General features: G+C 39.9%; 4 protein-coding genes across 9 annotated transcripts; 3 read left to right on the top strand and 1 right to left on the bottom strand.

Moving 5' to 3' along the window:
- Positions 1 to 16,447: 16,447 nt before the first annotated feature.
- REPIN1 (replication initiator 1) lies at positions 16,448 to 24,990 on the top strand. 4 transcript variants are annotated; one of them, XM_056799877.1, is made up of 4 exons: positions 16,448 to 16,573; positions 18,302 to 18,407; positions 18,736 to 18,813; positions 19,526 to 24,990. In XM_056799877.1, exon 4 carries the CDS (start codon positions 19,573 to 19,575, stop codon positions 21,364 to 21,366), a length of 1,794 nt encoding a protein of 597 aa, XP_056655855.1. In that variant the 5' UTR covers positions 16,448 to 16,573; positions 18,302 to 18,407; positions 18,736 to 18,813; positions 19,526 to 19,572; the 3' UTR covers positions 21,367 to 24,990. The 4 variants fall into 4 exon arrangements, with proteins under 4 accessions (XP_056655855.1, XP_007504642.1, XP_007504643.1 ...); XM_007504580.3 differs by having other exon boundaries at positions 16,513 to 16,790; XM_007504581.3 differs by having other exon boundaries at positions 16,530 to 16,790; positions 19,529 to 24,990.
- Positions 24,991 to 41,276: 16,286 nt separating this feature from the next.
- On the top strand, positions 41,277 to 55,503 carry ZNF775 (zinc finger protein 775). Of its 2 annotated transcripts, XM_016426231.2 has the most exons (3): positions 41,277 to 41,475; positions 50,918 to 51,032; positions 53,074 to 55,503. In XM_016426231.2, the coding sequence occupies exons 2-3, from the start codon at positions 50,981 to 50,983 to the stop codon at positions 54,759 to 54,761; spliced, it is 1,740 nt and encodes a 579-aa protein (XP_016281717.1). In that variant the 5' UTR covers positions 41,277 to 41,475; positions 50,918 to 50,980; the 3' UTR covers positions 54,762 to 55,503. The 2 variants fall into 2 exon arrangements, with proteins under 2 accessions (XP_016281717.1, XP_016281720.1); XM_016426234.2 differs by lacking the exon at positions 50,918 to 51,032.
- Positions 55,504 to 70,319: 14,816 nt separating this feature from the next.
- On the top strand, positions 70,320 to 78,512 carry LOC107650155 (endothelial zinc finger protein induced by tumor necrosis factor alpha). Of its 2 annotated transcripts, XM_016426237.2 has the most exons (3): positions 70,970 to 71,155; positions 71,428 to 71,533; positions 75,003 to 78,512. In XM_016426237.2, the coding sequence occupies exon 3, from the start codon at positions 75,017 to 75,019 to the stop codon at positions 75,545 to 75,547; it is 531 nt and encodes a 176-aa protein (XP_016281723.1). In that variant the 5' UTR covers positions 70,970 to 71,155; positions 71,428 to 71,533; positions 75,003 to 75,016; the 3' UTR covers positions 75,548 to 78,512. The 2 variants fall into 2 exon arrangements, with proteins under 2 accessions (XP_056655869.1, XP_016281723.1); XM_056799891.1 differs by lacking the exons at positions 70,970 to 71,155; positions 71,428 to 71,533 and adding an exon at positions 70,320 to 70,923.
- Positions 78,513 to 87,193: 8,681 nt separating this feature from the next.
- Positions 87,194 to 116,662, bottom strand: LOC103097302 (uncharacterized). Its single transcript, XM_007504582.3, has 10 exons — positions 116,491 to 116,662; positions 115,783 to 115,875; positions 114,523 to 114,585; positions 98,844 to 98,966; positions 95,477 to 95,551; positions 91,808 to 91,939; positions 90,240 to 90,320; positions 88,991 to 89,053; positions 88,414 to 88,524; positions 87,194 to 87,390 (listed from the first exon to the last, which is right to left on the bottom strand). The coding sequence occupies exons 1-9, from the start codon at positions 116,602 to 116,604 to the stop codon at positions 88,444 to 88,446; spliced, it is 825 nt and encodes a 274-aa protein (XP_007504644.2). The 5' UTR covers positions 116,605 to 116,662; the 3' UTR covers positions 87,194 to 87,390; positions 88,414 to 88,443.
- Positions 116,663 to 144,179: the final 27,517 nt, after the last annotated feature.

The following is a 144,179-nucleotide window of genomic DNA, read 5'->3' on the forward strand; positions in this document are numbered from 1 at the left end:
GCAGCCAAAGCAGTAATCAGAGGTAAATTCATATCCCTGAGTGCATATATTAACAAACTAGGGAGAGCAGAGATCAATCAAATGGAAATGCAAATAAAAAACTCAAAAGCGATCAAATTAAAAACCCCCAGCAGAAAACCAAACTAGAAATCCTAAAAATTAAGGGAGAAATTAATAAAATGAAAAGTGATAGAACTATTGATTTAATAAATAAGACAAGAAGCTGGTACTTTGAAAAAATGAACAAAATAGACAAAGTACTGGTCAATCTAATTAAAAAAAGGAAAGAAGAAAAGCAAATTAACAACATCAAAGATGAAAAGGGGGACATCACCTCCAATGAAGAGGAAATTAAGGCAATCATTAAAAATTACTTTGCCCAATTATATGGCAATAAATACACCAATTTAGGTGATATGGATGAATATATGCAAAAATACAAACTGCCTAGACTAACAGAAGAAGAAATAGAATTCTTAAATAATCCCATATCAGAAAATGAAATCCAACAGGCCATCAAAGAACTTCCTAAGAAAAAATCCCCAGGACCCGAAGGATTCACAAGTGAATTCTATCAAACATTCAGAGAACAGTTAATCCCAATACTACACAAACTATTTGACATAATAAGCAAAGAGAGAGTTCTACCAAACTCCTTTTATGACACAAACATGGTACTGATTCCAAAACCAGGCAGGTCAAAAACAGAGAAAGAAAATTGTAGAACAATCTCCGTAATGAATATAGATGCAAAAATCTTAAATAGGATACTAGCAAAAAGACTCCAGCAAGTGATCAGAAGGGTCATCCACCATGATCAAGTCAGATTTATACCAGGGATGCAGGGCTGGTTTAATATTAGGAAAACCATCCACATAATTGACCACATCAACAAACAAACCAACAAGAACCACATGATTATCTCAATAGATGCAGAAAAAGCATTTGATAAAATACAACACCCATTCCTATTAAAAACACTAGAAAGCACAGGAATAGAAAGATCATTCCTAAAAATAATAAACAGTATATATCTAAAACCATCAGCTAATATCATCTGCAATGGGAATAAACTAGATGCATTCCCAATAAGATCAGGAGTGAAACAAGGATGCCCATTATCACCTCTACTATTTGACATTGTACTAGAAACACTAGCAGTAGCAATTAGAGAAGAAAAAGAAATTGAAGGCCTCAAAATAGGCAAGGAGGAGACCGTTATCGCTCTTTGCCGATGACATGATGGTCTACTTAAAGAATCCTAGAGATTCAACCAAAAAGCTAATTGAAATAATCAACAACTATAGCAAAGTTGCAGGATACAAAATAAACCCACATAAGTCATCAGCATTTCTATATACTTCCAACACAGCTCAGCAGCAAAATCTAGAAAGAGAAATCCCATTCAAAATCACCTTAGACAAAATAAAATACCTAGGACTCTATCTCCCGAGACAAACACAGGAACTATATGAACACAACCACAAAACACTCTCCACACAACTAAAACTAGACTTGAGCAATTGGAAAAACATTAACTGCTCATGGATAGGACGAGCCAATATAATAAAAATGAACATTCTACCCAAACTTATTCATCTATTTAGTGCCATACCCATTGAACTCCCAAAAAATTCCTTTACTGATTTAGAAAAAACCATAACAAAGTTCATTTGGAATAACAAAGGATCAAGGATATCCAGGGAAATAATGAAGAAAAAAATACAAATGATGGGGGCCTTGCAGTCCCAGACCTCAAACTATATTACAAAGCAGCAGTCATCAAAACAATTTGGTACTGGCTAAGAGACAGAAAGGAGGATCAGTGGAATAGACTGGGGGCAAGTGACCTCCAGCAAGACAGTATACAATAAACCCAAAGATCCCAGCATTGGAGACAAAAATCCACTATTCGATAAAAACTGCTGGGAAAATTGGAAGACAGTGTGGGAGAGATTAGGAATTAATCAACACCCCACACCCTACACCAAGATAAATTCAAAATGGGTGAATGACTTAAACATAGAGAAGGAAACCATAAGTAAATTGGGTAAACACAGAAGAGTATACATGTCAGACCTTTGGGAGGGGAAAGACTTTAAAACCAAGCAAGGCATAGAAAGACTCACAAAATGTAAAATAAATAATTTCAACTACATCAAATTAAAAAGCTTTTGTACAAACAAAACCAATGTAACTAAAATCAGAAGGGAAACAACAAATTGGGAAAAAAATCTTCATAGAAACCTCTGACAAAGGTTTAATTACTCAAATTTATAAAGAGCTAAATCAATTGTACAAAAAATCAAGCCATTCTCCAATTGATAAATGGGCAAGGGACATGGATAGGCAATTTTCAGATAAAGAAATCAAAACTATTAACAAGCACATGAAGAAGTGTTCTAAATCTCTTATAATCAGAGAGATACAAATCAAAACAACTCTGAGGTATGACCTCACACCTAGCAGATTGGCTAACATGACAGCAGAGGAAAGCAGTGAATGCTGGAGGGGATGTGGCAAAGTAGGGACATTAATTCATTGCTGGTGGAGTTGTGAACTGATCCAACCATTCTGGAGGGCAATTTGGAACTATGCCCAAAGGGTGATAAAAGACTGTCTGCCCTTTGATCCAGCCATAGCACTGCTGGGTTTGTACTCCATAGAGATAATGGGGAAAAAGACTTGTACAAGAATATTCATAGCTGCACTCTTTGTGGTGGCCAAAAATTGGATAACGAGGGGATGCCCATCAATTGGGGAATGGCTGAACAAATTGTGGTATCTGTTGGTGATGGAATACTATTGTGCTAAAAGGAATAATAAAGTGGAGGAATTCCATGGAGCCTGGAACGACCTCCAGGAAGTGATGCAGAGGGAAAGGAGCAGAACCAGGAGAACATTGTACACAGAGACTAATACACTGTGGTATACTTGAATGTAATGGACTTCTCCATTAGTAGCGGTGTCATGTCCCTGAACAATCTGCAGGGATCTAGGAGAAAAACACTATCCATAAGCAGAGGACAAACTGTGGGAGTAGAAACACCGAGGAAAAACAACTGCCTGACTACAGTGGTTGAGGGGACATGACAGAGGAGAGACTCTAAATGAACACTCTAATGCAAATACTAACAACATGGCAATGGGTTCGAATCAAGAACACATGTGATACCCAGTGGAATCATGCGTCGCCTGTGGGGGATGGGGGTGGAGGAAAAAATTATCTTTGTCTTTAATTAATAATGCTTGGAAATGATCAAATAAAATATTATTTAAAAAAAAAAGAATGCAGATAGATCAGTGGGCAGGGAAATGGCCCTATCATAGATCAGGGTCCTCTCTAATACTGTGAATCTTAAAATTTCTCAGACTTGTGAATGTTAAAAATTCTCAGACCCTACTTCAGAACACTTGGTTAAGACCATTCCCTACTTTAAACAATGAAGGGACTTAGGAATGTGAGAACTGTACTCCACCCATACTTAAGCATACTTTAGGGGAAGATAAAGTTGTAAACTCTTTACTGAACAATGAAAAAGTACTTAACTCATACTTATAGTAAAGCAAAAACCTTAAGCTAAGTCTATTTTTAGGAAGGTGCTAAGTACCCATGAAGGTCAGGCAACTTGTAAACTTACAAGTGGCAAAGAGGTGAGAACTTACTCAGAGGTTTTTTCAGGTGTGAACTTAATCAAAAGTTTAGTCTACTCAGGTGTGAATTCAGAATGGTCTATCCTTTGGAAAACGTCTACTGTGATTGGTAGATGTGAGAACTTAGGGGAGGTGACATAGGAGAAAATTCCCTTTAAAAGGAGATCAAAAAGAGGTCTCTGGAGATTCAGCTGGGAAAAGTTGAATTGGAGGAGGCAGCTGGCCAAAGCTGCCTTGAAGGACTCTCTCGGGACTCCCTCTCAGAGAACTCTCTCTGGAGATTGAGCTGGTCAAAGCTGAACTGGTGTCTCTCTGAACACTAAAATCTTGCTTGGACAAATCTTGTGGTGAGTTGATAAAAGACTGACTGATCTCTCTCTCTTAAGGCTGGCCTAAGCTGGCCTAGCCTTTTTTCTCATTATTTCCCTTTTCTCTCTCTCTCCTTTTCATTAATTCCTCATTTATATTAATTAAAATCTCTATAAAACCTAGCTGACTTGGGTATAGTTCATATTTGGGAATTTTTCCCTGGCGACTACTTTAATTTAATATAAAGTCAAAACACTGTCTTGAACCATATTTCTGCAGTCACAATTTAAGCCAACCACTCTTTTAACTGCCACAGTTTATGGCAGACAACTCTTTTAAATGTTACAATACTTGCAATTATTGGTATCATTTTGGGAATGAGAAGCAATGGAAAAGGAGAATATCTAGGACAAATCTTACAAAGGCAGTGGCAGAAAGTATCTAAAGGGGAGACTCTAGAGAAGATACCTTAAAATCTGTGATTACATGAAGAATACAGAAAAAAGAGAGAGATCAGATAATTATAGGCATCATGAGTCAGAATGAAGATCTAGAACAGTGATGGTGAACCTTTTAGAGACCAAGCACCCAAACTACAACCTTCATGCTATAAGTGAGCTCCTTTACCCCAGACAGGGGAAAGAGGAAGCACTCCCATTAGGCTGCTGGGCAGAGGGGCAGACGATGTGAAAAATGTCCTCAGGTGTGGTAAAGAAGGGGAAGAGAGCAGCATAAAATATAGATTGGGAAGGTGTCCTGTCATATCTATTCATTGAAGACTCCCTTGATCTTTGTAATTTTGTTATATTCATTTTAATTTGACAAGTGTTATTCTTTCCATTCACATTATTGTAGTTACTTTGTATTTTATCTTGACTATTTACTTCACTCTCATCAGTTCATATAGACCTTTCGATGCTTTTCTGCATTCATTATACAGATCTTTTCTTACAGAACAGCAATATTCCTATATATCCATATACCATAATTCATTTAGCCATTCCCCAGTTGATGAGCATCCACTTTGTTTCCAAGTCTTAGCTATCACACAAAAAAGATGCTATAAATGTGTTGGAGTATTTAGGGACTTTGTTCTTACCAATGGTTTTCTTGAAGGATAAGCCTAGGAAGAGAATCTCTGATTCAAAAGATATGAAGATTTTAGTTACTTTATTTGAATCATTCCAAATTGTTTTCTTAAAAAAAAAAAGTTCAGTTTTACCAACAATGCCTTATTTTGGGCCTTTATTTCAACAACTACTCCAATGTTGACTATTGTTAAAATAAGATGCTGGCAGACCCTTCTGGGTAAAGATTTAACTTTATTGTGAATAGAGAAATCACAAGGCCAGAGGATCTGCAAGTTTCCTCCCAGTTCAAAACCTGGGACCCTGACCATTGACACTGACAGATTTTTAAAGGCAAAAAGAGGAATTTACAGAGGGGGAGTAATTACTTACAGGGCTCATTCTTGACATGACTAATAATGACTTATAGATCATGGACAGGTCAGAACATTTTTGACCTAGTCTTCTTTACAGGTCATTTTGACAGTACATCCCAATCATCACAGGCCCATGGTCTCCAAGGCTCCAGCCCTCTATGAATCCCTGTCTTTCATGGCCTTGGAGTGACCTTCTGACCCTTTGAAGTCTATTACATGAATTGGTTTGATATAAAGTACATTATAAAATAGACCTTTCGATGTCTGGGACTGTATTCTTACTACAGATCACACAGTTACAGGGTATCAGTCTAAAGGGATTACTAAGCTAATGCAAGTGAGGAGCAGTTTAATTAAGTTCCCTTCTTACACTATGGCCAATCTGTCATTTTTACCGAGAGACTACCACTACACTACCAATATATAGGTCATGCAACCATGACTGTTTTCAGATGTCATGATGCTTCATTTAGGCCCTTGTTGGGTGGTTCACCAAAACTCCTAGAGAACTCTTTTCTTGTCTTAACCTGTATTTGCACCTGGTAGCGTTCTCCCTGACACCAGGGACTTTTTGGTCTTTGTATCCCCTATGAGTGCAGTGCTTAATCAATACTTACTGGATTGAAATTATTCAGATTTTTTTTTCTCATCTAAGCAGAGAAACTTCCTGGTTAGATGGGAAAACAAGCAAAAAAACAAAACAATATCTCAACAAATTCAGTTCAATTAGTGTATCTTTTTAGCATATCTCAAGCCCCTTGTGGAGATTTTGGAAAATCATGGATCTTATCAGTGAGACATCTGAAAACCCTCCCTTTGGGTAAGCCACTTTGCAAATGGATGACCTCATCCATTTGTTAATTCTTATTACTCCCAGTTTCTCATGAAGGAGTCAAATCCGGTTTCAGATACTTATTAGCTGTGTGACCCTGGGCAAGTCACAACCTCTGTGTGAGTCACTTTCTTTACAATAAAATAGGATAACAATAGCACCTATCTCACAAGGTTGTTGTAAGGATCAAGTGAGATAATATTGTTGATCCTTTCCAATTCAAATTCTTCATGGGTTTGTGGAGAGTTTCCATTTCCTTTGGAAGGTTTCAGAGCATTTGCTTGTGTTTCCTCTTCTATCTTCTCTGTATTTTGTATTTTTGCTCCATAAAATGTGTCCAAAGTCGCCCCCTTCTTCTTGTTTTTCTTGGAGTTTTGAGGCTTTTGTGCTTCTGAGGAGTTTGCCATCTCTATCTGAGTGGGGAGGTCTAGCTTTTCTTATCTCTGTCTGGTGTTCAGAGGTTTTAGCCCTAGGCAAATTGTCTGTTCTCCTCAGCTGTTCTGTCTTCCCAAGGAGGCCAGGAATTGCTGGTGTTTCCCTGTTACTGCCCTCCTCAGTTCCCTCCCGATGCTTCTCAGTTGCCTAACTTCCATGCTCTGAGGCTGGCTCGGCACTCTCCATGGGGTGTTTTAATGCCTTTGCTGGCCAGAAGAGCCTGCACTCTGAGGGGGGAGGGGCCACGGCTTCCTGGAGCTCCTAGGGCTCCTGATAGGATTAACTTTCACTGGGTTGAACTGAGTATGCCCTGAGGCAGGGACCTTCCATGAGATGGAAGGATCCAGCCAGAGGGTTACAGGCTCCCCCAGTCTCTCTCTGTTTCCCTGCTGTCTTTGTTGGGTGCCCCCTCGACTGAGTCATGTTGTTTTCAGGAAGCGGCCTTCAGAATAGCCAGCCCTGAGGCTCTGAGTTTCCCTCTGCTGCCTCGGACTCAGCTCTCTGGGTTGGGGGGGATGGGTCCTGGGACCTTCCTTCTACCTACCCCTTAGGTCCGAGTGATCTCGGGTTCTGGCTTTTGGGGGGGGCATACCTTTTGATCTATGTCCAGGAGGAGGATTCCCAGGGTCTATGCTGTTGTTTGTTTTGAATTTCGGTGCCCTAGGAGCATATAGTTTGAGTTCGGTAGGGAAGGGTTTCCGGAGATCTGAACTAGCTTTATCTAAGCTGCCATCTTGAATGGAATCTGAGATAATATTGTTGAAAGGCACTTAGCACAGTATCTAGCACATAGTAGGTATAAGAACTTATTCTCTATCCTTCTATTTCACTCCTGTCAGCTATAGCAAATGTTTATATTGCAATAAAGGGGCTTGTTGGTGTTAAATATATATATCTGGGGTGGCTTTTTTCCCAATAGGGACAAGAGAATATCATAATTTACAACAACAACAATAACAATAATATTATGGAACATTTTAAAATTTGCAAAGTGCTTTTTTATATTATCCCAGTAGATCCTTGCAACAATTCTGTAACTTAAATTCTACGGGTATTATTATTCTCATTTTACAGATAAGAAATTGGGACTCAAAGAGAATAAATGATTTGTCCATGACTCACAACCTTGTCAGAGAAGACTTTAACCTAGTACCTTCTGATTTAAAATTCAGTACATTGTCCTTGATGGAGGTGAGCAGTGATAGAAGTGGGACCCCCATGTTCTGAAGTCTTGTATTCTTCACCAATTGGCACTAGTTAAGTATAAGTTGCAAAATCTCTATTGAAATAATCATTTAACTGTTGTATTTCATTTATCACTTATAATAGTCTTGCACTGTTCTGTTTTGTACTTTAGACAGTCTTGTTCTGTTGAATATTATTAATCATTTTTCCAGTCTGTATTTATGTCAGTTATACTGGCCTTATACTGTACTAGATCCTCCCTAAATTCCTCACCAAGATAAGGGCATTCCAGGGTGATAGTGAGGCTTCTCCTCTGGAAATTTCTGCTAGGAAAGCACCAGAAGGCCCAAGGGTTGTTAAGGGGAATTTGGGAAGGAAATTCTGAACCAGAGTTGATGGAATGAAGAGAACTAGGAAGTGCAGGGGAAGCCTCGGAATCCAGGGGGGTGAGGATTCTGAGAAAAGTAACTGCTATCAGGGAGTTGGGTTGGGACTCTGGAGAAGAAAGCATCTCCAAAACTCAGCTCCTTCCTTCTATTGACATCCAACTTGTTCCTGAGAGAGACCTGTCAGTTCCTGAAAATCTCTTTGATCCTGTAATCTGGTACTACATCTAAAGAAGTCTCAAGCAAGAATTTCAAGACAGTGACCTGAACTACTCAGTTTGCCTTGGGGGACTTTGACCTCATCAATTGAACTAGGTCATACCTGGCATATGACTCCATTATAATTTGCAACTTTCTCTGGAGATTATAATCTATGAGGGTTTAGCCTAGATTAGTTTTATATTAGACAAGGAAATTGAGACAGATAGGCAGATAGGATAGTCTCAGTTTTGTTGAGGACCAAAGTAACTTTGTGGAAAATCAGATGGAAGGACAAAGCTAGATTCAATTAGTAATAGGGAAACCCTTCAGCCTACATACCTTACCCTCTCTCAATCAACAATTTATATAATAAAACTCTGTTATCATTTAAGTGGAGTCATAGTGGTTAATCTGCTGGCCTTGGACAGAGAGAAGCTATTTAGCTCTCTCAGCCTGAGAAGATCATCCCTTCAGACTGAATTAAGTAAAATCCCAGTCACCCATTTAAATCACCTTTAACTGGGTGAACTAGTCAATAAATATGTAAACCATTATCCATTCCTTGGGCTACTCCATCAGCCCTGAGGCCATTCCACTGCTGGAGATTACTTCATCATCCCTTAGGCCAGTGATGGCAAACCTTTTAGGACTGAGTGCCCAAACTGCAACCTTCACAATGCATGTGAACCCTCACTTTACCCCAGACAGGGGGTGAGTCACATGAGAAATGTCCTCAGGTACCCATGGAGATGGGGAGGGAAACAGCCCCCTCCTACACACATGGCATAGGTTCACCAACATGGCCTTAGTTCATTAATTACCCTAAATCTCTTCTTTAAATAAAGACTTTCATATCTCTGGACAAGAGTTTTGTACTTTCCATTCTTGGGATAAGACCCTGCTATAAACTTTGTTGTGCTTTTCCCACAACATTCTCTTGCTGCACAGGAAATCATTGAGCCTTGGGTCTGTTGTGAAAATCAAAAGGAAAACCTCTAATAGTCTGATGACAAAGGGAATGTGTATAAACTCAATTAGATTTTATTACACGGCTTCTTTTGGACAGCAAAGCATCAATCGAAGGAAATTTTTATTCTAGTAGTTTTCTAATTTTTTTTTTTAGTCTTCAGACCCAATTATACTCATCAAAATTATTGAGGACCCCCCCCAAGAGTTTTTGTTTTTTATGTTCAGAAATTAAAACAACTTAGTATTATGAAAATAATTTTGCCCTCATAGACTCCCTGAAAGGGTACTGAGGACCTCCAAGAGTCAGTCACACTTTGAGGACTTTTAGGTTATTCTAATGGGCTACACTAACAAGGTACATACATGAGAATACAGAAAAAAACAAACTCAGTGACAACTATGGCTCCCAAGACATTTGTACAAACAGCATGTAGGTGACATATGGTTCAGAGAATTAATTGCAACCAAGAAATATCTGTTGAAACAAGATAAAAGGTTCAGGCTGTTTCTTCAGCTACATGTCTGTTACAGAATAGGATGACTAGAGACAGAACCCAAGTAATTTAGATTTGAATTTAGGGCAAAATCATGAAAGGAAAAAAAATGCCTTTACATTACTGATCGTTAACCAGGTGATCATCTCTAATCCTTTAGATAAGTAAATGCAATTATAATTTTTAGAAAAGGGTTAGACCCAGCCTTTACACTAACTTTGTATAAGATATCAATTATAACAATAACCATAGTATTAGAAAGGATATAGTTTGGTATATTAGAATATTATAACAACTAAATATGTTAAGAGCTTTTATTGGAGGAATAAAAAACTTCAGATATGTGTAGTTATCTATGGAAGGTGAAACCCATGCAGAAGGTTCATTGGGAGTGGAGAGTGTACAGTTGACCTGGTGAGATAATATGAAAATGACCTTGTCTTGTTCAGATATTATTTAATCCTTTAAAGATTTATGTCTCTATGGACTCCCCATAATATTGTGACCAAGAAAGTTTACTTTGACCTAAGTGGTGAGAGGAATGATCACTTGGTGTCCTCCTCTGGAGACTATAGTGTGACAAGTGCTCCAGCTAGCAAGCAAGTACAAAGTATCAGAGCTGGTAGCCTTCTTTTCTCCTTGTCCCTGACTCAAAGATGGTTCCCCCTTCCCATACCCTCATTCATCCTTGACTGGTTACTTGAGAGTTACAATCTTATGAAAGCTAGCTAATCTGATTGCAATTTACAAAATCAGTTATCCTAGTTATTCAAGCCGTTTTAACCCATCAACACAAGAACAGTTTCAATCCTATCTGCATATTCTGTAGCCTTTTAAGCAATCAACAAGGACTATTTCCATCCTTCCTATTGTAATGATAATTTTAGCTTTGTAACTTAAAATCTATTTAATTTGGTTGCCAGGGATGATTCCCAAATAATAAAATACCCAAGTCAGCTGGGAATTATGGAAATTTTAATTAATATAGAGAGAAGGAATTAAGGGGGAGAGAGAGAGAGAGAGAGAGAGAGAGAGAGAGAGAGAGAGAGAGAGAGAGAGAGAGAGAATTAATTTAAACTGCTCTGGCTCAGATTGAGCTAGGAAGTAGTTAAAGGCCTTGGCCAAAGTGACCTCCCTGAGCCTAAGGGAAAGGGAATTGGTCTTATCACTCACCACGAGAGGTCTCCAAGGAAGCTCCAGTCCTCCACTGAACTCAATCTCCTGAACTGAGTTCCGAAAAATCCCTGAACTGACTTTTAGCCTCCTTTTAAAGACAATTTTCTCTTATGTTACCTCTCCTAAATTTTACGTTTACCAATCACAGTAGATGCTTTTTCCAGGACCAACCATTTTTTAGTTCTCACCTTCTCTGCTCAGATTATATCTTTTGAGAACTTCACACTTCTTTGTAAAGCTTGCCTTTTGTGAGTTACTTGACCTTTTTGTGATTAATTTAACCTTTATAGGTACTTAACACCCTTCTGTATTAGATCTAAAAATAGCCTTAGCTTAAAGTTCTAGCTTCACTATAAGGTATGAGTTAAGTACCTCCATTGTTCAATCAGGAGTTTACAACTTTATCTTCCCCTGACATATGTCTAAGTATGGGTGGAGTAATGTAAAGTTCCCAAGACATTCCTGATTCTTGTTAGACCAAGTATCTCCATTGTTACAATAAGGATATAGCTAAATCAAATCTTCTAAAGTACAGTCTGAGTAGTTTTTAAGATACATACTATCTGAACTAGGGCTTAGGTTGGGAACATGAAACAACTTGTTTTGCTGGAAAGACTCCCTGACTCCATCTTAGTGATTCAATGAGAGGAATCCATCATCTTTCTGAGCTTCATCTCTCACAGTAGTTAAACTTATACTGAACTTTTAAGACTTTGTAGCAAATGTTCCAAACTCTTATTATCAAGCACCATTGCATGTTTCTTAACATCCTCTGTATCTTCTACTGTGATAATGACTTATGCTAATTAACTGTTAAAAATCTATAAAACACACTGTTGAACATCTAAAGGGGAGTCTTCACTACAGGCTGGATATGATGAGATCTCCAGCCTTAATTTACGACAATTAAAATTTAGATCCTCAACTCAGAATTATGGCCCAGAGATTTCTTTATTTCTATTAGTCATTAAATAGCTAATTTAAAAAATTAATTAGCCATAGCAAGAGAAAGATAGTCAACAAAGATAAGGAAACCACCAGCTGACTCAGATGAATGCATTAGAGGTCTTCCTAAAGCACTTCCTGGCTGCTTTGCCCTTAGATGATTAAGAAGTGATGTCAACAGCCCAAGTCAAACATGACTCAAAGATGGTCTCAAAATTTTTACCTTAAGTATTTTATTTCCCCAATTATATGTAATAACAGTTTACAACATACTGAACAGTTTACAACATTCTGAACTTAGGAGATCCAAATTTTCTTCCTCCCTCCGTTTCCTTCTCCATTTCCAGATATGGTAGGCAATTTGATTTTAGTTTTACATGTATTATCATGCAAAACATTCTTCCATCTTGGTCATTGTTGTAAGATAAAACTCATATAAAACCAACACCCCAAAATCAAAACATAAACTAAAGTGAAAAATAGAATGCTTTGATTTGCATTCCCACTCAAACAGTTCTTTCTCTGGAGGTGGGTAGAATTCTTTGTCATAAGTCCTTCAGAATTGTACTGTATCATTGTATTTCTGGGTACTCTGGACAAGAACAGAGTTTGGATCCCCTCATTTTTGGGGTAAGACCCTGCTACAAACTTTAGAGTGCTTTTCCCACAACAAAAGGAATCTGGTCTGGAGTTTAGGAGAGTGCTTTTCTTTTGAGAGAGAGGAGTAGCCGGCCCCATAGAAAGATCTTTTAACCAGTGTCTGTGGCTAGAATAAGATTTTCGTAGCCTGTCACTTGATGATTCTGATGTATGCTTTTATCATCTTTCTTCCATTGGGGCAGATTATCAGAAAGAACCCATGTCATAGAATCCGAAGACCTGGGTTCAAAATCTCAGCTTTGCTAATTTCTACCTCTTTTATTTGAAGCAAGTTACTTACAGTTTTCTGGACCTTAAGTTCTTTCTCTGTAAACTTATGCCATAGGATTTTACATGATTTCTAAGGTCTCTTCTAGCAGGCATTATGAAAGCAATTTTTTAAAAGATCTATTTTCTGTATGGATTTATTTTATCCAATATTTTATTTACCATTCTATGGGTGACAAAGAGAAAGGAAGTGGGGGGATAGGATATTCATACTTAGGGCCAGAAGGATTTGGAGAAATTGAAGCACCTTGAACTAACAGCAATGATAGGGAAAGATACAGAAAGGAATTTTATTTCCAGTAGCTCAAAGATGCTGGTTACCAACACTAATGGGGGGGGGGGGGGCGGGGTGTGGAGATGAAAACACCAGATGGGATTGAATCCAGCTGGTTTATCTGCTTTCCAAACATTCATCATGCATATGATTTGCAATAATCCTAATATACTATTTTGATCATGTATCAAACCTCTACTCAAAGAATTTCGGTTACCTAGCATTGCCTACCCAATAAAGTATAATCACACATTATCCAGCTACAAACCTGATTTAGCTTTACATTTTCTTCTCCATTTAAATTGTATTCTCCTTCCTCTGACCTCATTGTACTCTCTCCTTCTTGTTCTGTCCCCTGTGCCAAGAAAGGATTTCTGCTCTGTCCATCTGTCGAAGTGCTTTCCACTAAGGTGCTACTCACCTCATGAAGTCTAATTTTCGCTGATTTCCCACTCCTCCAAGCTGAAAATGAATCATCTCTAGTAAATATATTCCTCATAACACTTTGGACCTCTTCTTTGCATTTATTTTACTCTTCTGTTATGCATTTATTGGCCTATTTTCCCTGACTTCAGTAAAGATAGGGTTTGTGTTAGTGGTTCTTAACCTGTGGTCCACTGACTCCCAAAGTATCCAGCAATTTCAGGAGGTATGTAAACTTAGATGGGAAAAAAATGTGTATCTTTATTTTCACTAACTTTGGTTTCCTTTATGATCCTATGTATTTTATTTTATGAATTTAAAACCATTATTCTTAGAAGGGGTCCATGGACTTCACCAGATTGCCAAAGGGTTTAGTACTCAAAAAAGACCCTGGTCTGTGTTCTATACATCCTTGTATCTCCAGCATCTAGCAAAGTTCTTAATATTCAGTAAGTACACAGTAAATGTTTGTTAAATGTACAAGCAAATGAAGGTCTCCTTCCTGACCTGGGTCCTATTGCTTCACAAGGGTTATCTGTGTTTTCAAGAAGTCTGAGGGGAGGAGTTGAAAATCATATTTTGTTGAGCCTGAGAATGACAGATCATACTGGGTTCTACTTCTGAAACTTGCTCCGGCTTTTGTTGTAGGTCATCATTCCTCAAAGGCAGGAGACACTGGCTGGGACTGGGATGGGGACCAGAGAAGAGTCCCCTTGGGATCTGTGAATAAGAGGCTATGTTACCTAGAGGAAAGAAGAAAAATAAGATGATAATGATTTTATGAAGGAATTCCTATCTGTAAAGCTCTGGAGCTCAGTAATGAGTCTAAGTAAGATAGTATTGCACTGTCCTGAAAAAGGTAAGAGAATCTGGTTAATTAGATGAAGTGGTCTAGAACCAAGTATGACTTGGGGCTGAAATTTTGAGTAGGTCAAATATGTTCCTCCTCCACCCCTCTTATGAAGATGGATTTTAATGGTGCGAATTTCAAGCTAGGAAGTTGGAAGGTGGGTCCATAGTAAGTAGGGAAGGAAGGTACTTCTTTGAAGAGTTGGCAAAGTGTTGCAATGTCTTTCATCACAACATGCATATACCTTCTATTCCACCTAAGAGCATTGGACTGGAGTTCAGTCTTGCTTCTTTCTCTAAGTAGCTTTATGACCCTAGTCAAGTTTCTCTGGGCCCTGGTTTCCTCTGGTAAACTAAGATCTTAGACCATATTCTCTCAATGTTGGGTCACCTATGCCCTTTCTTCTCATTCTTTCTTAAAATTGGACATATATCCTAAGCCTGGATGCTCTCCCTTCAGTAACTTCCAAGCACTATTGTTCTTTGCCAAGGGGACAGAGGAAGGTGATCTATGAGGACAGATTAAAAAGCTGGAACCTCTCAGGGTCCCAGCCCAAGCAAGAAATACAGACAGAAAATGATGGGTTTGAGGAAGATTTAATTATAGCAGAAAACATAGACCCTAAAGTCTGATAGGACTTTAAAAAATCATTTGAGGGCAGCTAGTGGCTCACATGGATAGCCAGGCCAAGAGATAGGAGATCTTGGGTTCAAATATGACCTCAGACACTTCCTAGATGTGTGAACATGGGCAAATCACTTAACCCCAATTATCTAGTCCTTTCTGTTCTGTCTTGGAACCAATATTTAGTATTGATTCTAAGATAGAAAGTAAGGCTTTATTTTTTTTTAAGAAAAAAAATCATTTGGTCAAGTTCCATGATTCTATGACAGCAACACAACTACTGGTTCCCATTAGATGATGGAGGATTTTGTCCCTTATATAGCTTTTTTTTTTTTAAATTGGCCTTAGCTAATCATTAAATTAATCCACAAGTATTAAGTACCTACTCTGTGCCATACATTGTGCTAGAACCTGGGGAAGTAAAAAGAATGAAACAGTCTAATCTAAATGAGGTTAGATTCTATTGGGATAATCTATATATCTATCATATTATATATTTTCAGTCCTGTCCATAGTGTTCGTGACCCCTTTTGAAGTTTTCTTAATAAAGATACTGAAGTGGTTTGGCATTTCCTTCTCCAGCTCATTTACAGATAAAGAAACTGGGGCAAAGAGGGTTATATGAGTTCTCCAGGGTCAATACGTGGCTGCCCTCTTGTTATATATACATATCCGTGATAGATACATATATATTATACTCTGTAATATGTATATAATATAATATAAAGTTTAAAATCCATATCTATAGGCAGTCAGGACAACAAGGTGACCAAGGGGATAGCTTACCAGGGTAACCTGAGTTCAAATGTGACCCTGGACAAATCACTTAATCCTGTTGGAAAAGGCCAATCACTCCAACTTCTCTGCCAAGAAAACCCCGGATAGGGCTATGAAGAAGACAAGACCAAAATGAACAGCCTAACAACAAGGTGGCAGACTCTGCACTAACACCCACTAAGTGGTTAGATCCAAGGTAGAAAGAGGGAAAGAGCCCCGGGCGGGGAACAGGCTCCCGGCAGCGAAGGTCTTTTACAACTGAGGAAACCGAGGCCCCAAAGGGTGACAGGTCTGGATGGGCACAGCGGGGATGGGGTCTCTCCAGCAATGCGACAGATCCACGAAGAAGAGAAATCATGCTGGGACCTAGTCACACCCCTGGAGGATGCACCTGAATTTCCTTTCGGAGGACTCGCGTAGGCAACTCAAACCCTCACCAAATGACCTTGGAGAAGGCCCCCAGTTTTCCCAAGTGTAAAACGGGGCGGGCCCTCAGAATTTATAATCCTCCCCTTTCCGCCCACAGGAGGCCGAGCGCCTGACGGCGGGCCGAGGCCCGGGTCCAACGCTCCAGAGGACGACTCCGGGCCCGCCCTCGCTGAGGCCTCGGCAGCTCCGCCCCTCCCCGCCCTGCGCCCGAGCACAGGGACTGACCCTCGGCAGCTCCGGTAGTCACATGGTGCTGGGCTCTGCCAGGGAAGGAGGGAGGCACTGAGGGTCGGAACGGGGACTGGGGGAGGAAGGAGCGCTCCAGGGAGGCCGGGAGGTGGCAGGGAGGGGATGGGCTTGGCGGGGGTGAGGCTGGGCCTGCTGCTGGGCGGGGAAGCGGCGCCGGTTTCCCCGTACATGGATGGGAGGCGTGCATACAAGCATACGGACCGGGAGGTACGACCCTGCCGGGGCAGACTGAGGGGGGGAATGGAGGGACGAATGGGGGGGAATGGCGCCTGCAGAAGGCTGGGGTGAGGAGCCGCAGAGGGCGCATGCGCGGGAGGGGGAGGGGCAGGGACGGCAGAAAGCTTGTTTGGGTCGCCTCGCGGGGTAGCGTCTAGAGTACCGGAGGGCGGGGTGTGTGTTGGGGGTCCGGTCGCACTTGTGAGACTTGAGTATGCTTGAGTGCTGTCTGTATATATATACACATCTCTGTGCGCCTGTGCTGGGGCGGGGCGGCAGGATGTGTAGTTGCTCACGTACACCTGGAGGTGTGTGCCTGCCTCTGCGTGGGAGAGGTGTGCTTGACCGCGCGGGTCTGTGAGTGCTTCTGCGCCTCGGCCCTGCCTTTGTTCTCCACCCCCGCCCAGTGGTGGTGCGAGTGTGTGTGTGTAGGCAGGCCTGGCCCTTCTCGCCATCTAGGGAAATCGAGAAACTAGAGATGCAGGATAATGGCAGGTTAGGGATGGGAAAGGCCTTTCTGGGGATAAAGAGATCCCTGGATTGGTCCGTGGGTTGGGGTGGGTGGGTGGTGTCGAGGAACTGGCAGAGGGGGTGAACAGAACCACAGAATCCCAGAGGCTAGGAGGCCAGCCTCCACCTGACCTAGATTCGAGTCCACTTGAGGACCGCTGTGAGGAAGAACATACTGTCACCAGATCAGCCCATTCTATTTTGAGTCACTCATATTGTTGGGAGTTTTTTCCTTTACATCCATGTGAAATTAGCCTTCCTGCAACTTTTCAGCCCTTTATGGCTCTACTGGCCTTTTGAGCCTAACAGAATGAGTCTGAGTCTTAATAACCCATGGGCTACATATGATATAGAAATTTTAGATTTCTTTTGCGTGGCCTAAGAGGTCAGCAGATGCAGAAGAGACAAAACTGCAGGGAGGTAGATTTCATATGGATGTAAAAAACTCGCAACAATTTGAGTGATTCAAAAGTGGAGTGGAAGGTCCGTGTATATTTATATATTTTTATATACTTTTATATACTAAAAGACAGTTGAGGTATCCAATCACTCACTTCTTAACTCTTCTTCAGACTAAATATCGCTAGTCCTTCAACCAGGACTTGTGATAACATGATTCTGAAGCCTAGAACCATCCTACAAGGAAGAGCCCAACACAATTCTGTAGGTGTTCTCTGCCCAGGGGGAAATACATTACTTCCTTAGTTCTGGATACTGTGTACCTCCCTTGACACCACTTAAGATTGCTTTAGCTTGTTTTAGCTGTCATCTCAAATTGTAGATTCATATTGAAATGGAGTTCACTAAAACTCCCAAGTGCTTCCCCATCTTATACTTGTGAAATTATACTAACTTAAAAATGCTTATGAGGGAACTCACCTTTGCCCCCCAAAACTGGTTTCTCCCAGGCCCTTTCTAAGGAGGATGGGCCCCACCTTTGGTTAGAGGGAATCTTGTTCAGAGTGATATAGGTAAAGTCTTTGTTGTTTCAGGCATCCCTTCATTCTGGAAAGGATCGGAGATACCTCTCTCCAGGGAGAAGTAGGTTTATTCGGAAACGAGGCTGGAAAGAGAATCGCCTGTTCCTGCGTTCCCAGGGTAGGGTCTGGGCTTCTTCCCGATTCCTCTAGGTTTGATGAAGGTTACATAGGGTAGGGGATCACATTTCAGAGGAGGGCTACAATGGGACTGGATTTGCTCTTGTACCCAACTGCTCAGTCTGTGGGAGACAGCTAATTCTTTGTTTCTCTAGGTTGAAAAGGGAGAATGGGTAGGGGCAGGGAGGACAGTAGGGAAGGGTGAAGATACCTGAAGAAAGTGGCAAGGTAGGAAAGCTGGAGGAACCCTAGGAGGAAAACCTTGTTGAGAATCAGGAGGTCTCTGCCACTTGACTCTCTCTCCTCTACTGAAATGTTTCTTCTTATAGGGTCTCCAGGGGAGGAGCCATGTGGCAGTGGAGGGCAGCTTTCTGCTGGTGGGAGCAGAGTCCTTCGAAACACCACAGGTAAGTTTCTCTTTACTCAGACCTCTTATTCTTAAGCAGCTTCTTGCTATTCAGCCTTGCCCTGAAGATGAAGACTGCTTTCTTTACCCCAATTGGGTTGGGGAGGTAGTAGGAGAGGTAGGTTCCATAGGCCTAGGCCTCCCTGAGGGATAGCTTATTTCTTGCCCAGAATGGCTTCAAGGGTGCCTGGCTTTGCATGAGGATTATCACTCTGTGGGACACTAACAGGGATGGCTTTTTCCTTATGTTACTTAGAGGATCAGAGTGGACAGTGATTGCTGTCTGAGTTTAAACTCTATGGGAAAGCATTATAACTAGGGAGTGTTCAGGATAGACTTCATGGAAGAGGGGAGGCATTAAATGACAACCTTTTTTTGACTGGATCTGTAATTAGGTTGGTATAGAAAATTCCCTATATTAATATAGGTCAGCTCCTGCTTTATAGTCTTTGTGTTCTGACCAGAACACTGAAAAATGAAGTGCCTTGCCCAGAGTTCAACAACTATTATGTATCAGAGGCAGGAACTGAACTTAGTTTTTCCTCACTCTGAGGCTATCTTTCTATCCACAATATTCAGAGATAGATAGCACCCCAAGAGAGGTCTAACCTTTTCAGTTTATAGGTGAGGAAATGGGAATTCCATAGATTGTTTAAGACTTTACCTTGGATCATACAATAGCCTTTCTAAAATGACTGATTCTTTATCTCCAGCAGGGCAAGGACCTCTGCTGGAGCGTCGCTGCAGGAGACCCCTGGCTATGGGCCCATCCCGGGCTCGGCTCTTCCCTGGATCTTTTCAGGAGTCACTCCAAAGGTCGGGGAAGGATATTCGTAGGATTAAATTAGAAGGGGCTGTGGCAGGTAGTCCCGGGGGCCTTTTCCAGGGTGGTGCCTACCGCTGTGCTCGATGTGGGAGGCACTTCCCTGTATGGGCAGCCTTGCGGCATCATACTCGTCGCCGCCATGGCCGCCCTCCTCTGCCCTGCCCTGAGTGTGGGCGCCGATTTCACCATGCTCCTTTCTTGGCCTTACATCAACTGGCCCATTCAGCTGCCACAGCTGTATCTCCTGACACAAGCTTCTTTTGCCAAGTCTGTGGGCAGAGTTTCAAGAGTTGGGCAGCCCTTGCAATGCATGGCCAGGCTCATGCCTCATCTGCCCGAGCAGTTGCTTGCCCCAAGTGTGAGAAGCGCTTCAGCCGAGCCTCCCAGCTGCGGGCACATCTCAGAAAGAATCACCCACCTGCCCCACCACCTCGACGTTTCATCTGCAGTGGCTGTGGCCAGAGTTTTGCACAGTGGGCTGAGCTGGTTGCCCACAAGCAGATCCATGTGGCTGAAGCACAGGCATCAGAAAAAGCTCTTGCACCTCGGCCCCGGGGCCGCCCAGCACTTACAGCTGCCCAGCCGGGTGGTGATGCTGCTGACCGACCCTTCCAGTGTGCATGGTGTGGCAAATGTTTCCGTCACAAGCCCAACCTGATTGCTCACCGCCGAGTGCATACAGGTGAGCGACCCCACCAGTGTCCTGAGTGTGGGAAACGTTTCACTAATAAGCCCTACCTGACCTCTCACCGGCGTATCCATACTGGTGAGAAGCCTTATCCATGCACTGAATGTGGGCGTCGTTTCCGTCACAAACCCAATCTTTTATCTCATGGCAAGATTCACCGGCGCCCTCAGGGTTCTATGGAGGCCACCAGTAGCCATGGGAGTTTCCAGCTTCCATCTCAGCTGTTGGAGGCTCAGCAAGACCAAGCCACAGACTTCCAACAGGACCAGGCCATAGATCCTCAGCAGGACCAGGCCATGAACCTTCAGCAAGACCAAGCCCTGGACTCCCAGCAGGATCAGGCCATGAACCCTCAGCAAGATCAGGCCCTGGACTCAGAGCAAGACCATATCTTGGATCCCCAACAGGACCAGGGAATGAACCTTCTGCAAGACCGAGAAATGGATCCTGCTGCACCCTATGGCTATGATGAGTGTGGCCGAACTTTCCGGCACCGACGGTCTCTTCGAGCTCAGCAGCAACTACATCCTGGGGAACGTCCTTTCATCTGCAGTGAATGTGGAAAGAACTTCAGTAAGAAGACCCATTTGGTGGCCCACATCCGTATCCACTCAGGTGAGCGGCCCTATGCCTGCATGGAATGTGGACGCCGCTTCTCACAAGGAAGCCACTTGGCAGCCCACCGTCGTGACCATGCCCCAGAGCGACCCTTCATTTGCCCTGACTGTGGCAAGTCCTTTAGACACAAGCCCTACCTGGCTGCCCACCGCCGTATCCACACAGGCGAGAGGCCCTATGCCTGTCCTGATTGTGGCAAGGCCTTCAGTCAGAAATCCAACCTTGTGTCTCACCGGCGCATCCACACAGGTGAACGACCTTATGCTTGCCCTGATTGTGACAGGCGGTTCAGTCAGAAATCCAACCTCATCACACACCGCAGGAGCCATAGTCGAGAGGGGCCATTCATTTGTGCCACCTGTGGTGAAAGTTTCAGTCATGAGCAAAAGCTCCTGACCCATCAGAAAAAGCATGTGGCCTGAGCTTATGGGAGTGGAAGAGCAGAGAGGGGAGACACACTCTAGAGGTAGGCAAAGATAAGGGACAGAGGTTTCACGATGGAGAAGGGATCCAGCATATTAGTGATGATGATGGAGTAAGAGATAGAAAAAGCTCACAGGGAACTGCTTTTTACTAATTTTACAAAAGAATTTGGAATTATGCAAGACAAGTTATTAAATTATTCCTACCCTTTGAAAAAAAAAAAGAAAAAGCTCACAGGAAGGTGGTCAGGACCTTGGAAAGAGGACTGTGTCCTTGTCTTAACAGGCCTGTTAGAAGTTTCCAGGAGGATATACCTCAAACTTTTCTCACCTCACTGGAAGTTCTGCTTCTCTTCTTGCCTCCCGGAAAAGAAATATTTGAAAAGAAGCTACATAAACATCTGGAGAGAAAGAGGAAAACATCTGGCTACATATGCAAAGACCTCTAACATGTTAGCATCTGAATTTATTCAAGCATTTCCAAGGAAGGAAATGCCCTAATAGTTTCAGTTCTTGGCAGCACTTGATTTCTTCCATCCCTTCACCTTCATTCTCCTCACTCCACCCCCTCCATCCCAACCCTCAAACTACTACTTTCCTTTACAAGTATGTAGCCTTCTGTCTACCCACGACCATTTTTTTAGGTTTGTATTGTCTCAACATGGAGAGCTTTTTCTATGATCCCTCTCTATTTTCATTTCCCATATTGAGACTGTCTCAATCCCTGAAGTAGATAGCCCTTTTCCTTTAGTTCTTCTAGCTCTCACTACTGTACTGGAGAAGAGGAGAGGCACTGGCTTTCTGATAATTAATCAGAGTCAAGTGGAAAGACCCTGGGGAATAGTCCAGGTAAGGAATAGGCATGGGAGTGATCTTAAGAGTCTCAGTGGAACAGACCTTAGAGTTCATCTAGTTCTCACTTAATGCAGGAATCTCTTGCCTCATCTCTTAACAAACCAGACTCTGCTTGGATACTTTCAGTGATGGGGATTGTGAAACCTTTGTAACTTCAAAGTTACAACTTGTTAGTTTTGTTAATGAAAATCTAGTTGTTAGAAATTTCTTTCTTACATTTTGTGAAAGTATGCTTTCTGGTCCACTCTACCCATTGGTTCTAGTTCTCTATTTTGGAGCCAAGCCATATGTAGTAGGCCTATTTCCCTCAAATTCCAATAAATAAACTGATTTCCACCTATGGCTGAAATGTGTTCTCTCCCTATGCTGAGTTTCAAAGGCGATAGGGCTAAGATGGCTGTTTTCCATGGGAAATATGGGCAGAGGTAGAAACCCAGACAATAAAATAAGCATCAGTGGGTCTCATAGTGAGGGTGAAGGAGAATGGACTATTAAGTCAAGTCCCCAATTGAATGATTTCTTGAGTGCCTGAGATTTGGCAGTTTCTTCTAGCTAGAAGTCTCCTCAAGAGAGTACAGTGACACTAACCCTGGAGGTGGTCATAAGTTTCTAGAGGAGCAAACTGCCATCACTCTGGGTGCTATAGCAAGCAAATAGAACTAGGATGGGAACCTAGGTCTCCAGAGAGCTTTGTCTTATTCCTTTGCTATGAGTCTTCCCATTGGTTAAACTAGAGAAGACAGCTATCTTTAATACTGACTTTATCATTATCTTAGGAATAAGGATGTAGAGCTGAAAGACATAATAAATTAGTTGTTATTTAGTCCAATTCTGTAATTTTACACATAAGACAAAGGCCTACGGGCTTAATTAAAATAACATAAGTGACTGTCAACAGCCCAATGCAGATCCTCTAAATTCAGCCACTACCAGCATCATCAGTGTGATTACAATATTATAGTCTGTGGACTTTGGTTAGACTTAGATTTTGCTCTCTAGAAGCCTATGCCCTAGATATAACTAGTCGGGAAGGTGGTTCTAGGGTAATATCAAGTGCCCCACACTTAGTTGGTAGTGGTAGGCTAATTCTACTTAGGTGTCAATTCATATTACATGACAATATCATACATTTATATGTAAATGAGATCAGGTAGAGAGGACCTCTTTAAATGTTTCTTCCTGCCTTCCAAGGGACATTTAACTTCCACTATTATAAGTCATACTGCTTTATGTTTAGTTCTGTACAGATCTCAGATTTGTAAACTTTGAGAATATTAAAACTGGAAGAAGGGATCTTAAGTACTATAATATTTGATACTGTGGCTTCCCTGTATCATCATACTTGATACACTCTTCTTTGGCTTGTTGTATTTTATTCATTTTGTCTCTGACCAATTCTTGGTCCCTTTCTTTGGCTCATCTTCCTATCCCTAAATCATATGTCTCAAGACACTTCACTGTCTTCTCTGACCTTTCTTTTGACAATATTTTGTGGTCTCATGGCTTCCGTATCATCTTTATGCAGATAATTCCCACATCTTTTCTGGTGAAACTGAGTAACTCTTCCCTATTAATATCCCATCCCGCCTATTTATATCCTTTTCTCTCCCATTTAATGCGAGATACTCTTCCTTAGAGCTCCAGTGCCCCCTGTGAACCTCTATTTGTACGTTCTGTTATATCAAAATCCACCTGTCCAAAACTGAGCTCATCCTATAATATACAAAACCTGCTTTTCTCAAACCCTCCATTTTTGCTGTAACCACTATCCTTTCAGTTAGTGATATACAAAACTTCTCCCTCCTCAACCCTTCCTATATCTAGTAATGAGAATTCTACCTACACAATGTCCCTCATTGTAGTTTAAGGCCTCGTCTCTCTTTGACTAGGCAATTGAGATAATCTTCTAACTCCTAACTGCTTCTAAGCTATCCCTTCCCTGCTGCTTGAACAGTTTTCAGTGCACTGCTTGGTTGATGTCACTTTCCAAAAATCATCAGTGGTTCCCTATAGCTTACCAAGGAAAGTATAAACTCTTGATTCTGGCATTCCAGGTATTCCATAATCTGCCTCCACCCAACTTTTCTAGCATTATATTTCCCTTAACATTCTTTTTTTGAGCTAAGGAAGATTTTGCTTTTCCCTATTTTCATCTTACCTTTACCCTTCTCTGTTGCTCATGTTTTCCATTTTTGGAATCAACCTTCCACTTCCCTTCCCATCCCCAGATCTATCTGTTGCGTAGACCCTCCTTTTCTTCAACACCCAATCAGGTTTCATCTCTATAAAACCTACCTTAACCTTCCTCTCCTACCACCCTCTTGGTACATGTAACCTTTCCCTCCACTTTTTTCTGGACTTCAATTGTTTTCCCTTTCCCTGTCATTGGTATTTCTGTACCTGTCTGTTCCCCTGTTAGATTGTATGCTCCTTAAGAGCAGGGTCTGTGTTGTGTCTATGTACTCCTAAAGCCTAGACTAGTTCACATAGGAGGTGCTTAATAAATGTCTGTTCATTGAATTCACGAGTCCAACCCCTTCACTTTGCAAATGAGGATGCTAAGGTTCAGAATGGTGAGGAGCCTTGGCCAGGGCTACACAGCTGGTTTGTGGCAGAGCCTGGACTAGGACCCAGGTTAGGGCTAGTTCTGCTTTCTCCACATTACCACTTATCTACTAGATTGTGAAGTCCTGAAGGGCAGAGACTGTGACTGATAACTCTGTATCCCCCTCAGCAAGGAAAATATAATAAATGTGTTGGATAAACAAATGAAGTGACTCTGAGTTAAAACGGAATATTTCTTTCTAGGAGTGGTATTGACAATTCAGTTCTGTACTATTAAGGTTTACAAACACTTTCTACAACCTTTTGAGGTAGGTAGTCAGAATTTTTCTTATTTTGTAAAAGAGAGCATAGGCTTAATGAAGTGACATGCCCATGGTATACACAGCTGGTAGTGGTAGAAATGTGACTTAGGGGGCAGCGAGGTAGCACAGTGGATATATGCAGATCTAGAGTCAGTAGGACTTTGTTTCAAATCTGGCCTCATACGTCCTAGCTGTGTGACCCTGGGCAAGTCACATAACTCCTATTGTCTAGTTCTTGACAGTCTTCTGTCTTAGAACTGATACTAAGGGGCTGCTAGGTGGCTCAGTGGATAGAAAGCCAGGCCTGGGCCTGAGATGTCCCAGGTTCAAATGTGACCTCAACTGTGTGACCTTGGGCAAGTCACTTAACTCCAATTACCTGCCCTTCTGCCATGAAACTGATAATCAATTCTGAAATAGAAGATATGGGTTTAAAAAAAAAAAAGTTACTTCATACCCCAGTTCTGTAATTCTTAGTCCTGTTCTTTCAGCTATACCATATTATTCCCAAAGAATGATATTATTTATCTGTAGTCCCTTTCTCTGTCTACCCTGCAATGTTTTTCCTGTGCTTCTCCCAGGGTGTTAGTACAATCATGAGGGGCAGTTTAGTTCCCTGAAAGTGGTAGCTGTTGCTAATGCCCCAGAGCAGGGTACCAGCCTTTCTCAAGAAAACTTATGTACAGAATGAACATGAGCCACTCTGGGCACATTCGACTAGCCTTTTTTTATACTGGGATTACAGGGCTGAATATTTATAAATGGGAAAACAAGTAGTTATGACTTCATCTTGGTAAAAACTGGGAAGTCTGGTTACCTGAGTGGCTTTTCCTGGGTGTCTTTGTTTTGTTTGCCTGTGTTTTATATAATGTCTTGTATTTGGGTTCTGTGTATCTGAACTTTATAAGCTCTTAAGCACAAGGTACACCAGTGTTTTGAGAAATAACACTCTGGGTCACAAGTTCAGTAACGGCAGCATTCTTAACAATACCTAGTGTCTTTATACAGATATCTGGGTCAAGGAAACCTGTTGATCAATTTGTCCATTGACCTCACACTATCCTGAGAACTCCCACTGCCACCTAAGCACATCTAGACTTTGTTACAAGGAATTATTTAGAATAACACATGGTCATTTTAGCAGAGACTAGGGCCCTGAAGAGCTGGGGAAAGGATGAATGAATTTTGATTAGAACAGTAGGGAACCAGCATCTAGTTAATGGAGATAGAGCCTGGTGGGTGGTGCAATGTCATTTTGGGCAGTTGGGTTTCATATGAAAGCACCAGGTGCTTGGAACACTGGGGAGACCCAGTTTTTCCTAGGACCCTGAGTTCCAATCCTGTAGGTTCTTTGTTCTGAAATTGAACTGTGACAATTGCCCCAGACTGACCTCCAGTGGCTTTGTGGAGTACGTACTTGGAATCTGAACAAATGTTCTCCATGAGTCAGATGGCATAAAGAAAGAAGGCAGACCAGTAATGAATAAGGTTTTAGAAGACCAGAGAAGGTTTCCAGCTCTAGCTAAAAGAGACCTTGAAGACAACTCATCTGCTTATTTTTAGAGGAGGAAACAAGCCTAATAGTATGACTTGGGAGATATTATGAAGGGCACCCATTCCTACCATTCTTTTGACAGTCACTCAGCATTTATTAAGCACTTACTATGTGCTGGGTACTGCTAAGCTTTGGGAATACAAAACAAGACAAAAGTTAGTACCTGCTTTCAAGAAACTTACAATCTAATAGAGGAGACAACGTCAATAAATAGAAAACAAGTTTTGTATAGGATAAATTAGAAATAATTGAAGGAAGGCACCAGAAATAAAAGGTTGCAGAAAACTTCCTTTAAAAGGTAGCATTTTAGTTTGGAACTAAGGGAATCCAGGGAGGTTAATAGTTGGATCAGAAGAGGGAGAGCATTACGGGAATGAGGGATAGCCAAAGGAAATACCAGAACTAGGTAGAGTGTTGTACATGAGAGCCAGGAGGCCAGTGTTACTGAATTGAAGAATACTTGTTGGAGAGTAAGGTGTATGAAAACTGGAAAGAAAAGAGGAGACTAGGTTATGAAGAACTTTGAATGCCAAACAGAGCATTTTATATTTGCCCTTGGGATTTATTGTACAGGGGTGGAATGACATGATCAGACTTGCCTTTTAGTAAGTGGTTTAATGGAGATTGGATTGGACTGGGAAGAGGCTTGCAATAACCAAAGTGAGGTAATGAGGGCTTGCAATTGAGTGGTAGAGGTGTCAGGAGAGAAAGGGGTATATTTGTGAGATGTTGCAAAGGTGAACTCAATAGGACTTGGCAGCAGCTTGGATATGGGAACTGAGATAGAAATCCAAGATGACTCCTAGGTTTTAAACCTGAGGGACAGTGGATATTAGTGTTTTCCTTTATAGTAATAGAGGGTAGGAGCAGAGGAAGACTTAGGGGGAAAAGATAATGAGTTTGTTTTTGGACATAGTAAGTTTAAGATACCTACTATACATTCGGTTTGAGAAATCTGAAAGGAAGCTGGAGATGGGAGTTTGGAGGTCAGTAAAGAGATTGGGGTAGGCTAGGCAGACTTGAGAATCAGCTTAGAGATGGTAATTAAATACATGGGAACAGATAAGATCATCAAGTGAAGTAGTATAGAGGAAGAAGAGAAGAGAATCCAGGAATGCTGAGTGATACCTATGATTAGAAGACATGATCTGGAGGAGGAGACGGGATCATGCCATACATAGGAGAAATCCAGGAGAAGAGTGGTATCCTGAAAACTTAGAATCTTAGTGGGGAGAGAGTTATCAGTAGTGTCAAAGCCTGCAGAGATGTCAAGGAGAATGAGGATTGAGAAAAGGCCATTGGGTTTGGCCACTAAAAGATCACTGGTGACTTTGAAGAGAGTAGTTTCAGTAGAATAATAAAGCTGGAAGCCAGATTTTAAGAGATTAAGACCATGAGAGAAAAGTGGAGACACCTATTATAGACTTTGCTAAGCATTTAGTTGCAAGAGCAGAAGAATTATAACAATAGCAGGAATGGAAGGATCAAGTGTGTTTTTTTTTTTCAGGATTAAAGAGACAAGGGCATTTTTTGTTTGTTTTTGTTTGTAGGCTGTAGGAAATTAGCTAGTAATGGGGAAGAGACTGAAAATAAGTGAAAGTGGAGATGACAGAGGGAAAAATCTAGGGCAGGATATGGAATTGAACAAGTAGAAGGGTTAACCTTGATAAGGGATAAGGCCACTTCATTATGTGAGATTGGCTGAAGGAGAAGAGAGAATCAAAACGCATCTGAGTGACAGGAAGAAGGGAAAGAAAGGACCTCGACAAATGGCCTTGGTTTTTTCCTGTAATATATGAGAAGCTGAGTGTGGAGAGGAGAACTTACAGGAAATTTGAGGAAGGATGAAAAGTTTTAGAAGAGCTAAATGAGATATGGGATATAGAGAATGGGATAATAAGTTGATAAGGGGGTAGGCATAGTAAGATTGCCTAGCATCAGTGAGGACCCAATTCAAGTTATGTAACATAAATTTGTGGTGAGCCCAGTCAGAATGGTTACATGTTTTTCTCCACCTTGGTTTAGCAATATGTGTGTAGGAGCAAAAGTAACAACTGGTGAGAAGCGATCCAAGACTTGGCTGGTGTAATCAGAGGTATGAAAAGGAAGCTAGAGATTCAATCGAGGAAAGCATAGAAATGACATTTTACCAAGGAGTCAAGATGGAGAGAAGAATAGAGTGGCTTGTGCAGGAGATGGATTGGTAGTCAAGGGGTGAGAGGTCATGATGTGAATGAAGAATAGAGTAGGGTCATGTAAGGAAAGGCAGAGGGAGAAATGAAAAACCAATAGATTATGATCAGATAAGGGGATTTGTGAATTCTTGAACATGGAGGTATTGAATTAGTGGGTGATGAAAAGAACAAGGTATAATCTTTGTGTGTGACTGAGGTAGGGTAGAGAAATGGGTCATGGGAGTGAGTAGGTTTGAGGAACTGAGTGGTTAAGTAAGGTATTTGAAGGAGAATCTGTACATGTTAAATTGCCCTCGTATGAGGACAGGAGTTGAGGAGGAGAGAAAAATTGTAAGCTAGGTATCTAATTCATTTTGGAAGGAAAGGGAATGACCTGGGGGTCTGTAGATACCAGCTACCAGGATTTTGATTGATTAGTAGATATGCATAGCATGATCCTCAAAGGAAGACCTAACTAACTGATGCAGGAAGGAGAACCTGGGAGTGGCAGTGGGGAATAAGGAGTATTCCAACTCCCCTGCCTCCATTAGCGAGCCAAGGAGGATAACTGAAGATGCAGCCAGTACTAGAAAGAGTGGCCAAGGAGGCTGTTTCATCAGACAAAAGCCAGATTTCTGTAAGAGTTAGTAGATGGAAAGAGTGGGATGGGAAAAGATTTTAAATGAAAGTGTTGTGGGAGGTTGTTCAACCTGATTCAGGCAGGCTGGCTCACTTAAGGAATCAAAACAAATCTTAGAAAACAGAGGTTTTGAGGAGCCTTGATGTCTGGGGTGTAGGAAAAAAAGGTACATATTTGAGAGGGGCTAAGTTATCAGTCAACCCTGTGAGGAGTCACCATGTCTGAGGGTAAACCAAAAGGTACACATATCTGTGTAGGAGGTTCAGATACTTGGGATTTGCAAGTTGTTTTTTATTCTTATGTAGATCTCATTATTTACATTGTACCAGGACCTGCTACATTCCTAAGGTTAGGGACCAGGCTGTTTATAACTGTTTCCAAGCATTTGGGGAGGGGGGGGCCTACATCCCATCACAATGAGAAATTTATTGCTATGGAACAGGCATTGCAGAAGGCATATTGGAAGGGTTGGGTGGAATTGGGATGGGGTCTTACAGGTCCCAAGATGTTAGAACTGTGTTAGAATTTAGGGATCATTTAATCTAACCTTCATATTACAGATGAGGAAACCAAGGCATAAAAAGGGAAAATGATCCATCCCAAGTCACAGAACCAGTTAGTAGCAGAGTCTAGTAGACAATCAAGTGCGGTACCTTTTCCACTAATAACACTGCCTCTCCAAAGTCAGCTTTAAATTCTGATTCTTCTATTTACTGCCTATTTCTTTTTTACAAAATGATAGGACCAGATGAAATTTCCTTTCAAATGTAAATCCTGTTATGAATAGTATGTCACTAAACCCTCTCCATGTCTTGCTTCCCTTTCTTTGTACTTTTCTATAGTCCCATAGCCCGTTACCCTAAAGTCACTTCATCCTGCCTTGATCCCTGAGCCATTTGGAATTTGGGAATATTTTGTTAATCTTTGGTTGTCTCCTATACTGTCTAGTAAAATGCCCTCATCTCCCCTTGGCTTGGGAGAAATTAGGAGGTATGAACCTTTTGCTCCCAGTTTGTCACTACATACTCTCTTTAAAAGTAAATTGCTTTTCTGGCCTCACACTTGTAGTATTGTTTGGCATATGTAGAGTTGGCCTATAGTAGTCTGCCATAATCGTGTCTTTGGAGCCCTCCTGCCCACCCCTACAAGTGCCCTGGAGATCCTTGTTTGGGCACCTGGAGCACATGAGAAGCTGAAATGTGGAGGGCTCTGTGGCTGGGGGGGGGGGTGTGTGTGTGAAGGTATTTTTGCATATGTGTTGCCTTTCATGTTTGCCTCTTGGCTTCCTTCCAGCTTCCCTTTTCTGTGTGCTTGGTTGGCATGAGTTGGCATGCATGGACTCTCTTGCCATATTTTCAGTAAATTCATGTTCTCCTTTAAAAAATTTAAAGTAAATTGCTACTTATCCTTTGAAACACTGCTGTCATAAGTCAGCAAGGAATTCTTCCTCCTGTTCGTCAGCAAACATGGTCTTGGAGTAAGAAGGACTCTATTTGACTAATTGCTGAATGCCTTTGGACCTTGTTTCCTCAGCCCTTTCTGTCAAGGAGTTTACAGTATAATATGAGAATACAACTTACATAATTAAAGTATGCTATAAGGTAGAAAGAGACTGGGATCTTCGTGCCCTAGGAAGTCTAGGGTAGAATAGGTTACCTTCACTTAGGGGAAGCAGAAAACCCCTCAGGCAAGATCATTGATGTGGCGTGGAAAGGAACACTAGAGATTATTTAGTGCAGCACCAGAACCCGAGGCTGAAAGAGATGGAAGCACCTATCCTGTGGCCTGAAAGTGGCGCCCCCAGCGGAACCTGAAGGGTGGGAGCTTTGGCTGTGAGGGGGAGCAGTGGGTGATATGAGGGCCAAGTTTGGCTCCTCTTCGGAGCACCACTCAGGTCCTGTCTCGCCTCCACGGTAGAGGCTTGGGTTGGGGGAAGCGGGGAGTCTGCAGAGGGCTCAGAGATTGGTTGAGAGGATGCAAGTGACAGTAGCCTGGGGATAGCCGCTTGCTTGGAGACAAGGCAGCGACTGAATGAGTGGAGCTGGTAATTAAGAGCGAGTCAGGGCAGAAAAGGAGAGGATTCCAGGTTGGAGGCAGGTCCTTGCAGCAGGCTGCCGGGGGGGGGGGGGGGGGGGGGGGGGGGGGGGGGGATTCCATTCTGCTCACCCTCTATCTATCACTGCATTTTTTACTTTCTTTCCTCTGGCTCCCTCTGGTACGTAGGGAGTTAATAGGCCCTCACGGAGAGGTGTTTGAGAACAAAGAGGGCCCGCCTCTTTGGGCTCCTCCGATAGGGCGGGCTGCTCTGGCCACCTGAGAGGCACCACCACTGCCAGCACCAACAGCCTTGGAGGGGGCCCTCCAGCCAATCAGCAGCGCTCGCCTGCCCTGCCTTCCCAGTGCCCAGCCTTGCTAGGGATAGGCTGCACATTAACATTAGCCAGGGAGGCCAGAGTATTTATTTCCTTAGCTCTCTTTCTGTGGAGTCAGTGTGACACCAAAATGGAGCAAGAAAAGGAAGAAGAAAAGGTGGAAGGAGGCTGAGTCAGGACCAGCACCCAGTCCTAATTCTAATCTTTCCCTCGATGTCCACGTTAGAGGGGTGTCCCAGGAGTGACAGGAGTGAAGTACCCCTTCAGTCCCCTCCCTGTCTGCCTCTTTTCTACACAGCCCTGTGGCCCTTTTACTTTGGGGCCTGGAGGGTCGGGAAGAACAGGGAGGCTTTAGTGGGGCTAGATTAGGTGGGGGGAGAGATGAGGGGCCATTCTGTAGAGCTTCCCTTGAGGAGGTGGTGGCCATCCCCTTAGGACAAGATCTGAAAGATGATGGGAGAAAATGGGACTAGAGCTGATGATGAAGACTGGAGGGACCAAGGGCTGGGGAAAAGTATCCAGGAGGGTCAGGCCTGAGCAGTGGGACTGGGGCTGGACAAAGAAGTGATGGAGAAAGTACTGGCAAAAAGTGAGAGGAGAAAGCTCAGGAACTGATTCCTGGAGGCTTCGCCTTCCTGGCTTTGTTTGGGAGAAAGAATGGGGGAAGAGAGTTTTTTGTTTTTTTGTTTTGTTTTGTTTTTTTCCTCTTCTCTTCTGGGACTCCTTTGGGTAGTGAGTCTACATCAGTCAAGATGTTGGAGTGTTGAAGACCACAAGACTTAGCAACTGCTGGACTGGAAAGGGGAATGGATGGACTTGGAGTTAAAGGACCAGAGTTAGGTCTCAGTTCTGCTTCTTACTGTCTATGAGACCTTGGACAAAGCATTTCACCATTATTAAGGGGAAGGTTGTTGGATGAGATGCTGTAGATGAATTCTGATGTCCCTTCTACATCTTCCCTATTTTCTGGCTTAGTCCTCCAAAAGCTGTGACCTTAAGCAAGCTACCTTCATCATCTGGAAAATGATTCAAGCCCAAGTCTTATAAGTCCATTGCTTCTTGCACTACACCATGTTTTCTTTCAAAAGAGGGAGTACTGACTTTTTATGAAAGTGAAAATATTTTTTGTGTGGAAATCATAAGAGGATAGAGTGTGAATGTGTGAATTGAGAGATTAGGGTCCAGCTTGTCCTCTACCTTGGTACTCAAGGTTGGTTAAAAGAATTCATGGGAACAGACATCATGGTATAATAGAGATCAGAATGATCTAGTGCTGCTTCCAACACAATTATCCTAGTAACTACTTGCTAAAAATAACAAGTAAAGGGGCAGCTGGGTAGCTCAGTAGATTGAGAACCAAACCTAGAGATGGGAGGTCCTGGGTTCAAATCTTGCCTCAGATACTTCCTAGCTGTGTGACCCTGGGCAAGTCTTTTAACTCCCATTGCCTAGCCCTTACCACTCTTCTGCCTTAGAACCAATACATATTATTGACTCTTAAGATGGAAGGTAAGCATTTAAAGTAAATAAAAATAACAAATATGGATAAAAAAACAAACCCCAGACCTTAATTATCTCCTTTTTTTTAAATGAATATAATAGCCTCAGTCCTTTCCAGTTCTAAATTTAAGATCCCATAATTAGTCCTTATTCTCTTCTAACTCCCTTTCAGAACAGTAACTTATATCATGCTTGTTGGTAAATCAGGATGTTTGTACACAGAGACCTGGAGACCCGTAAGTGAAAATAGTTAAAGAGTATTTGGGAGCTGTGAGCCATACAAAGAGGAATAAGACATTCCTGACCTTGAGAGCCTAAAAAATTAGGAGAGAAGATGGAAAGACAAGAAAAATTGAAGGCAATAAAAAATATTATGAGAAGCATGGCATCACTTGTTGAATGAGTGGTTGAAACAAGCTTTATTAGAGGAGGAAGAATTTAGTATTAGCTGGAGCAAGCACAGAAGGCTCCAGAAGTGGCTTTTGTGCTAGACCTTGAAAGATAGCTAAGGTTTGGTTAGAAAGTATTCTGGGATAGGCTCAGTGTGATGGTGATAGTCTAGGTTAGGATAAGTAATAAAATCTTGCAGGCAAGTTGTAGATAGTTGCAGAGATTAGTGGGGGAACTGGGTTGATTGAGTCTGTGAGGAATCTCTCTGCTTTGCCTTTAGTAAGGAATGTTTTCGACTGGTAGAGAATTAAATACTCATGCCACCATCACTTAGCATTTGTCTATGAGGACAACATTGCTAGGAAATTTTTAGGATTTAAAGGTGGAAGGAACTTGAGCGATCATTGAGTCTAACTCCTTTATTTGCAAATGAGAAAACAGAGATTGGGTCAGCTAGGTGGCTCAGTGGATACAGAGTCAGGCTTGGAGAAAGGAGGCCCTGGGTTCACATTTAGCCTCAGACACTTCCTACCTGTGTGACCCTGGGCAAGTCACTTAACAACCATTGCCTAGCCCTTACCATTCTTCTGCACTGGAACACAGTATTGATTCTAAGATGGAAGTGTGGAAGAGGCATGAAGAAAGAGAGAACTTCATGCTTGCAAAACAAAGCTGGGAACCTGATCTGCCAATCAAGGTGAAGATTCCAAAATAGAATGTTCCCAGGAAAGGCAGTTGGAGCCTGGTCAGAGGAGATGAACTGAGGGACTTCTTCTCTGGGGTTTTTGACCAAGGGAGACTGGCTTCATCTGTCCTAGGTTGAAGGACCTTCCAGAAGGGGCTTCTGGAATTAATCTGAGAATAAATTAACTTTTGTTGGTGGCTTTGTGTAATTGGAAGAAGAAAGATTTAACAGTTGTCCTCCATCTCTCTGACTGTCTCTGAGTCACAGTTGTGACAGGACTGACATTTCCCCAAATTCTCCCAATCCTCCTTATAGATTAGGGATACCCTTATCCCTTTCACCTCAATCCTGTTGTTCCCAATAAACCCCCTTACTTGAGGAAGGAAGAGAAAAGAGTTTTTCCTCATAAATCTTATAGTCCACGGTGGGGGAGGGGCAAAGCCAAAGGCTTCAAGAAGAGGGTGGTGAAGGGAGGGGTTGAAGGAAGGAGGAGGGTAGGAAATATCTTGATCTACTAGCCATCAATAGTGATCAATAGGCAAACCCAGAGTATCCCCTCTAGTAGCATCTCTCTCTCTCTCTCTATCTCTCAGAAGTACCTCTATCTCCATCACAAATAGTCTCACAGTTTCCTTAGCATATAGCTCTCTAGTCTGCCAGAGTATATCCATTCACAGCAACTAGAAATAGTTCCAGCAGATTATCTCTTTATTACAGAAGGTAAGGGTTTAAAAAGAAAGAGATTGAAAAAAGAAAATCAAGACCTAGAGAAATGAAGATGCTTGCCCTAGGTCATATGGGTTAGATTGTTAGTAAGAGAGGAAAGAGTTGAATGAAAGTCTCATGGGGAATGCTTCACACTATGAACCCTATAAATCTATGCCTTGGCCAGGGGTTGAGAACAAATCTAGCTGCAATTTGTTTTCATATAGCAAAGAGCTAAAAATGGTTTTTACATTCTTAAGTCATTTTGGCAGTGAGATTTTGTCCTTTGGCTGAAGTTTGCAAAATGCAACAACCCCAGGAGGTAGGTGCTATTATCCCCATTTTGTGGATGAAGACACTAAGGCAAACAGAGGGGAAAACTGATTTCCCTAGATTTCCCTAGAGCAGCGATTCTCAACCTCTCAATTTGTAGCAATGAGAATACATAATGCATATCAGGTATTTACATTCCAAATCATAACTGTAGCAAAATTACAGTTTTGAAGTAGCCACCAAAATAATTTTTTGGTTTGGGGTCACTGCAACATGAGGAACTGTATTGCGGGGTCACAGCATTAGAAAGGTTGAGAACTGTGAATCTTAAAAATTCTCAGACCCTACTTCATAAGGTTTGGTTAAGACCATTCCCCATTTAAACAATGAAGGTACTTGACCAGGAATGTGGGAACTCTATTCCACCCCTACCTAAGCATACTTTAGGGGAAGATAAAGTTGTAAACTCTTTACTGAACAATGAAAAAGTACTTAACTGATACTTATAGTAAGGCAAAAGTTCTTAAGCTGTGCCTATTTTTAGATCTAATACAAAAGGGTGCTAAGTGCCTATAAAGGTCAGGCAACTTGTGAACTTGCAAAGGGACAAAGAGGTGAGAACTTACTGGGAGATTTTAACTCTACTCAGGTGTGAATTACTCAAAAGTTTAGTCTACTCAGGTGTGAATTCATAATGGTCTGTCCTTTGGAAAATGTCTACTGTGATTGGTAGATGTGAGAACTTAGGGGAGATGACATAAGAGAAAATTCCCTTCAAAAAGAGGTCTCTGGAGATTCAGCTGGGAAAAGCTAAATTGGAGGAGGCAGCTGGCCAAAGCTGCCTTGAAGGGCTTGATGGCTGAACTTGATTAAGCTAGCTGAAGCTGAACTGGTGTCTCTCTGAACACTAGCATCTTGCTTGGGACAAATCTTGTGGTGAGTGGATAAAAGACTGACTGATCTCTCTCTTAAGGCTTAAAAGCCTAGGCTGGCCCAGGCTGGCCTATCTCTTTTCTCATTGTTTCCTCTTACTCTCTCTTTCATTAATTCCTTATTTGTATTAATTAAAATCTCCATAAAAACCCAGCTGACTTGGGTATATTCCATATTTGGGATTTTTTCCCTGGCTTATATATTTGTATATATATACATTATATTTATATACATATATATATATACATATATATCAAATATAAATACCTTATATTTGATTTAAAACAAGACACTGTCTTGAAACCATATTTTCTGCGGTCACAGTTTAAGCCAACCACTCTTTTATCTGTAACAGTTTATACCAATCACTACTTTTAATTGTTACAGTTTATGGCTCCCACTATTTTAATCCTTACAGAATCACTGCCCTAGAGTTATCTGAGGTGATATTTGACCTTGGACCTCTTCTATCCACTGCACCACCTGGTACAATACTGAATAGATAAAAATGCTTAATGCCTGTTTAGGGCCTGAAGCATTCATCTACTTGTTCATTAATAATATATGGAGGACTTGCTGAACACCTAGTTCTGTGCTGTTTGCTTTTGGATTGTTTGTTTTTTAGAGTTTTATTTTTACATTGCAAACATTTACAGATGATCTTCACATCTTAAAAGGTCTCTTGTAACAAAATAGAAGAGTTAAGAAAAACTAATAATATAAACTCCAATATCTCATGCAGCATTTCACTTATGTAGCAACCCCTCACTTCTTTTTAATAAGCAGAAATCTATAATTCTCTCTCTTTCCCCCATCTCCCATTGGGAAAAAACAAGTTTCTTAGAATAAATATGAATAGTCAAGCAAAATAAATTCCCTCAATGTATACAAAATGTGTCTTATTCACCCTAATTTTATCACCTCTTTGTAATAGATAGCTTATTTCACCATTAATCTCTTCTTTGCTAAACTTTATGGAGCTGTTACTTTGTAAAGTGTTTATCCCATGCTTGAGGAATGTATGTGGTATAAAACAACACTTAGTAGCAGCTCAATGAACACAGGTTGATTAGTTGCTGGGTAGCTGATATCAATCAATCAATCACTCTATCTATCTATCTATCTGAAAAAATAATGAGTAATTACAGAGCCCTCTGTGATATATGCCCCAGGAGTATTATAGATAGTAAGTACTAAGATTTGTTCAGGCAAAAGAGATTATTGGGCTCTGGTAGTTGAGGAAATTGCTGCCAAATAGATAGAACTTGAGCTTCCCTTTTAAAGATGATTAATATATGGGTAGAGGATAATGGCTTTCTAGACCCAACGTCTTTGCTCCAAGTAAACAAGATTTTTTCCAACACTTTCTGAGAAGCACTGTACTAAGGATGCTTGGGTAATCAAAAGCCCAGGCCAGCCCTGGCCAACCCAGGCCCAAGCCCTAAGAGAAAGATCAGTCAGTCTTTTATCCACTCACCACAAGATTTTTCCAAGCAAGGATTCTAGTGTTCAGAGAGACACCAGTTCAGCTTTGGCCAGCTGCCATCTCCAGAGAGAGTTCCTTTGAGACCTTCAGTGAGAGACTCTCCCAAGAGTCAGCTTTTCGTCTCCTTTTAAAGGGAATTTTCTCCTATGTCACCTCCCCTAAGTTCTCACATCTACCAATCACAGTAGATGTTTTCCAAAGGACAGACCATTTTTAATTCACACCTAAGAAGGCTTGAACTTTTGATTAAGTTCACACCTGAAAAACCTCTGAGTAAGTTTCTCACCTCTTTGCTCCTTGTAAATTCACAAGTTGTCTGACCTTTATAGGTACTTAGCACCCTTTTCTATTAGATCTAAAATTAGGCACAGCTTAAGAACTTTTGCCTTACTATAAGTATGGGTTTAAGTATTTTTCATTGTTCAGCAAGGAGTTTCTTCCCCTAAAGCAGGCTTAAGTAGGGGTGGAGTAGAGGTCTCACATTCCTGATCTAAGTTCCTTCATTGTTTAAATGGGGAATGGTCTTAACCAAACCTTATGAAGTAGGGTCTGAGAATTTTTTAAGGTTCACAATGGTATCCTAATTGGCCCCTCGACTAGTGTTCTTTCACAGGAAGAATGCCTGAGTCTCAGGGCAACGTGGTTATGTGGCCCAAATGATACTATCCATCTAAAACTAGCCTACCACAAAACTATGAAACTTTCCCAGCCTTTCTTTTCAGCATGTTTACCTCCCAACTTCCTCTGAGTTCCTCATTTTTTTTTTTACCTCGCTGTGAATGGCATCCTAGCCAATTTTGTTCTCAGGAATTTTCAGATAATATGTTAGTTGGCAGAGACCCTCCCAGGTGTATTTTGTAAAATTATAGCATTTTAGAGTTGGAAAGGGTCTTAAAAGAAAATCTTGTCCGACCTCCTCAGTTGACAGGTGAGGAAACAGGCTAAAGTCACTTGGCAAATTGATAGGAGTCAGATTAGCTGACCTGAGGTCAATTCTCACTGTAAATTGTATGATTCTAATGGTAAAGTTGGATCCAGGGTTTCCTAGCTTCTAATCCAGTGTTCTTGTCATTTTGCCAAGAAGCTTATTTTCTTTGAAAAGCCTTTGAGTTATAAAAGATTAAGTGAACCTCTGTGGTGGAATTTCAGGCACTGTGGGAGATGATGCTGGGTATTCCTTTGATCATGCTAGAAGATGACTGCCAATTCCACCAAAGCATACAGGTTGGCCTGCCCTAATCCCTTAAGGTAGGCTTTGGACCTTCTAGAGGAGGCTCTGGAATCTGAGGACCTGGAGGAAGTAGCTTTGCTTTTTGCTCCATGAAATAAATTCCTTCACTTTTCTAGGACTCATTTTCCTCATTTGTAAAATGAGGCAATTGGTTCATTAAAGTCTGCCAACCTCTCCAAGATCCTTTGATCCTCTAAATCCATACAGCCAAAGTGGGAAAGGGTCCCATCCTATCCCTGGTGACTTTTGGGGAGAGGGATGGGTGCCCAGTGGCACTTCCCTGCAAAGAACATCAGATAAGTACAGCTCTGAGCTCTCACCAACTGACACATAATCCTCAAATCCAAGAGTAGGGATTAGTTTTTCTGACTTTGAAGAAGAAACTCCAAAGAAAGGGGTAGAGTTTGTGGTTGTGGTTTGAAGATTTGGGAACATTGAAAGGCAGATACAGAGAGAGAAAAACAGTTCAAAGGGGAAAATGGAAGAAATAAGAACTTTGAAAAGACTGGACTGACTTGGAAGGTTTGTGTTGGGTAAAAATCTTAGAGATAACATTGGAAATGTATGTTGGACCTAGATTGTGGAATTTCTTGAATGGCACCATCAACATACAGTCGTAATAATAGCAGACATTTATAGAACACTTAGAAACTTTTGTACATTATCTCATTTGGTTCTCACCACAACCCTGTGACATACACATTATTTTCATTTATAGAAAAAGAAAATAAGGCTCAGCAACTTAAAGTGATTGATTAGAGGTGTCATATCTAATGATACAGGGGAATTGAAACTTAGATCTTCTTTATCATCTTTGCGTGACATAAAATTGCCCACTTTAGGACTTTGGACTTTATCATGTGGGAAATAGGAAGCCTGTGAAGGTTTCAGATTGCACTAGTGAACTGATGAAAGTGATGTGGTAGAAAGGTTAATCTGGCAGCTTAGATCTGGTAATGGACTATTTATGCCTTCAAAGTCTGGTAAGGGTTATCTTACTAGGTTGGTTTCAGGGTGAAATTTTTGCCTTAGTGACCTTAGTGACTCATTAAGACAATTTAAATAGTTTTATTGATATCTTTTATTTTTATATAACATTTATTTCTAAATACACCTTTGTCCCTCATAGTGTGACCTTTCCTTTTTAATTAAAAAATTTTTTAAAAAACAGAATTTATCAAAACTATGTCAACTGACAATACTGTCTGATTAAATTTCAACATTCAGATTTATCATTCTACTCCCATAGACTCCCTCCATTCCACTGAAAGGAGGGAAGGGTAGTCTTCTCCATATTCCTCTGACTAATTCATTTGTTGTTTCTCATGGCCAAAATGTTCTATTAAATTCATATGCCACACTTTTTTCCCCCTTATTGATGGGTATTTCCTTGTTGATGGGTACCCACTTTGTTTACTGTTCTCATAGATTTTTCTAAGTTACTGAAAGAAGCTTTGTGATTTGTGTCTGTGAAGAATGTACCCATTTTTGTGAAATTGCTAACTATTAAAGTGGGAGTGGTGTTTGGGGGGCAGGAGTAGTACAGGGGCATAAAAAGTGTAGGCATGGTTTTGCTTTCAAACAGATTTGGTCTCAGACATTCATAAAAAGTAATCAAACTTTATGTCTCCTTAGTGCTTTGAAATATTTTCCCAGAAGATATATCATTTGATCCTGACGTTATTACCTTCACCCTTTGAGACAGCAAATTGGTAGAAGAGCCAACAACTAGAGCTAGCATTTATTAAGCACCGGCTCTGTGCCAGGCACTGTGCTAAGAGTTATGGATACAAAAAGAGGCAAAAGACAAGGCCCTTGACATCAATAAATTCCCCATCTCATACAAACTGATTTATCAGGGATCAGTTGCAGCTGATCCCTGAGGGAAGGCGCTAAGGCTAAGGAGGGCTAGGACTCAGAACTCCAGGCTCCCGGTCCAAAGATCTTCCCGCCCCACTTCTGTTATCTTGAGGGACCTTCGGAGAAGCTAGCAGGGCTAACGGGGATGAAGGCTAGAAAGTCTTTCCCATCACAGGCTTTGGAAACTATTGAAAAGCTCCGGCCAACCTTGACCAAGCCCTGCCCCCATCCTTAGCCCTGGTCATGGACTAGATCCAGCTAAAGTTCCCAATGGGAAAGTTGGAGGGGGGGGGGGGGGTTGGGGGCGCTCCCAGCTGGCTCTGGGGTGGAGCCGGCTCGCTAGAAGCCAGCCAATAAGCAGGCGGGGGTGGGCCGTGTCCCGGCCTGCTGCTCCATCATAGGTCAGGCCCCCGGGCCGGGGTGGGCAGCCCCGGGAGGCAGCCAATCCTGGTTCCCGCAGTGCGGGGAGGAGCCTGCTTCTCTCGGGGGCTTCATTCCACGGCTGCAGCTTCTCCCCTCGGACGAGCCTCGGCGGCCTCGCCCTCCCTCCCCCGCCGGCGCTGGCCTGACCCATTCGGATCAGGTAACAGCACTGCCTGTCCCCCTCCTCGCATGGTCACTCGTGTGCACGTGACCGCGGGGGGCTCCCCAGGGACTTATTGTGGGGCGTGCACGCGCGCGTGGACTGATCTGCGTGTGTCTGGTGCTCGTGCGTGCTTGTGTGAGCATTTGGGGCTGCGGGTGCCGTGGCCCTGTTTGTTTCTGCGAGTCTGCCCCCTGCGTGGCGTGGTGTCAAGTGCAAAGAGCCCTCGATGTGGAGTCTCCAGGCTCCTAGCATTGGGAACTAGCCGTTGCCAGAAGATGGGTTCGAATCCAGGCCCTGCCTCTGACGGCTTTAGTGTGACCTTGGCGAGCCACTCCCCCTTCTCAGACCTCAGTTTACTCAGCTGTAAAGCGAGAGGGTTGAACTCTAGTCACTTAGGCCACTGCCGAATCTCATCCCACTTTCCAGTTGTATAGGTGGTGTGTTTTTATTTGTATGTGTTCTCTATTTGTGGATGTGTGTGTGTGTGTGTGTGTGTGTTTAACACTCATTGGATACTAACTGGAGCTACAGATTTCCCCAAAATGACAGACCACCGAGGCAGCCTTGAATACGGTGTTGCTGTTGGGAATGACAGGTCAGAGCAGTAGAGCTCGGGGGCCAAGCGCCTGAACACACGAGGCAGATGGAGTGGCAGTCCGGCACCATACCGCCCTAAGCCTAGGTCCATTATTATTCTCCTACCCCCATCCCACTTCCCAGCAAACCATCTGAACTTTCTTTCCTCTTCTCCGCCTTTATCAGGACCAGAGGTGACCTTTAGTCCCCTTGGCATCTTTTCCCTTGTCCCATGCAAGATGACAAACCACGTGGGGTGCTTCCTTTCACTTAGGGACTTTGGGTTGTAGTCGGAGCTTAAGACTGAAAGAGATAATATCCATTAGGCTTCTTTTAGGGCCGCGTCTCTGGGGGAAAGGAATCAAGGTGAACTGGGATAGTTGAAGATGCTTTACTGGAGGAGGCAAGACCTGGGCCTTGTCAAAAGATGCCTTGTTCTGGATTGGCAGAGAAAAGAGCTTGCTAAGTGAAGAGAATGGCTGGAGGGAGGAGGTCAGGTGTATTGGGAGAGATGACAAACCAGAGAAATAATCACATCCTCTCTGGTAGTTTTCTGAGATGGCAGAACAGACATTTGGGGTTGGGGTCAGAAAATAGGGTGAGAAAGAGGGTCCATTATCAGTGGAGAATAATAGCTCTTGGTCCTTTTTTGGGTTGGTTTGTTTACTTGAGGGTACAGATGGGAACTATAAGCTGACACTGGATCTAATATCCTATCCTAACCACATCTGCCCTATAGGCTGGCATTGTTGGTGGCCTGCGTCTTGGCAGGGAGAAAGAAGGGGTTGGCTCTGAGAAAGGATATGGTCCAATCTGAGAAACAAAATCAGAGAGAGGGGTGTGACGGAGGAAAGACTTCCTGCTGGCCTCCTCCATTTAATTTCCTTGTACTTCTGGGGCCTGTAGTGGCCAATTTGGAGATAAGTAGTCTTTCCCTGCCCCCACTCCCAACCCCATGCCCTCATGCCACGCTCCAGCAGCCCTCACTGCCCTATCGTGTGCCTGGCCCCTGCCACCTCTTCTGAAAATAAAGCCCCTTTGTCTCCCCACCCCCCACCTCCTGCCTTGGTCCACAGTGCCTGCCACAGTCCCCCTTTTGTGATCTCTCCAGGCGTTTCCATGGCAGCTGCCTTGAAGCTGGCCCCTGGTCTGAGGCCTCCTCCCTGAGAGGGAAAAGGGCGGGGGAATGGAATGGGGTGGGAGGCCTGGGCTGTATTCTGAGGACAGGGATAATATGCCCAGTGGGCCCATGGATAATAGACTGTGGGCTTAGGCATTGTGGAGAGGCCTTGTGTACAATGGATGAGGGCTTAGGAGGATGTGTGAGGACAGGAGGTTTAAGCTGGGGTGGAGAATGGGGAGTGCAATAATAGGTGATTCAGAGACAAGTTGGACTATTCCTATGAGCCACCTCCCTTTGTGACCTGAAAGACATTTTCCTTGGAAAACCAGAATTCAGGAGCCCTTATTCTTGGATTGTTGGTCTGATCCAGCTCACAGGGTTGCATCCAGCTTCAGCTGAGTAACATGCTGAGGAAAGTCATTGGGCTAGTCATTTGTGTTGGGAAGATTTGAAGGTCTTTCCTTTGGTATCTAACCCCCAGTGAGAGGACAAGGTATTGATGGAGATCAGGGTGGTAGTCCTGGTGGAGGGATGTGCAGGGACCAGGTAGAAAAAGGAGGAGAAGCAAGAGGAAAGAAGAGGAGAGAAAAGGAACCTCCAAACTATCAGGGTCTTCTATTGAAGTGACTATATGGGGCTGTATGGCTGGTTCAGGGAGTGAGGATTTCTTGTTGCCGGCAAGGCCCTCAGGAGCATCAGATTCCACTATCTCTAATCTCTATCCTATGTTGTATGTGCATGGCGCTTGTGTATAAATATATAAATACAATTGGACTCACACATACAGATCTTCCCTTCCACTTCTGTCTCTGGTATATAGAATCCCTTCTAACTCCCTATCACTTTTATTCTTTCTACGACCACTTCCTACTTGAGTGTGGGATTATCCCTGAATCCTTTTCTTTTTTGCTTCCTATTTTTACTATACTTATATCTGATGAAAGTTAGTTCCTTCAAGCAGTCCCAATGAATGAGGATTCTGAAGCCCATGATTAGAGGAACTTCAAGTTTGGAGAGGGTATGATTATTTTTCATAAATGTTGTCTTCATGGGTTAGGTCCAGGTCCTGCACATGCAGCATTTCTCTGAATAACTCACATGCCTGTCATCTAGAAATTTAAACTTGTTAGGCCTCTTTCTTTACTCATATCTTGAGAGAGAATGAGCCTAATAGGTCAGCCAACTCTCTGATGTGACTAAGTGGGGCTTCCTTTAAGTTGTCTAGTACTTTGAAAATTTAGAAGATTTGGTGATGCTCTATCTAGCATTTGGGGTTTGGGGAAGAAATTTGTCTATTACCTATTTCTAACCCCTTCATAATAATTCATAGCATCTTAGGGATGGAAAGAAATGTTTATTTTTATTCTGAATTTAACGAGTATCAAGTAAAATGAGCATTTCCATATTTTAAATAGAACAGAAAAAGGAAATAGTCCATGAAACAGAATTTCTACTCCATATAGCCCTTTTCTCTTTTATGTAAATAATAAATTCAGCATGTAACTTTTAAAGCTATGCTTTTCTATGTTTCCTTCTGGCCTTATGTTTTCTTTTGTGCATTAAAAAATTACTCCCTTGACCCCTTTTTCTTTTTTGAACCCTACTGCTAATTCCCCTCTCCCTCCCACCTTTCTCTTCCCTGAATTGGAAAAAAAAAAGAGAAAAAGAAAAACTCAACCCTTTGTAACAAATATGTAGAGTCAAACAAAACAAATTTCCAGTAGCTGTGTTTGAAAATGTATGTCTTAGGTGTGATAGAGGCTGGCACTAGAGAAAAAGTGCCAGACTGAAGAGTATGTGATCACCTCTACGGGGAAGGGGTCCCAGGAGTGGAATCCTGAGGAGAGAAGACAGGTGAGGAGAGCAGTGAGGGTCTCTCCATCTTGAGACCTTCTAAGAGAGAAGGTGGATAAAGACTTTCTCCTGAGGGTTACCCATTTTTCCTGTTGGTGACTGGAAATCTTTTCCCCCAACACTTCCCAATTGAAGGGACTTTCTGAAGATAAATGAGCAGACTTTACCTCAACTCCTGTTGCCCAGGGGTGAGTCAACTTGACTTTCTCTCAGTTGGGCTCAGGCTGCCAAGGCCCGAGTTCCCCCCAAACTAGAGGATGGAGGGAAAAGGGTTTAGATAGAGAAGGGACCTCCTTTTCCCACTTTCTTTTCCCCATTCTTCCCTGCCCATTATTCCTTTTGTTTTATCTGATTGAGTTAACATTAAAGTTTTCTGTTCCCCAAGCTGAGTGTGAGTGAACAGGATCGAGGGGAATCTTTTTGGTCTCGAGTAGTGGAGGGGGGATAAGAGCAAATTGAGGAGAGCATTTTTAGCTAAGGAGGGAAGGTAGAATGGGGAAATTCTTCAAACTCCCTCTCCTCTCTCTGAGCCAACCCATTACATCTGCTGTCTCCCCTGAACCCTGCTTTGTGGAAAGGGGGGTTCTCCTCTTTTTCTCACGCTCGGGGTCCAAGCCTCCTCTCAGGCGTACATCCCTTCCCTTCTCTTTTATTTTTTTTTTAAAACATAGGGCATCTAGATGGCTCAGTGTATAGAGAGTCAAGCCAGGAGAGAAGAGGTCCTGGGTTCAACTTTGATTTCAGATACTGTGAACTTTAAAAATATTCCATCCTACTTAGACATACTTTAGGGGAAGATAAAGTTGTCATTTCCTGACTGAACAATGAAGGTACTTAGTTCTCACCTTATAGTAAAGCTAGAACTTTAAGTTAAGTCTATATTTAGGTCTTAATACAAAAGGGTGTTAAGTACCTATAAAGGTTAAATTAATCACAAAAAGGTCAAGTATCTTAATACAAAAAGATGTTAAGTAACTATAAAGGTTAAATTAATCACAAAAAGGTCAAGTAGCTAACAAAAGGTGAATTTAAAGAAGTGTGAAGTAACTCTAAAGATATAATCTAATCAAAAAGAAGATGAGAACTAAAAGTATGGGCAGTCCTGGAGAAAAGCCTTTGATGTGATTGGTAGATGTTCAAATTTAGAGGTGGAGACACAAGGGTGAAAGGTCTATATATTTGGGATTTTTTTGTCTCTCAAGACACTCTCTTTCCCTGATTGGCAGTGAAGAGTTAGCAGAGAGCATCGTGCTGGCCTTTTGGCATCTTAGCTTGGCTACAAGCTATTGTCCGGTTCAGTGGTGAGTTTCTGGCTGAATTTCCCTCCTTTACTCTCCAACTTTTTCCCCTTTAGAAGCCTCTTATCTTCTTCAGAGACCTAGAGGTGGGGATTTTAAAACTTCCCCTGGCACAGGCCATATCCTCTTCCCTCCTTCTCCTTAAATTCTCTCCCTCTATATTAATTAAATTACCATAAATTTCCAGACTGACTTGGGTGTTTTATTTGGAATTTTCCCCAGCGATCAATTAACTCTAGATCTTTAAGTCACAACCCTAAAATTATCTTTACAATACTTCCTACCTGTGTGACATAGGCAAGTCACTTACCTCAGTTGCCTAACCCTTACTGCTCTTCTGCCTTTCAATCAATACAAAGACAGAAGGTAAGGGTTTAAAAAAGAAAGAAAATATATGTCCCATTCTGCACTTTGATTCCATAATTTTGTTGTTAAGAGGTGGACTTCGTGCTTCTTCATCTGGCCTCCAGAATTGTGGTTGGTTCCATTCAAAGTTTTTATGTCAAAAGTTGTTTTTTGTTTCCTTTTGTTTAGTTTTTTGTTGTTGTTTGACAATGGTATTATATATAGTTCTTCTAATTTTGCTTACTTTACTCTATATGAGTTCATACAAATTTTCCAAGGTTTCTGATACTGTTCTTTTCATAATTTTTAACAATTCAACAATATTCTATTACATTAATACATAATGTCTTCTTCAGCCATTTTCCAGTTGATGGGAATCTTTTAGGTTCTAATTCTTTGCTATAACAAAAGAAGCTGCTATACATGTGGGTCTTTTTTCCTATGATGTCTTTGGTATATAAGCCTAAAAGTGCTATCCCTGAGTCAAAGGGCATAAAACAGTATAGGCACTTTCAGCGATAGTTCCAAATAGTCTTGCAGAATGGCCAGACCTACACAAACTTATGAAGAATTCAGTTCTGATTTGTAGCAACTTCTGTATGGGGAAATTAAGGAACATATATTTCTCAAAGAATTTACAAAATCCATTTGTTCAGATTTTTACTTTACTGAGGTTAAAGACTTAATAATGGTATCTTGAATAATGAATAGGTTAAAAAGAACAAATAGCAATAATTATGAAAGAGATGAGATGAGATGATGAGAATCATATAAAAATATTCTGAGACTCAGCTAAAGAAACCCAGAGGATAAGACATATTCATATTCCTAAGAAATACCTTTAACAAAATAAGAAAACAGAAAATGGATTTAAAAATGTAATTAACAAATAAACCCCAAAGAAGCACAAAAGAAGACATTTTGAAAATTAAAGGAGAAACAAATAATTAGAAAACAAAAACAAAAAAGTTTCCAAAACTATAGAACTGTTGAAATTAATCATTGGTTCTTTAAAAAGACTAATAAAGGGGCAGTTAACACAGTGGATAGAAAGCCTGGCCTGGAGTTGGGAGGACCTGGATTCAAATTTGATCTCAGACACTTCCTTCTAGCTATGTGACCCTGGGCAGGTCACTTAACCCAATTGCCTAGCCCTTAGTGCTCTTCTGCCTTAAAACTGATTCTAAGACAGAAGATAAGGAGTCTTATAAAATAAAAAGATTAATAAAATGATAAAACTTTGGCTAATCTGATTAGAAGGAAGAGGAAAGAAAATAAAATAAATATAAAAAAATGAACAAAGTGAAATCACAATAAGCAGAAGAAATAAAATAAATTATGAGCAACTTATTATTGATGGTTTTATACTAGCTGAACTGAAAAATTTAAAGAGAAGTTTAGCAACAAAATATATAAAATGCCTCAATTAGCATAATACCAGGTTGAGCTTTTTCCAAAAGGGAAATGGAACTAGCTCTAAATTAACTTCCACAAGGAAAGATGAGTTTACAGGTAAATTCTATCAGTCTTTTAAAGAATAATACCTAAACTACATGAGTAAGTCTCAAAAATTAAGGGAAAAATACTATCAACATCCTTTTATGAGGCAAATATAGCCCTAATGCATAAACCAGGGAAGAACTATAAATCAGTAAAGAACTATAGATCAATTTTATTCATGAATATATATTTTAAAATTTAGGTAAAATTCTGACAGAAAAGACTGCAGCAATATATCCCCCCAAATATTCACCACAATCAAGTTGTATTTATCCTGTAGATGCAAGGATCATTCATCATTAGGAAGCAACACGACAAAACATCCAAAATACTATGATTATATCAGAAGATACAGATTAAAAAATAAACTTTGACAAAGGACAACATTCATTTATTATAAAAATCATTCATAGCATAGGCATGTTGGACCCTTTTTATGATTAAAAAGTATGTCTAAAACCAGTCCTTATCCTGTCCTTATCTTATACCAGAATTTGCATGCAAAAGAGAAACTACAGATTTTCATAAGTTATAATAAAATTAAAAAATCATCTTTTCCCTTTTCTACATTGTTATTCGATACATTTTTAGATGTATTCAAAAGAGTAGTAAGACAAGAAAAAAAAGATATTCAAGGCAGAAAGACAGGCAAAAAGGAGACTAGAATCTCCCTATTTGCTGATGGCATGTTGTATTCTCTGAAATCATCAGTGAATAAAATAACTGAAATCATTGCTGACTTCAATAAAGCAGCAGAATATTTTATTTAAATGTTTTTGTTGATACCTTTTGTTTTTTCTATCACATTCATTTCCAAATATATCCTTTCCTATCTCTCCCACAAATTGAACAAAGATTATGAAAAGGGAAAAGAAAAAAATATTCAGCAAAACCAGTCAATACATTGCTGTGTCTAACAACCTATGCATGTCAGGGACAGTTAGGTGACTCAGCCTGGACACAGGAAGTCCTAGGTTCAAATGTGGCTTCAGACATTTCCTAGCTGTGTGACCCTGGGAAAGTCATTTAACCCTTTTTGCCTAGTCTTTACCATTCTTCTGCCTTGGAACCATTACACAGTATTGATTCTAAGACAAAAGATAAGGATTTTAAAAATTAGTGTATGCCTGCTGTCAGTTATTTTTTATAATTTACAATGTTCTCCTGAAGTCTTCTTTCCAGAGTAAATGTCCTTTTTTTCCTTTAGGTGTTCTTAAAGACTTTTTACCATTTTGGTTGCCCTTCCCTGGGTGCTCTCCAGTTCTTAAAATGTGACACTCAGAACTTTCCATGATACTAGATGTGGAATAACCAGGGCAAAATATAGTGGACCTACTAATTGTTTTGGACAACCTGACTTTGTGTAGCTGAGGGTCCCCTTTAGGCTGCTTTGTCATACTATTGATTTGTCAGTGAGTCATCAAAGAACCCAAATCTTTTCCAGATTTGTCAAATCTCCCCAATTTGTACTTCTGAATTTGTTTTGAACCAAAGTGAAAGACTTTAAATTTATTTTAATTAAATTTCATCTTATTAGATTTGGCCCAACTTTTTAGCCTATAATATCTCTTTAGATACTAAGTTGTTTGTTTGTTTGTTTGTTTGTTTTCCCAATATATTAGCTTTCCTTAGCTTTGAGTCATTTGAATATCTGGTAGCTATGTATCTCTGCAAAGAAAACCCCAAAAGGGGATGTAGAGAGTCTTGCCTTCTTTTTAAGGATGCTGTGATATTTATGGTGATAATCAATTAGCAGTAAACCTTTATCAAGAGGATTACAGGGTTGTGAAAGCCTCTTGGAAAGGGTCAAATGTGAATTTTAAAAACTACTCAGACTGTACTTTAGAAGATTTGATTTAGCTATGTCCTTATCGTAACAATGGAGATACTTGGTCTAACAAGAATCAGGAATGTCTTGGGAACTTTACATTACTCCACCCATACTTAGACATATGTCAGGGGAAGATAAAGTTGTAAATTCCTGCTTGAACAATGAAGGTACTTAACTCATACCTTATAGTGAAGCTAGAACCTTAAGCTAAGTCTATTTTTAGATCTAATACAGAAGGGTGTTAAGTACCTATAAAGGTTAAATTAATCACAAAAAGGTCAAGTAACTCACAAAAGGCAAGCTTAACAAAGAAGTGTGAAATACTCAAAAGATATAATCTGAGCAGAGAAAGTGAGAACTAAAAAATGGTTGGTCCTGGAAAAAGTGTCTACTGTGATTGGTAAACATAAAATTTAGGGGAGGTAACATAAGAGAAAATTGTCTTTAAAAGGAGGCTAAAAGTCAGTTCAGAGATTTTTTGGAACTCAGTTCAGGAGATTGAGTTCAGTGGAGGACTGGAGCTTCCTTGGAGACGCTCTCCTGGTGAGTGATAAGACTGACCCCCTTTCCCTTAGGCTCAGGGAGGCCACTTTGGCCAAGGCCTTTAACTACTTCCTGGCTCAGTCTGAGCCAGAGCAGTTTAAATTAATTTTCTCTCTCTGTCTGTCTGTCTGTCTCTCTCTCTTTTTTCCTTAATCCCTTCTCTCTATGTTAATTAAAATCTCCATAATTCCCAGCTGACGGGTATTTTATTATTTGGGTATTTTATTATTTGGGTATCATCCCTGGTGACCAATTATTTAGATTTCAAGTCACAAAGCTAAAAATTATCTTACACAAATGATGCATCATGCACATGTAAGATATTATTATGGTGGTGAGTTTTATAACTCATCATTTCTTCCCTCATAGGCCATCCAACTTTCCTGGTCCTGTGACCCTCACACTAAAAGACAGAGGTCAGAACTTGTGGTGATGACTCAAGAGCCATCTAAAGACAGAGATTTTCCTCTGAGTTCTTGTTCAGGTAAGTAAGGAGAGAAGCAAAAGCTGGGCCTTTGGCACCCACTCAGATTTGTTTTCCTCATTGTCTTTCTTATTCTCCTGTTCCTTAACTCTGTGTTCAGCCCTCTTTCAGCCTGATACTTGCTGTGTTGCCTGATCTTGTCTTCCTTATGGTATGGGGTAGAAGAATGAGTTTAATGCCCTACAGAGATTAGAGCTATGGTCCAAGGGCCTTCACCAGCAGGCCTGATTCATCCCTAGGACGGGGAAAGAGATTCGGTCACTGTTCCCCCTTCTCTACACCTCTCAACCCAGAGTGCAGAAAGTGTAGATTTCCTCACAGCCCCAGGAGCAAGGCCTTCCCATTTCAAATAACCCTTACCAATGGACCTAAGCAAAAAGGAAATTGGGCACCAGGCACAGCAGGTTGCAGCAGTGTTGAATGAGACAATATTTGTAAAGTGCTTAGCACAGTGTCTGGCACATAGGCACATAAACATGCATAAAGCCATAAACTACAGCTTATGTATTATGTCATACATACCCAGTTTATACAACATCCTTTTCCCTTGCTTAACTGGTCTTAAAAGTACTGGACTTGGGCATTTGGAGTCCTGGGTTCATGCCCTGTCTCATACTAACTAGCTATGTAACTACAGGCAAGTCACGTCAAGGCTCTGGGGTACTTTCCTCATTGGTAAAATAAAGGGGGTGAGCTACATGTTTTCTAATGTGCCTTCCAGCTTTAACATCCCACGAACCTGTAAATAAAAGTTTTTTTTTTTTTACAAACCCTGCTACTCCTTTCTATTATTCTTAGGTACACAGGAGAATCTGTGTCATGTATTTGATACAGGCAAAAATACTGGGCAAGGCAATCTGAGGAGGTCTGGGTTCTAGGCATAGAATTGCCATTAACAACCATGTGATTCTGAGCAAATCACTTAAACCCTTAGTGCCTCACTTTTGGCTTTTCTGTAGAATGGGGTCACCACAGCAAAATCATGAAAAGGAATCCTGGAGTCTCAGAGTTGGAATAGACCATAGATTTCCTCTAAAGGAATTCCTACTTGAAGCAGGAATCCTTTCTCCATCATCCTGAAAAATGGTTCTCCTATCTACTCATATCTTCAATGGCAGAGAATATAGGACCCTCCAGCTGCCTCACTTTCCAGTTCTGGGTAGCCAAAGTTTTACCAGGAAAGCAATTATTTCTTAAAGAAGTGTTAAACCAGTCTCCTGAAGGTCTTCTGAGTAGGTATGCCACTGGTAGGCAGAGAGGAGGCTTCCAAAAACCCACAGTCATCCTACCTGACCAGTACTCAGATACATTGCACTCATATATCCCGATGGAAAGGGCTCACTTGCCCTCCCTCCTACACAGAATACAGGTGAGAATCAAGAAGGAATTCAAGAAAGTCTCCAGACCAATGAAGAAGGACTTCTTGAAGTCCATGCATTCTATGAAATGATTCAGAACAAAGTGAGCAGAGCCATGAAAACTATACAATGATACCTCTCTGAATCTGAGCTATTTTCCCTGGTGGCACAGGAAGTAAGGAGAAGAGATTTGATGGGGGTAGGGGTTTTGTTGTTATTAAACCTTTTTATGGACCCACAGACTGAGGTGTGGTTTTTAAATTTTATTTTTAATTTTAATAACAAATTTTCATGAGTTTTCTGAAGTTATATGATTCATGTTGTCTCCTTTCCTTTTTCTCTCCCCCCTCCCAAGCTGGCAAGCAATTCAACCTGGATTATACATGTATTATCTCACAAAATTTGTTTCTGTATTATTTTTGTATGTGATATAATAATAATCTTATAAAACCCAAACCCCAAAACATATACAAATAAACAAGTGATAAATCATATGCTCCATCTGCATTTCTACTCTAACAGTTCTTTCTCTGGCAGTGGAGAGCATTCTTTTTCATAAGTCTTTCTCATTCTTGTGGTGGACTTTTTTTCTTTTTTTTTCTCCCTCCCCTTTCTACCTCAAGCTTCCCTCTTTTCCAGAATCAGGTTCTGAGAATCATTTTTGCCTATCTTCCCCTTTTCAGCAGGTGACAGCAGCCTCATGGTGAAGATCAAGTGGGAGAAGCAAGAGTGGCTTTCCCAGACTTTGGAGGTCCCCTCCATTCTGCCAGAAAAAGACAAGGAAAACATCTTCCAGCGTCCGCTAAGTCATCCACTTCGCCAGGCTTTGGGGAAGCCTCGAATCCCAGGAGGGTGGGAAGAGGCCCAAGGCCCAGGGCAAATTCCCACTGCTCAGTGGATGGTGGGGTCGGTGGGCCGTGGATCCACAGCAGTCCCAGCACCTCTTGGTCCACAGTTTCCGGGAGGTGAGGGACACTTTGCGTGCACAGACTGTGGGAAGAGGTTTAGTTGGTGGTCCTCACTGAATATCCACCAGCGTACTCACACAGGAGAGAAGCCTTATCACTGTGGCAAGTGTGGCAAGAGCTTCAGCCAGAAGCCAAACCTGGTCAGGCACCAGAGGCATCACACAGGGGAGCGACCCTTCCACTGCTCCGAGTGTGAGAGGCGCTTTAGCCAGAAGCAGCACCTTCTCAAACACCAGAAGACCCATTCCCGTCCTGCAATCTACCCTTGTCCTGAATGTGAGCGCCGTTTCCGGCACAAAGTTGCCCTCCGCGTCCACCAGCGGACCCACACACGTGACCGTCAGCTGGCCCGGGCTGAGCTCCAGAAGCTCCTCAAAGACAAGGTGACCCGGAAGACCCGCCGGCCCTCATCAGCTTCCCGAGAGTTACCAGGCTGTCCCTGGGTGGAAGCTGGTAGAGGATGGAAGACTCGGTCTACCTCTAAGGCTCAGACCTCTGCTGCCGGCTCAGGGGAGCAGCGGCAGTTCATATGTAATGAGTGTGGAAAGAGTTTCACATGGTGGTCATCTTTGAACATTCACCAGCGGATCCATACAGGGGAGCAACCTTATGCCTGTCCAGAGTGTGGGCGGCGCTTTAGCCAGAAGCCCAACCTGACCCGCCACCTTCGTAACCACACAGGTGAACGACCCCACCTGTGCTCCGATTGTGGCCGTGGCTTCCGGCAGAAGCAGCATCTGCTCAAGCACCAGCGTACACACCGAGTTGGGGAGAAGTCTTCCTTATGCCCTGGCTGTGGGGAGAGCTGCCCCAGCCGGGCAGCCCTGCGGGCTCACCAGAGGGCCCATGCTGCTGCTGAGCTGCTCCACGGGGCAGCCCTCCGGGGCCGGATGATGGTGGCAGTGGCCAGTGTGGAACCAGGGTCAGGTTTAATGCAGCCTGCAGAGTATGCACTGGGCTTCCCTCTACAGCCACCGCCAATGTCCCAGGTCCTACAAGGAGATGAAGTTGTCTTGCTGGGCAGGGAGCCACGCTGGGGCAGGGGCCCAGTGGGCATGGCTCAAGTGGGTGGAGGAGTCCCCACATCTGGCACTGCTGAGCAGCGTCAGTTCATCTGCAATGAATGTGGTAAGAGCTTCACCTGGTGGTCTGCACTCACCATCCACCAGCGGAGTCACACTGGGGAACGGCCCTACCCTTGCCCAGATTGTGGTCGTTGCTTCAGCCAAAAGCCCAACTTGACTCGGCATCAGCGGAACCACACAGGCGAGCGGCCCTACCTGTGTGCTGACTGTGGCAAGGGCTTCAGCCAGAAGCAGCATTTGCTTAAACACCATCGTGTCCACAGAGGTGGGGGCCAGGTAGTTCTTGCCACTGCACACAGTATCAAGGAAGAACCTTAATGGATGGAGCTAAGACTCAGGAAGTCTTCACATTTGGGGGTTGTGTGCATGTGTGTGATGGGGGGAGGGTGGGAGATGGGCGGGGGTTATAGTTGATCTAATTGCTTGGACAGTAGACCCCTGAGAGCATCAATTTTTCTAGGGAGGTGTCTCTCCAACCCTAACTCAAGGGGAAGAGTTTTCTTCATGGCTTAGAAACTCATCCTCCAAACAGCCTATGGATGGGTCCTGAGATGGCCTTGAGTATGATGGGGTTGGATTAGACCAGATTATATTAACTCCAGGGATTGACTTCTTCCTGTTTTACTCTCTATCCCTTTCTTCAGGGGGCACATAGTGACCCTAGATGAAAGTAGCACCATAGGAAGGAAACTTCACAAATACTTGTAGAGGTCCAAGGTATGGGATGCCTAGGATGCAAGCTAAAATAGTCTCAGCCAGGTGCCAAAGGGTTTTTGTGACTACACTCAGATGCATCATCAACATTGGAAGCCTGAAGTCTTCTGATGATCCAGGTGGGATGAGGGAGATGTCCCAGCCCATCCAGTCCAAGGTAGGAGGGTGGGAGGCTTGGTCCAAGAGTAATGAGGATGGTGCCCAATTGTCATTTGATACTTTTGAGGTTCCAGGAGAATAGCAATATCAAATGTCACTTGAAAAAAGTGGTACCCAAGGTAGGATGAAGACAATTTACTTGGCTCTTTATCAAGAATGTTTTATTAAAGAAAAATGAAGGATCAAATGCTTCAAATGGTCTGAGTGCTCATTTCCTTTTTTCTCCCCTACCCTTGCTAAATCTTCAGGACTCTGGACATATTTTTTATCTTCCAAGAAGTCACCCAGGAGAATTCTCTTCTTTTTGTATACCATAAATGTGCTCAGGGGAAGAAATATTTCCTTCTCACCCCTACTCCTATAGAAAGGGACAGAACCAGCTTGCTCTCAAATGTCTTAAGTCAAAAGCTGATGATGTTGAGATATGCTGGTTAGAGAGAACCCTGCTTTGGCTTTCTGGCTGTCAGGCAAGTGAGGGGTCAATCTAATGGAGGGTAAATTATTGGGATTGGGTGGAAGAATATGGTGGTAGAAAAGTTCTTAGTGATCATATCTACTAGGTTCCGATGTCACTAGGGTGATGCTATAGAGGTTGGGGTAACATTAGGGAGATAAATTGTTGGTACAACTTGCCCTAAAGGAGGATGCATAATCATAATTTTTTTTTTTACCATGAGTGGTAAGGAGGAGGTCTAGGCCTGTGTTTTCACTGGTATATTGAACTCCACAGTGTGGAAACACCTTCCACTCATACAGAAGAGCAACTCATTTATAATGTAATGTCTTAGGAGTTGCTTGGGCATCAAGAGATTAAATGATCTACCCAGGGTCAAACAGTCAGTATTGGTCAAAAGCAAGATTTAAAGTGAATCTTCCAAGTACCAAAGCTGATCTTCTATCTCCTAGACCATGATGCCCTTCAATAATGATAACCCTTTGGTTGTCACTGTCTCATTCTTTTTTACATCAAGGCTGTTAATTGACAAAAATACTCATGAGGAAATGTGATCTTCCATATTGACCTTTGGCCTCAAGAATTCTGTAACCCCAAACATCCTTTTATACATTGCAGATCTACTTCAGAGGGAAATTAGTGAAATTCTTTTCAGTGATAGAGTTCTCACTTGGGTGGCTGGTAGGTATTATGCAAGAATTGATGAGGCCCACTAGTCACTCAGTCTAGGATGTAGTGACCCCTGAGGGGGACTTCTTATTGCTCTTGACCATGGCCAAAGACCTATGATAAGTGGGCACCACAATGGCTCTTACAGAGGACAATAACAAAGTTTTGGAGAAGCACCAGGCTATATTTCACATGATTGGCACATTGAGCACCCTTAGTTGCCAAAATCTTATAGGCATCAGCCCAGGATGATAAAAGACCCTTCTATTGGTATCATAAAATCTTCCTTAGAGGGAACTAGCATCATGACAGAGTAAGAAGGTTGGAGCCTAGTCTATCCTGATAGAAAAATGGTGAACAGATTGAGAAGAATTTTTCCTTGCTGAAATGCAGCAAATGTTTTGTTAACCAGGCATGGAGCTTGATATTCCATTCATTTTTAGTGATGATTTTTTATTTTCTTACGAACAAAACAAGTCCCAGTAGTTTCAGTAAAACTTGACAATGATGGTTCTTGATCCATTGGTCATTTGGATCTGCCTGGAAAAGTCAATTTTCTGGCATTCAACCATAATGGGTCTGGGTACTATCACACCTTCCTTAGTTTGAAATCCACCTACCCATATTATCCTCAGAATAGACTAGTTATGTTCCTGTACTTTTTTCTCCTGTCTCTTCACATGAGCATGTTAATATGCTATACCTGTGGAATGAGTTTTTCCTTTAGGATACTCTTAACCTTTTTTTTAATGTCTATCCTGAATCCTTTCTGTAGTTTGGTGAAGTCTGTGGACAGAATAATGTTTTTAATCATTGGATTATAGAGGAAACCAGTTATATTGAAATATAGTTATGAAAATAATAAAAATAACCAAATTCACCATCAGTAGGTCAAGAACCTCTGGGACTCTAGGGAGAACACATTCCCATAATTCTCTAGAATCAGAACAGAGTTCTGAGTTAGATTGTTCCTCTTTGAGATTTAAGAAGGCATCTTCAAAAGTCAAAAGATAGAGCAGTTATCTCCTTTGAGGACCAGAAAAGTGTATTTTCTGGAGTCACAAAGTCATTGTGTCCAATATTTAATAATGGCATCCTCCCACTTTCTCTGGGAGACCAGGCTATAATACACCTGGTACTGAAAATAATAAAAATAAGTGCTTAACAACCCAGGATTTCAGATCCACATGAGCTGGAGTCTGTAGGAGGCTTCATGGAATTGTAGCACTTGAGCAGAGCTTTGAAAGATGTATAGGTTTTGCATAAATAGAGAAGAAGCTTTAGACTATGGACTATGTATGGGGACAGAATGCCCAACATATGTTTGGGAAATCAGGGAGTCTCAGATTATAGAATCTTGGAATTGGAAGGGACCTTAAAAGCTGTTTAGTCTAGCCCTTACTTCTAGTTACAGAGACTTCACCATCTCCTAGCTCTGGTTCTCTTTCTATATGATGTTTCAGATAATTGAAGGCTGTGATTATATTCCCTCTTAAATATTTTTTGGTTCCTTCAAGCTGCATATGGCATAGTTTTAAGGTCCATTGTTATTCTGCTCACCAAATTCGGCAAGTCCCAACTTTTAAATGCCCTTTCTTAAATGTGCTCACAACTGAACATCATCCTCCAGTTCAGAGTAGAATGGGACGAGTCTGTTCATTCAGAAAAGGCAGGCCAGGCTAACTAACTTCACTCCTTTCTTATAGGCTTCCTGTCAGCAGAACAGGTACCTGTCATAGAGAGGACAGGAAAAAAGTACTAGGTTAAATACATCAAATGGCATGCTTTTTAAATTTTATATCTGATAAGGGTGAGTCTGTTCCTGGGGTGGTGACAAGGAAGGAGCATAGGCTCTTAGCCAAGCATGACTCAAGCAAGCTTCATGGAGGAGATGAGATTTCAGAGATTTTTCTTTTGAATCAAAGGTTGTTTTGCAGAATAAATGATTTTAAGCCATTTGGCAAAGGACTGCTCTGCCTTCTGCCCCACCACCTACCCCTGTTCCCTGAATCTTCACAAGACTGTCAGTCGTCTACCATCTATGGAAATAAGTTTAAGGTCTCCAGTATTCTTTGGGAAAATGAGTTTCTCCTATACTGTTGGCTGTCATGGTGATGCCAGTCACCATGAAAACCAGCACTGGGAGTGCCACTTGGCAACAGAGGACAAAAACATCTACATCTAAGTGGGAAGGTCTGGTACAATACTTTGTATTCATGGTCATTTTGACATGGAGCAGAGATGTGGACCCAGTGGGATCAAGAGGTTGAAGTTAGGCAAGCTCTTTTAAAGGAATATCCTAAGCAGTCTTGAGTAAAAATCCTTGTGATGCTTAAGGAATAAGAGTCAGAAAACCAAGAAAATTGTATAAAACACATCCCGTGAATTGGGAGAGAGAAAAGAGAAAATAATATTGCTTAGGAGACTCAAGTTTTTTTTGGAGGGAGGTAGGGAGAGAAGCAGAATTGAAGAAGGCCTTGGAATAATTTACTTCTAATGGCAATTTGGATATCTCAAGGTATCCCCATTTTCTAATTCCTCATACTCTCCTCAATCAGGGAAACTGATCTACTGAGAAAGTTCGGGGGGTGGGCATCCTTTTCCTCTGGTAGCCAAAGAGAAGTGGGTGGCAAAGTGGCAAATGGCAAAGCTAAGGAGATGGAAAGACTTGTGCTTATGACAGTGATGTGAAACCCAAATAGAAATACACTAAAGGTACCATATTGACTTAGAAAACCATAAATTACCATTATCTATGTCTTATTGTATTTTTATTTTGTTAAATATCTCCCAATTTAATTTTAAAAAGAACACCCTTACCTTCTGTCTTAGAATCAATATTGTGTATTGGTTACAAGGTAGAAGAGTGGGGGGTTAAATGACTTGCCTTGGGTCATGAAAGTATGGAGTGTCTCAGGCCAAATTTGAACCCAGGACCTCTCATCTTTCAGCCTGGCTCTCTATCCATTAAGTCCCAATTATATTTTAATCTGGTTCTTGCAGCAGTGTCTTACAACTATGGCTGATTGGATCTCACTTAGAGTCTACACTGGAGGCTAGCTCCTTGAGGGCTGGAGTAGGCAATTTGAACTTCTATTTTCCCCAGTGGTGCCATAGTGAAATAACTATACTGAAATAACATATATTGTGAGAATAAATATAACTAAAATAATAGTTTATTTAAGGTAAGGGAAAGAAGGGAAGGGAATTGGGACAATTTATCTAAGCCCCAAATTAAGTTATCTTATACTAGCTACCACTTCTCTACCTATAAATCTATCCCCTTCAACTAGTTAAATTAAACCCCTTAATTAATATATAATTTGGGAAGGAAATAAAGATAGCAGGAACAGGGTTCAGAAGAAAGTCTCACTGACAGTTGTCCTCAGGAGTCTTGAGCAGCTCTGTTGAAAATCACTCTTCAGCAGCAGCAGGGATAGGCAGAACCTCAAGGAAAGCCACAGGAGAGGGAATATGTGGCTCTCTAGGTCCACCCCAGAAGAACCAGACAGAAAACCCTCCTGACTGCTTAACGGTCTCACCCAGAAAAAGAAACTGTCTGTCCCTTCTCCAGAGCTCCCGAATCTTGCCCTTGCTTCTGCCCTTTGGATCTCCTGCTCCTGGTTTATAGCATTGCTCCAGCGCCTGCTAATTTCTCTTTAACAATAGACATACAGTTTGACTCATGATCTTATATAAAAACGTGTTAGAAGAGAACAGAGAGGGAATACAGTATGTTGTTTTTTTCCTGGGTCTTCTCTACATATCTTTAGCAAAGACTGAATCACAGGGTCGGTACCTGGTTGAGCTAGGTCTAGAATGCAGGACTTTTTCTCTGCCCTCTTTCCACAAAGACCACATTATGAGGCTTAGGTTATCTCAACGCTCCCCTCCCCCTGCAATCAACTTTCTCTTCTATTTTTGGTGTAAACTATTTTGAAAATGGGGCTAAAAATATAGATGACGTCCTTGGGCATGTTACTGTTTGTTCTTTTAAAAACCTCGTCAGTGAGGTGCCCTCCTTTTCACAGATTCAGAAATATCAGAACTGGGGAAAAAGCTTAGAGATTATCTAGTTCAATTCCCTCTTTGTTTCAGGTGAGAGAATGGAGATCCCAAAGAGGGGAAATCAGTTGCTCAAGATCTCCCAGAGAGTTGGTGTCAGAACAGGCTTTTATTCTGCTGGGATGCTGGTCAATTTATTGCTCTGACCATTGCCAGACCTCTTAATTGGAGCTGAAAGACATCACCTGACACCCCATCTATGTCTAAATCTCTACAGACCCAAGAAAGATTTTTGATCAGCCTGGTGTTTCCATGCAGGCTGGGGTGGGGTGGCATCCTCAGTAGCACTGGCAGCATTGACTCAGAGAATTGGAAGGAAACCCTACCTTAAAGGTCATTTAGTGCAACTTCTTTCCTAATTCAGAAATCACATTTATTATATGCCAGACAGCTTCTGCTGGAATACTTGAATTGATGGAGAACTCACTGTCTTCCAAGGCAGCCTATTTCATGTCAGTAATGCTCTGGGCAGAAAGGCATCGGAAAGGCACTTCCCATCTAATAATTCTTTCTTTACTGATTTTTGAGATTCCATTTTAAAGATTCAGTTGCCTAGGTTAAACATTAGCCCTTCCCTGAAAAAAATATATTTTTTAAAAAATACTCCGGAGATACATAAATTACAAACAAACCTTATCATCAAGCACTGACTCTAATCAAAGAGCCTGCTTTCAAATCCCAGTCCTGCCACTTACTATGAGATCTTGGGCAAATTACTTAATATCACTGGGCTTATGTCTTCACCTGTAAATGAGAGAGATTCTAAGGTCCCTCCAAACTTTAAATCTATGATCCTATGGAATGAACTTGGGAAAGCAAGGGGACACCAGGTAAAGGGTAATGGGAGTCATTGAAGACCTCATTTTCCAGTTTTACAATTTTGCTGCAGGCTGAGACAAACAAGGTTATGTCCCTTGTCCAGGGTCACACAACTAAGTGTCTGAAGCCAGATTTAAATTCAGGAAGATGAGTCTTCCTGACTCCAGGACTAGTACTATATATACTTCTGTTCAAGGTATGAATTGATCCCTTTGGAGCTGGAGGGCAGGCAAGGGGAATCATTTTCCTATCATGGAGACCATTCTTAAAATTCTTAAGTTCCACTGCTTCTTTAAATTGTGCCATAGAGCTGGGGACCACATTCTTCTGTGCTTTAAGAGAGACTATGATGATTACATTGGGACTGTGGTTCTCTTTTTTGCTTCTTCAGCAATCTTTTCTAAGGTATTAAATTTTATTTTATTTTTCCCAATTACATGTAAAAAAGTTTTCAACATTTTTCAAAGAATATTTTTAGTCTCAATTTCTCTATCTCCCTCTCTCCTTCCTTCCCTCCCCTGTAACCACCTACCCCCCCCCCCAGATGGTAAGCAATCTCAATTAGATTTTATATGTGTAATCACATAAAAAGTTTTTCCATATTAGTCCTTTTGTGGAAAGCTACTCAAATTAAAAAAAAATTAAGAAAGTGAAAAAGGTTTGCTTTAGTCTGGGTTCAGACTCAGTTCTTTTACTTTGTAAGTAGATGGCATTTTTTATCATGAATCTTTTGGGACAGTTTTGGATCATTGTATTGCTGAGGATAGCTGTTATTCATAGTTGTTTATTGTAAAGTATTCCTGTCACTGTATGATGTTCTCCTGGTTCTGCTTTATTTTGCTCTGCTTCAGTTCATGGAAGTCTTTTCAGGTTTTCTGAGCTCCATCTGCTTGTCATATCTCACAACTCAATAGTGTCCCATTATAATCACATACTGTAACTTACTCAGCCATTCCCCAATTGATGGATATTCTCTCACTTTCCAAGTCTTTGCCTCACTAAAAAGAAATTCTTGAAATATTTTTCTACATATAAGTCCTTCTCCCTTTTATTTTTATCTTTTTGGGATACTGTGAATCTTAAAATTTCTCAGATTTGTGAATCTTAAAATTCCTCAGACTCCACCTTAGAACATTTGGTTAGGACCATTCCCCATTTTAAGACAATGAAGGGACTTTGGTCAGGAATTTAGGGACTTTTAAAATTACTCTACCAATACTTAGGCATACTGTAGGGGAAGATAAAGTTGTAAAACTCCTTACTGAACAATGGAAAGGTACCCAGCCCATACTTAAAGTAAAGCTAAAACCCTTAAGCTGGGTCTATTTTTAGATGGAATACAAAGGGGTGCTAAGTACCTATGAAGATCAAATTAATCAGGCAACTTGCAAAGGACAAGATTAGTCTACTCAGGTGCGAATTACTCAAAAATTTTAGTCTAGTGGGCAGCTGGGTAGCTCAGTGGATTGAGAACCAGGCCTAGAGACTGGAGGTCCTAGGTTCAAATCTGGCCTCAGACACTTCCCAGCTGTGTGACCCTGGGCAAGTCACTTGACCCCCATTGCCTAGCCCTTACCACTCTTCTGTCTTGGAGCCAATACACAGTATTGACTCCAAGACGGAAGGTAAGGGTTTAAAAAAAAAGTTTTAGTCTACTCAAGGTGTGAATTAAGAATGGTCAGTCCTATGAAAATGTCTACTGTGATTGGTAGATGTGAAAACTTAGGGGAGGTGACATAGGAGAAAATTCTCTTTAAAAGGAGGTCAGAAAGGCCTCTGAACTATAGTTCAGCTTTCCAAAGCTGAATTGGAGGCTAGGCTCTCTCTCGGTGGCTGAACTTGGGTCAGCTTCCTGAGCTAAACTGGAGAGTCTCCCTGAACACTAGAGCTTGCTTGGAACAGGATCTTGTGGTGAGTTGATAAAAGACTGACTAGTCTCTCTTAAGGCTCAGGCCTAGGCCATGTTGGCTTAGGCCCTTCATGCTATATTTCTCTTATTCTCTCTCCTTTGTCTTAATTCCTTTATTTATATTAATTAAAATCTCCATAAAACCCAGCTGACTTGGGTATATTTAATATTTGGGAATTTTCCCATGGAGACCACTATATTTTTGATTTGAAACCATATTTCCATGGTCACAGTTTATGGCAACCACTCCTGTCTGTAACAATACAAACCTAGTAATGGTATTTCTGGGTCAAAGGCTATGTACTTATTTATAGCCCTTTGGGCAGAGATTTAAGTTGCTCTCTAAATGATTGAATCAGTTCATGACTCCTCCCAACAATGCATTCATGTCCCAGCTGTCTCATATCCCTTCCAAGTTTTGTTATTTTCCTTTTTTTTTTTGGTCAAAATAGCCAATGTGATAGGTGTGGGGTTGGTACCTCAGAGTCATTTTACTTTGTATTTGTCTAATTAATAGTAATTTAGAGCATTTTTCCTTTACATGATAATAGACAGTTTTAATTACTTTGAGAACTACCTGTTCATATTTTTTTAACTATTTACCAATTGGGGAATGTATTTTTTTTTACATTAAACTCATTTATCTATGTATTGGAGAAATAAGGTTTTTATTAGAGAAACTGGTAAAGTTTTTTTGCACCATTTTGATTACTGTGTATTATTTTCCATTCTATTTATTCCTGTTTAGTTCCTGACCTCCACTTCCCCAATTTGTTCTCTTTTCTATCACCCTACCCCACTTCTCTTATCCCCTTCCCCTCTTATTTTCCTGTAGGACAAGAGAACTTTCTATACCCAATTGATTGTGTATGTTCTTCCCTTATTGAGCCATTGTTGATGAGAGTAATGCCACTTTCCCTACCTCCCCCCTTTCCCTCTGTATGCTCTTTAATACTTCTTAGAAGTGTAATAATTTGCTTCATTTTATTTTCCCCTTCCTCCTCCTCCCAATGCATGTTTCTTTCTCATGCCTTAATTTTATTTTTCATATTATCCCACCATATTCAACTCACACCTTCACCCTCAGTCTATGTGTACTCTTTCTAAATGCCCAAATAATGACAAAGTTCTTTGGTGTTATAAGAATCATCTCCCCATGAAGGAATGTACACAATTTAACCTTATTGAATGTCTTTTGATTCTCTTTCCTGTTTACCTTTTTATGATTCTCTTAGTGTTGTATCTAAGAGCCAAATTTTCCATTCAGTTCTGGTCTTTTCATCAGGGATGCTTCAAAGTTATCTATTTCAATGAATACTCATTTCCCCCTGCAGAATTATGCTCAGTTTTGCTAGATAAGTGATTCTTGATCAAAGTCTTAGCTCTTTGGCCCTCTGAATATCCTGTTCTAGGCCCTCTGATCCTTTAATGTAGAAGTCTTGTGTTATCCTGACCATAGCACCATGATATTTGAATTGTTTCTTTTTGGCTGCTTTCAATATTTTCTCCTTGACTTGGGAGTTTTGGAATTTGACTATAATATTCCTGGGAGTTAATTTTGGCATATCTTTCAGGAGGTGATCAGTGGATTCTTTCAATTTATTTTTTCCTGGTTCTGTTTTTTTTTTTTATAATTTCTTGAAAAATGATGTTTAAGCTCTTTTAAAAATTTTATCATGGCTTTCGGGTAAGTCCAACAATTCTTCAAATATCTCTTCTGGATTTATTATCCAGGCCAGTTGTTTTTCTCATGAGGTATTTCACAATCCTATTTTTTTTCATTCTTTTGTCTTTGTTTCTTGATATCTACGCTTCCACTTGTTCAACTCTTAATTTTTAAGGCATGATTTTCTTGAGTGAGCTTTTTGTGCTTTATTTTCCATTTGGCCAATATTCCTTTGTAAAGAGTTCTTTTTCTCAGTGAATTTTTTACTTTTTTCCAAAAGTCCGATTCTGTCTTTCAAGAAACTTTTTTCTTCAGTGCATTATTGTTTATCTTTTTCCATTTAACCAATTCTGATTTTTAAAAAAATCTTCTCCTCTTTGGATTTTCATGCCTCTTTTATAAATTGGCCTATTCTGTTTCTTAAGATATTAATTTCTAAAGTATTTTTTGTCCTTCCTTTAAAAGCTATTGACTTTCTTCATGATTTTCCTATTACTTTAATTTCTTTTCCCTATTTTTCTCCTACATCTCTTATTTGATTTTTAAAATCCTTTTCAAGCTCCTCCATTAATTCTTCTTAAGCTTGAAAGCAATTAATATTTTTCTTGGAGGCTTTGGATATGATAGTATTGGCTTTTTGTCTTCTGAGTTTGAGTCTACCTTTTTATCAAAATAATTTTGTTGAGTTTTTTGTTGTTGTTGTTTGCTCATTTTCTTGCCTTTTCCTTTTCTTTTAGTTTAAAAAACTTTTAAAGTTGGGCTTTATAACTGTGGTGAAGGAAGCACTATCCTAAGCTTCAGGTTCTTTGTGCAGCTGCCTCACGAGTAGATCTATGTTTTCATTTCTTCCAAGGTTGTATGAGGCAAGGAGAGACATTCTTAATATTCTACCAACCTGTGCTTTGGTCTATGAGTAACCCTAAGCACTCTTTTTACCCTTTGGAACTGTGACCAGGGTTCCCTTGATCCCTGTGGCTATAAGCATTAGTTGTTATGCTGGTGTTCCTCCTTACTCTGCAACTGTACCCCAGGACTGAACCCTGTTTCTGCATATGGGTAATATAAATAAGTCTTGCACTCAGAGCCAGCAAAAGGAGTCCTGTAATCTCTATCTGAACAGTTGTACAACTCCCTTTACCATCTGTGGCTGAGAGTTCAGGCAACCTTGCCTGCTGATTCAGTTGTGTGCAAGGCCTGTTGCCTAGGTGGGGCATGCCTTGGCCCTCTATGCTCTGTCTCTACCCTGATGCCCTAGATCCCTTGTGCTGGCCTTCTAAGTTGTTTTGGGCTACAAGATTGCTTCTCATTGTCTTTGTTATAGGTTATGCTGCTCCAGGATTCATTTTGAGATTTTATATCATTGTGTTTAAAAGGATAATTTGGTATAAATCAGATGTACTATCTCTACCATCTTGGCTCCACCCCCATAGACTGTGGTTCTTGAACAGGACTAGATATATCATAAAGGTCTAGTCTACCAGGTCCATTTTTCAATGCCCCTTTTAAAAATGTTGTTTAAACCCTTACCTTCTATCTTAGAATTGATATGAAGTACAGGTTCCAAGGGAGAAGAGCAGTAAGGCCAAGGCAACTGAAGTTGAGTCACTTGCCTATGGTCATTCAGTTAGGAAGTGCATTAGGGCAGATTTAACTTGGGTCTTCCTGTCTCTCTAGGCCTGGTTCTCTATCCACTAAGCTACCTTGCTGCCCTTCGCTCCATGTCTTCTTAAAATAGACAGTTCTTTCACATTGCCAGGGGGCACAATAGCTATAACATAGTTTATTGACTTGTTGAATTCAACAATTTGACAAATATGAATAAACATCTATAATTCACAGCACTATGACTCAAACTCAATGGAATGCTGGCACAGGAAAGGGGTTTTAAGATCATATGATTTAATTATCTTGTTTCTTGAATTAAAAATTATAAGAAATTAGGAAAGAGACAACTTCAGTGTATTTGGAAATGTTCTTTTTTGCTGTTTAAGAATTTATAAAAAAGAAAAAGAGTGAAATATACTGAAAGTAGGAAGTCCAATCAAGAAACTAGTATTAATAAATTAGGCAATAGAATGATAGAGCAGTTATTATATGCCTACTATGTGCTAAGCCCTGTGTTAAGGGGGATACATGCAATAAAGGCAGTCTTTGCCCTTAATGGGAGAAGACAATACATAAAGAGAAGAGATAATATGGTATGTGCAGTAGAGTGGATAGTGGGCCACCTGCACTCAGGCAGGATAGGGCAAAAGCTGATCTATTTGAAAGTAGGAACCTATAGTGAGAGAAAAGATGAGAACTGGTATTGAGGTGGTTGTAGGGTGACTAGAGGGTAGCACACTTGTAATAGATTCTGGGGGAATCGATGTAGCTCAGTGAATTGAGAGTTAGGCCTAGAGATGGGAGGTCCTGGGTTCAAAATTGACCTCAGATACTTCCCAGCTATGTGACCCTGGGCAAGTCACTTAATCCCCATTGCCTAGCTCTTACTTTTCTTCTGCTTTGGAACTAATATCCAGTATTGATTCTAAGATGGAAGGTAAGGGTTGTTTGTTTTTTTTTTTAATTTTGCTGAGGTAGAATCAAGAAGACTTGGCAACTGATGGATTTGAGAGGAAATTCTAAGGTAACTTTGAAACCATACACTTGGGTGACTTAATTCTCAAATTTTGCACTGAAAAGCATCTCAGAAGTTGAATCCAACTCCAGTATCTTAAAGAGGAAACTTTGAACCCAAGTACCCTAACAACACATCCCTTGTTCTTTCCTCAATACCATGCTGCCTCCTGGAGGCATCATTGGTAGAAATAGAGAATTTAAGAGAAGGGGCAGGTTTTTGAGAAGAAACTAAATTCACATGTAAACTTCTTGAGTCTGCGGTGTATATAGTTGATACTGGGATAGAGATATCAAGTAGGGAGTTGAAAATATAGAGCCAGATATTAAGGGAAAGATTGAAGATGAAGATAAAGGCTTGAGATCCATCTTCAAACAATAATTGAAGCCACGGGAAGAGACAAAAATGCAATGAAAGAAAAGAGGGCAACTAAGGACAGGACTTGAGAGGATTCCTACTTTTAAAGGGTAGGACAACTATGAATTGCCATCCAAAGGAAACATAGGAGAAGTTATCAGAAAAGTAGGAGTATAACTAATAGAATGCCAAATTATTGAAGCCAAGGGGAAAATATCTGGAAGGAGGCAGCAGTCTAATGTTGTAACTGATAGATACTTGAGTAGATATAAGAGAGAAGAAAGAGACACAGATGATCCTAAGGTTGTGAAAATGGGAAATTCGATGGATAAATGCTGTTACCATAGATAATTACCACAGATAACTAGGAATAGTGAAGTCAGAAGGAAAAGGAAGATCAGGGGAGAAGAGAATTGATTTGGTTTTTAACTGGCTTTGAGTTCACTCTCCCAAACTTCCTGACAGTGGTAGGTCTAGTTTCCAGAGAATAGTTTCTTCTGTTCTCCTCAGGGCTCTAGGGGAAAATGCCAAGGAGTTTAGGGGTCTAATACTAAAGTTCACAAATCCCCATTTGATATGTTCCTCCTGCTAGTTAACATCTCCTCAATATCAACTAAGTAGATATCATTAATTAGCTTTTACAAAGAGTTATTTACCAAGGAAATATAGCAAAACACTCCCAAATTCTTCTACCACTCTGGTCCCTGGGAAGATTAGGTTTAAAGTGTCTGCAACTAAATATCCTCTTTCCCTAACCTCATCCCCACCTCAGATTGGGCATAGCTAATGGACAAAGTGCTTCCTTACTTGCAGGACCCAGGAATACTGTCTTGGCTCATGGTTCAGTTTATCTCTTAGACTAGGCCTGCTTATAGAATCTCCTTTTGAGAACTCTGGTGGCTTTCAGAACTCACAAGGTTATACCTAAACTTATCTGTTCAATCTCTAGAACTCGTTCACCTAAGATCAGGTGAACAATATAAACAAGAGCCCCATGTACCTCTTCTGCCATTCAGGAGACTTACCACATTTCTTATTCCTCACTCTAAAGCCATCAGGGAAAGAGAGAATTTAGCCATCTCATCTTTTTAGAGACACTCAGTCTCTCAGTGGCTCAGCAGCCACTTAAAAGACTTTTTGTCACTACTTGGAAAGACAACAGGAAAAAAAGAACACCTTTATATTCTCTGAAGTGGGACGGAAGTGAAGGGAATGGCTCTCCAGAAGCAGGCGCATCAAATCAGCACATGGATATTATGGCTGCTTTAAGGGCAGGTCTCCCATTACAGAACATTTTGAATTCAAGTTGCCCAAGGGACATCTAAGTGGAGATATCCTCTAGACAATTGAAGATGAAGGTCTACAGCTCAGAAATGAGGACAGGACTAGAGATTTAGGTTTGGGGTCATCAGCACTGAGGAATAAAGCCATAATAGGAATGAAATTTCCAAAGGAGAGTGTAGAAAAAGCAGAGAACCAAGGACCTCTGTCAAGCTGTATGAAGAAAAGTCATTAGAAGTGATGAGGTGATAAGTGGATTTAGAAAGCTTTTTCAGAAAGCATATTGCAAAGTGTTGAAAAATGTAAACTCACATTTCTAGGAGTTTGGCAGGGAAGGAGAAGAAATAGGAGTATAAACCGAAAGAGTAGTGGGGTCAAAGGAAAATTTTCTTTTGGAGTGTGTCTGCAGGTTGAAAAAGAGCCAACAGAGAAGGAATATTTGACTGCATATGAGAGAGGGGAAGATTAATTGAGCAAGGGAAGGGCATGGAAGCAAAAGCAAACCTCTGAGAGAGGAGGGACATATGGGGTAGGGAGAAAACATGAGAACCAGACCTGGGGTGGCTGTAGGGTGACTAGAGAGTAAGTGAAAGATTCTGAAGTAGAATCAAGAGGACTTGGCAACTGATTGGAGGTGAGAAAGAAAAAGCTAAGATATCTAGGAGGGCTTGAAGATACAGATGGAAAAGTTAGCCTTGGTAAATTGAAGAGACATTTCTTTTTTCTTAGGCTGGAGGGAAGAAGAGGACACTGCATCCAAGGAAGGAAAGAAAGCCAGTTCAGGTTTATGAGACACTGTGCCTCTATTTCAGGGATCAGTTTAGAGAACAGGGAAGGGTGAAAGCCCTGAGGCTGAAGAACAGGCCCTTTGGATTCACTCCAAGCAGGAAATGTAGTGCCACTGGTGAGTAAATTCTAAAGGCTAAGTGTGGAGCCTTCACAGGGGCTTGCTGACCTCACAGCCACCAATGTCACATCAGGAAGAAAGCTGATCTAGGTTTTGGCCTCTGGGCCCCATCTACCTCTGGGATGGGGTGTTCCAGGGTCCTGGCTTTTTTTTTTTTTTAATGGAGAAGAGAACTTGGCTCCACTGGTGAGGAATCTGGCTATATATGTGTGTGCAGGGGTGGGGAAAGGAATATTTAGAAACAAGAATAGAAAGGAAGTGGGAATCCTGATTCTGGGTGAGTGGGCCAAGGGAGGTTGGGTGAACAATAAATGGACAATGACAGGATTTCCCTGAAATCAAGAATTTGTCAGATTTACCCTCTAGGGTTTTAGGCTGAGTCTTGAGGTTTCCCCACAACCAATTCTGGCTCGATCAGGAGGCTAACCTTGGGAGTTCCCAGCCCTCCCTCCAGGGGACTACTGGCCCAATCTGTGTATGTGCATATTGGTCCAATCTGCTGTACCACAGAGTATTGAAGGCCTGTTTTCAAATCCTCCCTCACCTGTGTGACGTTGGTTAATTCACTGACTTCTCTGGGCCTTAGTTTCTCCGGTTAAATAGGATGCACCAATTCATTTCTAGTCCTCTCCAGCTCTAAACGCCGTAATTTTTGGACCCCGCAGCTTGAGGCAGAGGTCTTCCCCTCCCCCAATAATCCCTGCCTTGAGATACCGTTTCCCCAACCCCCCACCTTCAGCTCTCCTCCCTTCTGCAGTCCAGGTTTTGGGCCAGCTAGACCTCTCAGCTTGGTGGGGTTGCTATGCAGGCGAGCATCAGCGGGGAGGGCTCAGGACTCGGGATAAACACAGCAGCTTCACGTAAGTTCCAGGTCCAGGCAGGGACCGCTGCGGCAGTTACCGTATTTACCAAAGGCGCCCTAGGCCTTTGGGGGCGGGGGTAGTTGCTGGGTGGGCTGAGGTTGTCACTGCGGTAGCGTTACCGTATATGCTGAGAGTCGCGCGGAGAGCCTCGCCAGTCCTGAAGAGCTGAGATAGCATTTACAGCAGGAAGATTACCTTATTTACCTAAGACTGCCCAAGGTTGCTGCCGGTGGGTTACCGTAATTATTGAATAGAGCGCTGCTGCATGGGGCCTGGGGACCAGGGGGCGGCAATAAGGCTACAGCCTCCTTTCTGGGAATGATTTTGGAGATTTGCTGCCGGGGGTGGTGTGAGGTGGGTGGGCTAGCGGTCCTAAGAGGTGTAACTCAAAACCAGAACTGACGGAAGTACCTGGAGAAGGGTGGCTACGGGAGGGCTATTGTATTTAAAAGGGCAGTTTAGCTGGAAGTTTACCGTATTTACTGAAAATTTTCCTTGAAGCGGTAAGCAGCTTTCGCTCCCAAAGTTACCGTATTTCCGGCATGCGGCGCAGCCTCTCGTGGTTTCGGAGCCAGAAGGAGGAGGAGCAGGGACGCAATCCAGGCTTGTGAGTTTGGGACACAGGGACGGGCAGAGGAATTGGGGACAGCAGTCTGGCATCATCCCCAGTTCCTTCTTGGACTAACGTGAGAGAAACGACCTCAGACTGTTACCTGGGCTGCAGGGGATGGGATGGGAGGAGACAGGGCAGGGAAAACTGAATAGGCGCTGGTGCAGGGATCGATGCAGTGGAAGGACTCGGGACCTTTAAAAGATGCTCTCTGCTCCCAGAGTTTGGGTTCGTGTCTAGGCAGGGCCTCCTGTGTCTCTGCCCGTCTGACTTTCCCCGATGCTCCCAAATATCCTGAGTTCAGCTCTGCTCGCCCCCCCCCCCCCCATCCCACTCTATGGGAATGGGAAGGAGAGGGGAAGGGCATGTTGCAGTGGTTACAAAGAACAAATCCCGGACCCCTTCACTCAAACTTCTGGAGCCTGGCCTGCGGGACTAAATCAGAGAAACCTGGGATAGGAAGCAGGTGTGATCGGTGACTCCTGGGGACTAAAAATGTGGTCAATCATCCTCTTCCTTTCAGGTTTAGCCCTGTGCTTGTTTGGGGCAGTTAGGTGGCTCAGGGGATAGAGGACCAGCCTTGGGGGTGGGGGGTTTGAGTGGATAGAGTGCCAGACCCGGAGGGGGGGGGCGTGCTCAAATCTGGCCTCAGACCCTTTTTAGCTATGTGCCTGGGCAAGTGGCTTAATCCCCACTGCCTAATCCTTGCAGCAATTCTGCCTTGGAACCAATTCTAAGTGAGATGAGGGGCCAGATACATAAAGAAATGGGAAAAGCTGGGGACAAGGAGTCAGGAGTCCTGGATTCTAGTCCTGGCTCTTCTACTTTGAACAAGTCATTTTTGTCTGTTCATAAACAGGGCCTAGCACACAGTAGGCATTTAATAAATGTTTATTGAATTGAATTTGGTGAATTGAAGCTTTCTGGGGCTCATTTTTCTAATCTGGAGAGTGGAGATAAGTAATGCCTGCCTGTCTTGATGTTAGAAAGAAAGTGCTAAAAGAAGTATCAAAGACCTCATAAATATCACGGGTTTTAAGAAATGATACAATTATAATCATAGCTAGCATTTATATAGTACTTTACATATATTAACTTATTTGATTCTCACAATAGCCCTATGAGGTAGGTGTTATTGTTATCCTCATTTTGCAGTTGAGGAAACCAAGAGAGAGGTTAAATGACATGCCCAGGGTCACATGGTTAGTCTCTGAAGCAGGATTAGAACTTGAATCTTAACTCCATGCCCCACACTCTATCCACTGCACAATTCAGTTAATATAATAATAAAAATAACATTTTTATTATACTTGAGTACATACCCTGTGGGAGAGAGAGCCTTTAGGACTTCAAAATGACCCATGAAGGAATCCCAGAATTAGTTCTAGTTAATCTACAAAGATTTAGTTACTATCCTATTGAGTGCTCACTCCTGACAGAAGACATTATCAGTGATTTTCTTTGGGATAAAAATGTCCCTATTTGTGGATACAATATGAAGAGTCATTGCACATTTATGAAATAGTGTACCAGGGAGGGACACTGGCCTTAAAGCCAGGAGGCAATCAATCCACAACAATTTATTAGGCACCTACAGTATACCAAGCACTATGTAAGGTACTTGGGAAGCTGAGTTCAAGCCTGACCTTAAACAGATCTGCTGTACCAGAGTACAGCAGTATTTGACCCTGGGCAAGTCACTTGACCTTGCTATGCTCCAGGACATTTTATTTTTTCATGTTATTTATTTTAAAAATAGTTTATAACTTTGAACCAACAAACATCTCTTTTCTCTCTATCTTCCCTTCCCCCATTAGTATAAAAGAAGGAAAAAATCTATATAACAAATATGCAAGCAAAACAAATTCCCTCTCTGGGCATATTAAAAAATATATTTGTCTCATTCTGCAGCCTGACAACATGCAACACCTTCCAGTCAGGAGTTTGGGTAGCAGGTCCATCATCTCTTCTCTGGAATTGGTAGTTGTATTGAAAGGAAATTTTTCTCTGGAATTGGTAGTCATATTGAAAGGAAATTTTCTAAGAGTAGAACTTACTGATGAGTTACTATCCAGCATCAGAGAAGGGAAATTCTGTCCTGGGAACTCCCCATGACAGTGGAATCACAAGTCCAGACTAAAAAAAAAATTATTATAATAATAATAATGATAGCATAATGGAAAAACACTGGATTTGGAATCAGAATCTCCATCCAGACATTGGCTTTGCCACTTCTCTTTGGTTTTTCTTCTTTTTCACTTCTAAAACGATGGGATTGATATAGACTACTGATATAAAATTCAAATAGAAAAGGATCCATGTGGGGCTATATTGACTTAGAAAACCACAAATGAACATTAGCTATGTTGCATTATATTTTTATTTTATTAATCATTTCCAAATTAGATTTTAATCTGCTTCTGGGGATGTTGAGGGTCTTGAGTTTGATACCTCTGGTATAGACAATTTCAAGTCTCTTCTATAATTAAATCCTGTGATCTAACCTGGGTCACTCTTTAGCTGCTCCCCATATTGGTGTTAGTTTTAGTGCAGACATCCAATAAGCTTTAGTCCTTATTAGAATTCTAGAACTCAGTTGATACACCAGCCTCGGTCTCCTCTGGTAACAGAAATTATAGACTTGGTTCATCATGCTCAGCCCATGAATAATTCCTAATTCAGTGACAAAGTAGTGGTAACCAGGCTGCTTGAGGTTGGGAATGGGAAAGGAGAAGGCCCATAATACTAAAATATTAGTAGCTTCTAGAAGAGATCTAAGCAAGGACCACTCAGAGAAGGCAGGGGAACAGGAAAAGGAACTAAATAAGAACAGCCTGGAAGGATGGGTGGGATTTGGAGAGGTTATATTCAACTTCAACTGGGGAAAATGGTGTACCTGGAGGTTTAAGGCTCGTTCTGGGCACTGTGAGGAAATTAGTTTAACTGAAAAGAAGACTGACTTGGGAGCCAGAGGATTCCCAAGGGTTTAAATTCTTTCTCCAAGGCTTACTAGCTGTGTGACCTTGAGTAAATCAGGACCTCAGTCTACTTCTCTGTAAAATGAGAGGGCTGGACAAGATGGCCTCTGAGTTCCCTTCCAGCTTTAGAGCCATCATCCTGATTGCAAGGGTTTGGAGAAGAATGGGAAATAAAGCTAAGTGCAGATAAATACCTGAGAGACTTCTCCAGGACAACAAGGTTGGATTACAAGATTCAGAGCTAGACTTCTTCTAGTCTAACTCTTCCTGTTTTACAGATGAGGCATCAGAGGCTTTGGGACATTTCATGACTCACTAAAAAGAGACAAGCCAGCAGGCTAATTCAGATGCTTTGATTCCACATTTAATGTTCTTTACACTATGGTCCCTTTCCACACTGCCTCTAGCTGGGGAAGGAGGCTATCATGGAGCTGAGTGTTGGGATCATTCCATTTTCTTTTGTCCTCTCTCTGTGTCTGTCTCTTTAGGGGTTGGTGATTTAATGTATGGAACCCTTGTGCTTTTGGAAGTGCCCATGTCAGACCTGTCACCCCCAGAAGGAGAGCCTCCTGAGGCAGATGAGGAGGAGATTCCCAGTGATGAGCAGGGCCTCATCATCCACCACCCAGCAGAGGAACAGGCATACCGATGCCTCTTGTGTGGACAGACCTTCCCTCAGCAGTCTAGCCTAGTTCGGCACCAGAAGGCCCATGCGATGATAAATGGAGCAGGGAGGGCTTTGTATGTCTGTCCGGAATGTGGCAAGGCTTTCAACATCCAGCACAACCTCTCTGTCCACCAGCGCACCCATACAGGTGAGCGTCCCTTCCCATGCCCTGAGTGTGGACGGCGATTCAGCCTCAAACAGAATCTGCTCACCCATCGACGCATCCATAGTGGCAAGAAGCCTTACCAGTGTGCCCAATGCAGGCGCTGTTTCCGAGAGGCCCGCTTCCTCCTTAACCATCAGCGTACTCATGCCAGGATGTCCTCTACCACACCTCAATGCTCTGGAGTCTCTGGGGAGCAGTGATGCCACTTTTGTCTTTGCTATGCTATGAGGTCAACACTCACCCATGCCGCCATGGTCATAGAACTGAGAGGCAAGGTGCTCACCTAAGCCAGGCTCAATGTTCCAACCGCTGTTTCTCCCTTGACCCAGAGCCCTTGCTGTAATAAGACAGTACACAACTAGTTCACTGAATTCATATCTGCTGAGTTCTGCTTTTCAACACCTAACCCTGGAGATAGATGAGAGAGTGGGTCCGTGATGGTGGTGAAGGAATCTCAGACCCTAAAAAATGGGAGAACTGGTTCTTGAAGGTGTATGAGGGTTATCTAGCTCCTACTGACCCCTGGAATTCCTTGGAGGGTCCCCTAAGCCCTAGGAAATCCCATCTTGCTGAGCATAGTTGCTTTGGTCAGTAATATTGCACCCTTTATTATCATCTTATTTGTAGCAGATGAGAACATTTGGGAACAAAGAAGTCTGAGACATTTCCGGAATGGAAATGTCACTTTATGGTATTTTTGGGGAGGAAGACTAAGAGATGGGGATTCTAGTCAGTATCATTATTTCAACTCACTTTTATAAAATACTTTCTATTTGGCAGGATGCTTGGAGATCGCACAGATGATGCTTTTCTCCTCTTTGTTTTTTCTCTGTCCCCACTTAATTGGCTATGCTACTTATTTCCCATGTGATCTTAGGGAAATAATTTCACATCCCTGGGTCTCAGTTTCTAGATATTGCTAATATCCCCACCAAATCTGAATCATAAAACTTGGCCTTCTCCTTTCCCATTTCTAACCTCAAACAGCCTGGTCCCACCACCTACTTGGATAAGTGCTAAAGGTTCTGCTCAAAATTACCACTTCTTTACCAGTGAATTAGCAATTATTTGTGTATAGGGAATGATATAAGCCTATAATTCCTGTTACCAAAGGAGGCTGAGGCTGTGGATCAATCAAGTTCTGGAATTCTAAGGTGCACTAGGGCTAAAGTTTATTGGATATCTGCACTAAGATTAACACTAATATGGGGAGCAGCTAAAGAGGGACCCAGATCAGAATTGGAGAAAGCCAAAGCTTCCATGATGATCTCCAGTGAGTCAATGAGTGGTCCCTCTTATTTCCAGCTTATAAGAGAAGGGAAGCAATCCGAAAAATATATTAATGGAATAATATAAACATATGTGTGGTATAGGATGAGGATTGGAGAGGTGGTACTGTTTAGGAAAAATGCTGACATTAATGTGAAGATATACAAGAGGTAATGACCATAGGACCAGGACATTCATTCATTCATTTAACCAAAAAATTTTTTGTTCCAAAATATGGGAGTTCAATCCACTCTTTCCCAAGGGGCTATTGGCATATATGGCTTGTATCAATTTATAATCATGATCAAAGTGATCATCACAATAAAACTTCCCATTTGAATAGTTCTTTTTCCTTTTCAAAGTACTTTGGCAACTTGGAACCATGTAACACTCTTGGGATTTAGAAAGGTCAGGGATTATTATGAATGTAACCCTGGCTTGGAATGTTACCTACAAGTGTTACCTTGGAAACTTAAAGTGGTGAAAGAGCTTGTCTGTAGGCAGACAGACATTACCCAGAGTTCCTGAAGTGCCTGTGACTTTGAACCTGATGAACTCATGAGAAGAAGGAGAGCAGTCATGCTGAAGAGACTGGAGATATGGATGAAACCCTGGCTGTGACTTCTGTGAGGATCTGATTAAAGAGCTGTTGGTCTGATCAAAGATGGCAATTGGCCATCAACCAGCTGGCAGATGTGAATGGAGGTTATGGAGGCTGAGACATACACTGATGAAAGTAGAGTGAGGAATGGACCAGACCAAATTATATTGGTTATGTTTGGAATCAACAGATCATGGAGGGGTTAACTGAGATGGGCATACTTGGCCTATAACACTTTCTTTTACTATTCTCTCTTTCTGACTAGCTGGGTTGCCCTCCATTTGCCAGTCTAAAATAATCTCTGTTGCCCTTCTTAATTCCATTGTTGAGTGGAGGGAGGCAATAAAAGAAGAGAAAGATCATTTTGTTCTTTATAGGTTGTAGCTCCATGCAGCAGCAGCCTTTTGTACAGTTGATTTCCAAGTTGCTCACTTTTATCCTTAATGCTATTTGAAATTGCTGAAAAAATAAGGGCCATTGACTTAAGGTGGCTTAGTTATTGAATATGTAGCCCTAGAGTGAACAAGAGGAGCCTGTACTTTAAAAAAGAGGACAGGAAATTTTTTTTTTCCTTCAGGAGAAGCTTGGGTAGAGATAGGAGCTAATAAGAGGAAGTATCATACTTTTATAATAGCTGAGGATTTAAGGGGAAAAGAGAGAGAGACAGAGAGACAAAGATAGAGATAGAGACAGAGGCAAGACAGAGAGAGAATGCCAAAGACAAGCCCTTGTAATGAGGTAGGTAGGGTCAATGTTGCCTTTTTATCCTAAAAGCACTGAGGCTATTACTTGGATTTAAATTCAGATCATCTCACTTCTGAGAGACTTGGGCTCTTTCCATTAAACAAAGTCCACCATCTTGTTTTCTACCAATTCTCTGGCCCTGAGGCAAGGATAGATCCACAGCTGAGGATTAGACCTGTGGCTGAAGCTAGAGATGATACAAATGCCAACTGCACATTAAGGACCCCGGAGAATCCAATGGATTGACTTGTTCATTAGAGACTTTGTCTTATGAGGAGCCAGCCAAGTCTAACCACCAGTAGAGTGATCTGCTTGATGACTTTATAAAGAAATAAATTCCAGATCCTGAAGTATCAGGAGTTGTGAATTATCCTTTGTCACATGTATATTGTATATGGATACCTCACTACCACCGAACATTATTTGAATCTGCCCTTCTCATGAATGTTGTGTGTATATCTGTGGGAGAGTACAACCTAGACCATTGGGAGGAGTGTTATATCAACTGTTCTTACTGTACCATCTTAGTAAATCCCTTTGCTAAAACTCAAGACTACTGGCTGGTTGTTTTTGGGAAACAGCCTGATGGAGGCTCATGAGCTGTTAAGAGTAGCCACCAACTGGGTTATCAGCAAGGAGGCAATGTGTAATAGAAATAGAGTCCTGGACTTGGAATCAGGAAGACTTAGATTCAAATCTTTTGTAAGTAACATGTCTCTAACCCTAGTACTTTTTTAGTGCAGGTTCAGTGTTGAAATGAAATGAGGTTTTGAACTGTTCACAAAAAGGACATATGCTTTGCCCTAATATAGCAAGAATATGAGATAGCATTTAACTCTTCTGGATACAACTGGTCCATGTGAAATGCACCTGGTTATCAGGATAGGATATGGTGAAGGACATAGTGACTCATGTAGTCTCCAGACATTTACCAAGTCAGAAAAACCTAGACTCCATTTGACTGGGACTTTTTATGCACTTGGATGCTTGGGGGAAGCTAGGGCCAATCAGGTGCTATGTCCAGCTTTGTCTCACTGTCTAATTATGTTGTAGATGGGAAAAAAGAATCTATATCAGTGAGATGCTAGTCCTGCCACATCCTATTGCTTATATTTTCTGAGCCTGTTTCCTCATCACTAAAATAAGGAAATACGAATCATTTCTAGCCCTATTCTTATGATCCTATGATCTATAAAACATAAGAGTAGCAGCATGCCTCTGGGGACCCAACTAGATAGAGTGGATTGGGGAATAACTGTGGGGAAGGGGTAATGTTACATTTAAGTGTGGTTTCTTCCTTCAGTAGTCTTCTTATAGTGGGAAGGAAGGCCCCTGGCCACATTAATGAACCATAAGCTACTAGGAGACTTAATTATTGGGAAAGAATTTGAGGATAGGCTTGGGGTAGTACAGATTTCATTTGTGCAATCTGAAGAACAGCTTAACCAAATTCAGATGTTGGCCATTAGGCAAAGACAATTTTTTTTTTGGACAAAGTAATTCATAAAACTATTTATCGAGGCCTGGAAGGGTTGATGTCATGATCAGTATGGAAAGTACTGACAAGGATGAAATAATATATTTTCATTAATAAAGGGAGTTTGAGGAGGGAAAATGATGGAAAATATAGTGGTACTTTCATACTGAAAAGGAAGGGGAGGAAAAAAAAGAAACAATAAGTGGCCTAAATAATCTATTAATTGGATGTACTAGTGCCATTTTTGATAGCGAGAAACAGAAGCACCCCATCTTATTCTGGGATCTGAAGCAAAGCTAATAGTGGCTGTGTGATATAGTGGATGGAGATTAGAGAAGGATTCAAGAGGTCAGGACTAGTCCTAATACTTGGAATGTAAGTTTCTTTAAGGGTAGGGACTATTTTGTTTTGCCTGTAGTTCAAGTGCTTGGCATAGTGCCCAGCACATAGCAGGTTATTAATAAATATGCCTTTTGATTGGCTATTTCTATAACTAGCTTGCTGTGGGACACTCATTACCATCTCTAAATCTCTTGGCCCTGTTTCTTTCTCTGGAAAAGGACAGTCAGATCAGCCTAGCATAGTAAATAAAGGGCATCTCTTTAAAATAAAAATTAAGGGCATCTCAGTTTGTCATGTTTCTGTCATGTCCTGGCTGTATAACCCTGGGTAAGTGAATTGACCTCCCAGTGCCTCCAGATAGCTCTTGAAGATTATAAATTGCAGAATAGGTATAGAGCTGCATTGAGAACAGGAGGTTCCTTACCTGAAATTCCTTATATCAGAGAAATCATAGATCTGGGGGGGGGGGGGGGAATCTTCCATTTTATTCCTGGAGATGTCATTTTCTAATAAAGTGATTGAGAAAGTCCTTTTCATAGAGAATATTAAGCAAATTCAGAAAGCAAAAATTTTTAAAGGCCTTGAGACCTGAATTAATTCCAATTTTGGGGGCAGTTAAGTACTTCCTCTTTAGGGCTTTATCACACCTTGTCCTGGACATACACAATCTATGGACATTGGACTTGCATCTTGGTTTTCCCTTGGCAATGATGATCCTGTGAAGCAGACCCCTGGATTGGCAAAATCTTGTGATTCAGTAGGTCATCTACTATCAGCCTGGGAATATGACCTTAGCTCCTCTGTAGCAAACATTTGTTGTCAGCCTATCTTGACTAATGTGGGGAAATTTTTATCTTCTGCCTAGAAGCAAAAACTACACATCACCCCAAACTATATCAGGCAGTTAGTTCATAAGGCAGAAAAAACACTGAAGACTTGGGGTGAGATGGTACCATGGCTTAGGTGAAAAACTTTTAGAGTCCATAGATATTATTACGAGGATAGAGCTCTTTATTCTCCACTCAAGTGACAGAGCTCATGGCCAGTAGATCCCAATAGATACTCTTGGTAGAAATAACCATATTAGCTACAGTTGGATGGATTAGGAAATTGAGTCCTAGTTAGGTGATTTGCCTAAGGTCTCAGCATCAGACTGAGGTCTTGTATGATATATGAATGGTACTTGAATTAATCCTCATTTTCTCATTATGGGCTTAAGCTGTGTGGTGAAAATTTATTAACAGAAACACCAGTAAGGGAAACAAAGTCAAAGTTAATTATAAACATCAATAAAGAGTCTCCAAGCTAATAATAAATAGGTTTATTGAGAGGGGGCCAGTCTCACAATAAAGCCTGACTCTGATCCAGATTGTGAGTTTTAAAATTAATAACCAATAACTACATATTATATTTTAAACATTTTATTAATAATAGCAAGAGCAAAGAACTGCCTGAATTTAGCCTAGTCACAGGTCCAAAAAGAGGAAGAGGGAGGAGTTAGTGACAACCACTTAAATATAATCATGCAAAATGTGGGAATGCAGGAAAAGGGAATTTTCGGAAATACTAAGGGACTTCTGGAGGATGAAGTCCAAAGGCTCAAAATCTCCATTTATACAAGATCAAGACCAGAGAACCCCCAGCCTTAGGAGATGGCCCTTTTTATGCAAAGAAATCTGATGACACAGTGACAGAAAATACAAGCAAAATAGAATGGATGCAAAATCTTTCACATGGGAAGTTCTTAATTAATGACACTAGTGCTGACTAAGCTGAAAAGTACAAAAATAATCAACATGGGTGGTAACTTTGTGCTTATTATTATGACTGACCTCTGCAATAATGGGTCAGGGTCTAATTGTTTTTGCTGACAATTATTATATAATACTAGGAGTTAGCAGTTGGATGACTGATATTGCACCCTAGAGCAGCCCTCCAACTCCCTTCTGACTGTCTTATCAGACACCCCAAAGTAGCCCTCTACCTCCCTACTGGCTATCTTGTCATACAGAGAGCAGGGTGTGGTGGGCTTTTGGGTTACAGACTTAAGGTCAAAATGCCTGTCAGCAAGATTTGATACCACCAAAACCTGTTTTTTTTTCCCCCTTAGCAAATGCTGATAATTCATATTAAGCAAGCTATATTATTTGTGTTATAATCATAAAGACTAATACTACTATAATCATAAAAGGGGGTAGGGGGCTTTACACTCACAGCTGCCTGACCTTCCCTAGATAGTCACGGAAACCCTTTCTGAGTAGATCCTTTCACATTTAGAGCCTTAAAACTAATTTGCTATCTGAGGTCAGCTTGTTATTTTTTTATTCACCTTTATGACATCACTGATCAAGTTTGGTGCAAGGGTATCTTCCTATTGTGGGGTTCTTGCAGTGCTCCTGTTTGTTGTTGGAAGCTGTGAACCTCATTCTCTTCCAGATATCCATTATTTAGGCTCTCGGCTGCACTGATACTATTGCCATCTGTTTGTTCTTCTCAGGAAAATGTTACAGCTCTTAAAGAATTCACTTCTTACAGGCCCACATGCCTTTGGTTACTTGATACATTTCTCTCTCTTTGAGTAGGTTGAGTATTAGGAATGCCTCTGGTTCAGTTAATATATTTTTAGGCTTGTTTTGAGTGTGTGTGTGTGTGTGTGTGTGTGTGTGTGTGTGTGTGTGTGTGTGTGTGTGTGTAAGCTGTGTGTCATGTGCTGTTTTCTTTTTACCTATGTAGGTTATGAATGTACATATTAATTTGGCTAGAGATGGCTAATGGGAGGTAAGAGTAGATATCTTTAGCATTCTCCCCCCCCCCCCCTTCTTCAAGGAAAGCAGGAGGTTGGAGTCAGAAACTAGTCCTCAACTTTTCTTAGGAGGCAAGGGGTACTAAACTAGGATTAGATCTATCTGTTCTTTTAAATATGATTAGCTTAGGGAAAATAGTTTTTAGGTTCCATCTAAACTCCTAGTCCCTAATACTTGATGAGAATGGAGGGTTCCAAGCTAAATATCCAAGACTTGATTCTCTTCCCACCAGAAGCCATTTCCACAGTGAACCCTCATAGCAAAGAGAGAACAAACTCATTTATCTAAGTTAATAGAAAAAAAGAAATCAAAGAAATTCATGAATTTTTATAGGAATATATGTACTAGATAATACAGAATGAAGGAGCTTTACATTGTGTGAGAAAATCAATTCAAGAGGGAAAATTCACAAGGGGGAATTCCCTGAAGTCTCCAGTGTGGTAAACTGGGAATAGGGACATGATCATAGTTTTATCTGTCAGTTTCTTTCCAGAATCTTCCTTTCTCATCAGTGATATGATGAGGCTGGAATGGTGCATCTTCTGTCTTGAAGCTAGAAACCAGAAAAGCCTTGATCTCTCTTCTCTCCAGCCTCTACTAACTGCCTATCTCTCATTCAGGCATGGGGCATTGAGTAATTAATCTGCACTTAAGAGGACAGAGTTCCACACAATTGGCCCTTTGAGCCATGGGTTAGATTTGTTTTAGTCATGCCCACAAGTGTACTCTGGGCATAATAAGCCCCTAGGCAGTTGTGGAGACTTGCCAACCCAACTCATCTTAACCTGTGGGCTCTCAGCCCTGACTCCTAGAAGAAGCAGTTATAATAATTATCCACTCATCATTTCCCAGCCTCCAGGGATAGCCAGTGCTATCCACATGGTAAGTACTCTGGTCATTCTTTTTGTAGCTAAAGAAAACACTTGTACCCCTTTCAATTCCCCATCATTCTCTCCTTTCCTCTTCTAGTCAGTCAGGGCATATAAATTATGCTGAATCTCACACAAGCTTCTAGTTCAGGGGCTCTTTATTTTGTGTGTGTGTCACGGATCCCTTTGGCAGTCTGGTGAAGCCTTCTCAGGACAATGTTTTAAATAAATAAAGGAAATGTTAAATTTAAACAGGAGGTTTGTGAAAATAAAAATATAATTCTTTCCCATTCAAATTTATGAACCCCTGAAATCTATCTACAGATTTCTTGGGGGTCCAGGTTAAGATCCCTTGCTTGAGAAACAAGCTAGAAACAGTGAAGGGGGAAGGGTTAAGCTAGTGGCTTCTATGGCTGCAACGGCAATGGTTATGCCCTATTGAACCAATTTTCATCCCAACCCCTAGAATGTATGTATAGTATCTATATGCAATATAATGTTGCTCTGAGGTTACCCAGATGTCTAATGTCCAGGGGAATGGTAGTTAGGTAACAGTACAGAGCATCAACTTGGTGCCCAACTTCAGCCTGGTCAGTGAGAGAAAGGAAGGTAAAGCAGAAATGTATTCTCTGTCGTTGAGCTGGAGAAGGAACAAATGAAGATGATGGATATATCTCTCTCTCCCTGTCTTCCTTCCTTCCTTCCTTCCTTCCTTCCTTCCTTCCTTCCTTCCTTCCTTCCTTCCTTCCTTCCTTCCTTCCTTCCTTCCTTCCTTCCTTCCTTCCTTCCTTCCTTCCTTCCTTCCTTCCTTCCTTCTTTCCTTCCTTCCTTCCTTCCTTCCTTCCTTCCTTCCTTCCTTCCTTCCTTCCTTCCTTCCTTCCTTCCTTCCTTCCTTCCTTCCTTCCTTCCTTCCTTCCTTCCTTCCTTCCTTCCTTCCTTCCTTCCTTCCTTCCTTCCTTCCTTCCTTCCTTCCTTCCTTCCTTCCTTCCTTCCTTCCTTCCTTCCTTCCTTCCTTCCTTCCTTCCTTCCTTCCTTCCTTCCTTCCTTCCTTCCTTCCTTCCTTCCTTCCTTCCTTCCTTCCTTCCTTCCTTCCTTCCTTCCTTCCTTCCTTCCTTCCTTCCTTCCTTCCTTCCTTCCTTCCTTCCTTCCTTCCTTCCTTCCTTCCTTCCTTCCTTCCTTCCTTCCTTTCTTCCTTCCTTCCTTCCTTCCTTCCTTCTTTCCTTCCTTCCTTCCTTCCTTCTTTCCTTCCTTCCTTCCTTCCTTCCTTTCTTCCTTCCTTCCTTCCTTCCTTCCTTCCTTCCTTCCTTCCTTCCTTCCTTCCTTCCTTCCTTCCTTCCTTCCTTCCTTCCTTCCTTCCTTCCTTCCTTCCTTCTTTCCTTCCTTCCTTCCTTCCTTCCTTCCTTCCTTCCTTCCTTCCTTCCTTCCTTCCTTCCTTCCTTCCTTCCTTCCTTCCTTCCTTCCTTCCTTCCTTCCTTCCTTCCTTCCTTCCTTCCTTCCTTCCTTCCTTCCTTCTTTTCTTTCCCTCATCTGCTTCTTCCTCTTTCTTATTTTCCTACCTCATTAATGCTGGAAGTTCAGGGGATACTCTTAGTCTGACCACACTCTGATCATCATATAAGCTTTGATTTGCTTTCTTTCTGATCTGGGTTAGTTCATCCCTTCTTAGGTAATCTGATGAACCTTTACTCCAGAGGACTCACTATATTAATACTAATCTTAGTGCAGACACCTAATTGTCAGAGTCCATGACAGCTCAAGGAATCTGCCAGTCTCTGTATGATAACTGGGATTATAGGCATGTACTATTATGTCTGTCTATATATTTTCAATCTTTAAAAAAACTCATACCATCTATCTTAGAAGGTTCTAAGGCAGAAGAGCAGCAGTAAAGACTAGGCAATGGGGATTAAGTAACTTGCTCAGGGTCACACAGCCGGAAAGTATCTGAGTTCAAATTTGAATCCAGGATCTACCTTTCTCCAGGCCTAGCTCTCTAACCACTAAGATACCTGGATGTCCCCTATCTCTGCAGATTTTCTAATTTGATTCCATTATCAACTACATGAGGTAAAGTTTTAGGATATGCTATGGACCTTAGATGGGAGAGGGCCAAGACCAAGAAATTTAAGGATAATTTCTTAAGGCTATACTTACTTGACATTTGCTGTCATAGAAAGCAAGAACATCTGATAATAGATTTAGGGCTGGAAGGAATCATCTAGTCCAACTCTTTCTTTTTACACATGTGGAAATTGAGCCCAAGAGTCTTCAAGGTCCCATAGGTAATATATAGGAGAACTCAGTTTGTATCCCAGGACCTCTGAATCCAAATTCAATTCTTTTCTTTTCTATTACTGATTTACTTGAGAGTTGGGGAAAGGGTGACAGAGGGTACAAGGTAGTGGAATGAATACTGCATCTAGATTTATAAAACCTTGGTATAAATTCTCTCTACTTTTTACTCTCTCTGTTACCTTGACCACAATACTTTGTTTGTTTGGACTTCTTCATATGGAAAATAGAGGGGATTGAATCATATAACTTTTAAGGTTTTAAGGGCCTATCCAGCTCTAAATTTTGTGACCTCTAAATACTAGTAGGAGTGCCAATTAATAATTAAAGTATGGCCTATTAGAAACTGAAACTAAAGCGTAATTTCTCTCCTTTCCTTGGTGAAGTTGAGGACTATGGATATAGAATGCTGTATATATGCTATTAGAGGTTAGATCTTAAAGAGCATTATATGGTGAATAGAATGCTTGATTTGTATTTAGAAAGACCTGAATTTGAATTCTACCTTAGGCACCAACTAGATAACCCCAGGCAATCTCTTTATTTAATCTCTTTAGGCCTCAGTTTTATGATCTGTAAAATTAATGGGTTGGACCTGATGATCCCTTCCAGACATAAAACTATTATCTTATGATCCTTTCATACCTTCTAAAACACAGGGGAACAACCCCTTCCCTTTCTCTCCCAACAATTCACAGGGCATATGCACAAAGGGCAAATGAATCTTCCTGGTGAGTGACCTTAAGGAAGGAGAGAAGCTTGGAATCATGAAGTACAAGGGCTGGATTTCTCATGTGGGAGACACAAGGTGCCCAGAATGGAAAGATATGCTGAGAACTAGTGTAGGATGGAATGAAGGGTCAACTATGAGCTAATGTTGTGTAGGGAAGGAGGTGAGTAGAGAGATGGAGGCATTGGACATGTACCAATCTCACATTCTATAAGGACCTTCAGACCTGTGATTCCACTTAAGAGGCAGATACTGCACTAAGTAGGATGTGTTTGTGGACACTGGAAATCAATCCTCTGGAGAAGGAAACAGCTGACCAGCAGGGGCTCTCTATTACTTAGCCAAGAGACCAGATATGAGTCCTTTCTGTATTAAAAATCTTGTTCTATATTTAATACTTTGGTTAGTCTTAGGGCTTTCAGGGTGGTTGGGACACTTTGAGAACCCTAAGTCAGATTCTGATGTTCCCAGGGAAGATTCTGAATAGGGACATGAGCCACCAAGATGATAAATATTAGTTTTTTAGAATGATTAATTAATTTGTTATATAAAAATTATTATCCAGAGATCCTCAAGTTTGAATCTAGAGGTCTGGGTCTGATATTTGTTTACATAAAGTCAAAACCAAGAGTCTTCTCTAAAGAATTTCTATTGGAATATGTCCTGGCCTCTTGGGAATTTTTTGGTATTTTTTCTGGTGAGGTAATGTCACTCTGTCTTGTGAGGTAATCAGGAAAAGAGAGACTTTATTGTGAACCGAAGGAGGACTCAAGCATGATATGAAGAAACAGGACTTAGCAACAACATGGAAGTGAGGAGGACGAAATCAAGGCATACTTCCTTTTTCCAATCCAGCTGTAGTATCTTAGCTCCATTGTATATGGTGACTGGTCTCTGCTGGGCATTGTGCTAGGTCTGGAAGTAGAAGAGAAGATTGAGTCCAGTATGTGATTCACCAGGCAATAATTCACCTTTCTGCATGAATATTAAATCTACTTTCTCAACCTGGTATCAAGACTCTGCTTTACCTATCTCTTTGCTTCTGACCTGGGATTTCACCTAGCATGTGGAAATTCCCTCCAGAGAAGGAGAAGCAATTTGTCTGTAACATAGTCTTAAAGAGATGCCTTGGATCAAATGATATATCCATACTCACATAGATTTGAATCCACGTTTCCTTAACTCTTTGTCTATCAAACCTCATTGCCTTATTTCTTTCAGATTTGCAAACATTGCTATAATCAGGCTATTTTTCTTACTACTTCTATTCCATGTTCCTCCCACTTTTTAGAATCCCACATCATATGCCGTGGCCATTCTAGTCTGTTACAGAGTTGTAGGAATTGTCTTTGGCACTTGGTTAAAAAGTACGTAATGTTCTCTGTTTCATTATTGTAAAGAGTCTTAGCTCCCCATTTTGACTGAAAGTTTCCTGAAGGCAGGGACTACATCATCTACTTTTCTTGTATTACTCACAGGGCCTAAAAAATGGCTGGGTACACAGTAGAGTGATTTAGTATTTGTTGACTTGTAACCTTCAAACTAGGATACCAGACTAGAGCTCTACTCGATTTCTGGAGGAGACAGGAAAGGTTTCTATAGGGAATTTACTAACAAGGAGCAGAGTAGGGCATCTAAGTGGCTCAATGGATAGAGAGATAGATTTAGAGGTCCTGGGTTCAAGTCTAGCCTCAGACACTTCCTACCTGTATGACCCTGGGGAAAGCACTTAACCCCAATTGCTTAACCCTTCCTTAGTATTAATTCAAAATCAGAAGGTAAGGTTTATAGAAAAAATAAAAAGTAGCAAACTAATTCTGAGATTAAACTGCCTTCTGGCTTCATGGGAAACTTTAGACAGTTAAGCAAATCTCATCTCTCTGTAACCAGGGTTCCCTAGGACCTAGCCTCCATGGTCAATGCTAGCAGATTTCTTACCCATGCAGAAAACACTTCATTGGCTTCTTCTCAGTCTCTTCTCACAAGGACCGCAAGGTTTCTATCATCAGCACAACAGGCAGAGCATCGCCTTCCTCTAAGGTCATTAGCCTGCGAGAAGAAGACAAGTCAAGGGAAGGATTTCTGGCAGGTTAGAATACCTGGCTCTGGCATTCCCCTCCCATCTCCCTACTGTATAATTGAAAATCTGTTATCCTAAAAAAAGAACTACATTTCCCAGGAGCCCACTGACTTCCTATCATTATGTACTTCCTGTAAACAAGGGATATTAGGTAGGGATGTGGAGGGTCCTGCCCTCTTTTTGGCCCTGTTGGGGAACATGGTGGTGGTGAGTGGAGATTTTGAAATGGCTAATCAGCCATGAGCATGTGGTCTTTATTTTGTATCCTCTTTATTCCTTGATTTCTAATGGTCATTAATAAACTTCCTAAAATATAATATTTTATTATTGAGATTTAATTTTAAAATTTATACCACCTCCTCCACCCCACCCCCACCCCCAGCATGCTGGCCAGTTTTCAAAGCTCCCTTAGCACATAGGGAAAGATGCCCATACCTGTTGTGGGGCCTTCTTGGCTAGATTGTCAATGTCAGTGTCATTATGCAACTTCATCGCCACCTGAAGAGACATGGGCAATCATTCTGTTGGGGACGAGATGAGGAGAAACAGAGAACCAAGCAGAGAGACAGTAGGCATTCCTCCATTTTTGGAGTACCCATGATTTCCTTCCTGGTAGAGTAGTGGTGCTCAGAAATAAAGAGAGGAGGAAATGGAGCAGGATGCAGGAAAAACAGAGGTTTGGGGGGATGACCCTCCCTCATGGCCACTAGATAAGTTTCATGGTAAACTTTGCTGAGGTCTGTATATCTCACTGATATACAACAGTTCCCAACCTCAGGCCCTCTTCTCCCCCCCACCCCTCCCCACCTTCACCTGCCTTTGCCAGTCATAAGGTCAATCCCATACCCCACCTCCAATTTCACCTGCCCTAGAGGTCACATGCCAACCTCAGGCTCATTCCCAATGTCACTGAAGCTCTATGCCCTCCCCAAATTCTCCTTGTTTTCTGTCACTTAGCCAGTTCTCCTATGAAACCAATATAAACTCCATTTTTTTGTTGCTTTAGGGAGACAGACTTCTAGATGCAAGTCTGCCTTCTGACTGTCTCACTACTAAATAAATCTCTTTAACTTTCCTGGGGTACCAACCTCTCCCTTTAACCCTTCCTCTCCTGAGGTATCCTACCCTTCCATTTCCTCTTTGGAAGAGCTAGATGGAGTAATGGACAGAGGGCTTGGCAGATGAGTTCAAATCCAATCTCAGATACCTACTCCTGGTGTGACCCTGAACAAATCACTTAACTTCTCTTTGCCTCAGTGTCCTGATTTGTAAAGTGGGGATAATAAACAAAAACTTAACTTCCAGAGTTTTTCTGATCTATCATATGCATATAACATCATGATTTGCTTAGCCATCCCCCATTAGGAGGATCACCTCTTAGTTTCCATTTTGGGGCTACCACAAAAAGAGCTGATATAAATATATTTGTATATATAGATCCTTTAAAAAATTGCCTTCTATTTCTTAAAGGTATAAGTGTCCTAGTAGCTGGGCCAGAGAGTTTGACAAGTTTGGTAACTTTCTGGACATAGTTCCATAGTGTCTACTTTGTTGTCCAACTCTGAGTGGGCAACATTGCCACTGCCAGAGGGAAAGTGAATGGGGCCCCTCTTATTTAGGGTTCTTCCCAAGTGTTTGTCTTTCCACTTTATTTTTTCTTTACTTACCCCTACTTTCTTCTTACCATATTATTGGAATTTTTTCCAGGTGGAGGAGCCACTCTCCCAAGGACTGACCACTGGTCAACTCTTTTCTTCTTGGGATACTGTAATTTAAATAAAATTAAAATACTTAACTGAATGCTTTGTCTTTCCAGCCCAAAAGGGTTGTAAAAAGTGTCAAGGTTCTATTCTGATTTCCAGTTTGGCAGGGGAGGCAGCACATGTCTTCCCTCAAAGCTAAAGATGATTAAAGATCAAATTGTGTGATTCTGACAAAGTACTAAAGGATTTCAGTGGAGGAGAGCAGAAAAAAAAGTTTGCTTTGGTCTGGGTTCAGACTCCATCAGTTCCTAACACTACTGATTATTGATATTACTATAGGAGTCTGTGAGATAGGGAATAGCTGGGGTGGGTTTTGATGCCCTGAGAGAAAGACATTACTACTGAACGAAAAGATAGAACGGATAAGAGAGACCAAAGGAGGAGACCCAGATCATCAGGAGAAGAGAGGAAGCACAGTGTTTCCTTTACTCATGTCAGGTTATTTAGTGATCCCAGAGATGGTTCCACTTATCCTCTGATCTCTAAAGGGCTATCTATGTTAGCACCATCTCTGGCTACTTTCATCCAATCACATATCCTGGGCCCTGACTTCCAGGGACAACTTCCTCCCTTCTTCAAAAGTCTTCTACCTTCTAATTTTTTCTTTAGTCTCTTCAGGACAGTTAGGTGGAGAAGTGGATAGTACTGAACCTGGAGTCAGGAAGACCTGTGTTCAAATCTAACCTCAGGCATTTACTTGCTGTGTAACCCTGGGTAAGTCACTAAATATCTGTTTGCTTCAGTTTCCTCATCTGTAAAATGAAGATAATAATAGCAGCTACCTCTCAAGGTTGTTGTGCAATCAAATGAAATAATTGTAATGTGTTCAGCACAGGGCCTGGCACATAGTAGGTACTATATAAATGCTAAATATTATTATTATTATTATTTAGAATCTTCTATGTCCTTTGGACCTATTTTAGCAAAACTCATTTCCTTCTTTGTCCATTAATGAGTAGTGGTAGTGGGTAGGAAAGGAACTTTCAGAATCTTTTGAATTATTTTGAATTATTTCTTAAACCAAACCTGGGAAAAAAGAGAGAATTGAACTTGGATCTTGGCTCCTATAATTACTATATATGTATTTTTGGAAGGTGCTTCACCCCTCCAGGCTCTGTAAAATGAGGGAGCTGGGCTATTTGACTTGAATCAAGCAAACAAATCAATTTGTTAATCAGACAATAATCAGATTCTACATGCCAGTTACTGATGCTTGGCTCTGGGGGTCATAGGCAAAACCTCCTCATTTGCTGAACTCTAGGAACTTACATTCTATCATGGGAGATACCATGTACATAGTATTTGCAGAAAGAAAGATAAACAGAATGAATACAAAATAGATGTAAGGAACTTAATAGTGAGGGTGGACATGCCTTAGTGAAGTTCCCTTCTGATTCTTCTGACACTAGCATTCTTTTGCTTCTCTTGCCTCATCTTCTCTACCATCCCAACAATCATGTGAAATATTTCTTTCTGAGATTATTCTTACCTTCGATGTCTCATTTGACTTCCTTCCTAGATCTTTCTCTTTCTCCTCACAGCAGCCCTCACAGAGATCTCTGGTGATACTGCCATTTTGATTCTGAAGGATGAAATCCACACTGGCACTCCTGTTTGTAGCCTGCATTTACAAAGAAAGATAAAAGCTGGAGAGGGTTTGACTGAGGAGTCCTTCATTCATCCATGGGCAGTAACACATCAGTTCTGTAGGTCACCAGCTTTGCCACTGCTGTCAAACTTCTCCATGCCCTGTTCTCTCATTCAGTTGATCCACATATTTCTCTAGGTATTGTTCTAAAAGCCATATAAGTCGGGAAATCCTTCAAGTATTGTAATCTACTTTGCCATACTGATAATAAAGAGGGAGAGTGGGGAGGAGATAGAGCCTGTATTTCTGGGTGCTTTCCTCCTCTTCTGCCTCTTCTTTTTTTCCCCCTTCCTCTCTTCCTCAGAGTAGGAGGTCAGTGCTGGCCCAGGAGTATCTTAACATATTAGATACATCTGGGTTTTATCTTTGCTGGCTTGCTGGCTCCTTTCAGAGACCTTCTTCTACCTTCTTGTTCTTCTTTCAATTACCTAGACATCCTTTGCCTTCATGCAGAGAATCATGTATTTAGAACTAAGAGGGACCTCAAGCCATCTAACAGATAAGGAACATTAGACACAAAGGGATTTAGTGATTTGTCCAGTCACACAGCTTATCAGAAGTGGGATTTGAACCTTAATGGTCTGACCTCAAGTCCAATGCCCTTGAAATTCTGTCATGATGCCTTTCAGTGAACTAGCCCTGTAATCATGACTACCCAAGACCAAGATTGCTGACTGGCTGTGCCCATCAAACAAAAGTGGTGTTCCAGTATAGTTGTGTCATGTGTAGCTAGTTAGGTGTGTACTGTAGTCTAATTATGATGAAGGAATGTGAAGAAACAGAATGGGGCACCTTTCAATGAGTCCATTGAGTCCAATATCTTCAATTTACAGATAATGACCCAGCAGGACGGACAGTTTAAATACATTTCTTAAGGTCACAAAGTTATTAAGTTCAGAGATGAAATATGAGCCCTTCTGTTTAGGTTCCCTGAGTTTGCCTGTGATTGTCCCAGAAGCACCAGCAGAGATCATTAGACTACTAACTCCCTCACATCATAGAGATTGAAGCATCATTATATCTCTTTTTTTTCTTTCTTCATTTTAAAAAAGCTTTTACCTTCTATCTTCTTATCAATTTTAAGGCATAAGAGTGGTAACTTCTGGCAATTAAGGTTAAATGAATTGCCTGGGGGGCAGCTGGGTAGCTCAGTGGATTGAGAGCCAGGCCTAGAGATGGGAGGTCCTAGGTTCAAATCTGGTCTCAGACACTTCCCAGTTGTGTGATCCTGGGCAGGTCACTTGACCCCCATTGTCTACCTTACCATTCTTCTGCCTTGGAGCCAATACACAGTATTGACTCCAAGATGGAAGGTAAGGGTTTAAAATAAACAAACAAACAAACAAATAAATAAATAAATGACTTGCCTGGAGTCACCTAGCTAGAAAAGTGCTGGAGGCCAAATTTGAACCCAAGTCCTCCTAATTGCAGGCCTGGTGCTCTATACACCTAACTGAAATTATTGTGGTCCCTAGGTAGTAGGATATTAGAAATTGGGTCTTATTATATTAGTTTAGAGATAAGAAGTAGAGAAGCTGGCTTGAGAAAGAATTGAAGTTTGAAACCAGATTTGAAATAGTGTCAATTTCAAATGTTGACAGTTTAACAGTTTTTCTTTGACAGTTACACACTCTGGGTGTGGCAGTTACTCTGAGGGAGTTGGGAGTTACTCTCTGGGAGATAGTGAGGAGTTTCTCTCTCTCTCTCTTTCTGTCAGAGCCCTAACTTGAATCTTGCTGAGACTCAACCAGCTAGCCTTTGTTATTTTTATAACTTGGAGGCAAAGTTAAGAATTATAAGGATAATAGTGTTAGTTTATTTAGAATAGGGAAAATTTGGGTTAGTCTGATCAGGAAGGATCAGTGTAATCTATGGACACAGGAGAAATGGTTCCTTGTGGAACCAGGGAGTTTATTTGGGTGGAGTTAGAATCCCTAAGAGTTAGAAATCTTTTTTAACCTTATATTTCAATAAGTATTTTATTTTTTATAACTACAGTCTCTTTATTGTCCTTGCACTTGGCCCTGAAGATAAGTTCACTTATGAGTTTCACTTATATAAGCTGAGGATACTTTGTGAGTGCAGCAAGCAGAGTATCTAAAATCAGTTTATAACCAATAATCAATTCATTACCTTTATTAGTTTTATAGTTGCCTTTTATTTTTACAGTAGCCACAATACTTTTATTTTTAAAATGCCTATCATATGAGGATCTAAAAAAAGGGGAGAGGGAGAAAACAACAACAACTAGCATTTATATAGCAATTTAAGGTTTATAAGGAATTTTACGTATGCTAACTCATTTGGTCCTTGCAACAACTCTGGGAGGTAGCAACTATTATTATCTCCATTTTACAAATGAGGAAATTGAGATAGACAGAGAAGAAGTAGCTTGTGGTCACAATTAGCAATTATCTGAGGCAGGTTTTTGAATTCTTGTTTTCTTGCCTCTAGGACCAGCCCTATATTCACCATAACAGTTAGCTGCTTTTGTGCTCTTTAAAGGCCATGCTCTGGGATCTAATTTTTGTCTCCATTCTCTTTTCCTTCTGATGTGTCCCTTATTCTATCCAGTCTACTCTAGGTCAACATACTTCAAAGATTCCTGTATACAAGTTACCCAATTGCAAAATAGAAGAATTTCAAGGTACCAATTCTAGAAAAGGATGAAGCTGATTTTGCAACAAACAGAATTTATACCTGTAAATGGGTATTGTCCTTCAAAATGCTCCCCTTGGGAGGTTGTGTGCTAATTCCAAAGATGCTGCTATTTCTCAGAAATTTTGGGAGGCTTTTTTGGAATTCCTTTCAGGAATTAGAGGCAAGTCAAGATCCTTTGAATATAGATTGACTTTTTGGAAATGGTTAAAGGTGATCCAGGGATTTTTTCAAGAATGAATGTGAATGACTAGGTAGATGATACTGTTTTGTGCTCCAAAATCAGATGTGACAATACTGGAATGAATGAATTTTCTTGAGTGTAAACTACCTCTGAAGACAATTTCAAAAGGACTTCTAAGAAAGTTGTGAGTGATAGTAGCATTACTTTAGTAATACATGGCCTCCCAAAGGGATGGGTAGAAAGAAGAAAGTGCCTACTGGCATGCCTGAATTCTATTGCACTTAATATTCAGACATTACTTTATCATCATACTTTGTACTGTTGCAGACAATCAGCCCTACCCTGTTGGAACTCTTTTTGTGGAAATCTGATTGTAGATTAAGATTTAGAGCTGAAAGGTGCCTTAGAGTCCATTGAGTCCATCCCTTTCAATTTATAGATGGTAAACCCATGGGATAGACAGGTTAAGGGATTTCCTTGAGGTCACAAAGTTAGTATATTAAGCAATGAAATTGAAGCCCCTCTTCTGTAGGTTCCCTGACTTTCCAAGGAAGCCTGGTAGAAATCATCAGGCCACTCTTCCCCTTAATTCATAGAATTTGTGGTATTTCTGCCCAGGCCTGGTTGTGAGTCACAGCTTGAGCTGAGACCACTAAGTAGTCTCGTACCTTTGTCTGGTTAAGCAGCTGTAGGATAGTCCCTGGAAGGTTCAGGTCTCTCACTGGTTCTCTGTAGGAATGAGGCTGTCCAAACGCAAGCAAGGAGGAAGATGTTAGAAGGCCATGGCACTGAGGCAATGTCTCACAGAGATTGAGAATCTACTACTGCATTATCTTATTTTCCTACCCCATCCCCTCCACTACATCCTGATTGCTGCAATTTTATCATCAACCCTTTCTTCCTCATATGGAGAATATGCACTTATTTTATATCTGCTTACAGGTATATATGTTATTTACTGGAAAGGATGTAGGCTCCATGAGGGGAAGCAGTACTTCACTTTTTACTCTGAACCCCTGGTACATTCTTGTTGATTGACTGATTATACATATATTCCCCTTCTCTCTCTCTCCATATATACACATGGTATGCAAACTAATATATGTGTCTTTATACCCACATATATTATACATATATTTATGCAATGTTATATAATAGAGAGCTGGCCTTGAAGTAAAGCTTCATATTCTTGAAGGCTTATATTCTCAGAATCTCAAAATTTCTAGAGAAAGGCCTTTAGTGATTAGAATAGGTCCTATATGGATGCTTGATTGAAGGCCACAGACAAAAGTTGCCTATGGTAAGAAAGCACAGATTGGTAATGACTTAACCATTTAACCATAAATAAATTTAAGCATTTAATCAAATGATTGTCCACGATTATGTGGACTCAAATCCACTGTAGTATAAGCTTTTATGATCACAAAGAACTTTTGCATATTTCATTTAATATTGAGATACATCACAATAATTCTATAAGGTAAGTAGGTAGTAGGACTGTTGCTATCTGCATTTTATGGATGAGAAAACTGAGGCTCAAAGAAATTAAATGACTTGTATGAAGACACACAAACCCTGAGATCTTCTGCTCCCAAATCTAGCATTAATTCATAGACTTCTTCCTAGGAAAGGAATTCCTGAGTATAAATATGAATGGAGAAGCATAGATATTATTTTGGGGCAAGAGAAGGTTGAGGCATCTTAAGTGACAGATCCCACTATATTCATTAGCTTATTGGAACTCCAAGAGGTTTCCACTGGGAAGTTGAAAGGGCATTCCCAATACTCATCCCAATGCTAGCACATGATAAGTGCTTAATAAATGATTATTGCCTGATTAACTATTGACTACTCCCTAGACCAGTCTTATTTTCTACCTTCTGGATTGCCCAGGAATAAGGTTATTTCTGGTTCCAACAAGACCATGATAATGTCTCAGACAAAATCTGAGATAGTAGTGTCAGACTTTCAATGGAACAGAATCACAGAATTATAGAATTTAAGAGTTTAAAAGGACCTCAGTGGCTATTTGGTTTACCTTACACACATGAAGAGTTTTCATTCTAACATATCCAATAGGTGAATATTTTTCCTTCTTGCTAATTCCATTCTCCTTTAAAGCCTAAGGTTAGGATGATGGAAACTACTCAGACTTGTTTCCCTGAGATCCAAGTTCTGTGAAGTTTGATCTGCTTTGGATCTCACATAGGGAGACTAGCCAAGATGGTGGAGTAGAAGGAAGCAGTACAGCCTAGCTCTCCCACACAACTATTCTACAAAGACCTAGAAAACAACAGAGCAAATCCTGATCAGGAAATCTGAGGAAAGGTCACAATGAATCATATCTCTAGCTTAGGTCATTATAGGGAGATAAAGAGGTCTTCAAACCCTGGGGTTGAGGTCTAGTTAGGAAAGCATCATGTGGATCCTTCCAATATAGGAACTGAATAGAGACCTGGAACTGTGAAATGGGACAAGAAGAGGTCTTGGACTCAGCACCAAAGACTTGCTGTTTAGGGTGCTGAAATATAGACCAACTGGTAACTCCACAGATTACACCCCGGAACTGAATTAAAGATCTAGTATGAATTGAGTAATGGTAGCAGACTAGCAAAAGAAGCAGTTGTGGGACTGAATCTGTGTACTGGGCAAAGATTAAGGACAAAGTGAGAAACAACTATGTAGCTCTGGCCTCAGTTGGTTTCAAATACAGCTCCCAGCCTAGTCTGAAATCTGCAGGGAATAAAGGACAGAGAGCTCAGATCAAAGGGGATTCTACAGTTCTGTCACTCTGAACTCAAAGAACTTTTAAACTAGCTGATGGTGTCTGAGTCCATCAGTAGTCTATTGGAATTCATACCAGAGGATAACTGCTTTTCAGACCCAAATCTAGGAATTTGCAAAGCTCAGATCAGGGTGGCAGTAATAACACTTCACCTTAGATCATACTCCTTTACAAATGCTGAAACCTTGCTGGTCCCCAGTGTGAACTGTCCCTGAGATCCTTGAAGAACACAGCACTTGATAACTAGAGAAAGCAGCAATAAGATCCAAGAGAATACAAAACAGGACCAACCAAGGCCTAGACTTTCCCTTCAGAAGTACAGTGATCCTGGCTTTAAGTAGAACCCCATTTTGGAAAATATGAGTGGAAGAATGAGTAAATAAATCAGCAAAAAAAAAAAAGAGTCCCACCATAAAGACCTTTTAAGGTGACAAAGAACCAAGTCAAAAGCCCAAATAATTTTTAAGAAAATCCTAAAACAAATACTCAATTTAAGCACAAGTTCAATTATAATTTTCTGAGAGAAACAAAGCAAGAGTTTAAAATGATTCTTATAAATGTAATGAAAGTGCTGAAGGAAAAAATTGGAAAAGAAATGAAAGCTATGAAGGGAGCTCTTGGGAAGAGAATTAATAGCATAACACAAGAGGTACAAACTCTTACTCAAATAAAAGACTACTTGAAAATCAGAACCGGCCAAATAGAAGTTAATGACTCCAAGAGACAAAAAAAAAATATTAAAAAGCAAAGCCAAAAAGACTGAAAGAAAATAGAAGAAAATGTGAAGTATTTTATATTTTTGAAAGACACCAACCTGGAGAACAGATCAAGGAGAAATAGGTTAAGAATCATTTGGACCACCTGTAAACCATGACCAGATTCTAGACATCCTGTTCACGAAATCAAGACCAAAGTAAAAATTGAATCAACTTTTCCTTTAGAGAGAAACCCCAAAATAAAACTCTCAGGAGGATCATAGCCAGAATTCAGAACTTTCAGGTCAAAGAAAAAAAAAGTACTGCAAACAGTCTCATGTCATTGGGTTCTTTGTTTTACACCTCTATAATGTATTTCTCACATATTATCTGTGTTTGTGTGTTAACTCATTCCTAAACTGTATATTCTATAAGGGAACTGGCAGTGTCTTATCTTAGCATCCAGCAGAGTAGACTGCACATGCAAAACACTTGTCTATTGACTGAATGAATTAATTAATGAATGCTTTTGAATAACCCAGAATAGCACCTTACCTCTCTTTGTCTTTTTTCTTCTTTTTCTTTCTCAGGGCTATTCTCATGGAGTGTCTTAGATTCATTGCAGGTACCTCCACAAATACGTATAAAGATAAAGGTCTCATTATCGTTAGCTGCTCTCTAAGGAGCAAGAAGCAAAATTCAATGTTAGATTTGGGCAGATGGTAAATTCTTATTAACAAGTTATGCCAGAAATTTTCACTTGAAGGGAATTTCCATTTTTGATGTGATGGAGTCAATGGGCAATGGAAAACGGTTTTCTCAGCTGAGTGCAGTCTCATAGTGAGTAGTGAAAATGTGAAAGGAGAGAGAGGAAGGGTATTGGAGGAGCCATTATTGAAGATTTGGATCCTGGATCATAGTACTTTATTGTTAATGTGTTGAAACAAATTTGGAAAGGCAATTGCAGTAAAGGACCCTGGAGATGGAGAGTGAGGAAGCACTGATAATATATTTTTTCCTATCTGCCCTACTTTTAAGAATATTATGAAGTTCGAGACAAAAAAGTATTTTGCAAACCTTCAAGCACTATGTAAAAATCTATTATTATTATACTTATTTTTATTGTTGTTGTATAGTCATCAGGGTTCCAGTCTGGTTTGACTTCATTCTCTGAGCCTTCTACATCACTCATGTTGAGCTTAAGCAAAATTTATTGAACAATATAGGGATGTAATGGTAAATGTTTTTAAAATTGAACTCTGGAAAAAATGTGAAAATACACTTTAATTTAATACTTATCATTAACATTTTCTTAAAACTAGAATATCATTAAAGCAATAAATCAAGCCCTGATCTATAGATATAGTGATTGCTAATTTCTAAGATGTAAATGCTCCCACTGAAAATTTAACTATTGCTCAAATTGATTAGTGCTGGTTCCAGATACCTCTATCTACTCATTCTCAATAATAATTCTCAATAATGGAAGCACAATGCTGTCGCTGTGAGTCTAAGAGACAGCAGATATAATTTTTCTATCTTTATAAAATTTCTTTGGGGGATTTAATTGAACTAGTATTTAATATATAAGTTAATTTGGGTAGTATTACCATCTTTATTAGACTCAACATACCCCTGAACAGTTAATGCTTTTCCACGTATTTAGTTGTTTTTTTTTTTTAGGCAAAGTTTTTTTTTTGTGTGGTTAAATTCATCTAGGTGAATTCTCTAGATGAATGCTGATAGATACACTTCCAAATATTTTGTAGATTCTGTAGTTATTTTAAGTGGAATTTGTCTTTCTAGCTTTTCCTTCTGTTTCATTTGCTAAATGTAGAAATATTGATGATTTATGTGGGTTTAGCTTATATCCTGCAACTTTTCTGGAGTTGTTAATTATTTAAGTTAATTTTTAGTTGATTCTCTAGGTATGGTTATTTTTTTTTCTTGAGTCATTTTATTAGATTCTAGGAGGCATCATATACTTCAACAAAACAAAAATCCCTGTTGTACAATGAGTTAAGAAAGAAGATTTTTATTCATTCATATAAATCTGAATGTGGGACTCCAGTTGTATGTGTTATGGGGGTGAGGGAGAATAAATAAAAATGAACATGCAAGTTCAGTATTTCAAGGAAGGGCATATTTCTTTTTTTCTTTTTTTAAAATTTTATTTAGTCAATTTAGAATATTTTTCCTTGGTTACAAGAATAATGTTCTTTCCCTTCCCTTCCCCAACCCCTCCCACATATGACACGTAATTCCTACTGGTTTTTAAATGTGTCCTTGATCAAAACCTATTTCCATATTATTATATTTGCAATAGGGTGATCATGTAGAGTCTATATCCCCAATCATATCCCCATTAACTCATGTGATCAAGCAGTTGTTTTTCTTCTGTGTTTCTGTTTGCACAGTTTTTCCTCTTAATGTGTTCTTTCTCACAAATTCCTCTGAATTGTTCTGGATAATTGCATTGCTACTACTAGAGAAGTCCATTACATTCACTTGTGTATCAGTCTCTGTGAACAATGTTCTCCTGGTTCTGCTCCTTTCACTCTGCACCAGTTCCTGGTGGTTGTTCCAGTTCACATGGAATTTCTCCAGTTCATTATTCCTTTGAGCAAAATAGTTTTCCATCACCAACATATACTACAATTTGTTCAGCCATTCCCCAATCGGAGGGCATCCCCTCATTTTCCAATGGCATATTTCTTTTTTTTTTCACTTTAAACATTATTTTTATTTGGTCATTCCCAAACATTATTCATTGGAAACAAAAATAATTTTCTTTTCCTCCCCCCTCCCCTCCCATAGCCGATGCATGATTCCACTGGGTATCACATGTGTTCTTGACTCAAACCCATTTCCGTGTTGTTGGTATTTGCACTAGAGTGTTCATTTAGAGTCTCTCCTCAGTCATATCCCCTCCATCCCTGTAGTCAAGCAGTTGCTTTTCTTCAGTGTTTTTACTCTCACATTTTATCCTCTGCTTGTGGATAGTGTTTTTTAGATCCCTGCAGATTGTTCAGGGACATTGCATTGTCCCTAATGGAGAAGTTCATTACCTTCGATTGTACCACAGTGTCAGTCTCTGTGTATAATGTTTTCCTGGTTCTGCTCCTTTCACTCTGCATCACTTCCTGGAGGTTGTTCCAGTCTCCATGGAATTCCTCTACTTTATTATTCCTTTTAACACAATAGTATTTCATCACCAACATATACCACAATTTGTTCAGCCATTCCCCAATTGAAGGGCATCCCCTCATTTTCCAATTTTTGGCCACCACAAAGAGTGCAGCTATGAATATTCTTGTACAAGTCTTTTTACTTATTGTCTCTTTGGGGTACAAACCCAGCAGTGCTATAGCTAGATCAGGTAGATAGATATCAGGTAGATAGCTAGATATAGGTAGACAGTCTTTTATCACCCTTTGGGCATAGTTCCAAATTGCCCTCCAGAATGGTTGGATCAATTCACAACTTCACCAGCAATGAATTAATGTCCCTACTTTGCCACATCCCCTCCAGCATTCATTACTTTCCTTTGCTGTCATGTTAGCCATTCTGCTAGGTGTGAGGTGATACCTCAGGGTTGTTTTGATTTGCATCTTTCTGATTAAAAGAGATGTAGAACACTTTTTCATGTGCTTATTAATAGTTTTGATTTCCCTTGCCCATTTATTAATTGGAGAATGGCTTGATTTTTTTGTACAATTGATGTAGCTCTTTGTAAATTTGAGTAATTAAACCTTTGTCAGAGGTTTTTATGAAGATTGCCTCCCAATTTGTTGCTTCCCTTCTGATTTTAGTTACATTGGTTTTGTTTGTACAAAACCTTTTTAATTTGATGTAATCCAGATTATTTATTTTGCATTTTGTGACTCTTTCTAAGTCTTGCTTGCCAATGGCATATTTCTTAATGAGCATTTTTAATTGTCTATTTTTAAGATTTAATTTTTTCCAGGTTATAAGTTCTCTCCCTCTCTTCTGTCTCTCTAAGAAGGCAGGTATTATGATATAGACTGTACATATATTAGCATATAATACATATTTCCCTGTTTGACATATCGTAAAATAAGACACATTATTTACACTAGAGAAAAGTTTATGGAGAAAAAAATATGAAGAATAGTATGTTTCAATCTGCATTGTTCCTTTTATGGAAATGTATATCCTTTTTCATCATGAATCCCTTGGAGTTATACTGTATACTTGCCTTGTTGATAATATTTAATATTATTACAATTTGTCATATATTATTGTTGTTACTGTGTACAATGTTTTCCTGGTTCTGCTCACCTCACTTTGCATTACATCATATGTCTTTCCAGGATCTCTTGGTGATCATCTTGATTGTCATTTATAATGGCACAACAGTATTCCATTACAATCATATACCGCCATTTGTTCAGTCATTCCCTAATTGATGGACATTCCTTTAGTTTCCAGTTTTTGCTACCACAAAAAGAGTGGCTATAAATATTTTTCTTTATTTTTTAATTAATTAATTTAAAAATATTTTTCCATGGTTACATGATTCATATTTTTCTCTCCCCTTTCTCCTCCCCCTTCCCGAAACCAACAAGCAATTCCACTGAGTTATACATGTATTATCACTCAATACATATTTCCATATTATTAATTTTTGTAATAGAGTAATCTTTCAAAAATCAAAACTCCAAATCCTATCCCCATATTAACAAGTAATAAATCATTCAGTTTACTTCTGAGTTTCTACTTCCATAATCCTTTCTCTCAATATAGATACATTTTTTCTCATAAGTCCCTTGGTATTGTCCTATATCACTGCATTGCTATTAGTAGCAAAGCTGATTGCATTTGATCGTTTCACAATGTTTCACTTTCTTTTTAAAAGTATTCTCCTGGTTCTGCTTATTTCACTCTGCATCAGTTCATGGAGGTCTTTCCAGTTCATATATAAATCAAGGAGTCCATCATTCCTTACAGCACAATAGTATTCCATCACCATCATATACCACAATTTGTTCAGCCATTCCCCAATTTTTTGCCATCACAAAGAGTGCAGGGAGTCAACAGACCCCCATTGGTTGACATGGTCAGAATGGGAAGTCGGTGGCAAAGCAGCCCCCTGAGAATAAAAAGTCCCCCTGCTGGCCCCCTTCTGTGATTTCTCTCTCTAACTTCCCCTACTAATGGACTTGCTATGATTATTGATCTCTCATGCTTATAGGATCTCATGCTTATAGGATCTATCTATCTATCTATCTATCTATCTATCTATCTATATCCCATTTTAATCCCCCTAGATTATTACCCTCAAAATACAGCAATTACAGAATTAAAGCTCAAAGATTATTGCCCATAACCTTTCCTTTCTCAAGCACAAGATACACTCCAAGGCACTACAATAAACACTGGCCAAATGCTTGAGCACCCTAATAAACTCTCCTTCTAGTTATCACACTCCAATGAATTTGTTGATGAACAGAAACCAGGCAGCATTGCTAGTCACTCCAAAGTAACACAAGAAAAACAGAACTTGTAAATTGAGGAAAATCTCAAAACTGATCTGCTTTAAGTCACCTTTTAACTTTGCACCTATATAGGAAGATGTTTTGTTATTCATCTCCCAAGCAATTGTGATTGATAGTGAAAGCTGATCAAAAGCACAATGATCCTCTCAGCAGGTCAAGGGGTACTAACCTACAAATGACTTTATTCACATTATTCATATACATCACAGAGTGTTGTAGAAATGTAGTAAATGAATACAGAATTCTTTGTTGTAGTAACATCACAAGAGTGTTGTTTAGGTGATTTGATAATATCCAATCAGAATGGAGAATGTCACATATGTAGAAAACTGATTGTATGTCAAAGAAGTATGTACCTGAAAACCTATATAATAAATGAACCACAGCACTACAGCAGAGCACTGTGTGTGATGCCTGCATACATGGGTCTGAACACAGTGTTTCTCATCTCCATTATTCGACTGGATCACCACACCTAGACAGAGATAGCCTTGGACCTTCAGAGAGACTGCTGGACGGCTCTCAATACTGTTAGAGATATTGTTAATCTCAAAACCTAGAATTGTTTCATTGTATCAAACCTTTATACCTACACACTTAACCTAAAATACCTTCCTAAACCCAGATCTTAGAGTAGAAAGATAAGATAGATTTAAGAATAAGGACATAGGTAAGGTTAAGATTTTTTATTTTGGGAGGTGGGGTAGACAGAATAGCATATAGGTAGACATAAGGTAAGTAAGATTTAACTCACCAAGAAATGTCAAGTTGACAACTTTGCCAAAACCAAAAGGGGGATTTGTAAGGGAGAAATTGGATTTAATCTGCTGACAGAACAGAGAGAAGCAGATCTGGCAAGCTGGAGAATTCTGCAGGAATGGGGGAAGGGTAGGAAGGAGAGAGAATTCTGGGAAAGGAAGGAAGTGAGTTGATCTGGACAGTTAGAAAGTTTCTTCTCCTCCTCGAGAAGCTACCAGGAAGGTAGACTGGGTGGATCTCTGAACCAGTACTTATTTCCTGTGAAAGCTTGACCTAATACCACAATAAGACAACCAAGTGAAGCTGTTCACTAGAAGAAAGATTTCCTCCAGATCCCCTAAAGTCTTGGAATGGTTATAGTTGCCAAAGCGGTTAGAGTCAGGACTTCTTTACTAATTGACTCCAGAGGGTCAGATCAACAAAGCCTGATCTGCCAGAATTTTGGGAGAAGGGGTTTCAGTTATTCTAGGGATCCCTTGCTCCCTCTTCCCTTCTGCCTCATTCCTACGCTTATCTGCCCTATCCCTTGCCTTGTTCCCTTAGAATAAAACAGTTTAATAAGAACAAGTGACTGATTCCATCACATCTAGAGAGAGACCTGAAGTTTGGGGGTGAGGGGATGACATATCTCTCTCCCCAGGGAGAGAGAAGCTAACTGTATCAAGCTTGTTTAACCAAGGTTGCTGAGGGAACAGAAGTTAAGGTCTTGAAGGCAACCAGAGTCGGGTTTGCCACGGAGAGCTGAGAGGAAAGACAATCCTTCCTCTCTCTCTGACTCAACTCCATCTTTACTTCACTCTGGTCCTGACCCAGCAGGGAGGGAATACTCCATTCTCTCCCTGCCCTCATCCTGATAAAAGGTTGTATAAACAATGTGGAAATATCAGTAATCAACATGTATGCACCAAATAGTATCACATCCAACTTTATAAAGGAGAAACTAGTGGAGCTCAAAGATGAAATAGTAAAACTATACTATTGGTAGACCTGAACTTTCCTCTATCAGATCTAGATAAGTCAAACCAAAAATTTAATAAGAAAGAGGTATGAGATGTGAATGAAATCTTAGACAAATTAGAGTTAACAGATATGTGAAGAAAAATAAATAGGGACAAAAAGTAATACACCTTTTTAACAGCACATGGTACATTCACATAGATTGACTGTATACTAGGGCCTAAAACATTTCAAACAAGTGCAAAAGAGCTGAAATGATAAATGCAACCCTTTCATATCATAATTCAATAAAAATAATGATTAGTAAGGGCACATGGAAAGACAAATCAAAAATTAACTGGAAATTAAATAATATGATTCTCCAAAATTGGTTAGTTAAAGAACAAATCATAGAAACAATAATTTCATTGAAGAAAATGACAATGATGAGACATCCTTTCTAAATCTATGGAATGCAGCCAAAGCAGTACTCAGGGGAAATTTATATCCTTGAGTTTATATATTAACAAATTAGGGAGGGCAGAGATCAATGAATTGGGTATGCAAATTAAAAAAAAAAACTAGAAAGTGAACAAATTAAAAATCCCTAGATGAAAACTAAATTAGAGTTCCTAAAAAATAAAGGAGAAATTAATAAAATTGAATGTAAACGAACTATTGAATTAATAAGACTAGAAGCTGGTACTTTGAAAAAACAAATAAAATAGACAAAGTACTGTAATTAAATCTAATTTAAAAAAGGAAAAAGAAAACCAAATTAACAGTATCAAAGATGAAAAGGGAGACCCCACCTCTAATGAAGAGGAAATTAAGGCAATCATTAAAAACTATTTTGCTCATTTATATGGCAATAAATATGGCAATCTAGGTGATATGGATGAATATTTACAAAAATATAAATTGCCTGAATTAACAGAAGAAATAAAATACCTAAGTAAGCCCATATCAGAAAAAGAAATTGAAAAATCCATCAAAGAACTCCCTAAGAAAAAATCCTCAAGACCAAATAGATTCACAAGTGAATTTTATTAAGCATTGAAAGAACAACTAATCCCAATATTATACAAACTATTTGACAGAATAAGCAAAGAAGGAACTCTACCAAATTCCTTTTGTGACACAAATATGGTACTGATTCCAAAGACAGTCAGGGGATGGGTATGGAGGGTGCTTGATAAGTTATCATTGGTTGTAAAATTTTAACTCTTTATTCTTGGTATGTTATATTACAAGCTATCCTCTCTAAAGTGGCAGCTGCTAAATCTTGTGCAATTTTTATTTTGACTCCTTGGTATTTGGACTCATTTTTTGTGGATTCATTCATTAACGTACTTTATTTTTATTTATTTATTTATATTTTATTTTTTTTTGGTTACAATACTCACTTTTTTCCCTCCCTCCCCTCCGCCCACACTTCCCAAAGCTGACATGCAATTTCATTGGGTATTACTTGTGTCCTTGATCAGAACGCATTTCCACGTTATTGTTTGCACTAGGATTTTCATTTAGAGTCTACATCCCTAACCATATCCCTTCGACCCATGTATTCAAGCAGTTGCTTTTCTTTGGTGTTTCTACTCCCACAGTGTTTCCTCTGAATGTGGATAGTGGTTTTTCTCATAGATTCCTCCAAGTCGTTTAGGATCACTGCATTGCCACTAATGGAGAAGTCCATTACATTCAGTTGTACCACAGTGTATCAGTCTCTGTGTACAATGTTTTCCTGGTTCTGCTACTCTCACTCTGCATCAATTCCTGGAGGTTGTTCCAGTCCCTATGGAATTCCTCCACTTTATTATTCCTTTGAGCACAATAGTATTCCATCACGAACATATACCACAATTTATTCAGCTATTCCCCAATTGAAGGGCATCCCCTCATTTTCCAATTTTTTGTCACCACAAAGAGCGCAGCTATGAATATTTTTGTACAAGTCTTTTTCCTTATTATCTTTTTGGGGTACAAACCCAGCAGTGCTATGGCTGGATCAAAGGGCAGACAGTCTTTTAGTGTCCTTTGGGAATAGTTCCAAATTGCCCTCCAGAATGGTTGGATCAATTCACAACTCCACCAGCAATGCATTAATGTCCCAACTTTCCCACACCCCCTCCAGCATCCATTACTTTCCTTTGCTGTTATGTTAGCTAATCTGCTAGGTGTGAGGTGATACCTCAGAGTTGTTTTGATTTGCATTTCTCTGATTATTAGAGATTTAGACCACTTTTTCATGTGCTTATTAATAGTTTTGATTTCTTTAACTAAACATTGCCTAACCATGTTCCTTGCCCATTTATCAATTGGAGAATGGCTTGATTTTTTTGTACAACTGGTTTAGCTCTTTATAAATTTGAGCAATTAGACCTTTGTCAGAGGTTTTTGTTATGAAGATTGTTTCCCAATTTGTTGCTTCCCTACTAATTTTGGTTACATTGGTTTTGTTTGTACAAAAACTTTTAAATTTGATGTAATCAAAATTATTGATTTTACATTTTGTGATTTTTTTCTAGCTCTTGCTTGGTTTTAAAGTCTTTCCTTTCCCAAAGATCTGATAATCTAATCTGTTTATGTTCATCTAATGTGTTCATCTAATCTGTTTATAGTTTCCTTCTTTATATTCAAGTCATTCACCCATTCTGAGTTTATATTGGTGTAGGGTGTGAGATGTTGATCCAAACCTAATCTCTCCCATACTGTCTTCCAATTTTCCCAGCAGTTTTTATCAAATAGTGGGTTTTGGTCCCCAAAACTGGGATCTTTGGGATTATCATAGACTGTCTTGCTGAAGTCATTTACCCCTAGTATATTCCACTGACCCTCCTTTCTGTCTCTTAGCCAGTACCAAATTGTTTTGATGACCACTGATTTATAGTGTAGTTTGAGATCTGGGACTGCAAGTCCTCTTTCCTTTGCATTTTTTTTTTCATGATTTCTCTGGATATCCTTTATCTTTTGTTCTTCCAAATGAACTTTATTATGTTTTTTTTCTATTTCTGTAATGAATTTTTTTGGTAATTCAATGGGTATGGCACTAAATAAGTATATTAATTTCGACAGGATTGTCATTTTTATTATGTTAGCTCATCCTACCCATGAGCAATCAATGTTTCTCCAGTTATTTAGATTTAGTTTTAATTGTGTGGAGAGTGTTTTGTAGTTGTGTTCATATAGTTCTGTGTTTGTCTTGGCAGATCTATTCCTAAGTATTTTATATTGTCTAGGGTGATTTTAAATGGAATTTCTCTTTCTAATTCTTGCTGCTGAATTCTTGCTGCTTTACTTCTCTTACCTCTTTCTCTTTTTTTTTTTTTGGTTTGATTTATCTAGTTCGGATAGAGGAAGGTTCAGGTCTCCCACTAGTATAGTTTTTCTATCTATTTCATCCTTGAGCTTCACTAGTTTCTCATTTAGAAATTTGGATGCTATGCCATTTGGTGCATACATGTTGAGTACTGATATTTCTTCATTGTCTATACTGCCTTTTATCAGGATGTAATTATTTTACCTATCGCTTTTAACTAGATTTATTTTTACTTTGGCTTTGTCAGATATCGTGATTGCGACTCCTGCCTTCTTTTTATCAATTGATGCCCAATAGATTTGGCTCTATCATCTTACTTTCACCCTATGCGTATCTACCTTCCTCATGTGTGTTTCTTGTAGACAGCATATGGTAGGGTTTTGGATTCTAATCCACTCTGCTATTCACTTCCATTTTATGGGTGAGTACATTCCATTCACATTCAGAGTTATGATTACCAGCTGTGTATTTCCCAGTGTTTTGATTTCTATTCCTTGTCCTGCCTTTTCTTCTTTCACTATTTCCTTCTACATCAGTGTTTGTTTTCAAGCAATCCCCCTAATTTCCACCCTTATTTTACTTCCCTTTGTACTCTCCTCCCTTATTATTCCCTCCCTATTTTCTTTGCAGTCTTTTTAAAACTACCCCCACACTCTCCCTTCCTTATACTGCTTCCCTCCCCACCAGTCCATTTGTTACCCTTCTACTCCCCTATAGGGCGCAAATCTATTCTCTGCCCCCAATGGATTGGATTGTTCTTTCCTCTTTGGGTCAATTTCACTGCAAGTAAGAGTTGAGTATTTCCTGTCTCCAACCTCTTTACCCTTCCAGTGTATTGATGTTCTCCCCCCTCCCACCATGAGCTTCTTTGTAACATGTAAATTTACCCCTTTTTTCTTTTCCCATTTCTTTTAGTATTAACCTCTTTTTTTAGCTATAGTTGTATATATGTATATACACATGTATATGTATTTATGCATACATATATCTATATGCCTATTTATGTCTTGTTATTTCATCCTATACAGTTTGTCAGTGTTCCCTCTAAATATAATTCTTTTAGCTGCCCAGGTGATAACAACAATTTTTAAGTTACCAATGGCGTCTTTTCTTATAGGGATACATATCATTTTAACTTATTGAATCTCTTTAAAAAAGGGTTTTTTTGTTTTGTTTTTCTTTTTTCCCTCTTTTTAAATTACCTTTTGATGGTTCTCTTGAATTCTGTGTTTTGACATCAATTTTTTTGTTCAGGTCTGGTCTTTTGTTTACAAATTCTTGGAACTCTTTTATTTTGTTGAATGACCATACTTTCCCCTGTAAGAATATGGTCGGTTTTGCTGGGCAGTTAATTCTTGGTTGTAGACCTAGTTCCCTTGCTTTCCGGAATATCATATTCCATGCCTTTCGGTCCTTTAGTGTAGATGCAGTCAGATCCTGTTTTATCCTTACTGTGGTTTCATAGTATCTGAATGACTTCTTAGCAGCTTGTAATATTTTCTCTTTGGTATGATAGTTCTTGAATTTGACTATAACATTCCTGGGTGTTGTCAGTTGGGGATTAAGTATAGGAGGTGATCTTTGCATTCTTTCAATCTTCACTGTTCCCTCTTGTTCTAGAATATCAGGGAAGTGTTCTTGAATAAATTTCCTGTAGTATTATGTCCAGGCTTTTTCTTTTGTCATGGTCTTCTGGTAGACCAATGATTCTTAAACTGTCTCTCCTCGAACGATTTTCTAAATATTCTGTTTTGTGAATGAGATGCTTCATATTTTCCTCAATTTTTTTATTCTTTTGGTTTTGTTTTATAGTGTCCTGCTGCCTTGTGAGTTCACTTAATTCTAGTTGTTGTATTCTGATTCTTAAAGACTGGATTTCATCCTTGGCTTTTTGGTCGTCCTCCTTCTGGTCTGATTTTCTTTGGACGTCATCTTTCATCCTTTTTGCCTCATCTTTCATTTCCTTTGCCTCATTTTCAAGCTGGTTGATTTTGGCTTTCAAGACACTATTTTCTGTTTCCAGATGACTTATCTTAGTTTTTAAGTTCTTTCCCCAATTGTCTTCAGCCTCTTAACTTTGTTTTGAATTGCATTTTGAGTTCTTCCAAAGCCTGTATCCAATTCACTGGGATTTCTGATTTTTCCTCTGCTTATCCCTCCCCCTCTGTTTTGTTCACTTTTTGCTCGTTACCAGTACAGAAACTGTCTATTGTAATTTCTTTCTTTGTTTTCTGTTGTTTGCTCATATTTACCCCTTCTTTGCTCCCTGTATTTGTCAATGCTCTTACTTCTCTCATTTTTTTTTGGTTTTGGGGGTTTCTGTCAGTCTCCCCTCTTGGAGCTTTGACAGAAGGTCTCTCCCTGGAGTCTGTGGGGGAGGGGGTGTTGTAGTTTGAGCTTCTCTGTCCTCTGGAGGCTTTTGATTGGATTAAATTAAAGTCCAGAAGTCTGTGAGAGAGGGTTGTTGGAGTTTGGGCTTCCCTGAGTTCTGAGGACTTTTGATGGGATTAAGTTCAGCTGAGTTGGGCTGGATGTGCCCCGAGGCCAAAACCTCCTGGAAGACTAGAGCAATATGCTTCATAGCTCTGTCCAGGCTGCCATCTCTGTGCTCCATCTCCAACTCCTTCCCTGGCACCTGTGTTCAATGCTCTGAGCCTGACAACAGCCCTGCCCGCAAAGTACACCCTCCAGACCAGTGCCTTTGTTTGCTCAGAGGTTTCTGCTGCAGCTGGAGGCTTAGGTGGGCGGGGGAGGGATCCTGGGACCTTCCTTCTGCCTTCCTCTTAAACCCGAGTGTCTTCATATTCCAGCTTTTGGCAGGGCATACCTTTTGTATTGAGTCCAGCAAAAGGGTTCCTTAGCTCTGTCTTGTTAGGTTTGATTTTCAGTCCCCTAGGAGCAGTCAGTTTGTGATTGGTAAGGAAAGATTTTCAGAGGTCTGAACGTCTGCTGCTTCTAAGCCGCCATCTTGACTCTGCCCCAATTCATTGTACTTTAATTGGAGGCTCTGAATTTTGACTGATGTTCCTGGAATTTTCATTTTGGGTGTTCCTTCTTGTTCCATTAAAAATAATTTTTGAAATAACATTTATTTCCAGATATTTCTCTCCCTCCCCTCCCTACACTATAGAAGGTATGATCTGGCAAAGAGATAGGTAAATATAGATGATGTCTTTCATGTTTCCATTTTCAATTCAATCTCTATAAGTGAACATTCACAAATTATTCTTCAAATATTAAGTTTATAATTGTATGTGACATTCTTTTCTTTCTACTTGTTTCACTCTTCATTATCTCATGTAGATCTTTCCAAGTTTTAAAATAAATTAATCTGTTCATCATTTCTTATGGCACAGTAGTATTTCATTGCAATCACATACCACAATTTGCTGAGCCATTCTTCTACTGATGGATTTCATTTCCAGTTCTTTGCCATCACAAAGAGAACTGCTATAAATATTTTGGAACATATAGGTTCTTTCCCTTTTCCTCCGATCTTTTGGGAAATAGACCCAGCATTAATTAGTATTGCTGGATCTAAGGGTATACACAATTTCATGATCCTCTGATTATAATTCCAAATTGCCCTCCAAAATGGTTGGATCAGTTCACAGTTCCACCAATAATGTGTAAGTGTTCCTGCTTTTCCACATTCCCTCTAACATTTGTCATTTTGCCCCTTCATCAATTAATCCAATCTAATGGATGTGAGATGATATCTCAGAATTGTTTTGGTTTGCATTTCTCTAAACAGTAGTGATTTAGAAAATTTTTATATACCTATATATGGCTTTGATTTCTTCATCCCAAAATAGTCTGTTCATATCTTTTGCCTCTTTATTATTTGGAGGATCAATAAATTTGACAAAGTTCTCTATATATTTTAGCTACGAGACCTTTATCCAAGAGACTGTCTAAAATTTTTACCCCAATTTTCTGCTTTCTTATTTTGGCAACATTCATTTCATTTGCACAAAACTTTTTAATTTAATGTACTAAAAATCATCCATTTTATACCTTAACTATGTTCTTCATCTTGTTTACTCATAAATTCCTCCCCTCTCCATAAATCTGGTAATATGTATCCTGTTGTTCTAATCTACTCATGGTATATCTATTATGTCTAGATCATGTATCCATTTTGATCTTAACTTAATGAATGGCATAAGATATTGGTCTATACTTAGTTTCTGTCAAACTACTTCCCAGTTGTCCAGCAATTTTTACCAAATAGGGATTTTTTTTATCCTAATACCTGGGATCTGTACTTTTATCAATAATCTTTTACTACTCTTTGTTGTATGTCTGTTTCTTTCCATATCTATATTTCTATTTCTTAATGGGATTTTATTTCCCTGGGTGGGTTTTTTCCACTTTTACTTTGCTCTTTGTTCTAAGAGTTCTGAGCTCATTTAGAACTACTTGAAATATAGTATCTAGACTTTTTTTCTGTTCATAATTTTTAGATAACCAAAATCATAGATTGTTTCTTTGACTTATGTTCTAGGTTAGTTGTTTTTGCCATTTTTTAAAAAAAAATCTATACTAAGTATCAGTTCCAAGTCAGAAAACTGGTAAGGGCTAGGCAGTTAGGATTAACTGACTTGGCCAGAGTCACAAAACTAAGAAGTGTATAAGACAAAATTTGAACCCAGGACCTCCTATCTCTAGGTCTGGATCTCTATCCACTGAGACACCTAGCTGTCCCTGCTCTTAATTTTTAAGATCTTGTTGTTGTCCTTCTTCCTTCCTTCCTTCCTTCCTTCCTTCCTTCCTTCCTTCCTTCCTTCCTTCCTTCCTTCCTTCCTTCCTCCTCTCACAAGACTCTGGGATGTGTCCTGCCTGGGGTTCATCCACACTGTTGCTACACAGGAGTGCAGCTCTGATCTCGCTCTACAGATTGGAAAGCCCTGAGGCTACTCATGGTTGACTCAAACATTTAGCCCCAGTCTTGGAGAAGGTTCCATTTGGATTCAAAAGCTATTTGACTTGGACAGAGATTTCCCCAAATTTCTTTCCTATGATCATAGCCTAGGGAGAAGGCTCAGGCTTGGATGGATGTGGGCCCTAAGAAGCTCAGTCATGGCATGTTGGAATTGCTGACAAGACTTTAGGATCCCTTTGTGCTCTATCTGCCCCACTTGTCTATCCCAGGATCTCTGTTGAACTCCTAGAATCATTCTTTATTGCTTAGTAGAAGAGTGTATTTCTAATTCTGGATGGAATCTTTGCATGCCATTTCCCTTGCCATCTCTAATCAACTGAGCATGTGTATAGTCTTATATAATAAAATGGATTAGTTGGTTTAGTCTCTTTGATGAGGGAAATTATATGCCCATAATGGCCTTAATGTCCTTCCATGGCAGCATATGGGTACTGATCTAAACCATAATCTCAACTCTTCCATCTTGCTGCCATCTCCCAAAGACAGAATAGGCACATTGCCTTACTTTTTATATTCTTAGGACTGAACAACTTCATGGCCTAGAGGCGCAGCACATGTTACCATGAGTGGCTCAAGCCCTGAATTCTATACGAGGTGCATAGGAACACTAGTGCCCATCAGTTTCCATTTCTTCCAGGGTTTCTGGTCTCCCTAACTATCTACTCCCTTCCCCCCATCCCATGCTTTACCACTCTTTCCAGTTATTCATTTTTGACCTTTAACTCACCTTGATTTTTAACCCATTTTAAAACTTACTGAAGTCATTCCTGAATAAGAACCAAGGATAGGGAGTTGTCTTTTTGCTTTCTTGGGCTTGTCCTACAAGAATAGAGAAAGGAAGTGAGGTTGAATAAATGTATAGTGAATGGGATTTATGGGATCCCTGGGTATGAGTCACAGAAAACCTTAACTATAACTTCCATGTATTTTCCTACTCATCATCAGACTCAATACCACAAATAAGAAGTGTGTCTTCTGCCCCAAACACCTCAGAGTGTATGATAGAGAGCCTGCCATCAATTAAAGTTTGTTGAATTAAATCACTGTGAACTTCTTGAGGGCAAATAGTATTATTTTTGTCTTTATAGCCTCAACACCTTGCAAAGTGCCTGCCATGTAGGCATTAATAAAAGATTGGTGTTTTATTGCCTGATTATACAAATAAACCTCTCTCCTCTCTATTTCTGTCTCCCTCCTTCCCTTTGTCCTCTTCTTCCCTCTCCTTTTTTTTCTCTCTCCCCTATCTTTCCTTTTCATCTCTTTCTCCTTCTCCTTCTCTCTGCCTTTCTCTCTGAGTTTTTATGACCCTTCCATCTTCTCCCTCTCCTTTCTTCTCCCCCTCTTTCTTTACAATGCATTGTAGCATAGTCATGATGATAAAGGAATTGCCAACATTTGTAGCAATGGGTATTGGTCCCTGTGCCCCTTGGCTAGTTGGGACTATCTTGTATCCCATATTTAATATGAAAAGAAATAAATTCTTGTGCTTATCATGATTATGCACATAAAAAATAAAATTGATCCACTAATAGGCAATTATTATACACTTATTTATTAGAAACATTAGAATGGCTATATATGTATGTATATATTAAAAACACTCACATAGACACTCATGTACATGTAGGTATACATACATAGACACATATGCAGGTGTGCATGCACACTAGAACATAAAAATAAACACACAGTAAAAGGAAGGAATATTTGAAGGGATGGCACTAGGAGACGAGGGAACCAGGAAAAGAGGAGGAAAGGAGGAACACTTAGTACCTGGTCTTCATGAGAAGACCATTATATGGATGGGGTGGGGTGGGATTGATCACCTGAGCATTAACCTCTATTTATGAGAATCTGAACTTTGTAAAGCTGATCCAGAAGAAAATAAAAAACCATTAAGTCAAAGCTTTATAGCTTGGAAAAGCCTGCTTTTCCCCATATATCCCAATCCCAGAGTTCCCTATATATCCCAATGAGACTCTCTACTACATCTTGATTGGAGGATATCACACTCACCTCCTCAGTGTCCTCAAAAGTTTCAGTTAAGTTCCATGATACAGATTCTGGTTGATATAATGAAGTCAACTCGTTATTTGGCTCCAGGGAGTCCTAGTCAGAAAAAATAAGAAGTCATAATTTCCAGTGTCCTTGGATCCTATAACTCACTGATGGGGAATAGGCAAATCTAATAGACATTAATATAACATGGAAAAGAGTGAGACATCAGAAACCCTCTCAGAGGGGTCAAAGCTTTGTGTTTTATTGAAGATAAGGAATATGTGCCTGAGAGATCCCAAACCCAGAGGCTTGCAGCTAGTGTGCTGGCAAATGTTTAGCAATGGTGCATTTAAAAATTTAATCTGTAATATGAACATTTTCTCCATTGCTTTCTTAAGTTTAGACCTTCAATAAAACAATAAACCAAGCCATAATTTGTAGTATTTCCCAGTCTCCAAGTTGTAAATGTTCACACTGAAAATCTGTCTCTCTTGAGCATGTCACCTGCCTCCAATACATCCTTGTTTGGGGACTTTCTGGGTCTGCTAGATCCTATCCTCTCCCAAAAGGTGTTGAGAAAGGTGAGAAAGAGATGACCCCTGTCCTTTCTTGTTGTCCCTTCTGTGTTCCTTCCAGTCCATGACTTCCTCTTCTCTTCATCCCATGCCCCATCAGACACTGTTCCTCTTGTGGCTCCCTGTGGCTGCAGTCCCTAGGATCACATACCTGTCCCTCCTTTTCCACCTCTGTTTGTTGTCTCCTTGTAAAGACTTTTCCCAGGGGGATCCCAGTCACCCCCATGGTGATCCCCACCACCAAGCTCAGCAGGCACAGCCTCATTTTAGTGTCTCTGCAGGCTGAGTTCAGGGTCAGTTTAGATTAAAAGTCTAACTCTTCTCTGTGAGGGCAGTGACCTGGCCTTTGGTTATTTGATTATTCCTTGTGGGAGGTGTCATGGTTTTAGTTAAAAACAATCTTTCATGTTTCTAATCTCACAGAAGGCCCTTATATAGACTCAACCATCTGGGGACCCAAGGCTCCTGGGACAACCACAAGAGATCAATGTAATTTGCTTGTAGTTGTTCTGGAGACATTCTCTCCTTGTGTCCTTGTGACTTATGTGTCCCTAACACCAGTAGTAGCTCTTTGTGATGGAATTCTTTTTTATTTGCTTGTTTTCCTTCCTACCAATGTCCTGACTTTGGATTTGATGTTAGAGTTTGGTTCTGTGCAATTCTGGAGAGAAACTCTGGGCTGGTCTTGTTATTGCTTTCTCAGGGTATTGCGTGTTGAGTTATTCCAGGCTCTTAAGAACAGGCTGGAGACTTAGAGACTTTCAATGCTTCCAAAGGGGTCTAATCCAGAACAAAGTCTGATTGCTGCTCTCCTGGTCTGAGCCTGTGAGTTCCTGGCCCAAGTTCCAGACTGTATAATAGTAGACACTCCTAGACCTAGCTCTCATCAGCAAGATGGAAAGTTTTATTTGTTCTGAGTGAAAGAATAGGCTCCCTGTTAGTTTGGGATTCCTGCCTTAGTTATTTCTCCACAGGGCTAAACAGAGATCTCATTCTTTTCCTGGGATCTGAGTCATAACATTGCTACTTTTGTTCAGTCACGGTCTGACTCTTTATGACCCCTTGAAGGCTTAAAGAAAAAAAGATACAGGAGTGATTTGCCATTTCCTTTTCTAGCTCATTTTAAAGATTAAAAAAATAAGGCAAACAGCATTAAGTGACTTGCCCAGGGTCACACAGCTAGTAAGTTTCAGAGGCCAGATTTGAACAGAGGAAAATAGGTCTTCCTAACTCCAGACCAAGCACTCTATCTGCTCTGCTATCTAGCAGCTACCCACTGCTGTTTCTGTTTTCTGAACTCTCTCCTTTCTCAGTATACCACCAAGTATACCTCTTATAATTAGAGAAATGCAAATCAAAACAACTCTGAGGTCTCACCTCACACCTAGCAAATTGGCTAATATGACAGCAAAGGAATATGATAAATGTTGGAGGGCATGTGGCAAAGTTGGGACATTAATGCATTGCTGATGGAGTTGTGAGTTGATCCAACCATTCTGGAGGGCAATTTGGAACTATTCCCAAAGGACACTAAAAGACTGTCTGCCCTTTGATCCAGCCATAGCACTGCTGGATTTGTACCCCAAAGAGATAATAAGGGAAAAGACATGTACAAGAATATTCATAGCTGAGCTCTTTGTGGTGGTCAAAAATTGGAAAATGAGGGGATGCCCTTCCATTGGGGAATGACTGAACAAATTGTGGTATATGTTGGTGATGGAATACTACTAAAGAATAACAAACTGGAGGAATTCCATGTGAACTGGAAGGACCTCCAGGAATTGATGCAGAGTGAAAGGAGAAGAACCAGGAGAACATTGTACATAGAGACTGATACACATTGGTACAACTGAATGTAATGGACTTCTCTATTAGTGGCAATGCAGTGATCCTGAACAACTTGGAGGAACCTACGAGAAAAACCACTATCCACATTCAGAGAAAGAACTGTGGGAGCAGAAAGTAGAAGAAAAACAACTGCTTGATCACATGGTTCGATGGAGATATGATTGGGGATATAAACTCTAAATGATCACTCTAATGCAAATATTAATAATATGGAAACAGGTCTTGACCAATGATGCATGTAAAACCCAGTGGAATTGCTCATTAACTATGGGAATTGGGAGGGAGGAGTGGTGGGAAAGAATATGAATCATGTAACCGTGTAACCATGGAAAAAATTTTTAAATTAAATAAATAAACAATAGGTTTTTTTAAAGAGTTATATTGACACAGTGACCCATTGTTCCCTGCCTTGCTGGGAAAGGCTCTGTTTGAGAAGCTTTTTGAATTACACACTCCTTACATCCTGCTACCTATCATGCTTGTTCCCCTACCTGCAAATTGTCACCTACTTGCTACCTTGGAGAGGAGCTAAGATGCAAAGGCCCAGCCTCTTTTTCTGATGTGGACCTTCTGAATTGTCTTATACATCCTGGTCCTCTTTGAAGCCATTTGCTGGTCTCTGATGATCAGCTCTTGATGTACTTATAATAAACTGTTTTTAATTCTTTTTGTTCTGAGTTTTGTCTAGTTCATCATCAGGATAAAAACCCAAACAAAGACTATTCCTTTCAGCACTTCCTTCCTGGAAATACTATCCCTGGTATTGTCTTTTTGAAGTTCACCTTGCATCTGTGACTTAGAACTGGGCAATGTGTGATAAAACTGTCAGTTGGCACTTTTCACCTTGCAGTGCCCAGTTATAGGCTTGAAGGTATGCTAATGTAGGTATGAGACCTCCTCTTGCCCTGGCATACAGCCTCCTCTGGGCATGAGAGTGCTCCATGTTGCATGCTCCTGACTGGACTGGTCCACAGTGTTCACAAACTACTCTGTCTGTCTCCCTATGCTAACTTGGAATGAACAAAGGACTCACTGTGACTTTTTCTAGATTTCCCCATCAGGGTATGGTCTGGTGCATTTTATAGGTCTGTGGGAGCTTGGCTACATTGCTTTCTATTACTCCACCATCTTGCTTCTGCCTTTATACAATGTTCTTTTGGAAAGAAACTATTGGTAATGACTGACAGTGACCCAAAGACTACACATAAGGATTCCTGGCAGTGTCAGAGTCACCCTCCTTGCAGTCTTCTTCTGTATCTGTGCTCTGATACCTGGAGAGAAAAAGGAAAGAAAAGTTATAGAGGATTCTCTGGAAAAGATGTTATCGGTGGTAAGGTTAGGGCTGTCCCTGACATAATGCAGTGAAAAGAGTACTGGATTTTGAGTCAGAGGACTTGTGTTCACATCTCCCCTCTGTATCTTATTCCATTTGTGACTGGGGGCACAGGTCATTCCACCTCAGTTTCCTTGTCTATAAAATGAGAGTTAGATTATATGGCCTTTAAGTTCCTTTAGGACATTGTGATCCTATGACATTTGAGAAAGGACCATGAAGACCCAGGGAGAAGTCAGAGTGAAAGACTCAGTTTTCTCACCCAGTGAAAAAAAATATCAGAATTAAAGGTTCTAGTTGAAAGAGAATTGCTGTCCCTATTGGAACTTCTGTCAACATGCAGAGTCCTTGACTTCCCAAGAGGCCCTCATACTTCTATTGTCCCTTTATGGATATCAGAGGATTTTTTTTTTTTTTACAAGAGAGGATATAGAAGGGAAAGGATATGAAAATACCAGAGACAACTCAAATGTGTGTGAATCATTGCTAGAGTTGAAGGGCAGATGCCTTTGCTCTTTATTTATGCAACACCATCTCCCAACCTCCTTCCAGTAACCCCCCTCCCTGTCTAGATGCTGAAGCTGTGAATTATTAACAGCAGTGCCATGGGACAACACGACATGGTTAGCTTGATGAATCCTCAGGAGCCTGTGCCAGGGGTTAGGTCAGAGCTGGGACATGAGATGGACTGACTGATATCCTTTCATTGAGCAATACTGTATATATAATATCTGTTATCTTAGAATCAGAGAGGCTCATCACAGGAGAATAGATTCTTCCCCTGCAGATGCTCTCAAAAACCATTTTACTGAAGAGAATCTTAATCTTTTTTTGGGTCACAGACCTCTAAAAAGATGGCTGAACTCTGCTGGGCTGCTTGGTGATCAGGACATCACAGGAAAAGATGGTGCAATAGATAGTGAGGAAGAGAAGTGGCAGATATTTGAATGAGGAGCTGTGATCAAATTAGAGAAAGTGGAAGCATTACTGATATTGGTGTGTCCATTTGGATGAAGGCAAAGTGATAATCTAAAGAGAGGGGAGGGCTCTAGTCTGCCCAGAAAGGTTGAGGGAGTTGAGAATCTGACATAGCTTTTAAAATGTCCCATAGTTCACACATACATCTATCTGTCTACATATATATGTATATATATATGTATGGTGTATGGGGTCTATGGGGTGCTCAGGGAGGAGTAATATCTCTGGTATGGAGGACTTGTCGGGCCCTTCTAGGGCAGCTCTCCAGCCTCAAACCCTCACCTGACACCCAGCTCTCACTTGTGGCTCTCAGTAGCTGCTAACATGCTGCAGCGGCCACACCCTGGGCAACGGCTTCAACAGGCTGGCTAAACCTTGTGAGGGTAGCCATTGGGTTGACGTCGACCCCTGGTGAACTAGGGCTTTGCTCACCCAGCATGTGAAGACTGCTTCGGCGGAACAGGCAGAAGAAACCAACAAGAAGGTTCAACGGCTGAGATGGCAATGCAGCAAGGCACTGTGGAGTGCTTAGGGCGTGTTGGAGCACAAAAGACAACACGGCCATCCAATGCAGCTGAGGAAGTCTCCAGGTGTAACGACTTTTCATGCCAATGGACCCAGGCTTCCAACGCCGAGAGAGTGGGACTGTCTCTGTGCATCAACTTTTCCACGTAAATCTTCAAGCACAGGTGTCTTTGTGCACAAAAACGCACAAAGACAATCGTCTTCCTTGGTTCGAGAGACAACCAACAGGTATATATACATATCTATATATCTATATCTGGTTCTACATCATCTCCCTTTGTTTCCAACCCTACTACCACCCCCACCTCCCATCCTCAAGAAAACAAACACTGAATGAATAAAGAATATTCCTTTTCTTTTCTGAAGATATTTAGGCAGTACTACCAAAGGGCTTTGTGGATTCCTCTACAGATTAGATTTACTTGGGAGAAAGGCATTATGGGTTTATAATGGTTCTAATTGATCACTGGGTCTTTGCAGTGGAGGGAGGAAGGTAGAACCTGACTTTCATGACTGAAATCTTTATGATTTCCTTGGATTGGTTACATCACTACTCATAGCAGATTGTGGGTTCTAAAGCACAGTGAATTTAGTTTCTAGTGAATTTTTTTGTTTGTTTTTGTCTTTAAACATTTCAATAGCAATATTTCTTTCTTTTTTTAAACATTATTTTATTTGGTCATTTCCAAACATTATTCATTGGAAACAAAAATCATTTTCTCCCCCCCCCCCCCCCCCGACCTCTCCCATAGCCGATACATGATTCTACTGGGTATCACATGTGTTCTTGACTCAAACCCATTTCTGTGTTGTTGGTATTTGCACTAGAGTGTTCATTTAGAGTCTCTCCTCAGTCATATCCCTTCCACCCCTGTAGTCAAGCAGTTGCTTTTCTTCAGTGTTTTTACGCTCACAGTTTATCCTCTGCTTGTGGATAGTGTTTTAGATCCCTGCAGATTGTTCAGGGACATTGCATTGTCCCTAAGGGAGAAGTCCATTACCTTCGATTGTACCACAGTGTATCAGTCTCTGTGTACAATGTTTTCCTGGTTCTGCTCTTTTAGCTCTGCATCACTTCCTGGAGGTTGTTCCAGACTCCATGAAATTCCTCCACTTTAGTATTCCTTTTAGCACAATAGTATTCCATCACCAACATATACCACAATTTGTTCAGCCATTCCCCAATTGAAGGGTATCCCCTCATTTTCCAATTTTTGGCCACCACAAAGAGTGCGGCTATGAATATTCTTTTACAAGTATTTTTTCCTTATTATCTCTTTGGGGTACAAACCCAGCAGTGCTATGGCTGGATCAAAGGGCAGACAGTCTTTTATCACCCTTTGGACATAGTTCCAAATTGCCCTCGAGAATGACTGAATCAATTCACAACCCTACCAGCAATGAATTAGTGTCCCTACTTTGCCACATCCCCTCCAGCATTCATTACTTTCCATAGCTGTCATGTTAGCCAATCTGCAAGGTGTGAAGTGATACCTCAGAGTTGTTTTGATTTGCATATCTCTGATTATAAGAGATGTAGAGCACTTTTTCCTGTGCTTATTAATAGTTTTGATTTCTTTGGCTGAGAGCTGCCTGTTCATGTCCCTTGCCCATTTATCAATTGGAGAATGGCTTGATTTTTTGTACAATTGATGTAGCTCTTTGTAAATTTGAGTAATTAAACCTTTGTCAGAGGTTTTTATGAAGATTGCTTCCCAATTTGTTGCTTTCCTTCTGATTTTAGTTACATTGGTTTTGTTTGTACAAAAGCTTTTTAATTTGATGTATTCCAAATTATTTATTTTGCATTTTGTAATTCTTTCTAAGTCTTGCTTGGTTTTAAAATCTTTCCCTTCCCAAAGGTCTGACATGTATACTATTCTGTGTTCGCCTAATTTTCTTATAGTTTCCTTCTTTATGTTCAAGTCATTCACCCATTTTGAATTTACCTTGGTGTAGGGTGTGAGGTGTTGATCTAGACCTAATCATTCCCACACTGTCCTCCAATTTTCCCAGCAGTTTTTATGAAATAGTGTATTTCTATCCCAAAAGCTGGGTTCTCTGGGTTTGTCGTATACTGCTGAGGTCACTTACCCCGAGTCTATTCCACTGATCCTCCTTTCTGTCTCTTAGCCAGTACCAAATTGTTTTGTTGACCGCTGCTTTATAATATAGTCTGAGATCTGGGACTGCAAGGCCCCCTTCCTTTGTATTTTTTTCCATGGTTTCCCTGGATATCCTTGATCCTTTGTTCTTCCAAATGAACTTTGTTATGGTTTTCTCTAAATCAGTAAAAAAAATTTTGGAAGTTCAATGGGTATGGCACTAAATAGATAGATGAGTTTGGGTAGGATGGTCATTTTTATTATATTGGCTCGTCCTACCCATGAGCAGCTAATGTTCTTCCATTTGTTCAAGTCTAGTTTTAGTTGTGTGGAGAGTGTTTTGTAGTTGTGTTCATATAGTTCCTGTGTTTGTTTCAGGAGATAGATTCCTAAGTATTTTATTTTGTCTAAGGTGATTTTGAATGGGATTTCTCTTTCTAGTTCTTGCTGCTCAGCTGTGTTGGAATTATATAGAAATGCTGATGACTTATGTGGGTTTATTTTGTATCCTGCAACTTTGCTAAAGTTGTTGATTATTTCAATTAGCTTTTTGGTTGAATCTCTAGGATTCTTTAAGTAGACCATCATGTCATCCGCAAAGAGTGATAACTTGGTCTCCTCCTTGCCTATTGTAATGCCTTCAATTTCTTTTTCTTCTCTAATTGTTACTGCTAGTGTTTCTAATACAATGTCAAATAATAGAGGTGATAATGGGCATCCTTGTTTCACTCCTGATCTTATTGGGAATGCATCTAGTTTATCCCCATTGCAGATGATATTAGCTGATGGTTTTAGATATATACTGTTTATTATTTTTTAGGAATGACCCTTCTATTCCTATGCTTTCTAGTGTTTTTAATAGGAATGGGTGTTGTGTTTTATCAAAGGCTTTTTCTGCGTCTATTGAAATAATCATGTGATTTTTGTTGGTTTGTTTGTTGATGTGGTCAATTATGTGGATGGTTTTCCTAATATTGAACCAGCCCTGCATCCCTGGTATAAATCCTACTAGATCATGGTGAATGACTCTTCTGATCACTTGCTGGAGTCTTTTTGCTAGTATCCTATGTAAGATTTTTGCATCTATATTCATTATGGAGATTGGTCTATAATTTTCTTTCTCTGTTTTTGGCCTGCCTGGCTTTGGGATCAGAACCATGTTTGTGTCATAAAAGGAATTTGGTAGAACTCCCTCTTTGCTTATTATGTCAAATAATTTGCATAGTATTGGGGTTAGCTGTTCTTTGAATGTTTGATAGAATTCACTGGTGAATCCATCAGGCCCTGGGGATTTTTTCTTAGGAAGTTCTTTGATGGCCTGTTGGATTTCTTTTTCTGATATGGGATTCTTTAAGAAATCTATTTCTTCTTCTGTTAGTCTAGGCAATTTATATTTTTGTAAATATTTATCCATATCACCTAGGTTGGTATATTTATTGCCATATAGTTGGGCAAAGTAGTTTTTAATGATTGCCGTAATTTCCTCTTCATTGGAGGTGAGGTCCCACTTTTTATCCTTGATTCTGTTAATTTGCCTTTCTTCTTTCCTTTTTTAAATTAGATTGACCAGTACTTTGTCTATTTTGTCTGTTTTTTCAAAGCACCAGCTTCTAGTCTTGTTTATTAGTGCAATAGTTCTATCACTTTTGATTTTATTAATTTCTCCCTTAATTTTTATGATCTCTAGTTTGGTTTTCTTCGGGGGGTTTTTAATTTGTTCATTTTTGACTTTTTTGATTTGCATTTCTCATTCATTGATCTCTGCCCTCTCTAATTTGTTAATATATGCACTCATGGATATGAATTTTCCTCTAAGTACTGCTTTGGCTGCATCCCATAAGGTTTGAAAGGATGTCTCACCATTGTCATTTTCCTCAACGAAATTATTAATTGTTTCTATGATTTCTTCTCTAACTAACCAATTTTGGAGTATCATATTATTTAATTTCCAATTAATTTTTGATTTGGCTCTCCATGTACCCATACTGATAAATATTTTTATTGCTTTATGATCTGAAAAGGTTGCATTTATTATTTCTGCTTTTCTGCATTTGAGTGCCATGTTTCTGTGACCTAGTGTATGATCTATTTTTGTGAATGTGCCATGTGGTGCTGAAAAGAAGGTGTATTCCTTTTTGTCCCTATTTATTTTTCTCCATATGTCTATTAACTCTAATTTTTCTAAGATTTCATTCACCTCTTTTACCTCTTTCTTATTTATTTTTTTGGTTTGATTTATCTAAATTTGATAGTGGTTGGTTCAAGTCTCCCACTAATATGGTTTTACTGTCTATTTCCTCCTTAAATTCTCCTAGTTTCTCCATTAGAAATGTGGATGCTATTCCATTTGGTGCATACAGGTTGATTAGTGATATTTCCTCATTGTCTATATTCCCTTTTAATAGAATATATTTACCTTCCCTATCCCTTTTGATCAGGTCTATTTGTGCTTTGGCTTTGTCAGATATCATGATTGCCACTCTTGCCTTCTTTCTATCAGTTGAGGCCCAAAATGTCTTACTCCATCCTTTAATTCTAATCTTGTGAGTATCAACCCGCCTCATATGTGTTTCTTGAAGACAACATATGGTAGTGTTTTGGGTTCTAATCCAATCTGCTATTTGTCTACGTTTTATGGGTGAGTCCATCCCATTCACGTTCAAAGTTATGATTATCACTTGTGGATTCCCTGGCATTTTGATATTTTCCCCTAGTTCTGACCTTTCTTCCCTAGCTATATCCTTTTGAACCAGTGATTTACTTTAGGCCAGTCCCCCTAGTCCCCTCCCTTGGTATGATTCCCTTTCTAGCCCCTCCCTTTTTATGCTCCCTTCCCCCCCCCTCTCCTTCCCTCCCTTTTTATACTCCCTTCCCCCTCCCGCTCCTTGATTTTCCTTTCTTTCTTACCCTGTTGGATAAGATAGAATTCAGGATCCCACTGGATCTAGATGTTCTTCCCTCTCAGATTTGATTTCACTGAGAGTAAAGTTTAAATAATACCACTTCATGCTCTCTTCCTCTCCTCCCTATAGGAAATTCCTTCCCCTCCCCTTCCCATGTGTATCTTTGTATGGGAAAGGTTATTCTATTTAGTTCCCCCCCCTATTTCTTGAAGTAAATCTTAGTATTATTGATGCATCCCTCCCTCCCTTTTCCTTTCTTTGCCCCCCCTTTCACCAAATCTTCTTAATGCCCCAATCTTTCCCTGTGCATGATTCTTCTAACTACTCTTATGGTGCATACAATTTTTGAGAGTTACACAATACATTCCCCCCCCCCACATATATATGTATATGTATATATACATATACATATACATATATATATAATTTGATGTAAATGTAGTCCTTATAGAAGAGAGTTTGACTTAAAGAAAAAGATAAGATTCATCTCCTTTTCCCTTTCTTTCATATTTACCTTTTCATGTTTCTCTTGCTTTCTGTGATTGGATATCAACTTTTCCACTAAGTTCTGGTCTTTTCTTAGCAAATGCTTGGAAATCTTCTATTTTGTTGAATGCCCATACTTTCCCCTGGAAGTATATAGTCAGTTTTGCTGGGTATTTGATTCTTGGTTGGAGGCCCATCTCTCTTGCCTTTCTAAATATTGTGTTCCATGCTTTCCGGTCTCTTAGTGTGTTAGCCTCTAAGTCCTGTGTGATCCTTATAGGAGCCCCCCTATATCTGAAGCTCCTCTTCTTGGCTTCTTGTAGGATTTTCTCCCTTTCTTGGAAGCTCTTGAATTTGGCGATTACATTCTTGGGGATTGTCTTTTGGGGATTTAGTATAGAGGGTGTTCTATGAACCCTTTCTATTTCTATTTTTCCCCCTTGCTCCAGAATATGTGGGCAATTTTCTTCCATAATCTCCTGTAGAATAGCATCGAGGTTTTTGTTTATCTCTGTTTTTTGGGGGAGACCAATAATTCTCACATGGTCTCTTCTTCCTCTGTTTTCCAGATCTGTGATCTTTTCAGTGAGATATTTTGTGTTTCCTTCTAATTCATTAATTTTTTGGCTTTTCTCTTAATTCTTGCTGTTTTGCATGCTCACTGTCTTCCAGTTGCTTAATTCTGGTCGTTAGGGACTGGTTTTGCTTTTCAGCTTTGTCTGCCCTTCTATTAGATGCTTCCAGCTCTTTCTCCAATTGTGAAGTCTTGTCTATTAGACTGCTGATCTCTTTCTCCCATTTTTCTTTCCAGAAGGTTTCCATCTTTTGGGTAAGCTCCAATTTGAGTTCTTCCAGAGCTTGTGGATAATTTCCATTTTGGGAGGCATGCTTTGATTTTGTTTGGGTTTCATCCTCTTTCTCTTCTTTTCCTTGGGTTCTCCCACCATAAAAGTTTTCAATAGTCACCTTTTTCCCTTTCTTCCTGGAGGCTTGATTTTGGACCATGTGAGCCGTCCCTTTGGTGGTTTTATTCCCCTTTCCTTTTTGGTCTGGAGTCTGGGTGATATGGGCGGGTTTTCTGTGAATTTATGTTGCCTCAGACTAGTTCTTCCCAGCCTCCGAGGTTTCTTAGAGTGCAGGCCTCTGTGCTCAGTGAGGCCGCCCCTTTGCTCAGCACAGCCGCACCTTTGCTCAGCGCAACCGCCCCTGTGTTCAGCGCAGGATTCTCCCATGAAACCACCCTGAGAGGTCATTTCCTTGCAGTCTTTAGATCCCAAGGACCCCGGTGCCCCCCCCCTCCCCAGAAAGAGATGCTCCTCACTCACTTACTGTCCCAGTGAGCCCTCTGATACCTTACTCTGGTTTGGTGGGGGGGGGGAGGGGCGGCTCAATTCACGTTTTTGTGCAAGCTTTTCCTCCTCCTTATAGTGTGGAAATGTTCCAGCCCCACGTACCTTCATTTCTGTAGGGTACTGGAGAGTCCCTCTGTTCTTCCAAAGATGATTTTTATGCTCTTTTGAGGTAGTCTATTTGGTTTGGTGCTGGGAAGAGGAAGCAATTCGTGTTTAGATTGCAGCCATGTTAACCCGGAAGAATTGCAGCCATGTTAACCTGGAAGGCAGCGATATTTCAATAAAATCAATTTCCTTTATTTTCCTATGTCTTTTCCTTTACCTATTTAAAACATTATTCTAAGCCTGGGTCCATAGGCTTTACCAGGTTGCCAAAGGAGTCTGTGACACAGAGAAGGTTAAGAACCTCTTTAGTAGATGGTTTTTGAGAGTATCTGCAGGGGATGAATTTATCCTCCTGATGATGAGCCTCTCTGAAGCTAAGATGACAGATGTCACCAGACCAGAACTCAAAGCCTTCCTACCTTCATAAGTGACAGTTTGCATTCTGATGATCTAACCTTTAAGAATCCAGAGTCAACTTCATGCCTTGATAAATTGTTGGAGTAGGACTTTAGTAGAGGAATATAAAACCTATATAATCCTAATGCTCATTCATACATCGTCATACCGCCAGGTCCCTTTGCCTTCCCTCTCCCCTCTGCCCCCCTCAATTTCATACATATGTAATGTATAATGGTTTCGGCATTATTTGTTTCTTGAATCCTTTTTAAGAACCATAACAAAATGTGTTGTGAATCCCCAGGGCAATTTAATATGCTATTCATAATACTCTTTTAGATTAATTTAAGTGCTTACAATAACTATAGGAACAACTCAATGGCATAGCGGATAGAGTGTTGGATCAGAAACCAGGAAGATGCCTTTCTGAGTTCAAATTTGGTTTCAGACACTTACTAGCTGTGTGATCCTGGGCAAGTCACTTAACTCTGTTTACCTCCATTCCTCACCTGTAAAATGAGCTGAAAAAGGAAATGTGTATTTGCAAGTGTATAATTAGAATCTGCACCCCAGGACTCTCTTTTCTAGCTTCCCATGTTCAGTCTCACATTATGGGCTAACGTAGGGAGGATATAAGTTTTGTGTAGTTCTGCCCTTCATGCTCTTTTCCCCTGATCAAGACTAGGAAAGTTGGGTGATTGCCAGGCAGGGGAATTTTATTTTGCATGGTCATACTTAAGTTTTGTTCTTCTATTTCTTCTACTTCAAGTGATTATTAATAAATCTTATAAAATATAATACTTGGAATTATTGGATATTCATTTTATTCTTACACAAGAAAATCCCGAATGAGGTCACTAAGAGTCAGACATGACGGAAGCAACTAAACAACAGTAGTTGTTATAGTAACTTTTGCCCCTCAAAGCACCAAGTCAAAATTTGCATTATATAAGTTGATGAATTATAAAATGTTATTCTACCTATAATTGTGAAAGCTCTATGAATAAGATTATAAAAACTCTAGTTATAAAATAATTGTAAATATTTTATGTGGAACATTCAGTAAGAATTAAAAGAAGTAACCCAATGAGACTTATTATTATCTATGAGACTTCATATTCTATATCTTTATTTTAGAAATTGTATTGAATATAAAACATTTTAATGAAATAAGTTATAATTTGGAAAATATTTAACTAAATATAATAATCATACATAAACTTAATTTAAATGTTGGGCTTCTAAGGATGAACATACGTTTTCAATGTTTCCTGAACATCAGACACTCTTTAATCTGGTTCAGCACTGTGTTTATTTCTGGTTTTTGATTTAAAATAGGAATAAAGTGAAAATGTTCACTCATGCAAATATGTGATGGACATTGATAGGAGAACTTTACAAACTCTTCTGCTGCAAGATGGAAATGCAGTTTTTATTTTTAGCCAGAAATTTAGGACTGTCATTGTTGAATGATACTTTCAGTCTAAAATCCATTTACAAGTCGATTAAATTTTCTTTTTTAATCAATTTCAATTCATTGTATAGAGGGAAAAAAAGGTCTATCGAATGGATTGCAAATTCAATTTAACTTATTGGAAATGTCAGGAAAAATATTCATTGAAAGTCTCTTCTAAACATTTTAGAAATTCACTGGTATCTTTCTGGATAGCTTGATCAAAAGACAGTTCATTTTCTAATAAGAAATTATATAATATCAGAAAGCACTCAGTACTGTTCTCTATTAGGTATTTCTACAATGTTGGTTCCTTAATCATATGTTTTTCTTTGTCCTAAACAGCAAATATTCATACCATGAAATGATGTGTTGGGTTTGTTCATTTTTAAAAAGATGTCTGCTAAATGTACTAATATTTGTGGCCATATCAGCACTTGTATACTCACTCAGGTAAAAAAGGATGGCCAGTGGAGAAGACAAAGGATTCTTCTTTCAGATCAAACAGAAGATTAATAGCTATTATTGGAAAGTCATCTAACATGTCTGTTAGAAGTAGACTATGCTCCCTGCCATATTTTTATATAAAATAGTAAATGAATGAGTTAACTGATCTTGATTTTATATAATTTATTATTTTGAGAGCATTATCTATCACACTTTGAAATTGCTGTAGCATTCTAAAGCCTCCCACCAGCGAGAAGCTTTATGGTAGGAAGATAGAAATAGGATAGAAGTTTTGGATCCCACGAAGGGCGTGAAGGAGCTAAGCTTTTGAGATGTGAATAATGAGTCAGTAATCAATTATTATTAATATTTGGGAGCCACAGCCACGCTCCGATCAATGGACGTTACTAAAAGGCTATATTCCGCCCAGAGATCCCATTTAACACTGCACTGGTCAGAGGATGATATAGTTCATTTGGAAGAATGAATAGAGACTAAAGAATTAGAGAATGCCAGGTATTAGCATTGGAAAAGAAAGAGAGAGAGACTTGGCCGAAAGCCAGGCCTCAGGTGAAGATAGAGAGAAGAGAGAAAGGTGGAGATAGCAAACCTGTAGCTCGTCCAAGAAGAAGAAGAAGGAGAAGGAGAATAGGCAGAAAGAGAGAGGAGGAGCTTGCTGCAGCTCCCCAATTTATTGTCTTTTGATATGCAAATGAACTCAATACATATTGATAAGTTACATGATGCCTCAATACCTATCGATGAGTTACATAGTGTATTGCCATTGGATAATTGCAAATCGCGACAAGGTGAAGGGTGGAGTTTTTATCCTCAGGTGAGTGAGACAAAGGGAAGCAAGGTTTTGCTCCCTAAGTTCAGCCACACTGGGAACAGAGTTCATGGCCATGCGCATAATGGCCATGTGTCCATTCACAATCCTAGTCTCTCCATAATACCTATGGGCTGGACTGCTACACATTCTTTTATAAACCTTTGTGTTCTGAAGCATGTCCATACTACATTTGTGTTGAGTTTTTAAATATGCAAAACAATGATTCAAAATTTCTCAGTCACTGGTTTTTAAAGTATTTTATTTTTTCCTAATTAAATGTAAAAACAATGTCTGGTATTTAAAACATTTTTTAGTTTGAAATTTGCTTCCACCTCCAGCCTTCTCCTCCCTCACTGAGAAGGCAAGCAATTTGATAAAGATTATACATATGCAGTCATGCAAAACATATTTCTGTATTAGTCATGCAGTGAAAGAAAACATAGGCAAAAAGACTCCAAGAAAAATAAGAAACTAAAATACCAGTATGCTTTGATTTGCATTCAAATTCCATCAGTTTTTTTCTCTGAATATGGTAGCATTTTTCATCATAGGTCCTTCAGAATTGCCTTGAAGCATTGTATTGCTGTATAATAAAATATTCCTGATACTGTGTACAATTTTCCCCCATTTCTTCTCATTTCATTTTGTATCAGTTCTTATGTCTTTCCAGTTCTTTCTGAAATCATCCTGCCCATCATCTCTTGCAGCACAAAAGAATTCCTTCACAATCATATGCCACAACCTGTTCAGCCATTCCCCAATTAATGGGCATCTCTTCATTTTCCTATTCCTTGCACCACAAAAAGAGCTACTCTAAATATTTTTGTACATATAGGCCCTTTTTTTCTCTTTTTTGAGATATTGATCTAATTGGGCTATTGTTGGATCAAAGGGTGTGCACAATATTATAGCCCCTTGGGCATAATTCTACATTTCTCTCCAGAATGATTGGACCAGTTTATAACTGTACCAAAAGTACACTGGTGTCCTCAAAATTTCCCAGTCACTGATTTTTCTTCACCTGTGCATATTCCACAAAGGAAAAATCAATTGATTTATTTTCCTTCAGAGTATCAATTAATTAGATTAAAATTGTCTTCACCAGTTATACATCTTGTTACTTGTGCACTTGTCACAGAGTAAGAATATTTGTTGTATAATTGGACAATTATTATTTACTGTTTAAGATGTCATTGAATAATTTTTAGTACAAACCTCTTGGACTATTGAATTAGCAAATGGGAATCACTGGCCTAAGAAATATCAAAAATTAGTGTCACTATCCAGTCTTAGACCTTAGAATTAACATTTTCCTTCATGCAGCACTAAGATAGGTCGTACAGCCTGACTGAAATTTCATCAGTTATGGACTTAACATTTTTCTTCCGACAGGACAATAATAAACTCCTTGAGTGTGTAACACAGCTCTGATTTTACTCTCCAAGAGTGAGACTGGCTATATCTTCAGAGTTAGTTCTAAAAATATTCTTCTCTGATAATATTGGCCTGAACTCCCATTCCAGTGTGTTCTCCCTAGTATTAATTGGTTGAAAAATCACTAGTCAGCCAGCCTTCACTAACATTTAGAAAGGGGGTATTTATTAATGTCATTTAGTAAGAAGATAGTATAATACCATTCCCCCTAAAAGTCTGTAACACACTCTTCTAAAGGTATATACTGAGTGGAAGGGAAAATGGGCTCAAATTTATAGAACTCACTTGACAAAGGAACACTTTATAGATCTTGGTTTCTGGAAGTTCCATTTTTTAATGATATTTCATTGAAGAGTCTCTGGGAAATGATAGCATTTAGGATGTGTACATGGTTTTCTCTGTTGTATATTAGTGGAAACAGCTCTGAATTTAAGAATTGGAAGGAATTCCAGTGGCCATCTGGATACACATATACAAAATGACCCCCACTAGAACACACCTGACAAGTGATTGTCCAACCTCTGCTTGAAGACTTTTAAGGAAAGGAAATCTACCACCTTTTGAAGCATTCTACTTACTTCACTTCTGGACTACTCTAATCATTAGGAGATTTTCCCTGATATGAGTCCTAATTGATCTCTATATATTTTCTGTCCATTGCCTCTGGTTTGGCCAAATAGAATAAGTCTAATTGTTCTTCAGATGCTCAAAAATAGCTTTCATTTTTTCCCTGAGTCTTTTCTTCAGTCTAAATATGCCCATTTCCTTCTACCTGTTCCTATATTTATGAACTCAAGCTCCTTCACCATCCTGGTTGCTTTCTTCTAACCATTCTCCAGTTTATCAAAGTTCTATTTATATTTCTGAACTCATAATTGAACCGGGTCTCTAGATGAGGTATAACAAAGACTGAATCAAATGGGAATATATCTCTCTACTTTTGAAAGTTATGCCTACGATCGCATTAGAATTTTTGGCTGCCACCTGTGAATCTTAAAAACTACTCAGACTGTACTTTAGAAGATTTGATTTAGGTATTTCCTTATTATAACAATGCAGATACTTGGTCTAACAAGAATCAGGAATGTCTTGGGAACTTTACATTACTCCACCCATACTTAGACATACTTTAGGGGAAGATAAAGTTGTAAACTCCTGATTGAACAATGAAGGTACTTAACTCATACCTTATAGAGAAACTAGAACCTTAAGCTAAGTCTATTTTTAGATCAAATACAAAAAGGTGTTAAGTACCTGTAAAGATTAAATTAATCACAAAAAGGTCAAGTAACTCACAAAAGGTAAGCTTAACAAAGAAGTGTGTAGTACCTTAGAAGATATAATCTAGCCAGAGAAGGTGAGAACTAAAGAGTGGTGAGAACTAAGAATGGGCAGTCCTGGAAAAAGGTGTCTACTGTGATTGGTAGATGTGAAAATTTAGGGGAGGTGACATAAGAGAAAATTTCTTTAAAAGGAGGGGTAAAAAGTCAGTTTAGGAGAATTCAGTTCAGAGTAGAATGGAGTTCTGAACTCAGTACAGGAGATTGAGTTCATTGGAGGACTGGAGCTTCCTTGGAGACGATCTCGTGGTGAGTGATAAGACTGGCTCCCTTTTCTTAGGCTCAGGGAGGCCACTTTGGCCAAGGCCTTTAACTACTGCCTGGCTCAGCTTGAGCCAGAGCAGTTTAAATTAATTCTCTCTCTCTCTCTCTCTCTCTCTCTCTCTCTCTCTCTCTCTCTCTCTCTCTCTCTCTCTCTCTCTCTCTCTCTCTCTCTTTCTCTCTCTCTCTCTCTCTTCCTTAATTCCTTCTTTCTATATTAATTAAATTCTCCATAATTCCCAGCTGACTTGGGTATTTTATTATTTGGGTATCATCCCTGGCAACCAATTATTTAGATTTCAAGTCAAAACACTAAAATTATCCTTACACACCTCACATTAATAACTCATAGTATACTTGTAGTCCACTGAAATAGAACTGCTATTTAGATATGTCTTGCTATCTTATATTTGTTCATTTAATTTTTTTCATACCCAAGAGCAAGACTTTGTATTTATCCTTGTTGAATTCCAATTTATTAAATTTAGTTCTATGGTCTAGTTTAGGGGTTCTTAACTTAGGTTCCATAGACTGGGGGATCTGTGGTATTTGGGGGAGTCCATGTATTTGAATGCAAAAACATTTTTGCTCTCACTAGCTCCTAACTGGAATTTAGCATTTCCTTCAATAAAGAATTGAAAAAAAATTCTAAGAAAGGGTCCATAAGTTTAACTTGATGATCAAAGTGATCTATGACACAAAAAGTCAAAAATCTCTATTTTAATCTGTCAAGATTAATGTGTTAGCTATCTCTTTCATCTTTGTTTTATTTGTAAATTTGATGAGTATACCATCTATCCTTTTATCTAAGTCATCAATAAAATTGTTAAAAAGCACAGCTAGGATTCCTGTTGTGGAAAGGAAATAAGACTGATAGTTGGTGGGGGAAGGGGCAACTGGGAGTGGCAGTTGGGTCTTGTGACTAGCACTTCCTTCCTGTTGGATTTACTTCCTTCCTGGTATTAGAGGAGGGAGGAGCTCATTCAGCCCAGTCTGGAGTGAAATGCCTCTACTTGGTTCAGTCCGAAGATTCAGGCCCAACCAGCTCTAAAAGTTAGAACTTTCCTTGGCTGCTTGCTGTCTACTGCTAAGATTCTGAATTTGACAAAGGTAGGACAGATATACAGTAGATGGGAGTGGGAGAAACTCTCCACCAGCCTGTGAGGCCTGGCCTCAGCTCTGAAGCTGAGAAAATCCTCCAACCTTATTTAGGAACATCCCTTGTCCCTCTTTCCTGATACCTCTCCAATCCAAACTGGTTATTAAACTTTATCTTATTTGAATTCGCAGGCAGATAAGTGGACTATCTTTTCTGGGGCATAGAGGGAGCTGAACATCAGTTCAGTCATTCAATGACAAACAATCCTTATTGGACCCCTGCTTCTTCCTCTTGGCAGGGGGCATCTCTTTCCTTTGCCTTACTGAGCAATATTCCCTCTCTCCCTTCAACTCCTCCATTCCTTGCTACAAACCTTCCCTATCCCCTGTTTTTTCCAATCCCTTCATCTTTCCCAATAAATATTTCACTATTCCACTGGAGCTTTGCTGAGTTGATATTTAACCATTTCAACTGCTCCATGAGTCCAGCCATCTAATTTCTACTGGTGTTTTGGAAATAGCTTGAACTGACTTCTGGTAACTGTTAAATTTCATTATGAGTATTTACATTATGGAAATTTGTAAATGCCACAAAATCAAGGCTAGATTTATTATTTTGTGGATTGTCTAGACTTAAGAAAATGATGGGGAAAGTGTTAATAATACAGATTAAATTTAAGAATGCATCATGAATACAGTTTCCCCTCTGGAGAGTCAGTTGTTAAGGATTAACCAACATATCTTGTGGCTAGACAATTCTAAACCCATACAGTAGTATTATCTTCTCTTCAGAGCTGTCATTACTCCACTTTTCCAAACACAATATAACATGGGTAAGGTTGATTTTTAGTGTTCTAAATCCATATGTAGCCAACAGGGATCCATTTCTATTTGAGTTTGACATCACTGATTTGACCCACATTTCTATATTCACCACAATAATATGAAATCTTTTGTTGTAGTTCAGTCATGTCTGACTTTTGCTGATTCCATGGACCATAGTGCACCATCCCTTCTATCCTCCACTAACTTCTGAAATCTGCTCATGTTCACTGCTTCTGTGATACTATCTCATTTCGTCTTCTGCTGTCTCTTCTTTTGCCTCCAATCTTTCCCAACATCCAGGTCTTTTCCAGTGAGTCCTGTTCTTCTCATTATATGGCCAAAGCATTTAAGTTTCAGCTTCAGTATTTGCCCTTACAATGAATAACCTGATTTAATTTAAAGTATTTTCCCCTCTAAATATAACAGATCCTTTATTACTCAAATTATTTTGGGTAATTCACATTTTAGAAAAATATTCATTTTATTTATTTATTTCTGTTACATTTTGAGTTTCAAACTGTTTCCCTCCCTCTCTCCAAACCCTGTACTAGACAAGATCCATATTTGACAAAGATGATATATGTAAAACCATGTTTTTATATATCAGTCCTTTATATGGAGATGAATAAAATCTTACTTCTTTAGTCCTTTGTAGTTAGCTTGAGTATTCATATGATGTAGAATAGCTTAGTCATTCACAGTTACTCTTCGAGCAATATTGTTGTTACCACATGCAATGTTCCCTGGATTCTTTTCACTTCACTCTGCATTATTTCATGCAAGTGTTTATATTTTTTTCTAAAATCAACCTGTTCATCTTTTTTTACAGCATAGAAGAATTCCATCACATCATATATCACAATATATTCAGTCGTTTAATGGATATCTCCTCAGTTTCCAGGTGTTTTTTTTTTGCCACCACAAAGAGAGATGCTCTAAACATTTTAGAACACGTGTCCTTTTTCTTTTTCTCTGATTATTTTGGGAAACAAGTCCTAATAGTGATATTTCTGGGTCAAAGGTTATGCAAAATTTGACTATTCTTTGGGTATAATTTCAAATAGCTTTCTAGAAAAGTTTGATCAGTTTAAAGTTCTACTGGTCATGTTTGTATCCCCATTTCCTGCACCTCCTCCAACATTTGTCATTTTCCCCTTCTGTCATTTTAGTCAGTTCTCATAAGTGTGAGATGGTATCTCAAAAGTTTTTTAAACCCTTACCTTTCACCTTAGAATCAATATTATGTGTTGGTTCTAAGGCAGAATAATGGTAAGGGCTAGGCAATGGAGGTTAAGTGACTTTTGCCCAGGTTCACACAGCTAGGAACTGTATGAGGCCAGATTTGAACCTAGGACCTCCTATCTCTAGGCCTGTGTCTCAGTCCACTGAGGTACCCAACTGTCCCCTCAAAGTTGTTTTAATATTCATATATTTAATCAACAATTTACAGCATTTTTTCATATGCCTATATAGTCTTGTTTTTTCCCTCCATAAACTGACTGTTCATATCCTTTGACCATTTATAAATTGGGAAACGATTCATAATTTTATAAATTTGACAAAGTTCTGTATATATTTGAGATATATGGTCTTTATCCACGAAACTTTCTATAAAATCTCCCCTTACTCCAATTTTCTACTTTCCTTCTAATATTGGCCATATGGTTTTTCTTTGTAAAACCTTTCCAAATTGCATCAAATTATATACAATCAGATTTTTATCAATGTTAAATTTCATCAGCTCTTCCATTCATGCCTCTATTGTATGAGACAATTTATTCCATTTTACCTCTCCATACCCAATTCTATTTTTTAGAATTATCCCTTTATAATCAACTCAGTCCCCAGTCTTCTATCTATTTATACTCTTTCGAACTACCCTCATAATAATAACATTGTTAAGAGTTACAAATATAATTTTCCCTTATAAGAAGTAAACAGTTTAAACTTATTAAATAATTTATAAGTAGTCTTTCATGTTTACTTTATGTTTCTCCTGATTCTTTTAAGTTGAATTTTTTGTTCAGTTCTGGTCTTTTACTCAAAAATGCCTGAAAGAAAAGACAGTTAGGTAGCTCAGTGGATAGACTGTCAGGCCTGGAGAGAGAAGATTCAAATTTGGCCTAAAACACTTCCCAGCTGTGTGATCCTGTACAAGTCACTTAACTCCCAAATGTCTAGTCCTTACCTGTCTTCCACCTTGGAATTGATACTTTCCCAAAGCTTAGACTGCTACAAACATAGCTGTCATCAAGGGTTTCCTGTTTGTTGACTTGGTGGTAATTGCCCAACTTCATCTTCATTTCACTCTGGTCAGACCACCACTGCAGGAGGTCATATCTTTCCTAACATCTTCCCAAATCATCTTAGGTTGACCTGACTTTTAATTATTTCTGCTGCTCTAAAATTCACTTTGAGGCATTACTATGAATTATTTGGGGAAGGGGGAATTGGGGAACCCAGGTAATTTCTTGCCTTATTCTGCCATCTCTCTATCAACTTCTTTATTGACTTGATTTTCTTGTTGTCCAAGGGACTCTCAAAAGTCTTTTTTAGCTTCACAGTTTAAGTGTCAGTTCTGTGGTATTCAGTTTTCCTTATAGTTCAGCTCTCACAGGTATACACCACTACTGGAAAAACCATAGCTTTGTCTAAGCAAACCACTACCAGATAAGTAATCTTTGCTTTTTAGTATGTTGTCTAGATTTGGCATAGCTATTCTTCCAAGGAGCAAGCACCTTTTAATTTCATGGCTATAGCCACAGTCTGCAATGATCTTTGAGCTCAAGAATAAAAAAAATCTCACCTTGCTTCCATTTCTTCTCCCTCTGTTTTCTAGCAAATGGTGGGACAAGTTGCTATAATCTTGTTTTTTTTTTAATGTTAAGCTTCAAACCAGCTTTTCTACTCTCTTCTTTCACCCTCATCAAGAGGCTTCTTAATTCTTTACTTTTTGTCATCAGAGTAGAATCATCTCTATCTGATATTATTGGCATCTCTACTGGTAACCTGAATTCTGACTTTTGATTCATCTAGATTGGCATTTTGCATGATGTACTATTGTCATTTAGTCATTTAAGTCATGTATAACTTTTCATCACCCTATTTAGGGTTTTTTGGGCAAAGATGCTGAAGTAGTTTGTCATTTCCTTTTCCAACTCATTTTACAGATGAGGAAACTGAGGCAAAATGGGTTAAATGACTTGCCCAAGGTCATACAACTAGTATGTGTCTGAGAATAGATTTGAACTCAGAAAGATGAGTTATCCTAACTTCAGGCCTAGCACTCTAACTACTGTACAACCTATCTGTCCCATATATATTCTTCATATAAGTTAAATAAGATGTCATAAGATAACTTTGACATACTCCTTTCCTCATCTTAAACAAATCAAATGTTCTGTGTTCAGATCTAACTGTTATTTCTTGACTTGCATACAGGTTCCTCAAGAAACAAGTAAAATGATCTAATACTCTTATCTCTTTTAAGACTTGCCACATTTTATTGTGATCCACACAGTCAAAACTTTATTGCAGTTAATGAAGCAGAAGCAAATTTTTCCTGTTATTCCCTCATTTTCTCCATAGTCCAATGAATGTTGGCAATTTGGTCTCTTGCACCTTTGCTTCTTTGAAAACCAGCCTCCGTTTCTGGTAATTCTTGGTTTACATACCTTGAAGAATCTTAAACATAACCTTGCTGGTATGTGAAATGATTGCAATTGTTCAGCAATTTTATCATGTCTATTTTTGTTTGAAAATTTTTCTTGATATCTCTAATTTTCTCAAAGAGATCTCTTGTCTTTCCCACTCTTGTTTTCATTTGTTTCTTTACATTGCTAATTTAAAAAAAAACAACCTTATTCCTACTTGATAGTCTCTGGAATTCTACTTTCATTTGTGTACATTCCTTTCTCCTTTCCTTTTCCCATTCCATTTTATCCTCACCTATTTATAAGACCCCATTACATAGCCATTTTGCTTTCTTACTCTTTTTCTCTGAGATTTATTTATTTTTTTTTTGGTTGCTGCTTTCTGTGCTTTCTGTGAACCTCAGTCCAGAGTTCTTCAAGAACTCTATCAACCATGTCTAATTCCTTAAATTTATTCCTCATTTCTGCTTCATATTCATAAGGAATGTTACTTAGGTTATATCTATAAGGTCTGGTGGGTTTCCCTTCTTTTGTCAATTTAAGTCTAAATTTTTCAATACAAAGGTCATGATCTGAGTCACAGTCAGCTCCAAGTTGTGTTTTAACCCTTGGTTGCAAAGTAGAAAATCAATCTGATTTTGATATCGACCATCTGGTGATGTCCATATGTAGAAGGTGAGTAGCTTCCTTCCTCATGATTTCTTCAGAATTAGGATTTTTGAACAATACAAGGATGCACAGTGCAATATTATCAACCAGACTTTCCAGAGGGGAAAATCTACCTAATACACTTCAAAGTTTCCTCTACGTTATTATTTTTTTTAAGTCAAGACCATCAATAAGATGATAGCTCAAACCCTGATTTACATATTTTAAGGTTTAAATACTCACTGAAAATTTAACAATGAACTTCTCAAGTTTGAGTTCATTCAACATATCCCTAGAAGAAGGACAGGCTTTCTGTTGTGTAAAAAGATTCAGTTTTGGATCTCATTGTCCTGAAACAAATTCCCAGGAATCAATTCCTTTGTTTATATTTACTATTTATATAGCATTGTTTATATTTACTATTTATATAGCAATATATAGTATATATTTATATACATATTATATAGCATTTATATAAAATATTTATATAGCAAATTTAAGATTTGAAAAGTGCTTTAAAAATATCACATCTAATCCTTACAACAACCATGTAAAGTGAGTGTTATTGTTATCTCCATTTTACAATTGAGTAAACTGAGGCAGGAAGTGAGGAAGCATGGTGTTGTAAAGATCAATATTGCATAGCAACCTGGAATGTAAGATCTATAAACTGAGATAAGCTAGATGTGTCAAACAGGAGAGGGAAAGATTAAACATGGATATCTTAGGTGTCAGTGAACTTAAGTAGACAGGTATGAGTGAATTTAATTCTGGTCACTATAAACTACGGTGGACAAAATTAGTTAGAAGAATCCTCTTAGTTCAGGTTATTTGGACCCATTTGAATGGAAAAAAGATAGGGGGTCTAGGGATGTTCCATAATTTTTTTCATTAAAATGATTAAAAATACCACTTTTGCCATGCAGAGTTTTGCTTTATGGATAGTTTTCATATAATGGTGTGTGTGTGTGTGTGTGTGTGTGTGTGTGTGTGTGTGTTTAAGGGAACAGTAAATGAAGGCCAGGGACAGGGTGAATTGAGGAATACAAATTAAAGAAAATATTACCTTTTGAAGAAGGTGCCACTGGTTTATTTTGAAAATAAGTGATGAAATAAGTTACAGACTTTTTGAACCAGGGAAAGGTGAATTGGGTTGCCTTATTTATTGAAGATTCATCAGATTTACTAGATTCTCAATGAGAGTTGCTAGTCCTCCCTGAACACGCCATACATCACTCCAATGAGATACATGTACATATGTAGTATTTATTTATACCAGCTTGCTTTTGCTGTTGCCTAGGTAAAAATCCGTTCTAGGGTTTTGAATGAATTCAATACAATAGTTGAAGTCGCCATAAGATGGCACCCTACTCAAACTGTAACTTCAACCATGGGGACTATTGGTGCAAGCTACCAACTTTCCAACAAGCTACCAACATACCTGCTAACTGCTAGAGGATCTCCTGAGCTCTTCCTTTCACAAAGGTGTTTTGCTTCAAAAGTGGTTTTACCCTTTGTTATTGAGCTTCAACCTAAAGTATGAGATAAAATATTAAATGATGTAAATCTTCACAATTTTCTGGATCTGCTCCTTCCCACTGAAGGAGTTTATCCTTTCCTGTATCCTCTCTTTGTGCCCATAGATTTATATGAAATGAAAAAGAAAATAGACAAGACTTCTTCAACAGATCTACTTTCCTTCCCTCTTTTTGCCAGCACAACTCATGCATCTTCCATTTCTCCCTTTCAATGAGGGTAAATGTCAACCTAATTTAAAGGGCCCTTTTTCTTGTCATTTGGGGATATTTGAATAGAAAGGGATGATGAGGTATCCAGAAATGTTCCATACTTGCTCTCACTAAAAATTAATGGAAACAGGCCTGGAGATGGGAGGTCCCGTGTTCAAACCTAGTCTCAGACATTTCCTAGCTGTGTGACCCTGAAAAAGTCAACTTAACACCAGTTGCTTACCCCTTACCATTCTTCTTCCTTGGAAACAAGGCTAACTATTGATTCTAAGACCAAAGATAAGAGTTTTAAAAAATAATTAATGGAAATAGAATCTTTGTAATGTATTTTTTTCTTTATGAGTAGTTTAAATGGAATAGATTTAGTAGAGAGAGTCAGAACTGGCCAGAGACCAGCCGGCTATGTCATTGACTTTTGTTAATTGGGGAATTTGTATTCTTATAAATTTGATATAGTTCTTTATATAGTTGAGAAAAGAGACCTTTATCAGGGAAATTTGTCATATTTTTTTAAAAGTTTGTTGTTTTTCTTCTAATCTAGGTTACATTGATTTTGTTTGCACAAAACTTTTAAAATTTAGTATAGATAAAAGTATTCATTTTATATCTTATAATGTTCTCTAACTCTTATTTGTTCATAAAAGCTTCCCTTCTCCATAGATCTGACAGGTAAAGTATTCTATATTCCCCTAATTTACTTATAATATCACCTTTTATGTCCAAATCATATTCCCATATTAGCCATATCTTACTTTAGGGTCTGAGATAATGATCTATACCTAATTTTTACCATGCCGTTTACCAATTTTCCCAGCAGTTTTTGTCAAATAGTGAGTTCTTATCCCAAAAGCTGGGATTTTTTGGTTTATCAAATGCTAGATTTCTAAGGCCATTTACTCCTAATCTATTCCATTGATCCATCATTCTGTTTCTTAGCCAATAGCAGATTGTTTTGTTGATGACTGCTTCATAGTATGGTTTGAGATCTTGTCCTGCTAAGTCATCATTCTTCACATTTTCTTTCTATAGAGATCCAGCCTGCTGCCACATGTTTGGCACCAGATATCACGACCCCACCCCCACCCCCTGCGGGATTCCTATATTATTTATCTGTGGGTAATAACCTGAGATGGAGAAGGGAGACTAAGGAAATGGAAAATAATACAGACTCAAAGACAGCAGGTTCAAACACATGGGGAGTAATGCGAACTCCAAGGAAATAAGAGGAATAAGAGAATAGGTGGGGAGTACCACTCCTCGATACTCCTATAGACAAGAGAGTCTGCTTTGGGGGTGACAGCGTCGCTAGAAAAAGGGGGGAGTCACAACTCCTTGGTGCCTCCTATAGATAACATAGTCTGAGCATTGGTAGGAAGCACTGGGGGCGATACGTAGCTAGGAAAGAGATATAGTGAAGCAAGAGAGGTAAGAGGAGAGAAGGGGGAGAGAGAGAGAGAGAGGGGGAGAGAGAGAGAGAGAGAGAGAGAGAGAGAGAGAGAGAGAGAGAGAGAGAGAGAGAGAGAGAGAGAGAGAGAGAGAATAAGAATAAGAGAGCTAATAAGAGCAAGTTTCACACTAGTTCCCCAGTATTTATTGAAGGTTTTAGGAATGTGGATTGGGAGGAGATCAACAAATAGGTAACATGACATAGGTTTTAACATTGGTTGAATTGACAATGACAAGATCAAAGAGGTGGAGATTAATCCAACCAGAGCTTTGCAAATGAATGTACTCCTAGCCAAGGCATGGCTGTTAACCCATGCTTTGCAAATGAATGTACTCTGAGCCAAGTCAGCTTGGCCGCCAAGGCCCAACCTATGCTAGAGCTTCGGACTGTCCCTTTCCATACAATGAACATCAAGAGATCCAACCATGTGTCTGGTAATACAATATCAATACATCAATCATACTTCCCAGATGCTAACATGCCTGGTATGCTACACTTTCCCATTAATTCCCTTCATGTTCTTGATCTTGTGTTCTTCCAGATGTATTTTGGTATTGTTTTTTTCTAGATCTTTAAAATAGTTTTTCATTTTTAACACCGAACTGGATAAGTTAATTAAATTA

This window comes from Monodelphis domestica, chromosome 5, assembly GCF_027887165.1.
Source record: "Monodelphis domestica isolate mMonDom1 chromosome 5, mMonDom1.pri, whole genome shotgun sequence".
In the NCBI taxonomy this organism is placed as follows: Eukaryota; Metazoa; Chordata; class Mammalia; order Didelphimorphia; family Didelphidae; genus Monodelphis; species Monodelphis domestica.

What these genes read in the sequence shown, in the direction of transcription:
- LOC103097302 (XM_007504582.3), bottom strand. Translation starts at nt 116,604, where the DNA reads ATGAGGCTGTGCCTGCTGAGCTTGGTGGTGGGGATCACCATGGGGGTG. An exon ending in GAAAAAATTCCAATAATATG is followed by an intron (nt 89,054 to 90,239) that starts GTAAGAAGAAAG and finishes ATGTCTCTTCAG; the next exon opens with GTGGCGATGAAGTTGCATAA. An exon ending in CCAAGAAGGCCCCACAACAG is followed by an intron (nt 88,525 to 88,990) that starts GTATGGGCATCT and finishes TTCTTCTCGCAG; the next exon opens with GCTAATGACCTTAGAGGAAG.
- REPIN1 (XM_007504580.3), top strand. Translation starts at nt 16,686, where the DNA reads ATGGGCTTGGCGGGGGTGAGGCTGGGCCTGCTGCTGGGCGGGGAAGCG. An exon ending in ACAAGCATACGGACCGGGAG is followed by an intron (nt 16,791 to 18,301) that starts GTACGACCCTGC and finishes TTGTTGTTTCAG; the next exon opens with GCATCCCTTCATTCTGGAAA. An exon ending in AGTCCTTCGAAACACCACAG is followed by an intron (nt 18,814 to 19,525) that starts GTAAGTTTCTCT and finishes CTTTATCTCCAG; the next exon opens with CAGGGCAAGGACCTCTGCTG.
- LOC107650155 (XM_056799891.1), top strand. Translation starts at nt 70,866, where the DNA reads ATGCAGGCGAGCATCAGCGGGGAGGGCTCAGGACTCGGGATAAACACA. An exon ending in GATAAACACAGCAGCTTCAC is followed by an intron (nt 70,924 to 75,002) that starts GTAAGTTCCAGG and finishes CTGTCTCTTTAG; the next exon opens with GGGTTGGTGATTTAATGTAT.
- ZNF775 (XM_016426231.2), top strand. Translation starts at nt 50,981, where the DNA reads ATGACTCAAGAGCCATCTAAAGACAGAGATTTTCCTCTGAGTTCTTGT. An exon ending in TCCTCTGAGTTCTTGTTCAG is followed by an intron (nt 51,033 to 53,073) that starts GTAAGTAAGGAG and finishes TCCCCTTTTCAG; the next exon opens with CAGGTGACAGCAGCCTCATG.